The 142,120-nt window shown below is 45.2% G+C and overlaps 5 protein-coding genes, 1 long non-coding RNA gene and 2 pseudogenes across 14 annotated transcripts in view; 4 read left to right on the top strand and 4 right to left on the bottom strand.

Moving 5' to 3' along the window:
- The window catches only part of LOC309345378 (sialic acid-binding Ig-like lectin 5), a 14,139-nt gene extending 3,206 nt beyond the window's left edge, over positions 1 to 10,933 (bottom strand). The window contains exons 1-5 of the mRNA XM_081868392.1: positions 10,788 to 10,933; positions 8,971 to 9,372; positions 5,687 to 5,992; positions 5,524 to 5,565; positions 4,481 to 4,732 (exon numbers count right to left, since the gene is read on the bottom strand). Coding sequence (XP_081724518.1) covers positions 4,481 to 4,732; positions 5,524 to 5,565; positions 5,687 to 5,992; positions 8,971 to 9,372; positions 10,788 to 10,899 — 1,114 coding nt within the window. The 5' untranslated portion in view covers positions 10,900 to 10,933. The remainder of the gene's footprint in view (positions 1 to 4,480; positions 4,733 to 5,523; positions 5,566 to 5,686; positions 5,993 to 8,970; positions 9,373 to 10,787) is intronic.
- Positions 10,934 to 27,003: 16,070 nt separating this feature from the next.
- LOC309347635 (formyl peptide receptor 2 pseudogene) lies at positions 27,004 to 29,768 on the top strand (annotated as a pseudogene). The gene is made up of 2 exons (XR_014161704.1): positions 27,004 to 27,122; positions 27,956 to 29,768. The product of XR_014161704.1 is annotated as a formyl peptide receptor 2 pseudogene (transcript).
- Positions 29,769 to 35,051: 5,283 nt separating this feature from the next.
- LOC309345901 (chemerin-like receptor 1 pseudogene) lies at positions 35,052 to 40,064 on the bottom strand (annotated as a pseudogene). Its single transcript, XR_014161703.1, has 2 exons — positions 39,981 to 40,064; positions 35,052 to 36,217 (listed from the first exon to the last, which is right to left on the bottom strand). The product of XR_014161703.1 is annotated as a chemerin-like receptor 1 pseudogene (transcript).
- Positions 40,065 to 45,871: 5,807 nt separating this feature from the next.
- LOC309346090 (sialic acid-binding Ig-like lectin 14) lies at positions 45,872 to 56,788 on the bottom strand. Its single transcript, XM_081869773.1, has 4 exons — positions 56,640 to 56,788; positions 54,908 to 55,321; positions 47,876 to 47,957; positions 45,872 to 46,301 (listed from the first exon to the last, which is right to left on the bottom strand). Exons 1-4 carry the CDS (start codon positions 56,677 to 56,679, stop codon positions 46,235 to 46,237), a joined length of 603 nt encoding a protein of 200 aa, XP_081725899.1. The 5' UTR covers positions 56,680 to 56,788; the 3' UTR covers positions 45,872 to 46,234.
- Positions 56,789 to 63,849: 7,061 nt separating this feature from the next.
- LOC309345906 (chemerin-like receptor 1) lies at positions 63,850 to 78,438 on the top strand. The gene is made up of 3 exons (XM_081869380.1): positions 63,850 to 63,924; positions 66,272 to 66,346; positions 74,431 to 78,438. The coding sequence occupies exons 1-3, from the start codon at positions 63,914 to 63,916 to the stop codon at positions 75,395 to 75,397; spliced, it is 1,053 nt and encodes a 350-aa protein (XP_081725506.1). The 5' UTR covers positions 63,850 to 63,913; the 3' UTR covers positions 75,398 to 78,438.
- A 4,561-nt stretch (positions 78,439 to 82,999) lies between these two features.
- On the top strand, positions 83,000 to 85,877 carry LOC309346216. The gene is made up of 2 exons (XR_014158481.1): positions 83,000 to 85,459; positions 85,496 to 85,877. It is a non-coding gene; the product is annotated as an uncharacterized lncRNA (long non-coding RNA).
- Positions 85,619 to 102,426, bottom strand: PPP2R1A (protein phosphatase 2 scaffold subunit Aalpha). The gene is made up of 15 exons (XM_081869056.1): positions 102,269 to 102,426; positions 98,070 to 98,160; positions 97,531 to 97,631; positions 96,291 to 96,523; positions 96,014 to 96,161; positions 95,775 to 95,930; positions 95,320 to 95,434; positions 94,383 to 94,453; positions 93,521 to 93,655; positions 92,392 to 92,565; positions 91,980 to 92,040; positions 89,919 to 90,073; positions 88,661 to 88,803; positions 88,369 to 88,460; positions 85,619 to 87,077 (listed from the first exon to the last, which is right to left on the bottom strand). Exons 1-15 carry the CDS (start codon positions 102,419 to 102,421, stop codon positions 87,061 to 87,063), a joined length of 1,845 nt encoding a protein of 614 aa, XP_081725182.1. The 5' UTR covers positions 102,422 to 102,426; the 3' UTR covers positions 85,619 to 87,060.
- Positions 102,427 to 115,259: 12,833 nt separating this feature from the next.
- LOC309345701 (sialic acid-binding Ig-like lectin 14) lies at positions 115,260 to 132,988 on the top strand. Of its 7 annotated transcripts, none has more exons than XM_081869012.1 (10): positions 115,260 to 115,326; positions 121,143 to 121,226; positions 123,094 to 123,243; positions 124,490 to 124,900; positions 127,866 to 128,168; positions 128,290 to 128,331; positions 129,094 to 129,345; positions 131,482 to 131,547; positions 131,671 to 131,922; positions 132,648 to 132,988. In XM_081869012.1, exons 1-10 carry the CDS (start codon positions 115,299 to 115,301, stop codon positions 132,974 to 132,976), a joined length of 1,917 nt encoding a protein of 638 aa, XP_081725138.1. In that variant the 5' UTR covers positions 115,260 to 115,298; the 3' UTR covers positions 132,977 to 132,988. The 7 variants fall into 7 exon arrangements, with proteins under 7 accessions (XP_081725138.1, XP_081725140.1, XP_081725139.1 ...); XM_081869014.1 differs by lacking the exon at positions 115,260 to 115,326 and adding an exon at positions 116,142 to 116,160; XM_081869013.1 differs by lacking the exon at positions 115,260 to 115,326 and having other exon boundaries at positions 120,958 to 121,226; positions 124,490 to 124,774.
- Positions 132,989 to 142,120: the final 9,132 nt, after the last annotated feature.

Genomic DNA, 142,120 nt, shown 5'->3' with positions numbered 1-142,120 from the left:
CCCTCCTCCAGTCTGCCGGGACTTCGCCTGTTCTCCAGGAATTCTCGAAGATGACTGCCAGTGGTTCTGAGATCACATCAGCCAGTTCTTTTAATACTCTTGGATACAGTTCATCTGGCCCTGGAGACTTGAATACATCTAAACTAGCCAAGTATTCTTGTACTATCTCCTTAGTTATTCTGGGCTGTGTTTCCTCTGCTGAATCATTTGCTCCAAATTCTTCAGGTCGGGCATTGTTTTCTTTATCGGAGAAGACTGAGGCAAAGAAGGCATTGAGGAGTTCAGCCCTTTCTGGGTTCCCCTGTTTGCATTTCACCATCTTCTCCTCTGAGTGACCCCACGGTTTCTTTGTTCTTCCTTTTGCTACGAACATACCCATAAAAGCCTTTTTTGTTGCTTTTAACCTCTCTAGCAAGCCTGAGTTCATTCTGTGCTTTAGCTTTTCTGACTTTGTGTCTACACATGCTGGCTATTTGTTTGAATTCCTCTTTGGTGGTTTCCCTCCTTTTCCATTTTTTGTACACATCCTTTTTTAATCTTAACTCAGTTAAAAGTTCTTTAGATAGCCACCCTGGCTTCTTTAGGCACCTTCCATGTTTCCGTCTCATTGGTATTGCCTGAAGTTGTGCTTTTACTATCTCCCTCTTAACAAACTCCCAGCCATCATGAACTCCCTTTCCTTTTAGTATTACTTTCCATGGGATCTCACCCCGCACTTCCCTAAGTTTTATGAAGTCGGCTTTCTTAAAGTCAAGAAATTGAGTCCTAGTATGCTTGGCTGCTCCTTTCCGCTGTATAATAAACTTCAGAAGAGCATGATCACTCGCGCCTAATGATCCTTCCACTTCTACCCTACTAACCAGATCATCAACATTGGTTAGGACCAGATCTAAAATGGCTGTTCCTCTTGTTGCTTCTCCCACTTTCTGGACAATGAAGTTGTCTGCAAGGCCAGTGAGGAATATGTTTGAGGCATCATCTATGTCCTCCGTTTGGCTTGGGGATCTATAGTAAACTCCCACAATGAGGTCCCTGTTATTCTTCTCTCCCTTAATTTTGACCCAAATGCTCTCACTTTGGCTTTGAGGTTCTAAATCTTGGATCTCTTCACAGGTATACACATCCCTGACATATAACGCCACTCCTCCTCCTTTCTTGTCTGGTCTGTTTCTCTGAAATAGATTGTATCCCTCCATTATTACATTCCAGTCGTGGGACTTATCCCACCAGGTTTCAGTGATGCCTATTATGTCATATTTAGTTTGCTATACCAAGAGCTCAAGCTCATCTTGTTTATTTCCCATGCTTTGCGCATTAGTGTACAGACATTGAAGTCCATTAATCATTCCCCCGTGTCTCTTATTTAAGGATTTTTTCCTCCCACCACTAGGTCTGTGTGCTGTTTGCTCCATTTGGTCTATGACATTGGATGATCATCTTCATCAATTGATAGACTCCTCCTTCAGGAGCACTGTCTCCCTCCCCCACATTAGTCAGTTTAAAGCCCTCCTGATGAGGTTTCTGAGATTTTTGGCAAAAACATTCCTCCCAACCGTTGTGAGGTGCAGCCCATCACTTGCCAGAAGTCCATCTTCAAGAAACTGCAGTCCGTGATCTAAGAATCCAAACCGTTCCTGTTTACACCATTTGCGAAGCCAGCTGTTCACTTCCACTATTTTCCCCTCTCTCCCTGGGCCACGTCGTTCAACTGGGAGGACAGATGAGATGACAATTTGTGCATTTAATTGCTTCAATTTCCTGCCCAGAGCTTCATAGTCTCTTTTGATCTTCTGGAGGCTATTGCTTGCAGTGTCATTGGTTCCCACATGAACCAAGAGGAAGGGGTATTTGTCAGTGGGTTTTATGATTCCTTGCAGTCGTTCAGTTACATCTTGGATCTTAGCCCCAGGGAGACAACACACTTCCCGAGACATCTTGTCAGGCCCACAGATCACTGCTTCTGTTCCCCTCAGTAGGGAATCCCCTATCACCACTACATGCCTCCTCTTAGGTTTGGTTGGGGTTCTTCCGTGAGCTGTCCGTTCCAAGGACGCCTGCACATTCCCTGAGGACTGACTTTGCTGCTCGTCTTCATATACCTGATCGACTGTAATGAGGGAGAGATCCTCAAATGGAGTCTGCTCTTCGTCTTCCATGCTAGGGGAGAGGACCTCAAAGCGATTGTGTATTTCTAAACTATCAGAGTGAACCCTGGGCCTCCTACTTCTTTGAGTCACGTTTCTTCATATATCTGGCTCCTGTGTTGGTGAACTAGCCTCCTTCTCAGGGGAGTCCCCTGTCTCCTCCTTGGTGGAGAAGGTGTGCTCTTTTGCTTCCAAGAAGAGCTCCAGCTCTCTAATTCTTTGGAGCGTAGCTACACGTTCCTCCAGTTGCTGGACTTTGTCTTCTAAGAGGGCAATCAACATGCAATTGCTTCAGGTAAAGCTGCCTGCAACCTTTGGCAAGATGGCAAACATTGCACAGGAACCGCAGGCGACTGCAGCTGTTCCCTCACCCTCCATCTTGAGAACGTGTTGTTGGGGGTGGCTACAGCGGTCCTCCATCATGAAAAGTGTGAAGACAGGACAAATAACTCCCCCCCAAAAAAACCTAGGTCTCCCCCAACAAACGTTTGAGACTAGCTCCCCTAAATCTAAAAGATGGATCAAACTGCGCGCGCCACTAGGCTAGGCTAAGCTAAGCTAAGCTAATCAGCCACAAAGAAACAGACACACCAGAAAACCCTTTTTGCTCCTTCTTCAGCTGCTGCCCTGCAAGCTCTGATAAGCTCCTCCCACAGCTAATCACCTGCCTCAACAGAAACCCTGCCCCCTCTGACCTTTGCACAGGGAGAGCAGCTAATCAGCCACAAAGAAACACACACACCAGAAAACCCTTTTTGCTCCTTCTTCAGCTGCTGCCCTGCAAGCTCTGATAAGCTCCTCCCACAGCTAATCTGCTGCCACCCTAGTTCCCTACTCTGTTGCATAAGGTAAAATCCTACTTCGGCTTGGGTTCAGAAGGCAAGGAGTTTCTTTCCCCCTTGTGGCCAGTTTGAAAATAAAAGCAGAATTTACAGGAATGGTTTACAAGAACTTAAGAGCTGTGTCTCATAGAATCTTAGAGTTGGTAGGGACGCCAAGAATCTCAACTAAAGCATCCATGACAGATGGCCACCCTGCCTCCAAGGAAGGAGAGTCCACCACCTCTTGTGGGAGAAAACAATGCGGCCTGGGCTTTTCCAGTGATGGGGCAGCAACAATAGTAAAAGAGGCACTGAATGGGTTTCTTCTGTCCATGCTGCTATTAGAGGCTCAGGAACCCCTTAATGAAAAAGGGAGTTGGCCTCCCTAAATAGTCACAGTACAGTGGTACCTTGGGTTAAGAACTTAATTCGTTCTGGAGGTCTGTTCTTAACCTGAAACTGCTCTTACCCTGAAGCACCACTTTAGCTAATGGGGCCTCCTGCTGCCGCTGCACTGCCGCTGCACGATTTCTGTTCTCATCCTGAAGCAAAGTTCTTAACCTGAGGTACTATTTCAGGGTTAGCGGAGTCTGTAACCTGAAACGTATGTAACCTGAGGTACCACTGTACTCTAGGCAGCTACTCTCTAAAGAGAAAAAGACAATGCAGATTCTTGCTATGCCAAATGAATATCAGAATATTGGGTTGTGCAATACCGCAACATCTAAACACAAGGCCCACCTATGAGGCTATCACATAGTACCTAAGAGGGGGAAGAGAAATTACTTTGCAAAACGACTTAGGTCCCCACAAGCAGCATCCTTATGGCAGCCTTTTCATTGGATAAGCAACGGAACTATGTTCTGCATCTCCAGGTAGCAAACAGTGAGACCATTGCCACCTGGGGATATTCCTTCATGAGATGCTCATTAGACGAAAAGGTCTTGAAGCAACTGAAGATGGGCAGGTGGGAGAGGGACATCCAGCCATTCTCCTCCATTGTCCACCCAGACCTTTTCTTACAAAACATCAGAGCCACATCCTACACATCCTGCTTTATGGGCAGGACAGATATGTGAACAAAAAACTTCTAAGTTTGGCCTTTGCATTTAATATTAGAGAGCTGTCATTCTGATGAGAGGTTGCATAAATATGCCCTCTCCTGGTGAATGAGGATACTCCCACAGATTTCAGACAAGGGTTATGTTCAGTGACTTGAATTTGTGGTTTTGCCCCTGGGGCTGCACTTATATGCATCCTGAAACTAACTTCTTAGAAAGCTTCTGCATATATGTAAGCTCATCATGGGGCTCCTGAACTTGTGATGAAGCTGTCAAAAGCTGCATCTCACACTACTTGGCTGACACACTGTGCAATGCAGCCACAGCCGTGTACATTTGCAGAGGTCCCCTTAGTGGAAGCATGCTGGTATTAGTTGCAGGTCAAGCCACTTAGCATACAATGGAGTTTCCCAGGTTAATGCCCCCAAGGAACTTCCCACTCCCCATCTCTTACATTGCACAATCACTGAGAGATTCTTCCTGATTGAGCCATGTGGATTCTCTGCCTGACACTGATAAATCCCAGCATCCTCTGATTTAATGTTGGACAGCTGAAGAGTATCTTTACTGCACTGCATATGGTTGTTTAGGGTCTTGTTCTTCTTCATCCATGTCACGGAAGGAACAGGTTTGCCCTGAGCTTCACAAAGCAGGCTGACGGTGTCACCTTCTCGGACCACCAGCTTTTCTTTCTGCGTGGAGAAATCTGTAAGAGAAATGCAGTTAGATCACAATTGGTCCTGGGATGCCTGATGCTAAGGAATCCTCATTCAGTGCTGAGATGTACTTGTGTATTTTGAAGAAGGATGGTTGACACCAGGTCTGCAGAAGTGGGGATTCAAATCTTTACAATGATTATAAATTATAATTGGTTCAAGACAGCTTTGGGCCATAGTTTTGGCATAGAACTGGCAAGAGAATAATTCAACTGGCAAGAGAATAATAATAATAATAATAATAATAATAATAATAATAATAATATCCCCAGTTTTTCCTTCCACTGGGAAAACTTGGGCCCATTTCTTTTCCTTCTCATTCCACTTTAATACACCACTTAATGCCAACATTGGATTCTAAATGGCTTACGAAGTACAAAAACCAGTTACACAAACATTAAAATATAAACAGCCGCAATTGAAATATGCAATAGAACAGTCCCATTAAATAGAAACCCCATGGCAATTAAAAGAGGAGACCCAGGTCAAGAGCCTGAAGGGTGCTACGGTGGTGAGTGAATTTTGGTTCGGGTGCAAGGATGCATGCATGGCATGGCTTCTGGAAAGACCCAGTGAGCCCAGCTCCTCCCTGTTACCATCCAGTTTGTCTTCAACTCTCCTTCAAACCACCATCCTGGGCTCTGCCCCAACTCCCAGCCATCTCTAAAACCCTTCCTCCTGCACAATCCCCACTCTGAGATCCCGAAGCAGCTATTGGTTGTCCAGCAGAGCTCAGTGAGGATGGGGATGTGCAAAAAGTCTTAAGAGTTTTGTATCTCACCAGGGTGTCCAGGCCTTGTGATTCTGATGTCCTGAGGTGGGTCTGAAACATAAGAAAACAGTGAGGGGAGCATGAAAGGAGTAAATTGGCTTGCATGGGCTAGAAAGAACTGTTGGCTGTTCATGGGAGGGGGAAGCAGTACTGAGCTATGGGAGCTACTCACAGACCACTTCAAGAGAGAGTGTATTCACAACTGTTCTCCCAACTGCAGGGTAATAGACAAGGCAAGTGAGGGTTCTGCCTTGATCCTCCAAAGTAGGTGTGAAGGTGAAGCCAGAAGCAAAGGTCCAGCTCCCATTGCTGTGCTGATGGTTCTGTGCACTTGCTTGTCCTGGCAAATTACTCCATGAGATTTGAGGCTGGCTCCATGATTCCTTCCATGGGCAGGTCCCTGGCGCCTGGCAGATGAGGGTGACGCTCTTCCCCGAAACCACCTCTGATAAGTTCAGGATCTTTAGCTTTGCCAGCTCTGAGAAAACAAAAGTCCCCAGGATGGGATCAGAAGAAAATTCACAGGCTAAAGTAACTAGGGAACAGGACACAGGAGTCCTGAATGATGGATGGTCACCAGCACTACTTTACCCCCAACTTTGTGGCAAATCCTGCCATTCTTTCATTTGTCCTTTAACAATAACTTTGTGTCTCTCCCTTAGTAGACTGATTCCCCATGCAATGATCTGCTTTCTCTACCAATGTTGGTCAATGTTTCTGCCCATTGTGGACTCAGCCTGGAGAGGGAGAAATCTTGATGGCTGCCACTATGCTGCTGAACATGATTTTTGATACTCAGGATCCTGAAATTGGAGGATGAAGCCAGATGTGATTTGGGAGAAACAGGAAGAGGGGAAAAATGACACCTTTAATGCAGCAGCCACAGGAGGGATCTGCCTTTCATCAAAAGAAGAGCACAGGCTGAGGAGGGGTCACTTAACCCTTAAACTATTTTTTCTGAAGCAAATGGCCACCCACCCAAACTGCTCACTTGCATACAGGGGAATAGGAAGCAGGCCTGCATATCTTTTGCTGTGGGGTGAGGAGCTTGGAGAGGGCAATTTCTAGAGACTCAACTATACTGTTGCAAATAAAATCTTTCAAGTGTGTTGCAAAGAGATATATAGAAATGTGGCACTAGATGGTGATGGTGAGCCATGGCAAACTCGATACACTTTCCAAAACAATTTTTTAAAAGCATTTCCTCAGTGTTTTTTAATATGTGTGTAGATTCCACCTAGGAGACATGGAACAAATCCAGAACTCCCCTGTCCACACTCCCCACCCCCTCCATGCGCACACCTTCTTCCAGGAATGGGTTGTTGAACTGTGATAATGAGTCTAGCTTGTCTGAATGGAAAGAGGTGGATGACAATGTAGAAACAGCTGACATTTACCTGAATGCCATGTAGCCGACACTAGCCTGGCTTTCATATCACCTTAAACCTAGATAAACTATTGTTTGAAGGTGAATGCACACTGTGTCAGTGCAGGGGACCCAAATCAAAGGTGTTTTGCTCCTGCCATGTTGCCAGGAGCTAAGCCATGGTTTGGCAGAATGTTAATATAAACCAGTGGTTCCCAATTAACTAATTACTAAGGACCCCCTATTTTTCAAAAGCCGAGCCCCAGTCCCCCTACTTTTGAACATTTTGATAGCTCTATGGTAGTTACCTCTGCAAAGCAATTTTTTGAACAAAATGTGGGGTAGCCTTTAATAAGCAAAGGATTTTAGGTATACTAAAAAAACCAAACTAGGGCTGAGAGATATCTGGTATTCAACATTGTGATATATCAGCAGCTAAACATCACCATGTTCCCATATATCACAATGTCTGAAATTGGAGATTGGGCATGGGGGAAGGAGCAACCACAGAGATTGGATGGCTGGGGGGAGGAAAGGAAGTGAAGTCACCCCCACTGCATGGTTTGAGTGGGAGGGGGTGGGGTGCATCAAGCCACCATCAGGGGGGCAGCCAGTGAAGAAGCACATCCACTGTGGCTGCTGCTGCTGCTTTCCTGCTGACTAAGAAAAGCTGCTCCGAGTCCGTGCCAGGGGAAGGTAGTGCCACAATTCCTTGAAGTGACAGCAGTCGCCTGCCCTGTTCTCCATCAGTGAGAGGAGAAGGCAGTGATCGGCTGCCCTGGTCTCCCTTGGCGTGAGGGAAGGCAGCTCAGATCAGCAGTGTTATCAGCAGTGTTATCGTGCGATTTCGGTGTTGCCTTAAAATCGGCTGCCTTGCTCTTCCTCGAGCAAGGAGTGATATATTGCTGCATATTACTGGGTCAAAATTGTTATTGTGGTGTGATTTAAAAAATGATTTTTCCCAATTTACTGAAAAATTGCACAGTGCTAAAACAGACCATAAAATTTGTTATATTACCATGCAAAAAATGACAAAAAAATAGTTAGGGGAAAGGCAAGGGATCGGGCCGCGGAGGCCCTGTGTATATTCTGCAGACCCCCAGGAGTCAATGGACTCCTAACTGGGAACCACTGATCTAAACTCAGGTTCATGATTTGTTTCTCTCCAAAAGAAACCATGAGCTGTAGCATAGGCTTGCTTTTTAGCTAACTGCTCATGGTCTGTTTGGGGCTCAGACATTTAGCTGAGGCTTAATCTCCTGTAAAATCACCTGCCCCACACCAGCAAAGGGAAGGTTCTCCACCTCCATGCTTAGCCAAATCAAGGCCTAGCTCTGTGCAGAACAGCAGCAGGAGAAACAGGGGAGGAGCAAAGTGCCCCTAATTTTAGCCCTGTGCCTCAACCCACTGTGCACTCACCTTAAAACCAGTCAGCTATGGGAAAGTGACCTGAGTTTGAGGCCTGGACAAAGATAAGAGACACACCTGTTGCTCTGCCCACATTTGCTAGAGGCTCCATCCATGTGTGCTTCTGGCCCTGCCCACCACTTGCATGTGGCCCCTGGAATGAGGGCTATGAACGAAATAAATGTCCCCCACCCAAAGCACCCTCTGGTCCTAGAATTCAGGGTGCAGTGGATTAGGACAATGTTCCAGATCTGCACTGAGGCTGATTTCAAAGGTGGCAAGAGAATACCTCTCTGCTTCTCCTGCCATTGAGGAAGCTGTGGAGAGAGGCTGGGGGAAGGAGAAGAAGCAGGTGATGGGATGGCAGCTGGAAGTGAAGGAGAAAATGCCTCCAGTTTCCTGTTTCTCCAGACTGTCAGCATAGAATCCATGAGAGAGTTCTTCCCTCTAGTGAGCTGTGTAAAGTATTCAGACATTTGGAGATGCTAATGATCTAATTTTGGCATTACAATAATGGAGAGGAACAGGAAGCGTGGAGCACTTGTACCTCCTGTCCCTTTGGCATCAGCATAACGTCCAGAGGTCAAGGGATATTTGTAGGCAGAGCCTTTCCCCCCTTTACAGCATGAAAAAGCACAAAACAGGGAACAAGGAAGCAAATAAAGAAGTAGGAAACCTCTTACCTGTCACAGAAACACGAGGTAAAATATAATGAGAATAGCTGAAGATCAGTCCTTTCTCAATTCGAAAATAGTACTGCCCTTCATCCTGATTCTGAACATCATTGATGCTAAAGGAACAGTCACCTTCTGATGGATTTCCAGTCAACTGGAACCGATTCCCAGCAAATGAGGCAATGCTTTGATCCTTGTCATTACTGGCAACAACACTACCAGCATTTGGGCACCACTTGTTGCGAATATAGGACCCAGCACCAGTGTTCTTAATCCAGTAGACGTATAATTCCCCAGGATACTGAGAAGTGGGATAAGTGAAGTTGCAGGGAATGTGAACGCAGAGACCTCTCTGCACAGTGACAGCCTCTAGCGCTTTAAGATCATATCCCAGGAACTGACTCCGCAGACCTGCCAAAGGAAAGAAGGAAGGAGTTCACTGGTTTGTGGGCTTAACAAAGACCAGTTTTGCAGCTGACCCTCTTGCCAGCATACTGTACACCTCGAGAATAACATTCTGCACAGTCAACAGCACCAAAACATCAAGGGTTGTCTGGAGCAGCAGCGCCTGGGGATTATGGTGGGTCTCCAGTCCCAGGACTTCCCAACCACCTACCACAGTAGCAGGACCTCAGGGGGAGGCGTTTCCTGGGCCAGGGCAAGAAGGAGGAGGACATTCAGGTGTGAGTGTCTAGCAGGTGCCACACATACTCTCAGTCAGAAGGAGGAAGGTGCTCTCAAGCCCCCTGACCAAGGACCTTGAACCCGGGTTATTCCGGTGCTCCTTGGGCCTCACACTGGAGCTCTTCCTGCTATTTGTACTCAGGACTCATCATTTCCAAGTTTTAAAATTCTTCACTCTTAAATTAAACCATGAAGTGAGCAAAACTTAGGAGGAACATAGGACGCAGAGCTGGCCTCAAGAGGTGGCATGGTTGGGTGTCTGTCAAGACCCCTTATCCCAGTGGGGATTCAATGATAAGAACCCTCTGGAGCTCCTGCAGTGAGGAAGGGGCATGGGTGGAGGGTGTCTTGTTCAAGGACCACCCAAAACCTGGACCTGATCAGAAGCTGCCTTATGCTGAGTCCATCCACTGGTCCATCTAGTTTTACTCTGATGGGTGGTGCCTTTCCAGTGTCCCAGACAGGAACCTCTGCCAGCCCTTTCTGGAGATGCTCAGGGTTGAACCTGGATCTTTTTGCATGCAAGTTGTTGTTGTTGTTTGTTGTTGTTGCTGCTGTTTATTTATACCCTGCCTTTTTTGCCTGACAGGTACTCAAGTTGGCTTACAGATGAAAATACAGTGGATGCTCTGGTTGCGAACGTCATCCATACGGGATCCATGTTCGCAACCCGCAGCGGCACATCTGTGCACGCGCGGGTTGCAATTCAGCACTTCTGCACATGTGCGACAGCCGAAACCCAGAAGTAACCCATTCCGGTACTTCCAGCTTTTGGCGGGTCCGTAACCCAAAAAATCGCAACCTGAAGCATCTGTAACCTGAGGTATGACCGTATAAACAGCTGAGGGGAAAATAGTCACTAAAAAACGATTAAACATTGGTAGAATCAAAACTACACACATACATTTGAAACATACATATAATTACAATGAAAACAGCACAGCACCATCCCTTTCATTAAAAAACTGTCAGTTTCCAAAAGGAAGTTCTCCTCCACTGAGCCGTGGCCCTTCCCTCTTTCGACATAGCACTCAGAAGAGCAAATTTTCTCATTTCTGCACACCAGGGATGGATAATATGTGACCCTTCAAAAGTCGGGGGTTGGCCGTGCTGGCTGCAGGTTCCCCAGCCACCATATCTACCTTTGCAGAGAAAGGCAAGAATCAACAGTGTCACCGTCGCCATGGATGAGGCTGGGTTCTTCACCTCCCAGGTGAGGCTCATGAGTCCTCTGGTCCTTCTGCCCTTTGGCATCTTTTCTGAACTGGAGGCTTCTTTCTGAGGATGGAGCTCTGGGGGAAAGAAATAGGAGAAGAGGAGCATGAGGCACTAAGTGAGCAGTGCTAGATTCTGGAAGAAAAAAAATATGCAAGCAGTGTTCGCCACAAAGTCTCCCATTCCAATTTGACCATCTACCATGAATTCAGACTCCAGGGTCATAAGGGCCACTAGCCGCAGCCTCACATTTCCTCTTCATAATGCAGGGTTAAATTAGCCAAGGGGTTGGACACCTCAAGCCATGGGGGGAGGGGGCCAAATGTGGCCCTCCAGTCCTCTGTATCTGGCCCTTGAAATTCTTACTAGGCTACACACCTTTTCACTTCGCATCCTTCTTGAGAATTAGCTTGCCTGGAATGTGCCCCCAGATGGTGAGATGTCCTTTTGCTTTCCTGGATTGAGGATAAATGTGCATGGAATGGTAGTGGCTATAGAAACCTCTGTTTTTTTGCTGTACAAAGGTAAGAATTTTGTCAGTTGCTCCACCCACTCTGATCTTGCCCACTGCTGGCATATGAGCCCAGGAAGCTTGTCCATGAGGGAGTGTGGGAGAGCTGAGGGACTCTCCATACTGGTACACACACACACACACACACACACACACACACACGGAGTGGAGCCAGTCGCTTTCCACAGGCACCCAGGCACCCAGAGAGTCATGTTCCTGAGATATATCACACAGGAATGCAAAGGAAGCTCGCACCCTGGTGAAAGGGCCACTGTGGAATCTGAGCTAAGGAGCCAAGTGCCTCTGTCTGTGTGTTTTTGTTGGGCAGCAATGAATGGAGAAGAAGGAGAAGACTGAAGAGAAAGGAGGACCCAATTGCCACCCCTCCCTTTGATAGTTCCTTGTTGTTTCCACAGGTGAAATTTCTCATCTCAGGTTGCTATTTGTCACCCTTGTGAGGCAAATAGCAGCTTGTGGGGGAGGATGAGCCCTCACTGATGTGGAAATGTGGAGAACTAAAGACTGGGGAAATGAGACACTGAGAGAAACCAGGGGGAGTGCTCCGGCAGGGAGCTTGAAAGCAAAGACCTGAGCCTTGAAGCACAGCACAAAACCCATGGGTGAACCCCCTGCTGTATATAGCTGCACCTGCAGAATAAATGCAAGAAACAGGAGAACTACCCCCCTCCAGAACCTTCCGATTCTTGCCTGAGTTTTTTCTGCAATAGTCGCCCTTGGGAAAAACAGCCTCTTTTGCTCCTTTCTCTGAGAGTGGGAGAGAGAGAAAAAGAGAACCAGAAAGAAAGCTGCCTTTAACACCAGGGCAAGCCCAAGACATTTTGATATTTGAGGTGGAGCAGGAACTGGCACACACACACACACACACACACACACACACACACACACAAACAAAACAAAAAAACAAGGTGCATAGTATTAAAGGCCAGTCAAATTATTTTGACCCACCGCCTTAAATCAGCTTTCTGCCTGAAGCAGCTCCCTCACCCTGTCCAATAGTAGGGTTGGCTCTGCTCACCAACCCTCAAAAGAACCTCCCAAACATCTACTTACTAAACCTCTTCTTGTGAACTGTGAATCCTCAGAATGATAGCTTACCCCTCACAGGGAATTAGGTAATAGGAACCAGAAAAGCAGAAGTCTCAGAAGATGGCTTAGTCAAACAGGATGTAAGCAGACTTAGATTATCTTTTTTTTAAAAAAAAGATTACAAAGAGAGAAAGTAAAAAACAAAAGAAGAAAAATAAAAAAGACAGAAAAAATACAAACAATTATATAAAAAAAGCCCCTTCATGGATAACTGCCTTGCCGTTTCGAAGGGGCTTGAAGAACTCAGAGAAGCTCTGAACTATGCCGAGCAAGGCACCCAAGATGAACAGGTCATAGTGGAGAGTTTTGACCAAACGTGATCCACCTGGAGGAGGAACCGGCAAGCCACTCCAGTATCCCTGCCAAGAAAACTCCATGGACAAAGACAACAGGCATATAAAAGTTATGACGCTGGAAGATGAGCCCCTCAGGTCGGAAGGCGTCCAACATGCTACTGGGGAAGAGCGGAGGGCAAGTACAAGTAGATCCAGAGCTGATGAAGCAGCTGGGCCAAAGCCGAAAGGACATGCCTGGAATATGCCTGGAAGCGAAAGGAAAGTCCAATGCTGTAAAGAAAAATATTGCATAGGAACCTGGAATGTAAGAACCATGAACCTGGGTAAGTTGGAGGTGGTCAAAAATGAGATGGCAAGAATAAATATTGACATCCTGGGCATCAGTGAACTAAAATGGACGGGAATGGGTGAATTCAGTTCGGATGACCATCATATCTACTACTGTGGGCAAGAAACCCGTAAAAGAAATGGAGTGGTCCTCATAGTCAACAAAAGAGTGGCAAAAGCTGTACTGGGATGCAATCTCAAAAATGATAGAATGATCTCGATACGAATCCAAGGCAGACCTTTTAACATCACAGTAATCCAAGTTCATGCACCAACTACTGGTGCTGAAGAAACTGAAATTGACGAATTCTATGAAGACTAACAACACCTTATAGAAGTGACACCAAAGAAGGATGTTCTTCTCATTATAGGGGATTGGAATGCTAAAGTAGGGAGTCAAGAGATAAAAGGAACAACTGGCAAGTTTGGCCTTGGACATCAAAACGAAGCAGGGCAAAGGCTAATAGAGTTCTGTCAAGAGAACAAGCTGGTCATCACAAACATGCTTTTCCAACAACACAAGAGACGACTCTACACATGGACATCACCAGATGGGCAGCATCGAAATCAGATTGATTATATTCTCTGCAGCCAAAGATGGAGAAGCTCTATACAGTCAGCAAAAACAAAACCTGGAGCTGACTGTGGCTCAGATCATCAGCTTCTTATAGCAAAATTCAAGCTTAAACTGAAGAAAGTAGGAAAAACCACTGGGCCGGTAAGATACAATCTAAGTCAAATCCCTTATGAATACACAGTGGAAGTGAGGAACAGGTTTAAGGATTTAGATTTGGTGGACAGAGTGCCTGAAGAACTATGGATGGAGGCTCGTAACATTATACAGGAGGCAGCAACGAAAACCATCCCAATGAAAAGGAAATGCAAGAAAGCAAAGTGGCTGTCCAATGAGGCCTTACAAATAGCGGGGGAGAGAAGGCAAGCAAAATGCAAGGGAGATAGTGAAAGATACAGGAAATTGAATGCAGATTTCCAAAGAATAGCAAGGAAAGACAAGAAGACCTTCTTAAACAAGCAACGCAAAGAAATAGAGGAAAGCAATAGAATGGGAAGAACCAGAGATCTGTTCAAGAAAATTGGAGATATGAAAGGAACATTTCGTACAAAGATTTCCATAATAAAGGACAAAAGTGGAAAGGACCTAACAGAAGCAGAAGACATCAAGAAGAGGTGGCAAGAATACACAGAGGAATTATACCAGAAAGAAATGGATGTCTCATATACCCCAGGTAGTGTGGTTGCTGACCTTGAGCCAGACATCCTGGAGAGTGAAGTCAAATGGGCCTTAGAAAGCACTGCAAATAACAAGGCCAGTGGAAGTGATGGTATTCCAGCTGAACTATTTAAAATTTTAAAAGATGATGCTGTTAAGGTGCTACACTCAATATGCCAGCAAGTTTGGAAAACTCAGCAGTGGGCAGAAGATTGGAGAAGATCAGTCTACATCCCAATCCCAAAGAAGGACAGTGCCAAAGAATGCTCCAACTACCGCACAATTGCACTCATTTCGCACGCTAGCAAGGTTATGCTTAAAATTCTACAAGGAAGGCTCAAGCAGTATGTGGACCGAGAACTCCCAGAAGTGCAAGCTGGATTTAGAAGAGGAAGAGGAACCAGAGACCAAATTGCAAACATGCGCTGGATTATGGAGAAAGCTAGAGAGTTCCAGAAAGACATTTACTTCTGCTTCATTGACTATGCAAAAGCCTTTGACTGTGTCGACCATGACAAACTATGGCAAGTTCTTAAAGAAATGGGAGTGCCTGATCACCTCATCTGTCTCCTGAGAAATCTCTATGTGGGACAAGAAGCTACAGTTAGAACTGGATATGGAACAACTGATTGGTTCAAAATTGGGAAAGGAGTACGACAAGGCTGTATATTGTCTCCCTGCTTATTTAACTTATATGCAGAATTCATCATGCGAAAGGCTGGGCTGGATGAATCCCTAGCCGGAATTAAGATTGCCGGAAGAAATATCAACAACCTCAGATATGCGGATGACACAACCTTGATGGCAGAAAGTGAGGAGGAATTAAAGAACCTTTTATTGAGGGTGAAAGAGGAGAGCGCAAAATATGGTCTGAAGCTCAACATCAAAAAAACGAAGATCATGGCCACTGGTCCCATCACCTCCTGGCAAATAGAAGGGGAAGAAATGGAGGCAGTGAGAGATTTTACTTTCTTGGGCTCCATGATCACTGCAGATGGTGACAGCAGCCACGAAATTAAAAGACGCCTGCTTCTTGGGAGAAGGGCAATGACAGGCCTAGACAGCACCTTGAGAAGTAGAGACATCACCTTGCCAACCAAGGTTCGTATAGTTAAAGCTATGGTTTTCCCAGTAGTGATGTATGGAAGTGAGAGCTGGACCATAAAGAAGGCTGATCACCGAAGAATTGATGCTTTTGAATTATGGTGCTGGAGGAGACTCTTGAGAGTCCCATGGACTGCAAGAAGATCAAACCTCTCCATTCTGAAGGAAATCAGCCCTGAGTGCTCACTGGAAGGACAGATTGTGAAGCTGAGGCTCCAGTACTTTGGCCACCTCATGAGAAGAGAAGACTCCCTGGAGAAGACCCTGATGTTGGGAAAGATGGAGGGCACAAGGAGAAGGGGGCGACAGAGGACGAGATGGTTGGATAGTGTTTTCGAGGTTACCAGCATGAGTCTGACCAAACTGCGGGAGCAGTGGAGGACAGGAGTGCCTGGCGTTCTCTGGTCCATGGGGTCACGAAGAGTCGGACACGACTAAACAACAACAACATAAAAAAAAGAACAGATCAAACCTTTACATAACTTTCTTTCCTTTGCTTATTTCCTTGACCTCCTCACACCTCCCTTTTTTGTATTCTAGTTCAATTAGATGTTTCAGCAAATCCTTTCCAGCTTTGTTTTTATCCTAATAATTTATCTTAATATACTGTAATTCCCGTCTTTCACCAATTAAACAATCAATTTTAACCTAATCCTTTATATCATTTCTGCTAAAACCACATTACTTCATTCCAACAACCTTCTAACATTCCTTAATTTTGCAGTGTTTCTGTAGATAAACTTTAAATTTTTTCCAATCTTCTTCCACCAACTCTTCACCTTGGTCTCGGATTCTGCCAGTCATTTCCGCCATTGGTAGTCTGCCATCTTTTGTAACTACCTGTCTCTGTGCCTTGTCCATATTAGTAGACACTACTCCATTCATATCTCCCATCAAAATCATATTATAGTCCAAATAGTCTCGTGTAGCTTCTTGAAAAATTCCGATTTCCCCTCATTTGGTGCATATATACCTAGTATCAAAAATTTCTCTCCTTGTGATTGAATTTCAATTGCAACAAATCTTCCTTGGTCATCTTTAAATAAAAATTTTGGTGATAGGCTCTCCTTTGCATAGAGTACTACTCCTCTTTTCTTTACTGTATCTGATGAAGTAAATTCATGTCCTAATCTTTTATTACTCAAAATCTTCCTCTGTAGCCTTATCACATGTGTTTCTTGTAAACAAATCAAGTCCAATTGTTCTTTTTTTAATAAATGAAAGATTCTCCATCTCTTCTCCGGGGAGTTAAGTCCATTAATATTCCAGATTAATACTTGCAGTGCCATGATGTAATTACTATTTTACTCCTCCATCAGCACCCAGTGCTTGTTCTAGTTCTGTCAGAGGTGTTGGTTTCCCTCTTTTTGGTGAACTTCTGTCCAAAGCTCCTGGCTCTTTTCCAAGTTCTTTCTGCAGATCTTCTCCGTGTTCTCCCCAAAACTTATCTTTTTCCTCAACTGATCTTATTTTTATCTTCCTTCCTTTAAAACTAAAGGATAGACCTTGGGGGAATTCCCACCTGAAGATGATTTTGTTCCTTCTCAGAAGGGCAACCAAGTCTCCAAAATTGGACCTAAGATCCAAAAGATGTTTCGGTATATCTTAAAAAATTTCCACTCTTAATTGCAGAATTGTCAAAGGATTCTGAAAGTGCAGACCCAGAATTTTATCTCTCTCTTCTTTAGATCGGAGAGTAATCAGACAGTGCTTATTTTAATCTTCTTTCCTCCTCTTCCCAGTCTGAAGGCCCTCACGATTTTAAATTCTTCTTGTTTCAAATCCGACTTCCAGAACTCTGCAAATTCCTGTGTCAAGAAGTCTATCAAACTGCCCTTCTCCAATTCAGGTACCGCTCTGATCCTTAAGTTCGTCTGTTTTTCCTTGAGTTCAATCATAGAAAGCGTCAATTTATGGTCCTCAATTTGCCTCTGTAAATCTGGGACTTTCTCTGTTTCCAATTGAGTTAACTTGAATTCCACAGCCACAGCTTTCTCCTTGGCTTCATCTGCGGTCTGTCGGGTCAGAGTAGATTCCTGCAGCAATTTCTGAATAGATTCTGCATTAGTGTTCACCTTTTGTCCCAAACTATTTAGACTTTCCGTATTTAAGTCAATTTTAGTGGTTGCTGCATCTACCTTCACTTTTGTCTCATCCACTGTCGTCTTTGTCTCTTCGTCCCTCTTATTTGTCTCTTCGACCCTTTTATTGAGTTGCTCCAAAGATTCACTAATCTTAGCCAATGCAATCGCTAAAACATCTTCTGATGACATTCCACTAGGCTTAGATTGTGATGATACAGTCGCAGATGAAGTAAAGAGACCAGCAGCTGATGGTCTTCGTGCCCAATTCTTCCCAGACCTTGTTGTTTTGTTTGGGAGTGACAAATCTACTTTTTCTTTCCCATCTGCCATAACACTTAAACAATAGAAGAGCCAAGGTCAATCCCAGCTACGCAGTTTGTCTTTGCAAGTGGAAAATTCCCCTAGTAACAGTTTGACAATTTCAGAATCTTCCTCTTTTAAACTCAAACAATAAGAAAAATAAACAGTTCTAATTTTTGTTACTTTTCAGTTACTTTCAGTTACTTTCCCTCGTTTTTAAGAGCAGAAGAGGAAAACTGGCCACAATGTAACTCTCTTGCTGAGCTAGCTGTCAGCAAGTCGTCTGTTCACAGCTAATACGCAGTTCAAAGCACGGCAGTCTTTGTCTATTGGCAGCCCGTTCCCAAGTTTTGAGTGGTGGATTTTAAGTTCTTTCCCTCTCTCTTGCAGGTATATACAGTCCAAGACTTCCCCCTCCTTTCCCTGCTTCCTTGGGGGGGGGGGTCGATACTTTTTGTGTTAGGAATTTAGTCCTTTCCAGTCAATTTTCCAAGACTTTAGCTTGTAGTCTCTTTGCTTTGATCTATTTACAAAAGCGGAAGGCGGACTTCCTGTTTAAACCTTCCCCGCTTCGGTATCAAATTAAGTCTCTTTTATACTTCCAATTTTCCCCTACTCACGGGTAGTTGCTTTTAAGGTCGAATTGTCACAAGAAGAAGTCAGCGCTCTCCGGTAACGGCTGTGCGGCTTCGCTCCGAGGAAGAAGCAGTCGATTCACAGCACCGCGCCGCTCACCCCGCTTCGCTCCGGAACCTGTAATCGGGATTCCCCGCAAATTGGGGGGGGTGCAAAAGGTGCCCGCCGAATCCCACGCTCACAGGCTTCGCCCGCCTGTGATTTTTGAAGGGTCTCCGCTTTCGCTGTAGCGGTAAGTCCCGATTCCCTCGAAGCAAATCCCTCCTGGTCAGAAGGATTCTGCCATTACCGATGGCACTAACCCGGAAGTCCAGACTTAGATTATCAGGCATTTCCCCTTCTATTGTTATGGGAAATCATTTACAAAAATCTGCATGGAATGATTCTGTGACTTGGGGGCAATGTCCCACAGGGTCTTTTCTGTCCTAGCACCTGGGATGTAGCAAATTTTTTTCTTCCATGGAGGTGGTATTTCACTAGCAATGGTGCCCCACACCCTGGTTTTTCTGCTACTTAAATTTATTTTGGAATGTTCTTTAGATTTTTAAACAGAGCTTGGCTCCCAGCTTTTTAAAAATGATTGTTTTGATCTTCTTCTGTTAATTGGAATTATTGTTCAATTCATTTGGACTTAGCCATTTTGGCAGAAGGTAACAGTGGGGACATGTGGTCAGTGTTTGGGGCTTCAACTGGATAAAAGCCCTAGTTCTGACTTCTGACTTCTCCCTGTCTTCTGCCTCTTTGATTCTTTTCACACAGGAGAAAATGGTAACAGTTTTGAGGCAACAACAACAACCACCTGTCAACATTAAGCTGTTTATTGGGCTTCTGCACACAACATAAAAAGGGAAATGGGCTTCAAGACAGACAGGGTCAAGTAAAACAAAACAACCTCTAACCTTGCCATCCATGGCTGCCCCAAGACATTTGTCTGCCTGAAGCAAAGAGCAAGATTTCTTCCCCACCCATACCCCATGCTCTTGTTCCACATACAGAAGCTGACCTGACTGGCAGTCAGGTCTTACTTCAGCACTGGGGATGGGACAGCAACTACCCCAGTGCAGTGGAGGCTCGGGTTGCGAATGTGATCCGTGCGGGATGCATGTTCGCAACCTGCGTCTGCGCACGCGTGGGTTGTGATTTGGCGCTTCTGCACACGAGTGACTGCCAAAACCCGGAAGTAACCCATTCCAGTACTTCTGGGTTTCGGTGGTCCGCAACTCGGAAAAACGCAACATGAAGTGACTGTAACCCAAGGTATGACTGTACTTGAAGGCAGCAGGTTAACTTAAGGAGCATAGGACACACTTCAGAGAAGAATCCTAGATGAATGGCAGAACATCTGCTTGGCATAGAGAAGGTCCTAGGTTCAGTCCCCAGCATTTCACCATAGGGCTGGGAATGCTCCCTGTCTGGTTCACTGCAGAGCAGTTGCCAGTCTGTGTAGACAATATTGGGCTTGCTGGAACAATAATATGATGCAGCTTCCTATATTCCTCTGCATGGAAGCTTTTCCTCCAGCATCACTTGCTGCTCTGCCTGCCATCTATTGGCTACATACTCAAAAGAATTCCACCAGCATGTATCAATTGAGTAGATCTGGCATGTAGAAAGGCGGTGGGATTGCATGGCCTGGGCTGGCTGCCTCTCTGCACATCGCAGTCATGCCTCCTGGGAGGAATTGAGAGAAGATGGCAAAGTGTGACAGCTGCTGGCCTAAGCCAGCAAGAAACAAGCACTGGAGGATCCCCAGGCAAGGATGGGAGAGAAACTGAGTACTGCCAATTTCGCACTTTCCTAAACAATATGCAAATCGAAATGCAACTGTCCTTCAAATTCTTATTTCCCCAAATGTTGCAATGCAGTTCTCCAGCTGAATGTGGATGTGAAAGCATTAAAGGAGACCCCTTGCAAAAATGTGCATTAGGCCACATGGCGCACAAAAGGAGGAATGCACTCTAAATTACTGACACATTTTCACGAGGACTTAAAAAAGAAGAAGAAGAAGCCAATTGATGCCAAAAGAACTGGACAACTCAACATAAGACTGGCAAAGTGAGACATGGAACTGGACAAATTATTCCATTCCTAGCTCCAAACCAGCATAGCGAATGATCAAGGACAATAGGGGTTGCAGTTGAGGAACATCTAGGGTTTCCCAAACTTGGGTCTCCTGCTGTTTTTGGACTACAGGTCCCACCATCCCTAGCTAGCAGGACCAGTGGTCAGGGATAATGGGAACTTTAGTCCAAAAACAGCTGGAGACCCCTGTTTGGGAAACTCTGATTTAGAGGGTCAAATGTTTTTCATCCCAGTTATAATCCTAAAAGCTGTTCAAGGAACAATCAGCCTGGTTTGTTATAATGTCAAGGAAATACTTCAAAACAAGGTAATTGAGTACTGCATTCTTTGTCAACTTGAGGAAGAAGGATTCAGACATTAAAAGCATCTTTCTTCTTCACTGTATGTTGTCCATTACATCCACTACACCACAAACTCACATCCAGAGTACTTCAAACTTTTTTTGTATTAAAATAAATAAATCCAGCTGATGTCTGTTTATGGGATAGCAGTGCTAATAATCCATGTTCTTCCTGTTTCATTTGAAATAAACATATTGTTGTTTTTTCCTTGCATGGGCCAAAGACATCCAGGAGTGCACAGCCATGTGTGTGATGCTACAGCCTCCACTGAGCAAAAGAACTACAGAAGATCCAGGCAACATCATCCTCACTTCTTGCTTCCACCCTCTTCTGTTAATTGAGCCGCGTTCTGGTTTGAACAGCAAAAGGCCAAGCATCTTATGTTGTCAAACAGGCATTTTGGAATGAGGACATCCACTTACGAAGACGTGGACACTGAAAGGAAGAGGGTTTCATGCAGTAAAACCAAGGCATCTCTTTGCAATAGAGCTTAGAAGTCCATGTCAAAAACGCTACACATGCACAATCACACACACAGTGTTTAAAGAGTGGTAAACACTTTTCAATATATTGGTTGTATATGGAAGAGTTTGCATTCATGGTGGGACCAAGAGTAGCCCCATTTGCTGTGATGCCAAACAGAGGTGCAAATAAATAAATTTCCAAGAAAGGTTAGAAATATGAGAAGTATGGTAAATGTACAGAATGATTTGGGTGGTATGAAAAGGATACGAAGCAAAAAACAAAATAAATAAGGAACCATGGAGAAGTGGAGGCGGACGTCTTTTGATACGAGACTTAATGAAAGAAACTGTAAGGTGAGTATATTAAGTCTGTGAAAATGCATAAATAATAACAATGACAATAACAACAATAATAACAGATTGTTACTACTGTTGTTCTTTGCTATTATTGTTATTCCTGAATTCTGACTTTTGTCCATTATTGGGGATCTCTGTTTTAATGGTGGTAATTTATCATGCTGGTGTCCTATCTTTGTATACCTCTTAGAGGTTCTTAAATATTAAGCAGTTTAAAAACACTAAGAAATAAATAAGTGATATTCCTTCTCCCCAGCTCAAGGGGATCTGGGAAAAATATGTTTGTTTTTTCGTCCAAGCCCATCCTGTGTGTTAGCCCAAACTGATGAATCTTCATACGTTGTTGGACTTTAACTCCCATTATCTCTGCCTAATAAGTGTATCTGAGGCTCCAATACTTTGGGCACCTTTTGAGAAGAGAAGACTCCCTGGAAAAGATGTTGGGAAAGATTGAGGGCACAAGGAGAAGGGGACAACAGAGGACGGGATGGTTGGACAGTGTTCTTGAAGCTACCAGCATGAGTTTGACCAAACTGTGGGAGGCAGAGGAAGACAGGAGTGCCTGGCGTGCTCTGGTCCATGGGGTCACGAAGAGTTGGACACGACTAAACGACTAAACAACAACAACAAATTTGTGTTACAAATTAAGCACTGCAAGGAGTTGTTCCCTTTTGTTTTCCAATGTATTTCTTATCAATAAAAATTTCAGTGTGGCGTGAACAGGTTTTTATTCTGGAAGTGTAGCCCAGAGGAAAAAGTTTGAGAACCAAAGTATTAGGAGGTTTGATGTGCTTCTACCCCATCCTCATCCATTTCCCACCTACCTGCATTCTGCCCTACAACTAAGTCCAGAGGGTGGCTCTGACCTTCCTCCTCCTTAGTCTCAGTATTGACTTTGTATAAGGCAGCTTTGAAAGTTCCATTTTTGCATTGCCATTTCCCTCTCTCTAGAGGAAATGAGAGAATACATCAAGGAAGCCATGAATCAGAAGATAAGTTTCTAAACTCCAGATCTGGTGTGGCAGATTAATTGTGCACATTTGCACTGCTTTCCTGGTGGCAAGAAAGAATGATGGTAGATGTAGGAGAATATGAAGGAGAACTGGGGGATGCCTTCAGAACTGTCAAGACAAATTAGAGGGCAAATCTATCCATTGTTCCTAGCCATTATAGTTAAATGATCAGAGGCAGTGCATCTCTGACTAGGAGATGCTGATTGCCGCAGAAGTGCCAGTATCTCTATGCTCGCTTTGTGATTGACTCTATAGCTATCCTGAAAGCATAGATGACATTGCATCAAAACCATTGTCATCCAACCTTTCCAGTGCATATCCCTGTCCCTTTCCTTAATGCTAAAAGCAATCCAATCATCCCTGATCATTGGCTGGGTGGGGACCCTGGGAGTGACAGTTCAGTGTCTGGGGACCCAAAGTTGAAGAACACTGATCGAGGAGACCCAGTCTCCAAACACACCTTAGCTGCCTCTGGTGCCCAACGTGTTTGATCCACCCCTAATCGCTAGGCAACTTCAATAGGGGCACTTGGAGGGTCTGAAATGCAGCTGGAGTAGCAAACTCTGCAGAATGTTACATATAACATGAAACATGATATGAGCAAGACTTTGATTCCATTACGTGTGGGGAACCTTTGGCCCTGCAGATGTTGCTGAACTACAACTCTATAATCTCTGGCCATTCCCTACGCTTGATGGGGCTGATGGGAGTTGTAGTTCAGCAACAACTGAAGGGCTAAAGGCTCCCCAACCCTGATTGCATCTCTCCAAAACCCACTGAGGCCATCTGAGCTCTTGTCTTGATTACCAAGTGTTTTGCAGTCTCACTTCCTGTGTGTTAGGCTGATCTTGTCAACATATCGTCTAGGAAATCCTCTAAGATACCAGTCTACAAAAGTAAACCAAATGCTTAGAAAGTGTGTTCAGTGAATGAGTTCCATCAGAAAAGAAGCAGTGAGGAGGGGGCGCTGGATTCCTCCATGGCCTCTTTGACAGTGAAACCTAGTATCACAGAATCACAGAGCTATAGTGTTGAAAGTGACCCTGAGGGGCATCTAGTCCAACCCCCTGCAATGCAGGAATCTCAACAAAATCATACAAAGCAGATGCCCACCCAACCTCTGCTTGAAAACCTCCAAGGGAGGAGAGTCCACAACCTGAGGGAGACCATTCCACTGTCGAACAGCTCTTACCAAGAGAACGTTCTTCCTAATCAAAACAAAACAAATTCCTTCCAGTAGCACCTTAAAGACCAACTAAGTCAGTTCTTGGTATGAGCTTTCGTGTGCATAAGTGTATCTGAAGAAGTGTGCATGCACACGAAAGCTCATACCAAGAACTGACTTAGTTGGTCTTTAAGGTGCTACTGGAAGGAATTTGTTTTGTTTTGACTATGGCAGACCAACACGGCTACCTATCTGTAACTGGTTCTTCCTAATGTTTAAGGAAGTTATTACAGATTGAAGGTGAAATGGTGGTGGGAAAAGGAAGAAAGGTTCAGGATTGCTCTCCCATCAGTTTTCTGCTAGAAAGGTCCCTCCCAGTTCCTTTTAAGATTTGCCAACAAGCACCTATATGGGGGAGAAACGGGTCTGCCAGAGCCACAGGTAGTTCTGCCCTAGTGTGGGAACATCAGTTGTCTCACTGTAATCAAAGTAGAACCAAACCAAACCTACATTCTGGAATGATGACTTGATGGGTTGGGGAACATGCTGGATGCTGTGGAGAGAATAGAAACATAGGAATATTTTTCCTTCCTGTGATGATGCTGTGATTTGGGATTACACAACAACATTGATTGATGGCTACCATAAGCTAGTGGAGAGTACTACTTTGTACTGTACCAGAGTAAAGGCCCATTTAGGAGGGTCAACTATTGTAAGCTTCTTTATCCCAACAGCCCAACCAACACTGGGCGCAAACTGAAATATGCACTGTGCCTAGGAGAACTTAATTTGATCACAATTAAATTGAGACTGTGGCAGGGATGGTGAGTTTCTGAACCTCCAAAAGCTGCTGGACTTCAGCTCTCTTCACCCCCCCTGGCCATTTTCCAAGATGGCAGGAGCTAAGGTTAGGTAGGTTTGAATGGCATCTGAAAACCCAATGATTCCACTTCTATGGCTTCAACATCGGTCATCTTCTCCTGCTCTCGCCACCTCTGTGTAGCCTGAGGAAGAGTTCTGGAGAAATATTGCACATCATTTTCTGACATTTTGGTTGGCCTGAAAAAAATCTTACTCTAATGTGAATTTGAGGGGGGCGGGTTCAGAATGGGCCAACGTGGCTAACTTTGATTTTCATGTACACATCTCCCTCTTCCCGGACCAAGAACCAGACTTGAAATCAAAATAGAGGAAATTCATTCAGAATATGATAAAAATGCAGAAGAGGCAAATTTGAACACACTGAACAATTGTGTTCTCTTCCTTTGGGAAGAGAGAATGCTACTGAATTAATTAGAAATGAAATGGGTTTATGAAATCCATATCATATTTTTCCCCCACTGACTTATTTCACTGAATAATCTGCCTGTGTATGTTCTGTTTAACTCAATATGACTTGCACAATTCTGCAAGTGAAATCATTTTGAAATCTGTGGCTAGCTAGCCATGATGGCTCTTTTCTAACTCTGCTGTTGAAGGCAGTATGCCTCTAAGTACCAGTTGTTAGGGATCACAAGTGGGGATCACTGCTACTGTGCTCAGGTCCTGGTTGTGGGATTCCCCAAAACATCTGTCTGGGCCCTGAGAGAACAGGATGGTGGACTCTCTCAAACTGACGAAGGTTCTGGGCAGGGATCAATAAGAGCCGCACTTGCTGAATTCCTGCCTGTGCATGTAACTGTAAAAGGCACAAGAGTCCTACAATTAAAGAAGAAGAAGTCAGCAAATCTGTTCTAAGTTTCCTCAGGCAGGGCCAATGTCAGGGCTTAACATCTGTAGCCAGCATGCTGAAAACTCAGCATTCTTGGAGGGAACTCTGGCAATCTTGGCTCACCAGGGAGAAGTGCCTCTCCTCTTATTTCCAGCCCATGCCTCAGGATGCCGTATTGATAGTCCTGCCCACCATCATATTTCTCTGGTTGTGGAATTCCCTCCCATGGGAGATACACTCACAGACCCTCCAAGTGTCCCTATTTTCCAGGGACACTCCCAGATTTACAGAAGCCATCCTGGTTTCTGATTTGATCCTGGAATGTCCCGCCTTTCCATAGGATGTTCCTATTTCCATCAGAGAAATGATGGAGGGTATGGAGTTATCCGACACCCAAACCATCTGAAAGCAGCCATGTATGGGAAGTTTTTTAAGGTTTAATGTTTTATGATTTTTCATATATGTTGGAAGCTGCTCGGAGTGGCTAGGGCAACCCAGTCAGATGGGCGGGAGTATAAATAGTAAAATTATTATTATTTATATTGTTACGGAACAGGACATCCCTATTTTCATCAGAGAAACGTTGGAGAGTATGCACTCATCCCCCTTACTGACATATCTTCGGCACCCGCTGAAAACATTTTCATTCCATCCACCACACATGTGCAGAGATGGGTGGCCATTTGAACCTTTTCTATGCTTTATTCCTGTGGAATGATCAACTACCATCAGCCACAGCCAGCTGTACCAGATGATGGAAGCTGTAGTCCGGCAAACCCCTGCCCTGGTTGAGTTCAGTGCTGTTTCACCTCCCAACATTGTCCATCTCAAGGTTGCACTTTCCATAGTTGTGAAGGGAGTAGCTTCAATCTTGGGCCCCCTGGTATTGTTAGTCTACAACTCCCATCATCCCTGATCATTGGCTGTGTGTGTGGGACCCTGGGAGTGACAGTTCAATGCCTGGGGACCCAAAGTTGAAGAACGCTGATCTAGGAGACCTGGTCTTCAAACACATCTTAGCTGCCTCTGGTGCCCAACTTGTGTGATTCACCCCTAATCACAAGGCAACTTCAATCCACTTGTCTAAAAATTGTTGGGGTTTTTTTTTTGAACGGTCTGGCTCATTCAAAGATTGATTTCACACCCTAGCCACCCCTGCTACCCAGCCTGAGTAGCCCACCCCTGCTCACTAGGTGACTTCTTTTGTCTCAAAAATTGTTCAGTTGCGGAGAGCTTTCATTTTTTAACATTCTGATTTGAACTTCAACATACCGAACTGATGTGGAGAAAGACCAGAAGGGCACAAAGTACTTTAGTTGGAACTAAATGACTCTTACGCAATACTCTTTTTTCCTGATAACGGATTCTCTGCCAATCCAATTTCCTTCTTGCAGACATGTTGAAACGTCTTGCAGGCGTTACTCTATGAAAGTAAACCCTTTTCTGCCTATATAAATATCTTCCAGAAAACTCCTCCAACAGTCTGCAGGAAGAAATCAAAGAGACTGAAGGACAACTTGTCTGGCTTAGAAGGTAGGCACACATAGCTTGAGAGGAGGGTGTCCAGTTTTCCCTAACACTGGATTCAGTTCTTTAGCATGAAAATGAACAGGATATATCTATCAGGTGTATCCTTCACAAACATTGCATCTCTAAATTGGGGAAGCTACATGGGCTAGATTTCTCTCTGGAATGCATGTGTCAAAGGCACAGGACTTTGTGGCTGAATCTGCTTTCCCCAAGGAGTCCTGGGAATTAGCTTTGCTAAGGGGGGGTGACAGTTGTTATTAAGCACAACAGCTAAGAATGGGGAGAAACTGTATTACCGTAATTTCTCATTTAAAGGTGAGCCTACATAATTTGAATATTCTGAAACAAGAGAACTGAAACACAGCTATCCTTCGCCATTTCCTTCAGCCAAATACTTTTGAAAAATGCATATGCTGAGATAAAGTATACATTAAAACATGTAGGGAGAAGCATACAAAAAGAAAGGGCTTTGCAAAAAGGTGTATATTATGATACATTTGTACAGAAATATTGATGAATTTTCATGAGGTTTTTTTTTTTTTAATTGCAAATTGATCTGGAAATGTGGGGAACTGAATTTAAGGTTAGGAAAAAAATGAGAAACTGAAAAACTCCAAATGGAGAGATTTGCTCATATTTAGCAATAGCTAAATGGGGACCTCATATTTAGAGGCAGGATATTTCTCCATTGCATATTCTTGGGGACAAGTAACGTGGCGAGTTCCTTATCTGCTTGTGAGCTGCCACACGCATCTGGCTGGGCTACTGAGATAAACAGAAGGATGAGAAAGATGAACCAGCACATTAGTTCTTATTTTCTTATCATTTTGTTTCAGCAAGAAAAAAAGAGAGAGGAGTAAAGCAGAATCTGACACAGAAAGGAGTGATGAGCGTAACTGAACCAACAGATCATAGCAATTCAAATGATGACCTCAAGAGGAGGATGGATATTTTCACTATAGTAGCCTACAGCCTTATCTTCCTGTTGGGGGTCACTGGGAATGGGCTGGTCATTTTCATCACCAGCTTCCGTATGAAGAGGACAGTCAACACTCTCTGGTTCCTCAACTTGGCCATTGCTGATTTCACATTCACCTTCTCCCTGCCCCTGATAATTACCAGTTTAGTCCTGGAAGAGTGGCCATTTGGCGAAGTGATGTGCAAGATCGGAAGCACCCTTAGCTACCTCAACCTTTATGCCAGCATTTACCTCCTCATGGTCATCAGCCTTGATCGATACATTTCTACAAGGTGGCCGGTGTGGGCTCATAATCACCGCACCCCTCACCGAGCTTCCATTGTAGACTTCGGAGTTTGGATCTTGGCTTTGGTGCTATGTTCACCACGCTTCTATTTCAGCAAAGAGGTTCCATATCCAAATGGCAAGAAGGGGTGTGAGTCTGATTATGGCAACACTCAGGAACAAAATAAGTTCACCCACAAAGCAATGACCATCAGTCAATTCATCTTTGCCTTCGTCATCCCCTTCAGTGTCATTGTCGTTTGCTATGGGGCAGTTGTTCTGAAACTGAGGAGGAACCAGTTGAGCCAATCAAACAAGCCCATCAAGGTCATCACAGCAGTGACTGCGGCCTTTTTTGTCTGCTGGCTACCCTCTCATATCCTCTCTTTCTACAAGAAAGAACCAGGAAGCCTGGAATCGCAGTCAGAGTTTTTTATTATTGGTGAATGTTTGGCATACTGCTTGGCTTTCATCAACAGCTGCCTCAATCCCATCTTGTTTGCCTTCATGGGTTATGATTTCAGGCAGAAGCTGAGGCACTCACTCTTCTCTGCATTTGAAAATGCCTTTGCTGAGGACAGTGCCCAGAACACAGGAAGCTCCAATATCAAATCATCAGCTTCACTGGAGCTCCAGTAAATAAATACAGTGGTATCTTGGGTTACAGACGCTTCAGGTTACAGACGCTTCAGGTTACAGACGCTTCAGGTTACAGACTCTGCCATCCCAGAAATAGTACCTCGAGTTAAGAAATTTGCTTCAGGATGAGAACAGAAATCGTGCTGTGGTGGCGCAGCAGCAGCGGGAGGCGCCGTTTGCTAAAGTGGTACCTCAGGTTAAGAACAGTTTCAGGTTAAGAACAGACCTCCAGAACGAATTAAGTTCTTAATCCAAGGTACCACTGTATTGTTGTGTTCAGCACATTCACTCCAAATCTGCTCTTCTGCATTTTCCCCATATTCTGAATTAATTGCTTCTACCTTGATATTAGCCCCAGTTATTGATCCAGGAAGAGATAGCTATGTATACGGGAAAAACAAAGTTAGCCATGTTGGCCCATTAACAAAATCCCCAATCCCACAATAGGGATAGTGGGACCTTTATTAGGCCCACTGAAATGTAAAAAATAGAAAATAAATGAAATAGCGTGCAAGGTTTAGAGTTCTTCAGAACTCTTCATCAGGCAAGATAGTAAATGAACTGACCCCCAAACCTAGGAGATAAATAACTATACAACTTTTAGAAGACATCTGTAGGCAGCCCTGTATACTGAAGCTTTTGATGCTATTGTTATTGTTTTGCTGGTATTGTCTTACTTATTTATTTGTTTTTATCCTGTATTTTATTCTGTGAACCACCCTGACATCTTATGATGAAGGGCAGTATATAAATCTAATAAATAAATAAATAATGTTTGATGCTTTTTTATGTTTTTATATGTGCTGGAAGCCACTCAGGGTGGCTGGGGCAACCCAGCTAGATGGGCAGGGAATAAATAATAAAATGGTTTTTGTTGTTGTTGTTATTGTTAATAATGCAACGATTTTGGGGTTCCCTTCAGTCTGGAGCAGCAACCTATATTTGCCTCTTTGAGGTTTCCAAATGCTATAGGCAATGATTCAGGTTCAGCCCTGGGGGGCTTACCTATTGCCATTTTGTTGAGTAGGAACTTTACACTGTAGTGCCAGCATCTCTGTGCTCGCCTGTGAGTGACTCTATAGCTATCCTGAAAGCATAGATAACATTGCAACAAAACCATTGTCGTCCCTCTCCTTTTCCTTAATGCAGGCATGACCAAACTTGGCCCTCCAGCTGTTTTGGGAATAAAATACCCATCATCCCTGACCACTGGTCCTGTTAGCTAGGGATGATGGGGATTGTAGTCCCAAAACAGCTGGAGGGCCAAGTTTGGCCATGCCTGCCTTAATGTTAGAAGCCCAATCTTTTGGAAAAGTAGGTTTGCTGTGCAAGAACTCTGTAGGCCCCAAGAGGATCTGCCCCAAGGCAGGTGGTATTGTGATCCCCATCCAAGCTCTGTTTCTGGCATAGGAAACTGATGCCATCATTTGCCTCGACTCAACAAGCCACCTTCAGGGTCCCTCTTGGGCTATTCCCATCGCAGGTCTCTCCATCCACTTGCCACTGAAGCTGGGGTGGAGGACTGGAACGCGGGGGGCAGATGCAGTGGAAGCCAGTGCAGTGCATTTCTTTGACTGCTACTGAGCCCAGGGCCGTCTGGAATGGAACAAAAAGCCAGGGTGAGTGATGGCACCATCTCTGGGATATAAATATAGGCCCACAGTGCCACTACAACTCACTAGAGGGCAGTGCAAAGTGTTAATCAGTGACAAGATGGTCCTATGCAGCAATGCCGCTGTGACACCAGCTCCCTCTTACAGATGAGCTGTATATTTGTGACAGTAAATGGATTAATGCTGTCTCTTGGTCAATGGAATCCTGACTTTGACATTCGGACAGAGGTGGTGGACAGTAATAGGTAAAAGCCTCACCTGCTGAATTTCTGGCTGTACGTTCAACTACGAAAAGCACAAGAAAAGGAGGAGAAGGAGACAGAAGCATATTTAATCTAAGGATATTGAAGTAGGGCCAATGTTAGGGTTTGGCATCTGCAGACCCTGTCCCTATTTTCCAGGGACAAACCCGGATTTACAGAAGCCGTTCAGGTTTCTGATTTGATCCCAGAATGTCCCGCTTTCCCTTAAAAACGTAAAGGTAAAGAAACCCCCGACTGTTAAGTCCAGGCCCTATTTTCATCAGTTGGTATGGAATTATACAACCACCCAAACCAAGGAAATAAGTAATTATACATTCCCTGTATAGGGAAGGTTTTTAATGTTTGATGTTTTATTATGATTTTATATACATTGGAAGCAGACTTCCAATGTGAGCCAGTGTGGTGTAGTGGTTAAGAGCGGTGGACTCGTAATCTGGTGAACCGGGTTCGCGTCTCCGCTCCTCCACATGCAGCTGCTGGGTGACCTTGGGCCAGTCACACTTCTTTGAAGTCTCTCAGCCCCACTCACCTCACAGAGTGTTTGTAGTGGGGGAGGAAGGGAAAGGAGAATGTTAGCCGCTTTGAGACTCCTTCGGGTAGTGATAAAGCAGGATATCAAATCCAAACTCTTCTTCTTCTTCTTCTACTTGAGTGCCTGGGGCAACCCAGTCAGATGGGTGTGGTATAAATATTATTATTATTATTGCTGCTGCTGCTGCTGTTAAATAGCAATTCCTATTTTCATTGGAGAAATGTTAGAGAGTATGCATCTGTGGCCAGCATGCTGAAACTTCACCACCCTGGGAGGAAACGCTGGCAACCCTGGTTCACAATGGCTCATGTAGAAATGCCTCTTCCAGTATTGCTAGCCCATATCTCAAAATTTTCTTGGGAGGATAGCTAGATAGCTAGATGATAGATATATATATAGATGATAGATGATAGATAGATAGATGATAGATAGATAGATAGATGAATGATAGATATAGATAGATGATATAGATAGATGATTGATAGATAGATGATAGATAGATAGATAGATAGATGATAGATAGATAGATAGATAGATAGATAGATAGATAGATAGAAGATAGATAGATAGATAGATATAGATAGATACATAGATAGATGATAGATAGATAGATAGATAGATAGATAGATAGATAGATAGATGATAGATAGATGATAGATAGATGATAGATAGATAGATAGATGATAGATGATAGATAGATGATAGATGGATAGATAGATGATAGATAGATAGATGATAGATAGATAGATATAGATAGATGATAGATAGATGATAGATAGATAGATAGATAGAGAGAGAGATGATAGATAGATGATAGAGCCCCGTAACAGCTGTAGCAGGGTCTTCTTGGTCATTCCCCACCCCCAATTGTGGAATTCCCTCTTGTTGTAGATGCACTCATCTCCCTTGCTTTCCACTTTCTATCACCAGGCAATAATCAGCGGCACAGATTGGGACTACCCACCTACAATGCAGATGCTCTATCAGCATGCTGAAACTTCACCACCCTGGGAGGAAACGCTGGCAACCCTGGTTCACAATGGCTCATGTAGAAATGCCTCTTCCAGTATTGCTAGCCCATATCTCAAAATTTTCTTGGGAGGATAGCTAGATAGCTAGATGATAGATATATATATATAGATGATAGATGATAGATAGATAGATGATAGATAGATAGATAGATGAATGATAGATATAGATAGATGATATAGATAGATGATTGATAGATAGATGATAGATAGATAGATAGATAGATAGATAGATAGATAGATAGATGATAGATAGATAGATAGATAGATAGATAGATAGATAGATGATAGATAGATGATAGATATAGATAGATACATAGATAGATGATAGATAGATAGATAGATAGATAGATAGATAGATAGATGATAGATAGATGATAGATAGATGATAGATAGATAGATAGATAGATGATAGATGATAGATAGATGATAGATGGATAGATAGATGATAGATAGATAGATAGATAGATAGATAGATGATAGATAGATAGATGATAGATAGATAGATGATAGATAGATAGATATAGATAGATGATAGATAGATGATAGATAGATAGATAGAGAGAGAGAGAGATGATAGATAGATGATAGAGCCCCGTAACAGCTGTAGCAGGGTCTTCTTGGTCATTCCCCACCCCCAATTGTGGAATTCCCTCTTGTTGTAGATGCACTCATCTCCCTTGCTTTCCACTTTCTATCACCAGGCAATAATCAGCGGCACAGATTGGGACTACCCACCTACAATGCAGATGCTCTATCACCAGGCTTTGGTCTTTCTTCTGCCTATCCAGCATTCTATCAAGTAGTCCCACTAGAGGTGGAGCGCCTGCAGCTGTGCAAAGATTACCAAAGTCACCAACTCCCATTGACACAAGTCAGCCTAGCCACCTGTCAGGGAAGAGGGACATTGTAGTCAAGCAGCACCTGAAGGGACGCAGGTCCCCACCCTGACCTAGATCAGCGATGCTTCAACTTCCACCATTACCCATCTGAAGACCACATCTTCCATAGTTGAGAAGAGAATCACTTCAAGCAGGTCCCCATATGTTGTTGGACTAGAACTCCCACCATCCTTGACCTAGGCTGGCCAGGGATGCCTGGATAGACATCAACAATATCTGGGGACCCAAAGTTGAAGAACGCTGATCTAGGAGACCAGGTGTCCAAGCACACCTTAGCTGCCTCTGGTGCCCAATCTGTGTGGTCCACCCTTACTCACTAGCAACCTCACTCATCTCAAAATTGTTGGGGCTTTTCAAACTCTCTGACACATTCAAAGATTGCAAAGGCACCAAGTACTTTAGCTGAAACTGAATGATGTTGCAGTCATTCTTCTTGATAACTGATTCTCCGTCAGTCCCACTTATCTATTTTTGCTCTAAGAATCCTTAGTGTATTTACTGATACCACATTGTTTCCTGTAAAGTTATGCTTATATAAATGCCTTTCAGATTATATAAAAATAAAAATAATTTATTATTTATACCCTGCCCATCTGCCTGGGTTTCCCCAGCCACTCTGGGTGGCTCACAACACAATATTTAAAACATGATAAAACATTAAAAACTTCCCTAAATAGGGTTGCCTTCAGATGTCTTCTAAAAGTCAGATAGTTGTTCATTTCCTTGACATCTGCTGGGAGGGCGTTCCACAGGGTGGGTGCCACTACCTGAGAAGGCCCTCTGCCTGATTCCCTGTAACCTCACTTCTTGCAGTGAGAGAACCACCAGAAGGCCCTCAGAGCTGGACCTCAGTGTCTGGGCTGAATGATGGGGGTGGAGACATTCCTTCAGGTATACTGGGCTGAGACCATTTAGGGCTTTAAAGATCAGCACCAACACTGTGAATTGTGCTCGGAAACGTACTGGGAGCCAATGTAGGTCTTTCAAGACCAGTGTTATATGGTCTCGGCGGCCGCCCCCAGTCACCAGTCTAGCTGCCACATTCTGGATTAGTTGCAGTTTCCGGGTCACCTTCAAAGGTAGCCCCACGTAGAGCGCATTGCAGTAGTCCAAGTGGGAGATAACTGGAGCATGCACCACTCTGGCGAGACATATATTCTAGCAAAATCCTGCAAGATGCCACCCTACAGGAGGGAAACAGAGGCAGAAGGATTCCTTATTTTGGTTATAAGGTAAGCACACCTAGCTTGGAAGGGGAGGCTACATTGACACCTAACATTTCTTTAACAGAAGAATGACAGAGAGATACGCAGCAGGTATATCTTTTACACAAATCCTGGGGGTGGTAGTTTCTTAAGGGTGCTAAGAGTTCATAGGAGACAGCTCTTCCCTTCACAAAGCTACAGTTGCCAGATTGATTTAACAATCAATTCCTCTTCACAGGGAGCTCTGGGAATTGAAGCTCCGGCAGGAAGATTGGGGTCTCCTTACACATCTCAGCACCTTTAGCACAGCACAGTTACCAATGGCTTCAAGTAACTAGAAAGGAGAGTCTGACTAAACACCAGAACTTTCTGACAGAAAGAGCTGTTCAACAGCGGAAAGGTCTCTCTTGAAAGGTTGTGTACTCTCCTCCATTGGAGGTTTTTAAGCAATGGTTGGGCAGCCATCTGTCATGGATGCTTTAGTTGGAAAAACAGAGACACTGTATGTATTTTTTTAATTCAAGAAAATCTTTAATAAAAACAATTAAAAAAACAGTATTCATGGCTGGGCATCGAACTCAATCGAGGACTTGTCCTTGGTTCTGGAAGTGCTCTGGCTGCTGTCCTCAGAAAAGGCATTCTCAAAGGCAGAGAAGAGGGAGTGTTTCAGCTTCTCCTTGAAATCGTGTCCCATGAAGACATACAGGATTGGGTTGAGGCAGCTGTTGATGAACGTCAAGCTGGAGGCAAAGGGGTAGCCAATACGCAAAACCCCCAACAGCTCAGGCTGCATGAGAAGTTTTGTCTCGAGGAAAGAGAAGACGTGATAAGGGAACCAACAGATGAAAAAGGCCACAATCACAGCTGTGATGACTTTGAAGGGCTTGCTCGATTGAGCCAAACTGTCCCTCCTCAGCTTCAGGACAATGGCCCCGTAGCAAACGAGGATGGCGCTGAAGGGAATGGCGAAGGCAAAGATGAACCGGCTGATGATGAGAGCTTGTCGGTTGAGATTCACTTCCTCCCTGGTCTTGCCATAGTTGTTAAAGCAGTTGATCACATTCTGATCGTTGGGGGATGGGGCGGTGTCCCTGAAATGTAAGTAAGGTGAACACAGCACCAGAGCCAGGATCCAAACACCCAGTGACACAAAGGAAGCCACCCGGGGGGTCCGGTGGTTCCGAGACCATACAGGGCACCACACAGAAATGCATCGGTCGATACTGATGACCATGAGGAGGTAAACACTGGCAAAGAGGTTGAAGAAAGCAAGAGTGCTGATTAGCTTACACATCACCAGGCCAAATGGCCAATGAGCATCCAGGGCAATATAGACAACAGTCAAGGGCTGAGGGAAGGTGAAGGTGAAGTCAGTAATGGCCAAATTGAGGAACCAAATTGTGTTGACCGTCTTCTTCATACGGAAGCCGGTGATAAAAATGACCAGCCCGTTACCGATGACTCCCAGCAGGAAGGCAAGGCTGTAGATGAACATGGTGATAATATTGATCCACTTGTACAAGTCATAGGTCCCTCCATTGGCCTTCTTCCCCAGAGAGGGGACAATCGAGGCATTAGAAGCATTGTCAGGAACAGTGAAAACTGGCGGTAGAGTTGTGTACTCCATTCCCTCCAGCGGAGACTCGGCAGTCGTGTTTTCTTTCTTTTCCTACCTGGAAAAAGAGAGAGAGAGACTGAGAAGAACATAAGGAGCTGAGCAAGGGGTTGGACCAGAGGAGCTCCAGCCTCCCTTTTCCTTGGCTGGATCAGATTAATATCCATCCATTTCCCACAGAAGACAATCAAATGTCTCTAGAGAAGGGGTGGGCAGCCTCCAGTCCCTAGCACTAGTTAGACTCACCATGCCTCCTAAATTCGCTTGTCAGGCCATTTTATCCAAGATACATCCACTTGCACTGTCAGACACCAACTATGTGGCTGGTGGAAACCTGGCTCAGTCAAAAGGGTGTTTGCATAGGAGGGCGTGCTAAATTAATAAAGTATAGGGTCCCTTCATGATACTTGCAGCCACATCACCTCACAGCCATGCCCCCTGAGTCATCCTCCTTACAGCTACAGCCCTTCTAGGATGGGTTTTTTATGTTTTTTTATTGAATTTATAAATTTATTCACAGAATAAAATCAAGATATAAAACCACAAAATACATAACAAAAGTAACAACCCAATAGCCCCCGCCCCGCCCAAAATCTCACATTTTAGAAGGGCATAGGATTATACAGCCATCTGGGTTGGTAGCGAATGCTACACAAAACCCTAGAGAGCCATTGCCAATACTGAGCTAGATATGGTCTGACTCTGTACAAGACCACTTCCTGTGTGCCTATGATCCATTCTCCAGAATTCGTTTTTAAAAAGGTTGGTTCTACACTTTGCTTCAAGTTGATGATCTAGGGCAGGGACGTCCAACTCCCAAGAGACTGCAATCTACTCCCGGGGGAAAAAATAGCAGTGATCTACCCATTGGAGGGGACCCAAAGTTGTTGAGCTATTTTTAGGGGGGGGATGTGCCATAAAATGCTCCCCAGGTACTAAACCCGGCAGCGATGTCTCCATCTTCCGTTTTTGCAATCGTGCACGATTGAAGGACAGAGTGAGGGGGCAGGGCCAGATGCTCTTTCTACCCCGCTATCACCCGGAGATTGGCCTGACGATCGTAGTTGACTGGTTGGACATCCCTGATCTAGGGCAACGGTCTCTAATGTGACACCCATGGGCATGATGGCATGTCAGAAGACTTGCTGCCAGGCCCATGAGGCTCTCTGCTTGCTTTTGAACTGTTTCTTAACTTTCTTTTCCAGCAGAGCCACTGGGGGTGTTGCAAAACATAATGCCAACTGAGATTCCAGCCACCCAAACGATGTCACACTTAACTTGACACCATGCCCAGGTCCCCTGTAAAAAAATGGCAGTGAAAAGAAAAAGGGGGGAAAACAATTCCTAACATCTGATAAAAGAATTTTATTTTTTATTGGGAGGAGAGTGGAAGGGGAGGGGGAGTATGTGGCTCTGCATTAGAGACAAGTGAATCGGTCGATTTCCGTTTTTTTCCATTTTTCCTTCTTCCAAGTGAATTGCTCCACATTTCCACATCTTCCTGTGGTTTGGTTTTCTTTCTTTTTACCCATCAAATTAACCCCCCAGCTAAGCTGTTTTGTTAAAGGCAGGTCGTTTTTCTGCCTTGTGAAAGCCGAAGATGTCCACAAACCTCAAAAAGGTTAGCTTAAGCTCTTTCTTGGTGTGAGGTGGAAACAAAACCAAGGATGACGAAATGCTGTTTCACAAACTGAGTTTAGATTACACAGTGGAAGAACGTGAAGCTGGGAGGGTGAGATAGATCCTTCCGGGGGGGAGTAGAGTTTCCTTCAAAGTACATAGCACAGGGCGGGCTTCTCCTCTAGCTTAACAATGGTATAAAGGGGGCCATTTTATAAAACACAGCTTCTTTCTCCCTGGGGAAAATCTCTCCCAGCCCAAAGATGTCACAAGTCCTAGCCCTGAGCTATTTTGTAGAGATATTAAGGATCCAAAAGATTGTTCCCTTATCATTCATCCATATGGGTTTGGAATCTATGGTCCTCTCAGTACTTTCACAGGAGGAATTCTAGCACGTGAAACTTAGGTTTGCACAGTTAAAGTGAATTAAAGCATTAAGTGCAATGAATCTATTTTTTGAATTAAAAACAACAGACTCTTCATGGTTAGGAAAATATACAGAAAAATATGGGATGAACAAATGATTTCTTTCAGGAAGGCTGTAACTATACTCTCCTGGTATGCCCCACGGAGAGCCTCAAGGTCCATAAATAGCAACACCCTAGTGGTCCCGGGCCCTAAGGAAGTTAGATTGGCTTCAACCGGAGCCAGGGCCTTTTCAACTCTGGCTCTGGCCTGGTGGAACGCTCTGCCTCATGAGACCAGGGCCCTGCAGGATCTGATTTCTTTCCGCAGGGCCTGTAAGACAAAGTTGTTCCACCTGGCCTTTGGCTTGGAGCCAATTTGATTCCCTCCCTCCTTCTCTTTTTTTCTTTTTTCTTTTCCTTCTCCTCCTGCAATGAGGCTACATTTTAATATTTTAATGTTCCATTATTTTAATGTTGTATTTTATTTTTGTTTTTAAGTTGTAATCATTCATCTTGTTTTTATTTTGCTTGTAAGCCGCTCTGAGCCCGGCCTTGGCTGGGGAGGGCAGGGTATAAATAAAAAAATATTATTATTATAATTATTAACTACTGCACAAGCAACCCAGGGTGAATGTTCATTGTCATATAACAGTTCCATGAACATTCAGAACAAATGTGTAATAAAGACCAGACAACTCTCGGGCCCCATGCTCTCGGTCTGGCGCCCCTGAGAGCCCGGCGCCCGGGTGCCCTGCACCCCTAGCCCCTATGGGTAAAACGGCCCTGCTCTGTGTCTGGACTGAACAATGGGGCTGGAGACGCTCCTTCAGGTATACTGGGCTGAGGCCATTTAGGGCTTTAAAGGTCAGCACCAACACTTTGAATTCTGGGAGCCAATGTAGGTCTCAGCAGCCACTCCCAGTCACCAGTCTAGCTGCCACATTCTGGATTAGTTGCAGTTTCTGGGTCACCTTCAAAGGTAGCTCCACATAGAGCGCATTGCAGTAGCCCAAGTGGGAAATAACCAGAGCAGGACCTGATCGCAACAGTACTCTTGTGATTCTCTGCAACTGGTATTCAGAGTCCTATTCCCTCACACATTAGGATAGCCTTGGTGCTAAGGGTCTAACTCAAGAGAGACTAGAAGCAGAAATGGATGTGATTTAGGGTGCAGACGCGAGAGTTGTTTGCTATTTTTCAGTTCCAATGGCAACTGTCCAGTTCTGCACCTCCTGAGTTGATGCCTTGGAAAGGGGCATCATTACTTCTGATTTTTGCAATCCGGCTGCCACCTCAAGAAAATATCAAATCCCACCAAAACGCATACAAAATTTAAAAGTAATCATTTTAAGAGAAAATAATTCTGCCCATGCCTTATTCTGAGAGGAAATGCTTTCAAAAATATGTACTTAAACGTGTTTTCTCTGAGGACCTTTAGAAAATTGCAGATCAGTGTGGAAAGAGAAGGGAATGGGTTTAATTAGTGGAATCTACCGGGGCCAGGAAGAGACAGAGCTGTTCTTCTCCAAAGTTGAGCTACCTGCCTCGGGTCGTCCAGCCTTTACTCTCCTCTCTGTGTAGAACTGTTACTGCTCTCTTTCTCTCTCTTTCCCCAACCTGTGCTTTTTTTAACAGCTGCATTTGGGACAGAGGCAGTTTTCCCCCTGAAGGGGATACAGTGATGAGTGAAGTTGCACTTACTAAATTTCTCCTGTTGTGCATCTATTCTAAGACTGTTTCCCCATCAGGAAAACGGGAGATGGCAACCCTTCTGCCCCACCTTGATGTACTTACGTTACACGCGAGGATGATGAGTTCTGCCGTGTCTCTGACTTCTATCTGTACTCTGGAAATGTGGCCGGATTCTGCTAAAACAGCACGCTTTAATATTGCGGGCAACAGGAGAAAGAAGCAGAAATAGGAAATAGGAAGATGATTTACATTGTTGTGCAATTCAGTAAAAATCGAATGCTGAAACTAAGTACAGGACACACCGTTCAGTTTTTGTCCCGGAAAGCCGCAGTGGGAAGTGGAGAAAAGGGGTCAATTAGGTAATTTTTGGGTTTTCTACAGGTTGCTTAGCCACCAGTGCTCTGATTCATGTGCAATTTCATACATAAGCTAGTTGTTAGATCTCCAAATACTGCAGTCAACTGCACTGTAAGCATCTTGTTGGAACTCTTAATATTGCATAATGAAGGGAATCATATTATGTCACATAGGACTGCTGTGTTTGCAAAATATATACATAAGGAAGTCAAGTGAGGTTATTCCATATTTTTAAATACATTTATAACAGAACTACGGAATGATAGGCCACACAAAGCTATAAAAAGATAAAATGTACAAGCTGTTTTGCTATGAGCAAACCTTTTCAGCAAAATTCTGAATATAAAATATATAGAAATGCTGTAATATAGAACAATACCTTTTTTCAAGACGGAGGGAAGGACAGGAAAAGCAATTATCATATTATCCAAGGAAATCTTGGCATTAGTTCATTAATAATTAGGACGATAGGGACGCGGGTGGCGCTGTGGTCTAAAAACCACTGAGCCTCTTGGGCTTGCCAATCAGAAGGCTTTAAATCCCCACGATGGGGTGAGGTCCCATTGCTCAGTCCCAGCTCCTGCCAGCCTAGCAGTTCAAAAGCACAACAGTGCAAGAAGATAAATAGGTACCGCTAAGGTGGGAAGATAAACGGCATTTCCGTGTGCTCTGGCTTCTGTCACAGTGTTCGTTGCGGCAGAAGTGGCTTAGTCATGCTGGACACATGACCTGGAAAAACTGTCTGGGGACAAACACCGGCTCCCTCAGCCTGTAAAGCGAGATGAATGCCACAACCCCAGAGTTGTCTGTGACTGGACTTAACTGTCAGGGGTCTTTACCTTTTTTAATTAGGATGATACACTGGATCTGGAGAAAGCTTAGCCCCAGATCACAAACTGTCCCACCCAGAGTGATCCAGCACTGTCAAAAGGCAGGGCAAATGAGCCATGGTGGAGGAAGGAGGAGAAGGTGGCCACTTCTAAAGGGTCTACTTTGCCGGTGTGTTACCTGTAGGACTGAACTCTCCTCTCACCAAGGTTCAATCCTGCTCTCTGCAGTATAATCAGGAGAAGGGTGGGAGGAGATACAGCATTTCTTTCTCCCCCCACCCAATCAACCACCTTGGTAATATGTCACCCTGTTGCGAGGCCAACATTTGATGCCCTCCCGCCAGCCCTCGTGGTGCTGGCTTAAGATGAGCTTTGGGAAGGAGGCACGAGGCTCTGGCAGGGTCCCAGAACCCTCCTACCTCCTTCGCAAAGCGAGCACTTAATAATAATTATACCTTTATTCTCATTGTACAACCATTGTACAAGCCTCCCCCCACAAACACTCAATCTCTTATTGAACAACACACCACCTCGCAAGTCAATTTCGCTATGTTATTTTCCGTTCAGCAGCCAAACAGCCCACAGATAGAAGCTATTTTTTAGCCTGTTGGTATGGCTGATTATACTTCTATATGTCCTGCCCAAGGGTAGAAGATTAAAGAGGTGATGGCTGGGGTGTGAGTCATCCCTGAGAATTTTTCTCGCTCTCCTAAGGCAATGATCCCTTGCAATGTCATCTTGTGGACTCAAGGGACAGCCCATGGTATCATGGGCTGTATTCACCACCCTCTGTAGAGACTTTCTATCCGTGGCTGTCAAGTCAACGTACCACACTGTAATACATAAGAAAGGACACTTTCTATTGTGGACCGGTAAAAGGAGTTCATCAGTTGTTGTTTAACATTATTCTTTTGCAAGACCCTGAGGAAATGGAGTCTCTGTTGGGCCTTTCTGACCACCTGAGTTATGTTGATTTTCCAAGTGAGGTCCTCACTAAGGTAAACTCCCAGGAATTTAAAGGAGGAGACTCTCTCCACCCCTCACCCCCCCGATATACGACAAGGCTAGTTCCCCTCTCTTCCTCCGGAAGTCCAACACCATCTACTTTGTCTTACTAATATTTAGGTGCAAGTTATTCTCTAAGCACCATGTAGATACTTGCTTACTGGGCTTTGAGAAGGCACCCTCATCGTCTGTACACCCAGTGTGGCTACTCCACTTGCGCTGCCCTAAATCTACCTCTGCAACCACATGTTTAATAGGGTTGATTGTTTATTCTTGTGTGAATAAATGAAAACAATACTTTTTTATTTTTTGTTGAAAAAAATATTTATTTGTTTTTTCAACTTAAAAATTTACAGAGATATATCAAGCATAAATCACAAAAACAAGATTCCAAGGACTCTCTTGGACTTCCATCCTCCCCTTTGTGGGTCCTATTATTAATCAATTCCTCCCACATCTTTTATGATAATCCAAACCTTTACCTCTTCTATTATGTCCAGAATTCAACCTTAGACTACAAGTAATATTCCAGTGCTACTAATGATTTTAACTGATTACAGTGGTCTTTAAGATATGTTATCAATTTCCCCCATTCTTTTTTTAAATTTTGGTCTTCCTGATTTCTCATTCTTCTGGTCATTTTAGCCATTTCAGCATAATCCATTAGCTTCATCTGCCATTCTTCTCTGGTAGGAACTTAATCTTCTTTCCATCTCTGGGCCAGTGAAATCCATGCAGCCGTGAAAACAACATTTTTTCGGTGATTGGGGAGGGAACCCCTAATTTTAAAATAGGGCTGGTCCATGTGTAATAGCGTGTGTCAATCTGAATTTTTGGTGTGGTTCATTTCTGTAGATCATGGCACCAGAAGAGCTAGTATAAAATATACCCCTCAATTAATTTTCTTGACCCTGGTACTAGTTCTTATCTCAGACGTGTCCTGGAAATCACAGCTAAAACTTCCTTAATACTTTATGTAAAGATTAGGACAGCAATCTGGTTTGTCAGCAAAATTTAATAAACTTCTCCTATAAGAAGGATGGGTTCTGCATAAACGCTAAAAAAAGAGAAACTTAGAATTTGGGAAACAAGCAAGATCATTTCTTTGGGTCCTTTCTCACTAGGACCTTTCAAGCAGAGTAAACAAAATAAGCACGAGGCAGGATCTTAATAGGAAATAATAAAAAGGAAACAAAAGAATATAGATGTTATGACAAATCACCCATCTGAAAGTTTTGCCAAAGGCAAGGGTTCTTTTGAATTCAGCAGCAATAATGACACCAGTGGAGAGAAGTTCAGTGCTTTTATTAAGTGTAATACAAAATGAAAAGCAGTGAAACAGTTTTAAAGCGGAATAACGTAACACAAGCAAGATAAGATACTACCCCCATTCAGTGATTGGGAGTTCCAGGGAATAACAACAGAGTGACTCCAACTGGGAAGTACATAGCACCTGATTGGTCAGGGCTTCCACTGAAGTTTAGACCCCATCTGGAAGATTTACATACTTTATTTTTTATATATAATTTTTATTAAATTTCCTGTTTTACAATTTAGAAGACTCATATAAACATCCTTAAGATATCAGTGACTTCCCTTCTTCTCTTTCCATGGTTCATTCTGCATATCATAAATCCCTTCATATTTTACATAAACTAAACCATTCGGTATTCCATTGTTGCATCCATCAAAACTTATTTACACTGTTGAATTTATCTCAATGCTGCCAATGATTTCCACTGTACACAATTTCCCCCCATATATTCCAATCTTCCAACATTTCCCAATCTTCTCTAAAAGTATGTTCTCTTATCCTATACAGTGGTACCTCTGGTCCAAACAGGATCCGTTCCCGAGGCCTGTTCACAACATGAAAAGCCCATAACCTGAAGCGCTGTATCTGCGCAGGTGTGCGGCGTGATTTGGCACTTGTGAGCATGCGCGAAGCACGATTTAGCACTTCTACGCATGCGCGAATGGCGAAACCCAGAAGTAACCCTTTCTGGTACTTTCGGGACGCCATGTGACGCAACCTGAAAAAATGTAACATGAAGCAAACGTAACATGAGGTATGACTGTATGTTGAGTCTGCAAGCTGTGCATAGTCCATCAGCTTAAGTTGTCATTCTTCTTTGGTTGGGACCTCGCTCATTTTCCATTTGGGGGCTAACAAAACATGGACTGCATTAGTGGCATACATAAATAGCCTTTTCTGACACCTGGGAATTTCCATCTGAATTATTCCCAATGAAAAGGACTCTAGTTTTGTTTTTTGTTTTTTAAGTACTTTTGGAAGATTTACATACTTTAGACCATGGGTAGGCAAACTAAGGCCTGGGATCCACCCCAATTGCCTTCTCAATCCAGCCCATGGACGGTCCGCAAATCAGCATGTTTTTATATGAATAGAATGTATCCTTTTATTTAAAATGCATCTTTACTGTCAAGGGTTTTTGTAAAATGTTAGGTCTATCTTTTCCCAGTTGTTGCTGTTCTCCATCATGCCTTGGGTGGAGCTGATATCCCATTGTTGTTTCAGAAATTTCTCCATTGCTCCATCCCATGCTTCGATGTTTTGCAACTTTAACAACAGAAAATAATTTCTTCTATCTTTCCTGAATCTTTCAACATTCAACTTCATTGCATACACAACCATAGAATTTCAGAGTTGGAAGGGACCCTGAGTGTTAAGTTGTGGGTGAACATATCAGACGACGCAGCAATTTCTTCAAAGCAGCTCTTTATTTGTAAGCTGGAACAGAACTGAACAGCAAACAGCTCAGCCGGCTTGCTTTTATAGGCAGCTGGCTGTCAACATTGTAGCAACAACAACCCAGGGTTTCCCGCCTAAAGTAACTGACATGGACCTGAGTGAAAACTACATACACGATACTCCTGGTAGCCAGGGTGAGAACTTCAATACATAACACTGAGGATGACCTAGTCCACCCTCTTGCAATTCAGGAATAGGTAGCCATCCCATATGGGGATCGAACCTGCAGCCTTGGCGTTATCAGCATCACGCTCTAACCAACTGAGCTATCCAGGCATGTGCACAAGTTCAAGTGTTATGTGAGTGGGAGAAAAGCTTTTCCTTTCCCACTTTTCTCCATGTCACGTGCAATTTTGTAAACTTACATCAGATCCCGTCTTACACATCTTTTCTCAAAACCGCTTCATCATTCTGGTTCCTCTTTTCAACTTTGCATGACCAGAAGTGTACCACAGTCCGTGCCGGATTTACATGTAAGCTAAACAAGCTATAGCTTAGGGCCCCTCTCTCTTGGGGCCTCCCAAAAAATTTAAAGGAGAAACAGCAACTGGATGCACGTTTCCAAAATATAAGATAAAAAACCCAAATAAAATAAAACCTACATAGAGCAACAGTGTTTTGTGTTGTGTAGGCTCCTATGATGTAAGTAATGGGCCTCGCCTGCTAGCCTGCTCCCTGATATCACTGGTTTGCTCCTTTCTATATATAGGGTGCCTACATTCTGCATGTGCAAATAGCTTTAGATACCTATTAGGTCCATAAATATAGCATATATTCAACACAAAAAACAGAGACAATTTGTTGTTGACAAAGGACAGTTGGACATATAAGGGCCCCCATTACCTTCAATAACTTAGAGTCTCATAGGAGCCTACACAACACAAAACACTGTTGCTGTATGTAGGTTTTAATTTATTTGTTTTTTATCTTATATTTTGGAAATGTACATCCAGTTTTGTTTTCCTTTAAAAAAAAAATTTGGGGCCTCCCAAGAGAGTGGGGCCCTAAGCTATAGCTTGTTTAGGTTATACGTAAATCCGGCACTGGAATGACCTCATGTGGGCTGGTCACATAATAGTCCAATGCTATATTTACAAGCTGAGTGCATGAAGTCTGGTAAACTATTCCAGTACCTGGCTGCGTATGGAACTGCAAAGCTAATCTACATTTGTAATTAAGAGGCATGAGCCCCCAAAGCTGCCGCTCATTCGGTTTAATCTTGGGTGCATGTGACCTTGTACGTGTGCCCTGGAGCTTCTCTCTGCATTGGCATGATGTCATTCCTTGAGGCAGCAGAATTCAAGAATGGCCACATATGCATGTGATCGCATTGCCTTTCCCACGGAGGAAAAACATGCATCCTCCTTAGCACTTCGTTGGAACCTCTTACATCAGTGGAGCTTTCCTCTTGTTCGGATCCCAAAAAGTGTCAAAAAGAAGAAACAGCATATCAACACCCTACAGAACAATACAACGGAGCGATTAAGAATATAAGAAGAGCCGGGTGTGGATCATCAGTTTGTATTTGTATGCCCCATTCCCTCACACTTCCATTCAAAGTGGCTCACAACATATTAAATGAACAGTGACAACAATCCAAGCTCAAATTAAGAACATAGGTAAAGGTACCCCTGACCATTAGGTTCAGTCACAGACAACTCTGGGGTTGCAGTGCTCATCTCGCTCTATAGGCCGAGGGAGCCGGGATTGTCCACAGACAACTTCTGAGTCATGTGGCCAGCATGACTAAGCCGCTTCTGGCGAAACCAGAGCAGTGCACGGAAACACCGTTTACCTTCCCACTGGAGCGGTACATATTTATCTACTTGCACTTGATGTGCTTTCGAACTGCTAGGTGGGCAGGAGCTGGGACAGCAACGGGAGCTCAGCCCGTGGTGGGGATACGAACTGCTGACCTTCTGATCGGCAAGCCCAAGGCTCAGTGGTTTACACCACAGTGCCACCCGCATCCCCTAATTAAGAACATAGTCTCTAGTTAACTGAACATACAATTGCAGCCTTTGTCATTTTAGCTCAATAGGTGACGTGCTCCAATATTTTGCTAATATGCTAATGATTTATACTGTTTATCCAGCTTGGAAAACAATGCTTTGAGGACTGAGGAGGAGGGTGGGTAAATTCTTACTGCTATTGTGCTACAGGACAGGTACGGATGGTGGCACCCTTCTTTCCCTTTTAGTACTCGGGAAGTAAGGTAAAAGGTAAAGGACCCCTGGATGGTTGAGTCCAGCCAAAGGCGACTATGGGATTGCGGCACTCATCTCCCTTTCAGGCTGAGGAAGCCGGCATTTGTCCAGACAGCTTTCCAGGTCATGTGACCAGCATGACTAAACCGCTTCTGGTGCAACAAAGCACCGTGATGGAAACCAGAGCGCACGGAAACGCCTTTTACCTTCCTGATGCAGAGGTACCTATTTATCTACTTGCACTAGCATGCTTTCAAACTGCTAGGTTGGCAGGAGCTGGGACAGAGCAATAGGAGCTCACCTCATTGTGGGGATTCGAACCACCAACCTTCGGATAGGCAAACCCAAGAGGCTCAGTGGTTTAGACCATAGCGCCACCTGTGTCACCTACTTGGAAAGTAGAATCTATACAACATGTCTTCCTGTTCTGTAATTTCTTTGCTGGAGATGAACAGCATACCATTGACCCTTTGCTGACCAAACTCATAGGGAGGTCAGTTCCATTTTATGTTAAATACCTAATGTAAGATTAAGACCCAGAGAAGTCACTGGCAGTAGCTAAATTTCTACAAGAAGCAATGAATGACCATGTTCAGGGACTAATTCGAAATTACTGTAGTTTTATGTGATGGCTCTTATGTTGCATGTGGAATTCTGTTTTGCTCTGAGATTCTTGTGTACAGTACACTTTTTTATTTCTGACCTATTGATTGTAATGAATTGATTGATTGATTGTTGCTGTTGTCATTTCCTCAATATCTGTCTTGTTTTTCAGTCAAACTGACTGCCAAGGCAAGCATCAAAGCCAGAAGAAGAGCCACTTACTTCATCAGTAAAAGGGCTAACAGGAAGAGAAGTCTATCGTTCAGTTGTCCAGACTCTACAGTCAGGCCCTCATTATGGGCTCCTGTGAGGATAAAGAAAGATTGAAAAGAAGATCAGAGAAGCACAATAGTGTTTAGAGAACCCCAGGACTCCAGTACAGACCATCACCACCATGAGAGCATCTGGGAATCTGGATCTTGGTGATTGTGGTTTGTACAAACTACAGTTCCTCATATTCCAAACAGGAAACTGTGGTTTTGTTATAAGCCCCAAACAAAAAGTTTGAGCTTCCTTCTCTCCCATACAAAGATGCCTGAGCAGTGCAGGAGCCCAACGCTCAGCCTCTCATTCTCATCACAACAAATAGAAAAGCCAAGTGTTGTGCTCTGGTTCCAAAAAGCCAGAGAAACACTCTACCAAGTATCATATACTTGCAGGAACTCTTCTCTCACTACCCGCTAGCCTGTGCTTTAAGATCTGCAGAGGAGACCCTCTGATCCCACTGATGAGCATAGCTCATGGCGCTGTAATGTGCAGAGGACCTTTTCAGTTGTGTTACTCCATCCATGGAACTGTCTCCCCCTAAGGGTACAGTTGGCTCCCTCCTTGTTGAGTTTCAGGCATAGCATACCATGAAAACACAACTCTTTAAGCCAGAGTGGTGCTGTTTGGTTTTCTATTAGGATTCCTGCCCTAGTTTTCTTTAATGGTTTGGATTCTGTAATGGCAGGACTATTTACTTGATTGTCAGTATACGTTTTACTGCTTTATTGTGTATTTTGTTAATTTAACAGGAGGGAGGTAGAAACTGTCCTTGGGATTTTTATTTTTATTTTTATGAAGACTGGTTAAAACAGAATAAACACATAAACAAAATAAACAAATGAATCCCTGCAGAGAAGCAGTATCCTTCGTTTTATCTCCAGTTCACTTTCCTGGTTTAACTTCTTTTTAAAAAGCAATATTCCAACTGGCTTAAACTAGCCATGTAATTTGCAATGCAAATGCAGAAGCTAATGTGGGTCCCAGAAAAATGCCTTGATCCCGAGGTAAACTAGGTTGCCTTTAGTGGTCTGAGTAAATAGACTCTTTGAAATTGTGCTTTTGCTGAAGGTACAGTTGCAAGTGAAACTGGTGAAACTGTCGTGTTCTCTTGTTACTTTTCCTATTGCCAGGAGATGTAATGTTGCTAATGCAATCATGCTATATTTATAGTATTGGAATTTTGTGGTTTTAAAATATGCTGTTATATTTGCTATTATGTTGCAGTTTTATTATGAAATTGCTCTTGTAATGCTTGATTTTGAGATGCACAGTGGTACCTTGGCTCCTGAACGGCTTGGCTCCCAAACAAATCGGCCCCCGAACGCTGCAAATCTGGAAATAAGTGTTCCGGTTTGCAGATTTTTTTTTGGAAGCCAAATGTCCTTTTCGTCTGTCGGCATTGTTTCTGGGGGCAATCAGAAGCCATGCCTTGGTTTGCTAACATTTTGGAAGTCAAATGGACTTCCAAAACGGATTGAGTTCAGGAACCAAGATACCACTATATTCCTGTTTCCGTTGTTACAAGCTGCTTTGAGCATGATTTCTTTTGTGGAAAAGAGGGAAACAAATAAAATAATGAAGGAAGGAACGAGCAACGATCAGATGATCAAATGTGGCCTGTATGTGTTCATTAAAAGGTTCTTGCATCAGTTAGACAAGCTGTACCCACAAATAGTCATTTGTACCCCCACTGTGCTTAAGCAGTCCTTAAAATTCCTAGGTTTTTATCCAAGACCAGTCCTACCTAGAGTGGAGCCATTAAAATTAATGGACCTGATCCACTTAGGTCTATCCAATGGGGCTTCACTGAGTAGAACTTAGTTGGATGCAACCTCTAAAGTCTGGCGTCCACTTCATTACCTGTTGTAGTGGAGTTTAGCAGAAACTGCAGAGTGTGGTTTCCAAAAGGGCTTATCCCAAGACAGATGATGGTAAGGTCTCCATCTAGGGTTCCTGTCCAGTTTAAGAAGCTGGTGGCCTCCTTCCCTCGGACCCAGGAAGAGACCTGCAGGTTCCCATTAGTATCATTCCCACTGAGGACCTCCCCACCCAAATGCCACTGGAGCTGGCCTGGAGGGCTGGGGTGCATGGAGCAGGTACAGAGGAAGCCATTGTGTTCGTGCCAGCATGTGGCATTTGTCCGGGTGCTGCTGAGCCCAAGGACATCTGGAAAGGAGGGGGCGGAGTAAGGGAGAATTAATTATATACACTGACGGAATCTCTGTCTGTGATGGCGTAAGAGAGCAGTAGAGGGCACTCTGCAGATGACAACAAGCAATGCTGAAAATGTTATCTAACACAGAGATTATAATATATAATAAAATAACAATAATTTTGTATTTATACCCTGCCCTTCCTGGTTCAAAAAATGGGCTCAGGATGGCTAACAACAAATTTAAATCACTTAATTGTAAAAGCAGCATAAAATACAGTATAAAAACATGAATAACAATAAAATTAAAAGTTCAGAAATCAATTTAGGGGAAATCCATCTAATAAGCATTAGATAATCACCAGGGCTAGCCGGCTGAATTAGTTCTACTTGGGCCAGTGAGGAGGCCAGGGGAGAATTAGTTGTGGGGTTTCAGAGCGGATAATCTTCATAAAAGGGGAGGGTTAGGGAAGAGAAGGGAAATAAAACATCAGGCTGAATTCAAATTAAAGGCCAGGCGGTATAGCTCTGTCTTACAGGCCTGACGGAAAGAGGTTTAATCCTGAAGGGCCCTAGTCTCATGGGACAGAGCATTCCACCAGGTCGGAGCCATCACTGAGAAGGCCCTGGCCCTGGTGGAGGATAGTCTGACTTCCTTAGGGCCCGGGACCTCTAAACTATGGTTATTCATGGACCTTAAGGTCCTCTGTGGGGCATACCAGAAGAGGCGGTCCCATAAATAAGATGCTGCTGGGATTATTTTAAGGAGATGATGCCTTGAGAGTCTGTTGAAACTAGGGCTGGGGAGGGGATTGGTTTTGTTGGTATTTTAACAAGAAGCTACCTAATTCACACTTTCTGAACCAACCCACAAGCTGAAACTGAGCTGCCCTTCAAAATTCACTCTTCTCCAATCCTCGAGATGAAGTTTTCCAGCCAACCAATGTATAGAAAAATGGATATATTACAGAAAAGTAATGAATTTTTTTTTTTAAAAAAAACTCCACTATACTACTAAATATTACACACAAAAATAAGTTTATCAGGAGAAATTCACACTAGGGTGCTGATTAATTTTTATGAGGATTTTTTTTGTTTTGTTACAGAGGGTTTACTGTGGTGAACTTCTCAGGGACCTCTGTAGAATCACCAAACTCCCTTCCTCCCTCCACCCCCACCCCCAACTTCATAGTGTTTGAATAGGATGTGAAATAGCAGAGTGTTCTTATGTGGGAAGAAAGATATGAATCCCTGTGACTGACGTGTGTGGGGCAAATAATGAAAGAATTGGCTGGGCACCTTGATTCGAAACATGGGGCTTTGCAAACCCCAGCAGGAGAGAGCCCCCCGAGAGCGGAGTTTAAACACACAAAATTCAAGCAGCGGTATAGTGTTAGGAATATAGGTTGTGAGACCCTTTTGACCTGTTTAGTCCACTTGCAAATAGCCTGCAATGCAGGATGCCTGATTTTGCAGGTGAAAGTTTTGCCCATGTCAGCTAAACAGAGTGTTATGGCAATTTGCAAGCCCAGCTTCCACGCTGCTCTGATGACTCCATGGAGAGCTGTTCTATGTTTTGGGCTCAGTTGACCAGGAGGTTTGGGATGGGGTCTCCAAGCACTCCCTCCTCTTTCCAGCGATTCCAGGTTCCTCTTTCTCTTGACTTACTCTGGAAGCTTCACCCAGACCCACCTTTTCTCTGAAGTCCTTGGCCCAACCCCTAGTCCTCACATCTTACTCTTCCTGTAACTGAAATAATGTATATTCTTTCTTCCCCTGTTGATACCTGGACTCCATTATGCTGTCCTCCTTCTTCCAGGGAGTTACAGATTGCAAGCACTTAGGGGCAGAGACCTGTCCCCTTCTACTCTGTGGAGACCTCTGCATAATCATGACATAATCATGATAATTCCAGCCCTACAATTCTATGAACCAAAATACAGTGGTACCTTGGGTTACATATGCTTCAGGTTACATATGCTTCAGGTTACAGACTCCGCTAACCCAGAAGTATTATCTCGGGTTAAGAACTTTGCTTCAGGATGAGAACAGAAATTGTGCAGCGGCAGAGCAGTGACAGCAGGAGGCCCCATTAGCTAAAGTGGTGATTCAGGTTAAGAACAGTTTCAGGTTGGACTTCCGGGTCAGCGCCATTGGCGAATGGCGGAGTTCCTCCGACCAGAGGAACGGGCTTCATGAAAATTGGGTCTTCCCGCCGCGGCGAAGGCGGGGACCCGCTAGAAATCCCAGGCGGAGAAGCCTGGGAACGTGGGGTTCAGCAGAGTACCAAGAGCACCTCCCCCATTCATGGGGAAACCCCTCTTTGGGGCTCCGGAGCGGAGTGCGGTGAGCAGCGCGGTGTTGCGAACCGATTGCTACTTTCACGGAGGGAAGCCGCACAGACATCGCTGGAGAGCGCTGACTTTTTCCTGATGACAATTGGACTCTAAACAAGTACCCGTGAGTAAAAACGGAAGATTCGATTAAGAAATTTATGAAATTCATGAATTAGGCAAAGAAGCAGGAAGGTCTAAACAGGAAGTCTGCCTTCCGCTTTTTGTAAATAGACTGAAGCAAAGATTTTGCAAGCTAAATAGCCTGGAAAATTGATTTAAAGATTGAAATTTCCTGCATTCATAACCAATAAAACCCCCTTGACAGCAGGAGAAAAGGGGGGGGGGACTTCGACCGTCTAAGCCTGCGGAGAGAGAGTAAAGGAATATAAGTTTCCATCATCCCAAACCTGGGGACGGGGCGTCAGGACAGAAATTGTTGGAGATGTCCATTGATTGAAAACGGAACACTTTTGACAGATAGTTAAAAAAAGAGAAACAAATTAACTTCAACGCTGCTTTCTGCACTTCTGTATTTTAAGGAAACAAAGTATTTGAAAATCGAAAGCAAATTTCCCTTTGTTGGATACATTTTAAAGATGGACGTTAATAGAAATTGTGTCCCCTAGAGGGAGCTTGTCAGTTTGTTGCTGCAGTTTACAGGGAGACTTTACAGCTGTGAGAATTAGACCGTGGGACCAGTTGCTTGACCTTGAACAGAAATGTGCAGGGAGGAAGTTCTAGCGTCTGCCCTTGGCAAAACAAATGCTATGCTGAAGCAGTTGCATGAGAAAATGAACTTGATGAATGAAAAGTTGGATTTTATGACTGCTGTAGCCAGTAAATATGAACTAACAGGAAACAAAGATAAAGAAATTTTACAACAACCAACCAAGGAAACTGGCTTGACAGGGCAAGCCCAAGGGCAGATGAAGATGGAAGAGGTTGCGATTGCACTTCAAAAGATACAAAGGGAGAGATCCAAAGTCCTGCATGACCAAAAGCCACAGCATTGGAAGATTGAATTTGGAGTGTGTCTGGAAGTGTCTGGAAGTAAGGAAGCTCTTAGCTCTGGTGGGACTGTGAAACAAGTTGACAACTATTTCTGGAATAACTATTTTTTGGATTACAAAATTAACATAGGGGAGTGGGACTGTGGGGAATGGGCTAACTTGATGAAAGAAAATGGAGATTACTACCGGTTGGAATTCCCCGGAGACTCACTCCTCAAGGAGAAAGGGAAGAAACTACGAAAGAAACCAACAAGGGACAGGGAAGGGTGCAAGTATAAACAGGAACAAGAAAACCTGCAGAGGGGGCATAGAAGAGACCTAAGAGCCTCGGACATTAGAACACCAGATTGATGGACTGGATGTAATGGTTAGAAAGGACTGACATAACCCGAAACCAGGAAGAAGGGACGTTGGATAAAATTAGAAGAGATTTTTTATATATATATTTCTTTTATTTTTGGAATTAGTGTGATACTAATGAAATATCAGGGAATATGCTGGAAAGGAATTAATTGGCTTTAGTAGAAAGGTTTGAAGGAGTTATGTATAAATATGGTTTAAACTTTGAAATTTTATGGCTTTTAAGGTAAGATAAGGTTAAAGAAATTAACAGTAAATTGAATAACAGAATATAGTAAAAGTTGGAAAGGATATGTTGAGTTAACAAAAAAAAGAGAGAGACAGATTGTTAAGATAAATTATTTAAATAAAAATTGAGAAGTATGGGAAGAATTTGCTGAAATAATGAATTAAGTTAGAATACAAAAAGGGAGGTGTGAGGAGGTCCAAGAAATAAGCAAACAAAAGGATGTAATTTGGATTTGTATTTTTCTTTGTTATTTACGGTATGTTTTTTATTCTTTTTTCTGTTTTGCTGTTGTATTTTCTTGGTTTTTTTTCTTTCCTTTTTCATCTTTTTTTATATACCTATGTATTTTTGAAATTTTGAATAAATATCATTTTTTTAAAAAAAGAACAGTTTCAGGTTAAGAACAGACCTCCAGGACGAATTAAGTTCTGAACCCGAGGTACCACTGTAAATCAAGTAAGCATCTTATGCAAACAAACCAATTTGCATTTTTCTCTCTCCTTTCTGGTTCCAGGGAGAGGCGAGGCTGTACCTGACATAGTTATATACAAGACTTTTCTCTAACCACGAAGCATCAAATAAAAACAAACTAGTCAAGGAACCAGGGGCATTGTGAGAAACTTATGGGATGCAAGGCACAGGTACATGACACAAACTTGAATAAAAACTGCATGTGCAAATTCCCAGCTGGCTCTGGGATATCAAGATGGTGCCTGGCTGGACTTACATCAGCATCATGTTTTACACTGCATCTAACCAACCAATAAGCAAAATAATTTGAATTATTAAGGGAGCAAGAGGTACCAAGTCCACTGCAAAAGGCTTAGGGCTTGAGCGCCCTGCACCATCCCCTGAACAACAAGGAGCAGTAAGCAGAGGAGGAATGGAAAACCCACCTACCTGTCACAAGAAGCTGAAATGAAGCATCCACATAGCTATAGAGGACTTCCTGTCCTTTCTCAATTCTAAAGAAGTATTGCCCCTCATCTTCTAACTGGATATCATTGATGCTGAAGGAGCAGTCGCCTTGCTCTGGGTTCCCTTCTAACTGGAAACGGTTCTTGATGGAGGGGTCGATTCTCTGGCTATCATCGTTGGTGGCCACAAGATGCCCTTTGACATAGCGTTTGGAAGAGGGAAGATAGTATCTTTTCTCCGCATTCTTAAACCAGTAACCAAATAGCTTCTCCGAACTGTTCTGGTGCTGATTGTTGTAGGTGAACTGGCAGGGAGGGTGAACATAGAGGCCTCTCTGCACATAGACAGAGGCAGGCATTGTCAATGTAAAGCTAGGGCTTAGCTGACTCACCATACCTGCCAGAGGAAGTAAAAGGGGGAGAAATTAATGGGTTAAAATTATCTGATATTTCGAGTTTGCCATCCACCCCCATTCTGTACATGAGGCTACAGTCCTATGGTCCTTGGGGAGGCATCTGAGGGGGTCATGGGATGCATCAGAGCTCCATCTGCCAGGTCAGAGAGAGCACAGATATCAGGGAGGGGAATATGATGTCATACACACACACCCTTTCTCGGTTGTCCTAGTAATCTCCATAGCTCCTTATTAGCCCAATCAACATCAGTAGAGCCAATAAAGGGACAGGGAATGTAGGGGCAGCAGTTTTGGAGCATGACAAGGATGAACTGAGGGGAAGACTTACTGTCTTGAAAGACCTACATTGGCTCCCAGTACGTTTCCAAGCACAATTCAAAGTGTTGGTGCTGACATTTGAAGCCCTAAACAGCCTCGGACCCATATACCTGAAGGAACATTTCCACCTCCATCATTCAGCCCAGACACTGAGGTCCAGCTCCGAGGGCCTTCTGGCGGTTCCCTCACTGTGAGAAGCGAGGTTACAGGGAACCAGGCAGAGGGCCTTCTCGGTAGTGGTGCCTGCCTTGTGGAACGCCCTCCCATCAGATGTCAAGGAAATAAACAACTATCTGATGTTTAGAATTACTGCTGTAGCCTAGTCTACACAGGAATGGGCACAGCTGATACACCAGCTTGTTATTATTATTATATATTTATTGATACCCCACTTTTCCCCCTGACAGGGACTCAAGGTGGCTTACAGATAAAATATGAACAGTTGAAAGTACAGGGGGAAAATCCCAATAATTAAACAACAATTAAACATTAATATTTTTAAAAACAACAACAACAACAACAACAACAACAACACTGTCTGTCTCTCTCTCTCTCTCTCTCCCTCTCCCTCTCTCTCCCTCTCTCTCCCTCTCTCTCTATATATATACAAACAAAATAAAAATAGCACAGCACCAGTCCTTTCATTTAAAACAGTCAGTTCCCAAAGTCTGTTCCTCAGTGGCTAGTGGAAGGGCAACGAGGAGGGAGCCAGTCTAATGTCTCTAGGGAGGGAGTTCCAAAGTCTGGGGGCAGCCACCAAGAAGGCCCTCTCCTGCGTCCCTACCAAGCATCTCTACTAAGCTGGGCAAAGGCATTCCTGACCACCATCACCTCCTGGCAATCTAGATGTAAGGCTGAATCAAGGAGCACCCGTCCCTCAAATGCCAGCAAACCCGGTTCTTCAATCAGAGTACCATCCTACCCCTGTTCCAGAGGCCATCTACCTTCTGACCAAGAACACATCCATCTAGTCATGCTTACCTTTGCAGAGCAGGGAGAGGATCAGGATTGTCGCTGTCATTATAGAGGAGACCAAACTTCCAGTCTTCCTGGAAACGTTTGGAAGCTTCAAGCTTTTTTCCCCTTGTATCCCTTTCCAGCTGTGATGCCCTTGGACAGGTGACCTGCCAAGGAGACCCACCTTGAGCATTTTCTTTTATGAAGGGGAGGTCAGAAAGCCTACTGTGCTCAGTGGTTCTTTATTGTAGCTTAAATAGCAGCCCCTGGAAACCTCACTCAGTTGCGTCTCCCGTTAGGGTCAGGTGCAAAGAAGGGAAGAGACCAGCTGAGCTGTCACAGTTTGGTTCCTCTTATTGGGTTCCAAAAGCAACAAATGGCCACAGAAGAAGGGATCTGAGAATGCGCTGCCTGACACCTGTGAATCAAGAGCAGGGTGTATCTAGGGGTTGGCCCCTGGGGGGTGCAAAAATTGTGTCTCTCCACTCTGGCTCAAAGGGATTAGGAATCCACCCAGCTGTCGGCTTGTTCCCCAGGCCTCTCCTCTGCTGCTCTGGGTGGCCAGGCGAGGTGTGTAGCCTCCTCTGGGCACCTCAGTGGAGGAATCTTGAGGAAAGTCAGAGAGAGTGGGCAAGAGTTGCAGAAGGAGAAAAAAGAAAGGGGAAGAGGAAAGAGGCAGAAGAGACAGAAGCAAGTGGCTACAGAAGCCAGGGCAGAGGGTTGCTGCTTAAGGCACAGGTGTAGAGAAATAGAGGAAGGAAAACTCACCAAAACAAACACTAAAACACTAGGGTTGCCATATTTCAAAAAGTAAAAACCAGGATGCTCCGAAAGTTGTTGAGCTTTTGATTGACTTGCCTAAGATCCAGGGCAAAGCACCACCTTTCGGAAAATCAATCCCAGCAATGTTTGGACTCGGTACTGTATACCTGAAGGAGTGTCTCCACCCCCATTGTTTAGCCCGGACACTGAGGTCCAGCACCAAGGGCCTTCTGATGGTTCCCTCATTGTGAGAAGTGAGGTTACAGGGAACCAGACAGAGGGCCTTCTCGGTAGTTGCGCCCACCCTGTGGAACGTCCTCCCTTCAGATGTGAAGGAAATAAGCAGCTATCCTGTTTTAAAAAGACATCTGAAGGCAGCCCAGTTTAGGGAAGTTTTTAATATTTAATGCTGTATTGTTTCTAACACTTGACTGGGAGCCGCCCAGAGTGGCTGGGGAAACTCAGCCAGATGGACGGGGTATAAATAATAAATTATTATTATTATTATTATTATTATTATTATTATTATTATTATTATTATTACCCTAACAAACACCAGCCTAGTAAAAACAGTCTGCCTGTAGTCAAAGGTCCACAGAATACAGAAGCAAGGACTTTTATGTGGACTCCTTTGCACAAACCCAACTCATATTCCTCATTCCGAAGCTGGGCAATTTTATGGTGTCAAATGAAAATATAGAACTGAATGGGAGCCCACAGCATTTGACTATCCACAAGGAAGGCTGCAGCTCAATGTAGAAGCTCTCAGGTAGGACAGGGAATGTCTCCCATCTGAAACCCTGGACAGCTGCTGACATGGAAGGCATGCAGCACTAAGGTTCTGTTAGGGTTGCTATGTTTCAAACAGTGAAAATCCAGACAAAAAAAGGTGTTGAGCTTTTTGGGCAGTTTTGCAAAAAAAGAAGCAGCAGCTATTTTAAAAGAAGATTGCCTAAATCGACACTTTCAACATGAGTTGCCATGCCTTCAGATTCCCCCAGACATTTTAAGCGATTTCCGCCTGGACACTGTTTCCAACTGTAGTGTTCTGGATATGTCTGGGAAATTTCAGACATATGGCAACCCTAGTTCTATGCATGGTGTAATAACTAAGGATAAGGACTCTGCAAAAATGACTGTGGTTGCAATACAGGGAAGAGGGGCAGGAAGAGGGGCAGGAGCTGGAGCTGAAGGAAGGCTCCACATCCACCAGAAGCAGAGGCTCCAAGTTGTGGCCAACATTGAAGGGGGCCATTGTGCGTTGCATGAGTATCAGTCTTTTTTCTGTGGTAAGGGCACAGAGAGTCCATTCATATTGTCCTTTTGTAAGGTTCCATGTGCTGGGTATATAATTCAAAAGGGTATTTGCAGGGATGGTAACCGGATGTTGGGATAAAAGCACTTGAGGCAGCGGAGCACAGGGAGATGAGGTGGGATAGGATTCGTCTCCCTTTACCCAAAATGATGGTAAGAATTAGACACTTTCCCTATATAGAATCTCTTGTTCTGTATGTGAAGCTTGCCCATTGCTATTAAAAACTGCATGAACATGCCCTCTGGTGGCTAGATTTATCTACAAGTTCTAGGCGCCGACTTTGTTGTTTAGTCATTTAGTCATGTCCGACTCTTTGTGACCCCATGGACCAGAGCACGCCAGGCACTCCTGTCTTCCACCGCCTCCCGCAGTTTGGTCAAACTCATGCTGGTAGCTTTGAGAACACTGTCCAACCATCTTGTCCTCTGTCGTAATGTACACAAAGGATACCTCAAATTCCAGCCTTTACTCTGGCTTTGATGACTCTCTCTCTCTCTCTCTCTCTCTCTCTCTCTCTCTCACACACACACACACACACACACACACACACACACACACTGTGTATTCAAGAAGAAATTCCTCTCTCCTGCTCCTGGAAATCAAGTTCATTTCCCTGGCCTTTAGAAACACCGGAGCAGCAATTCCTTCAGGGGGTGATATTTGGAGAGAGCAAAAATGCTTGAAGTGTCACATGGGAACATTAAGCTCCGCACAAACAGATCTACCTTTTTTTTAAAAAAATTGCTTAATCGTTTATTCGATACAAACATCAACCGCAAAACACATACAACAAAAAACATAGTAACAATAATAACACAATTTGACAATTCAGATTTGAATACACTGATATACCTATGACTACACCTTTTTAAACAATATTTTCCCACCTCTCTCTCCTCCCCCTACTTCCCACCACTATCCGCCTTATCGCTTTAATGTTCGTTCCAGATTTCTTCATATTTATCCATTCTTATTTTGCGTCGACATGCAATTCGTTCCTATGTAGCTAATCTGTCCATATTATCAACGCATGTGCTCAATGGAATCTTTTTGCGGCTCTTCCAATTCATCAAAACAAGTTTTTTTTGCTTCTAATATAGCACTGTACATCCATTTTTTTTTATCCCTAAAGATCTGCCTTTATTTTTTAAAATTAGAGCACCATGCACACACACACCCCTGTTTTATATATGAATGAGCAAGGCAGATCTATGAACAGCAAACATGCCACCCTCTTGATGTTTAGTTTTGAAGTTTAGATGTAACATTAAAGCTCTGCCACTCTTTACAGATGAAATGGAACATAAGCATGCTGCCCTCTCGTGGCAAAAGAGAGGTGCGTCCGCAGATTTCAGACACCAAATACATTCAATGACTGTAATTTGTGGTTCCACCTCGAGGTGAACTCTAATTTCTCAGATATTTTTGAGGAGCTGTCTCAAAGTTTTCTTTTTCTGAATGAGGAGGCGTCCACCAAATTTCACCACCTGTGAATGCATCTTAAGCAATTCTTAATGAACTTCACAGAAAGGTCTTTAATCTGCAAGCACAATTCCTGACATAAGCAGGCTACTAGCACCGAGAGGTTTAAAAGAGGAATACAGTGGTACCTCAGGTTAAGTACTTAATTTGTTCCGAAGGTCCGTACTTAACCTGAAACTGTTCTTAACCTGAAGCACCACTTTAGCTAATGGGGCCTCCTCCTGTGGTTGAGCTGCCGGAGCCCGATTTCTGTTCTCATCCTGAAGCAAAGTTCTTAACCTGAAGCACTATTTCTGGGTTAGCGGAGTCTGTAACCTGAAGCGTATGTAACCTGAGGTACCACTGTAGATACATTAGGACCCCCACTGTGGGTGCCCAGCACGCATGCACCATGCTGCAATGTCATGAGTTGCAGTGTGCATACCCTCCATCATTTCTCCAATGAGAATAGGGACATCCCATAATAAAACATAAAACATTTTTTTGGAAAACCTCCCTGTACAGGATTGCCTTCAAACAGCTCGGGGGTCAGATAACTACATCCCCTCCAAGATTTCTCCAATGAAAATAGGGACATCCTAAGGAAAAGTGGGACATTCCAGGATCAAATCAGAAACCAGGATGGCTTCTCTAAATCAGGGACGTCCCTGGAAAATACGGACACTTGGAGGATCTGGAAGAAAGAGGCAAAGTAGGTGTTGAGCAGTTTCCTCTGTCGCCCAGCAACATTTATCTGTCTTCTCCACACCAAGGAGCTACTACTTGCTTGTTCTTCCTCTTCCATAATGATAATTTTACTATTCATACCCCACACAACATACTGGGTTGTCCCAGCCACTCTGGGCAACATCCAACATATATAAAAACATAATAAAACATTAAACTTCTATAGGGTGTCCTTTCGATGGCTCGGGAGACGGATAACTCCATATCCTCCAAAATTTCTCGTGAAAATAAGGACATACAGGGGCATAGCTAGCTGCTCTGGCACCCGGAGCAGCGTGGGCGGGGTGTGCCACCCACAGGGGTGCTGCGGCGATCCGCCCAGGGGGGCAGTGTGGCAAGCTGCCCACAGAGTCTGCCTGGCAGATGCACGCCCCACGCTGCCGTTTCGGACAGTGCGGGGTCCCCAGCCACTGTGTCAGGAGTGCATGCAGGAGCCAGGCCCTGTGACCAGTAGGACTTTGCAGGACTGGGGCCTTCCTAAGTTTGTTCTGAAGAGGCAAGGCACGGCCGCACAGGTGAGGCCAATTGGTAACTCAAAGCACCTGGTGGCAAGAGCCAGGAAGGGATATAAGGTCAGCATTTCACTTCGGCTCTTTGCCACAGCAACATGTTTCCTGCCTTGCTGTGTTTTACTCCTTGATCCTCGGACCCTTGACTTTGTGACTCCTTGCTTCTTGATCCTTGGCTTCTTGACTCCTGGCTCTCTGACCCTTGGACTCTTGGCTTTCTGATTCCTGGTTTCTGGACTCCCGTTCCTGCTCCCTCCCTACCATCTTGCCCCCGGTCCCGATGTACCCAGCTGGGACTTCGATCTCCCATGAACCAGACTGTGACACACCGCGTCACTCCCAGGAGAGATGCATGACTCGGGCACACTGCAGGCCAGGCCCCGTGGTAAGTGCCTCCCCCCACGGTGTGCCATTTTTTCATCCCCCTCAAGGGTGACACCCGGGGCAAACAGCAGCCCCCCACACCCCTTCCTACGCCCCTGCTACCATACCCTCCAATATTTCTCCAATAAAAATAAGGACATTCTAAGAAAAAGAGGGACATTCTGGGATCAAATCAGAAACCAGGACAGCTTCTGTAAATCCAGGACTGTCCCAGGAAAATAGGGACACTTGGAGAGTTTGTCTCTAGCTATTGAACTGATGTCCTGTTTGTGGGCTTCCCAGATGCATCTATTCAATTACTGTGGGAAAACAGGAAGCTGGACCAGATAAGCCTTTGGTCAGATCTAACTGGCTTCTAGTTGTGCTAAATTCAAACAGCTCCCCCCCCCCTTCCCTTTCAAATAAAATAAAATAAAAAGCTAAATAAATAACATTCCCCCCAGCATCACTGCCTGAGGCAACTGTGTTACATTTACCACACAAAAGAGGCCTGGTCTTGTACCTTGGAGAGAAGTCCTAAGGGTTTCATAAATATAAATAAATATAAAATATAAAAATACAAACTCCAGAGAGAATACATCTTTTAAAAAATTATCTGGGGAAGTGATTCAGAGTAAGTAGCGCTAACTATGAGGAATTGGGCGATTTGGAAGAAGGCCGGTATGTTGCCTCAGATGCTATCCCCCTTGGCTCCCATTGAAAACCTTAAAGAATTGTCCAGAGGAAGAAGAATATATATGTTTTATTTTTATTTCAGAATGATTCAAGGAACTAATTCAGTGAGTCACACTAAACATGAAGCATTGGGCGATTTGGAACCAGGCAAGGGTTTTTGCCTCAGATTCTATCCCCTGGCTGCTGTTGAAAATATGAGAGAGTTGTTCAGAGGAACAGGAAAAGTCATTGAACCTCCAAGCTTAGCTCTTGCTAGGGTTTGGTTGGCTGGAAAGCAGGAATTGGTACTGGGGGAAAGGCATAAACAAAAGCAGGTGCTTAAGCACCACAGAGATTCAGGCAAACATGGCAAAAATAACGTGGGAGGCAACCGTTTCAAGTTACCGGTCTCTGCAGCCACAACAGGCGCTGTTATTCTCCAGCGGTTTGACCCCCCCCCCAGGAGGCGCACTCCATTGTCTCTTGAGACAGACGAATGCTGACAAGGACCCTGTCCTGAGAACCCTAGGAACTGTAGTTTGTTAAGGATGCTGGGAATTGTGGTTCTGTGAAGGGTAAACTACAGTTCCCATTATTCTTGGTGTTTAGGCAGCCATAAAACTGCTATTATGTACTGAGCAGCACCAGCAGAAACCAGCAAGGGAACCCCAGGGTTCAAAAACAAAGGGAATCCAAATGTATTTTCAGGGCTGCCACCTTTGGTTTGCCAATCGTCGCTACTGCGCCTTTAAGGACAGCAGCTTATTCCAAAAGCATTATCAGGTTATCATGTTTCTCTCTGTCATATGAAAAGCTCGACTTGCTGGTTTCTGCAGATCAAGCTGCTGTTAAGGCACAAGAATGGAGCAGACTAGTTGTATCTTTTATTGTTGATCTGCTGGCAACAATCACCAGAGTATTTTAGACCACCTCCTCAGCTGATCTGACGCTTCTTTGCTCTTTTCCTTCCCTCTCCATGTAGGATCTCCTGGCCCCCTCCCCAAAGAAAGCTTCAACCTTTTACCAGCTATATTTCAGGCAGAAAATTTACAGGTGCTGCTTTTCCCCTGAAGGAGAGGCAGAGATGGACAAAGCTGCTGCCCTGTTAGATCATTCCTGTCCAGGCATCTGTTAAAAGAGCAAGTTGCTTTTGTAAGGGGAAAAGACAACAGTCCTCCTTTCTTACAGGCCATCCCTTTTCTCAAAGAGGGCTGCCTCTGTTTCCTGTTGTAGACCATGATCTGTCAGGAGAAAACTATTAACACCCCAAGCATGGTAATAGAGGAGCAAGGAAGAAATGTCAGGAAGTGGTTTGTGCAAAATGTAAACTCTTGAGCATTCAAAAGCAGCCGGAATTTCAAGAACCGAAACTTTCTCCAGCACTAAAATTCCATCCACAGCAGGAAAAGCTGTACCTGTTGAACTTCTGCATGCCAAGTGGTTGTTAAAGGCCCAGGACTCCTCTTATGGCAAAAAGGTAAGTTTTACATAGAACCCTCCAGGCAACTTTTGATTACTCTGAAAACAGTGCAGCTCAAAGGGGAAGCTGTGTTAGTCTATTGTAGCCAAGAAAAAGTATTTTAGTACCACTATAATGCATTTTTTCAATTTCTTCATGCAATTTGTAATAATAATAATTAATAAAAAATTTCTTTATAGCCTACCCATCGGGCTGGGTTTCCCCAACCACTCTGGGCGGCTCCCAACAGAACACTAAAAACACAACGAAAGATCAAACATTAAAAACTTCCCTAAAAAGGGCTGCTTTCAGATGTCTCCTAAAAGTCAGATAGTAGTTTATTTCCTTGACATCTGATGGGTGGGTGTTCCACAGGGCGGGCGCCACTATCGAGAAGGCCCTCTGCCTGGTTCCCTGTAACTTCGCTTCTCACAGTGAAGAAACCTCCAGAAGGCCTTCGGTGCTGGACCTCAGTGTCCGGGCTGAACGATGGGGGTGGAGACACTCTTTCAGGTATACTGGACTGAGTTAGCCCACTGGCCCTTACAACAATCTTGTAAAAGTGTGATTTGCCCCGTATCATAGAATTGTAGAGTTGGAAGGGACCCTCAGGGTCATCTAGCCCAGCCCCCTGCAATGTAGCTGTCCCATATGGGGATTGAACCTGCAACCTTGACATTATCAGCTCTGCACTCTCGCCAACTGAGCTATCCAGGATATCATCTTATCATTTCTTTTCTGTCTGCATTTCAGTGTGGTTTCATATTGTAAGTCAGGCATAGGCAAACTCAGCCCTCCAGATGTTTTGGGACTACAACTCCTATTATCCCTGACCACTGGGATAATCCCTGTTAGCTAGGGATGATGGGAGTTGTAGTCCCAAAACATCTGCAGGGCCGAGTTTGGCCTATGCCTGTTGTAAGTGGTTTGTTTGCGAAAGGGAGGCTATAAAATTGTCAACAGGGTTGTGTCCTCCAGCTGCAAAATAATGACATGTTGTTATCTTTATCGTCACCTCCCCTGCATGCCTCCAAAAACAACAACAACCAGGGGCAAACGAAGGCTAACTGACACCCAGGGCGGGGCAAACCGCTGGCTGCGCACACTTTGCGCCTGTTAGAATTCCTGCTCCATGATTGCAGTCATGGGATTGTTGTCTTTCGCATGACGGTATATGTTTTGACTCCACAGAGTGGGAAGTGACGGAAACAGAATGTTTTGTGTTACTGTGTTCCGTGAAGTGGGACTATTGTCCTTTGTTCTTCTCTCTGCTGTCGCACGCATGCACTGTATGTAGTGGCCTGCGGCTGCAGCGGCAACCAGGGGATCCTGCCGCCGTCTGCACAGCACTCGGGCGGCTCCGGGGGCAAACTGCTATGTACAGCACATGTGCTGCAGCGCTACATACAGCACATGTGTGCAGCACCGTGCATGCGTTGTACATAGCAGTTTGCTGCTGGTGCCCCTCAAATGCTGTATAGATGGGGGCGGATCCTCTTCTCGTGACTGCAGCCACGAACGGAGGATCCTCCACATGTGGCTGCAGGGGCACGATGGCTGCTCCCGCCGCCGTGCCCAGGGGTGGTGGGGCAAGCACCCCGTGGGGTGCCTTTTTGTCACCCCTCCAGACACGACACCCAGGGCGCACTTCCTGCCCCCCTTGCAATGCCACTGACAACAACTATCACTCAGATTATCAGAAAGCAAGCTAATGCCTGAACTGTCACTTGCACCTGTGTTGCATCCTTCTTTTAAGTCCAGGGTTGTTCATCACCATGGTGCAGCTGAAGGAGAGGAAAAGGCAGAGTAAGAGCTGGAAGGGGGGGGGTTGCACTAGCACAGTTTTTCTTCTTTCCTTTGAACATGGGGCCCTCCAGAATTTTGAGGCAGGAACCATCACCCTTGACCATTGCCCATGCTGGCTGCTGCAGATAGGAGTTGTAGTCCAAAACATTGCGTTGGGGGAGGCTGCATTAACCCATCCATTGTCTACGAGGGAGACACCCCCGCTCCCTATTGCATCAATTCTATTGGGCAGCTGAGTTTCTTGCTACCTTATAGACAGGCTTGCTCCTTCCAGCTTCAGCACTTGCTCTCGTGCTCTCTCCCCGTGTCTCACACGCTCCACATCTCCCTCACGCACAGGAAGACAAAGATATGCCAGCGAGCCCCGCATCACCTTGCAGGGAACAGCTAATCCGCTTCTCTGACACTCAGTACTTGGGGGCTTTTCTGTAATAGACAGAGCATTAGCTTCATTGCCCACAGCACTGGGCTCAGGTCATCCTACTGGGTCTGGATCAAACAGCATCTTCCACTCTTCTTCGGGAGCTAGCAGAAAATCATCCACACCTTCTGCCAGCAGATGGACAGAGGAGGCGGCGGCCAGAACTCACTACCTTTCTAACCTGTTGAAGAGACTGACCACACCTGAAGCAAGGTAAGACAGCTTGATCCCAAAAGGGTTTTTCTCCTCCTCCTTTCCCTCTTATACACCAGCTCCTTAGGATGGTGATGGAGAGATAATGGGTTGTATTCCATGCTAGTCTTACTCAGAGTAGACCCACTGAAGTGAGCGGACATGACTAACCAGTGTAACAACAAAAGCCTTTCCAAGACCATCTCCAACAAACTTGTCATTATAATAATAATCGCCTTTTTCATGCGTAAGGAGGTACGGAACTTTGTAAAACCACCTGTTTCTAACGATGGATAATAATTAACAACCTGACGACAAAAGCCTTTCTAAAGCCCTATCCACCGAATTATTACAAGAGTAATTACCTTTTTAAAACCATAACTGGGGAGAGATCCAACTTTGTAAAACCATCTCTTTCAATGGATTTAGGTCCAAATTAAAAAGTGGGTAGGAACAGTGTTCGGTCTTCCTTCTTTTCCCCCTCCATACATGATCATGCACACACTCCCCTGTGCTAGAAAAGGATATATAAGATGCATCCTTTTAACACGCAGGTGTATTCCCCCCCCCCCTTTGGAGGTGCTTTGGGGAGTTAGAAATCTGGTGCTGTAATGTGGCCACAGATAACAGGTGGTAATAGGGCCGTTTCATAGATGGGGAAACTGAGGCAGAGGCGGACATAAGTGTTTGGGTTGTTAATCCCTATACATGTCTACTCAGAAGTAAGTTCAGTGGGACCTATTCCCAGGTAAATGAGTATGTGATTGCTGCCGAAAGGAACTCTATATAAATCATCTTATTAGATGTGACTTAAAGTCCATGCTGCCTGGTGCTTTGCCTTCAAAAGTGACTAGTCAAATGTCTTTGAGAAACTCACAATCAAGGCAAGAAAGTAATTGGAACCCCTTGTTCTATGTTCCCACCTAGTATCCCACAAGGGTACACTGATTCTGAATATGGAGAATCCACTCTCTCCTTTCATTTCTTTAAGGAAACCCAAAGGCAAAGAGGCCACAATTCTTCCCTAGATCTTGGGACCCTTCAATGCTTGTTCTAAAGAGCAACTTCACAGGTCACAAAATTTCTGCCCGGAAAGCATTTTCATGCAGTGAAACTGTCTGGTATGTGGGTGGGTGTGGGTGTGTAGGGGAGAGGGACTCTCACACCTGGGGGGTTAATTCTGTTCCCTGCAGGTAAATTGCTCTCCGTATAGGAATTCTACAGTATGTGGAGCAGCTTCTGCTCTGTTTAGTATGCTGCTACTTGAGGCAGCGTAAATGGAGAGAGAATCATAGAATTGTAGAGTTGGGACCCCAAGGACCATCTAGTCCAACCCCTGCAATGCAGGAATCTCACCATGAATGCCTTCCTTGTTTTCTTATAATGGCAGTGGTGCCCACCTGAGGTTCTGGAACTGAGTTCTGGCTGAAAAAAAGCCCTGGCTCAAACACTGTATATCACTAAAACGTCACTTGGAACTGTAATTAAAACAAGACAGATATTACTAGAGTGCAGAAGTGGAGAGGAAGCACAGATCTAAGTAGTTTTCCACTCTAGGCAGAGGTCAGAGTGGCTTTCCCCTCGCACCACTCCTTTCCTGGGGAAAACCAACTCTTTAGCACTAAATCAGAACAAATGTCAATACGGAAAAAACTAAAACTGTTGTTTGCTCCAATTGAGCACTAAAGAGTGGTTTTCCCTGGGGGTGAAAGCAGAGGACAAGATGAAACTGAGTCCTAAGAGTACAATGAAAGTGCCAAGTGGCTCGCTGAAGTGAGGGAGTTCCATTGCAAGGGGCCACCACAGAGAAGGCTCTCCTGTGCACCACTGTCCCTGGGATCCCAAAAGATTGTGGTACCATCAGCAAGAGTCTCCCCCACTCACATTAACATTTGGGCAGCTCTGTATGTGCAGAGGCACTCCTTCAGTTGTTTGGGACACAAGCTGTTTTGCGGCTTTGTAGGTAAGGTAAGGTAACGGACCCCTGGATGCTTAAGTCCAGTCAAAGGCGACTATGGGGTTACGGCACTTGTCTCGCTTTCAGGCCAAAGGAGCCGGTGTTTGTCCACAGACAGCTTTCTGGGTCATGTGGCCAGCATGACTAAACCGGTTCTGGCACAACAGAACACTGTGATGGAAACCAGAGCACAAGGAAACACCATTTACCTTCCTGCCACAGCGGTACCTATTTATCTACTTGCATGGGCATGCTTTGTATATCAATATAACCACCTTGAATTGGGCACCTTGGAAAAAAGGAGGGATATAAATGTCAGCAATATGGGTTTTCAGGAAAATTTTGAACTGGGAAAATGCCCAGATAATATTGTCAAGCAAATTAGGATAATTTCCATAGTGTAACAAATCAGAAACAATCCAGTTTGCATCGGGGGTGGGGGGGATGCCCTAAAACAAGGTTAGCCAACGTGGACCCTCCAGATGATGTTGAATTCCCATAATTTCTTTTCCTTTTTTTTTCTTTTGAAGTTTTTAATGTGTTTTTTTTACAGTTTTATATTGAATCAAACAACACAATATAACATTTGTCATATAAAAGAAAATGAAACAACCCCCCCCCCCCCCGAGTTCCTTCAACTTCCCCTTCTGGTTCTTTAAATATTTACTACTTCTGCTTATGTATTGAACTCCCATAATTTTCTGACACTTGCTGGTTGGGGCTGACGGGGGTGAAATCTGGAGAGCACTATCCTGGCTACCTGCCCTAGAGAGTAATCTAATTTAACAAGGTTTATTTTACTTGTATTTAGGCTAAACACTTTGAAAGTACAAAGCTTGCCTAATATTGTACTCACAGCTGGGACCCACTCATGGTTACTAATGAACTTATAAAAGGGAATTTTCTTTCCCGCGGAAAAATTAAGCAGCGCAAGATTTTTCTGCCTAGCAACACTGATCAGTGCAATAACATAATTAGATTTTATTAGGCAATAGATATTGGAGCGGATACCCTTCTTACAAAAGGGAAGGCGGAGGTAGGGATACGGCTTTAAGACGAAAAGTCCGAAGGATCGAGATCCCTTCGTCGTCTTCTCACCAAGGCGACGGGAGTGGCGTCCAGTGGTCAGAGCGGGAGTTAATAAATCGGAGGACGTCGCGCTGTGTTCTCAAGCCTCGATTAAACCTTTTCCTCCGCGGCCAACTCTTTCCTCCGCCTTGTCTGGAGAGAAAGCGCTTAATGAATTAACAGCTCGCCGGCGGCGCGCCTGGCGTTTGTTAGCTGTGCGTGCGTTGAAGCAGCTGGGCGCGCATCAATTAGCGCGCCTAATGGGCCTTGGCGGCTCCGGAGCACGTGGCCCTGCGCTCCCCCGACGGCTCCGGTGTCCCAAAGCGGCCCGCGGGGCCGGCTGGCTCATCCTAATCCGTCATTATTAGCAAACCTCCCGCCGTCGCCACCGGGGACGAGGGCGCAGGAATGGGAGCAGACGAGCCTGCCTGCAGATCTCCCGCCCCGTCGCGGGGAGGTTGATTGATGAGCCTCCTGCAGAAGGAGACGCCCGCTTGGGGGCAGCTAACGGGCTGAATAGCAGGGGCGAGGCGCGCCCCGCCCGCTGCCCGCGCAACCGAGCGCCAGTATTGGCGCACATACCCACCACCGGTGGTTACATAGAATCGGAATTGGAAGAGACCCCAAGGATCATCTAGTCCAACCTCCTGCCATGCAGGAATAAGCGGCTGTCCCATACGAGGATTGAACCTGCAACCTTGGCGTTATCAGCACCACGCTCTGGTCAACTGAGCTATCCAGACATAAGAGGCAGCATAGTTCAACAGGTCGAGCTCACCCCCCCCCCCCCATGGAGGAGGGAATGCTGAGAAAAACCACACCGGTTGAACACCTGCCTCCATGCACCAATAAGAATCTCCTTTCCCAGTTTCCTCCCAGCTTTAATAAATAAGGAAGCTTAAAATAAAAGAAGAGGCACACTGAGCTTTGAATAGTTCCAGCTCGCGCTGCAAGCCCTCCGTGGTTTGGCCTGATCACTTCCACGACTTCTCTCCGCTGTCCATGGAAATGTAAAGAATTCCTGCCTTTAAGGTGGTGCCGGAAATATTGGAGCAGAAAGGGATTGCTGCGCAGAAAGGGATTGCTGAAGGGGCAAACGCGCTCTTGGGGTTTCGCTTCCCTTCCTAGAGACCTGGGGGTCGGGAGACGGGACGGGACCCTGGAAATTCGGCCGTATTTATTGACACGAACGGACAAGTGGGACGCAAAAGCAGCATCTTCGCAGTCATCTTCCCCTGCTTAGGTCTCTACAGAGATGCACCCCGCTAACTCTGTTCTGTGCTGCCTTTGTAAACGATGCAGGAAGGTGCGTTATATCCAGTCAGAAATACCAGAATTGGAGGTGCCTGTCTAATTTAGTAGCTCCACATTAGCGGTGCCATGACATTAAAGGCCTTACTAAATTAATATGATGTATTTGTCGCGTGACAGTATTGTAGTCCTACAATATCTGGCAGCCTGCGGATTCCTGTCCTTGTGCCTAGAGTCCCATCAACATCATGGCATGAAGTGCAATTCTGGTAAGGTAGCCAGATGCAAAAGTCTTCGTCTTCCTCTTCTGTGATCACTGGTAGCTGAGTAAGGGTGTCTTCCCTGAGGTCTTAACAGTGTGTCTCTAAGTGATTGTGGAGGCCAATCCTTCCACAGTGGGGATATAGGTTTCTGAGCGGGAGTTGATCACGGTGAGGATTTGCCAAACGTGTCTTCCTCTTAGCTCGTTTTTCCCTTTCGTCCTGAATTTGTACTTGTTCCAGGCATCCGAACAACATGACCAGTCCAACGAAGTCGATGTTAAAGTAATAGGGTGCAAAATGTAAACATGGGCGTTTTGCTACAAAATGATGGTCAAGTTCCTTTTTCATATATCATGAAGAAACGGGGGAAAGGTGCCGTTTTCAAAATCTGCAGACCGGTGACTTTTCTTTTCACTGGCCTGGCTGTTTGTACTCAATACACACAATTGGTTGAGAACAGTTTTCCCTGACACAGAGAGTGTGGAATTTTCACCTGCTTCACTTCTGTGCTGGGCTGCTGTTAACAGCAGAAGAGCAGGGGGTTAGTAAAAATGGTGGTCTTGCAACCCCTAGCTACCTGTATACCTTTTTTATTTTGCTGTTTCCAGGTTGTATGTCTCTGGGCATTAAACAGCAGCTGGAATGAGTTTTGAGAAAGGTTGCACAATGCGTACCACCCACACGCAGAGAGCTTCTAGGTTACAGCCGTCCCCAGCAGGCCAGACGCAACAATAGCTATGTTATTTATACAGCCGCAGGAGTGTTGCATAACAAGATTGCATACAGATGGTGATCTCCAGCAGGGATGCAAGAAGCGGAGCCGAAAACCTAAGTTCTCATCCGAGAGAGATCCAGCAGATTTTTCTCTCTCCTCCAAATCTAAAATGCCAAAATTCTGGATTCAAGAATAGTCTTATATTAAAACTCCCATCACCATCAAAATTATCATTGCACAACTGAACTCTGAATGCTATTAACAATGTTACAAGCTGAAAATTCAGTGTGGTGTAGTGGTTAGAGTGTCGGACTAGGACATGGAAGACCAGGGTTCAAATCTCCACACAGCCAGGAAGCAAACTGGGTGATTTTGGGCCAGTCACTTACCTACCTCACAGGGTGCTTGTGAGGATGAAATGAGGAGGAAGAGAACCATGTATGTCACCTGAAAATAAAAATAAATAAAATGTGCTATGATTTCAAAAATGCTCTCACGGTTTTCTACATTTGTGCTTGCAAATATGAAAGGAGAGATTAGATCCACCAGTACCTTTCCCACAATCTACATCATTAACATATTCCTACATGTTTGCCTTCAACATGAATGTTTAATTTAGAGAGAGAGGCACTGTGGGGTTTGGGTGCAGGCGAACTGCCCCCATAAGGGCTTGGCACATGTCATCACTGACCAACTCCCACCATGGCAGCTCTGCTTGCTCTGCCTCTTCCCATCTCTTGGCAACAGAACATCTCTACAACCCCTTATGCAACTTTCTGCTTTGAACGGTGCTTCATTCATCCAAGCTGCCCTCCAACTCATGCTCCTCCCTCCCCTCTGCTCTGCGTAATATTCCCAGCTAGAAAGAAGTTGTGCTGTAACCAGAGCAACAGAGATTGCCCTTGAGAATTTCACTTACTGAGATATATATATATATATATATATTTAAAGTAATTGCATAGGGTGGTGGGTGGGTGGGTGGGAGAAAGGAGTGGTGGAACAGAACTGAAAAGGGAGTGCAGGGTTCTCCTTTGGATGAAAACCCATAAATCCTGGCCCCTCCAGCCAGGCAACCTTTTTTCTTCTTCTTCACTCGTAGATCCTAGAGGAGGCTTAGTCCAATAGGGTGAACTGGGCACTGCCCCACCCATATCAGTCGGCCCTTAGCCAAGCCCCTGCAAGTCTGCCTTCTTTTTTCCATATCCATATCCATATCCATCTATCATCTATCTATCTATCCTATTGAAGTTTTCAAATAATGACAAATTTACAAAAGGGAAACAAGAAAGAAAGGAGAGAGATAAGATCCCTCAATTAATTACCAATATGCTGAATGCATGGTGGATCAAACAAAAATGTTAATCTTAATTCTCTTGTGGGTTTTTCCATGTGTACACCATATGAATACGATCAAGACAAGATAAGAGAGCATGGGTGTGTTGTGTCTTATTGTTTGCATTTCCATGCAACTCATACTATAGCAAAAGCTAGAAGGACCACCCACCCATATACCTCCTTATTCTACTCTTACAAGCCACCTAGATTTTAGTGGTTGAGTACATGGAGGGCTGAGTTTTCCCTTTGGGCTGCAGACTCTTGCATGGGATAGAGTGGCTGTGAACGGAAAGAGGAGGGTAGGGGGTTGAAAAGCTGCAGTGAGGATGCAGAAGATACCCTGTCGCCCTTTTATCCCTGCCCAAAATAATTATGAAGTTGATGGTGCTTATCATTTAGGTGGTGCAGTGATGGCCAAGGACCTCAAGTACTTTAAGTCCAGGGTATGAGAAAGTGCTGCTATTGGGGAAATTACAGCACCTAACCCTGGACAGCTCCCTTAGCCTTGATGTGGCTTTGCAATGAGCACTCAGCACAGGAACTTAAGAATAACCTTCCTGGATCAGACTAAAGGCCTCTCTGGTCCAGCCTCCTATTCTCCCAGAGGCCAACCAGATGTTTTGGGGAAGCCTGCAAGCAGAACCTGTGGGCATCAACACAGCTTCAGGCATTCATAGGTATGCTGACGCTTGACAGTGGAGGTAGAGCATAGTCACCATGGCTAGTACCCTCCGTGATTTTGTCTAATCCCCTTCTAACATCATCCAAACTGGTGGCCATCTTTGCATATTCCATAGTTTTAGCTATGTGCTGCAGGAAAGCAAGGGATGAGCTCATGCTCCACTCAGTGCCACATCCAGGCTCATAGATCCAGGGGGAACCTCAAACCACTAAAACTTATTCCAGTGGTTTCCAAACCTCCTTTCCCCACAGACCACTTGACAATTGCAGAGGGTATTGGTGGATCACTATTTCTGCCTTTTGCAACAACTGTAATGAGCTAGATGCTGCATGATTCTAAATTGCATTACTGTTGCTTCTTTTATTTCTTAAATACACATTCCATAGAATTCAGATTGCATTGCAGTAAAATACAAGAAATGTATAAAATATAAGAAATGTATAAAATACAATCAAAAGCAATGTGTATGTTTAATGCAAGGAATGCACCATCTCTTTTATTCAACCACAAATCCACACACTGTGGACAACCTGAATGTAGCTCCTAGACCACTGGTGGTCCATGAACCACAATTTGGGAACCCATGACCTATTCCACCTGTGACTGTTTGGCCATCCATGATACACTAGAACAGGGATGGGATATCTGTGGCCCTCCAGCTGTTGCTGGGGCGACAACTCCCATCATCTCTGACTTTTGGCCACGCTGACTAGGGCTGATGGGAGTTGGAGCCCAACCAATGTGCTCTCCACCCCAACATAAGTGATGGCACTATATAAAAATTATAATTAATGCTAAATGAGTTTTCTCTCCTCCTCCTTCTCTCTTTGGCAGGGAGATGTCAACAAGCCCAGCAGGCAATGTTTCCTCACCCTCTCTGGTCCTGGAGGAAGCCACTGTGCGCAGCACTGTAAAGGTCATCACTGGGGTGATCTTCAGCTTCATCTTCCTAGCCGGGGTGACTGGGAATGGGATAGTGTTGTGGGTCACCGGCTGGAAGCTCCGCTGGACCTCCAACACCATTTGGTTCTTCAACCTCGCCTTGGCTGACTTGGCTTCCACCTCCCTGATCTTCGTCACAGTGTTGAACTTGGCTCTGGACCTGCACTGGCCCTTTGGCTCAGTGGCCTGCAAGGTGGCCAACTGCCTTTTTGGGCTGAGCGTGTGCAGCGGTGTCCTGCTACTCAGCTCCATCAGTGTGGACCGCTGCGTGCTGGTGGTGGCCCCTGTCTGGTGCCAGAACTATCGGACCCCGCGCCTCACATGGGGGACTTGCGGGCTCCTCTGGATGATCTCCCTCACCTTCTTTGTCCCCAGCTCTTACTTCTTCACTGAGATCTCAGTGGAGAAGAATAACCGGAGCTCCTGCAACAACCTGGACATCTTCCAGGACTGGCAGGAAGCAGAAGTCCTCACCATCTGCATCTTTCTCTACCAGTTCCTCCTGCCCTTGCTGGTCATCTCCATCTCCTACACCATCCTGGTGGTGACCATGCACAAGAAGAAGCTCAACAAGTCCAGCAAGCCCTTCTTGGTGGTTACTAGGGTGGTCTTCTGCTTCTTCCTCTGCTGGCTGCCCTACCATGCCCTGGCTCTGGCAAGGATCTCTATGGATGCTGTTCCAGATGCTGTGCACCTGGTGGCCATCCCTCTTTCCAAGTGTCTGGCCTTGTTCAACAGCTGCATCAACCCCTTGCTCTATGTCTTTGTGGGGCAGGAGTTCAAGGATGCAGTGAGGAGGTCTTTGCTGCAGGTCTTCAAGACAGCTTTTGAAGAGGCACCAGTGGCCACCAGTGTTTGAGATAAGCAACTGCCAGTGTTGCAGAAACCAGAGAAGGCACTCTTCTTTTTAAAGTCACTGTATCTCATCACAGTGCTCCATTGACTGTGCAGATGGAGAGGAGAGGATCCCTAAACACAGACCTGTGTATACTGTGCATTTAGATACAACAACATTCTGCAGCAAGGTCCCATGCAGTGACATTCTGCAGCCTATATACAATTCTGCAAAACTGACATACGTCTTTTTCAAGGTTAAAAAGAGATGAGAATTATCCTATTCCTGCTCATTATAAGGAGGGACAAGGAATTAGGTACTGAAAGCTCAACTCTGACAATTAGAAATCCTGCTCAGGCTTCCCTTTCTTGAATCCTGAGATTTCCCTAGATATTGCCCATCCATCTTCAAGCCTTTTTTTTTGCCATCACAAGGGCTAGAAACTGAACATTTTATAAATAAGGCTGAGACTCACAAGGTGTCAGGGCTGGAGTCAGACACAGGTCAGCATGAAAGACACAAGGCTCCATTGCCAGTAAAGTCAACTCTTTATTCAAGGAAATGGCAGACAACTCAGCAACCCTTCCCAGCAGGTCTTGCCTCTGTGGAGCAGTTGCCAGGGCTGAAGGTCCCTGTCTCCCACCCTTTCTAAGGCTCCTCCTCTCCCAGATGTTTTCCAAGCAGGCTCAAACTGTGTCTGTGCACCTCTGGTCTCTGCCCTCCTCTTTATTCTCTTTATTCTGTGTGTTCTTGGAGACCGGGGGGAAGAGAGCTTATCACAGTAGGAGAAGCAGACTCTCTGGATTCTTCAGCAGCCTCTTGACCCCCCCACCCCAGCTTCAGCCTTGGAGTCTGAACTGCTTCCTGTCACTGGCTCTCCCTGCTCACTAAACTCCATTGCCCCTTCAGCATCCAGCCCTGCCTCTCCTGCTGACCTCTCTTTAGTGTCCCACCACCAACTCCCAGGCTCTGAGCCTTCTTCCTCTGGGGTTTCCCTTGGGGGTTCCCCGGCTGGTGCCTCCCACCACTCCTCTCTGTCCAGTTAGTCCCTGACACAAGGTAAGACATTTTATTCCGTCCTTGTGTTGTCAGCATTGCTAAATGCACACAACTCTGCCAACCTGGGGCTTCTCAGCCCTCCTTGATGCCTCTTAGTCCTGATCACCAGTATCCTGTGTAATCCTGCCCAGAGGTGTACCTAAGCTCCCTTGGCAAGGAGCTGCATTGGTGCCCATCCCCTCGTCCCTTGTACCCTTGGCAAGGAGCTGTATTGGCACCTCTAAAACTGGGAGAGACTATGAGCCAGAAACTCAAAACACTTGCTCGCTCCACCAGTGAATTCCTCCATGGCCGTTGGGGTCAGGTCTGCTCTGTGATGGCCCATGCCAGCAGCCAAATTCCTCCACCAAGGCACCCAGATGAGCCTATGTGCCTTGCCTGGCCACCCAGAGAAGCAGATGAGAAGCCTGGAGAGCACATAGATGGGAAGGTGGACTCAGCCACTCTGAGCCAGAGTGGCAAGGCATAATTCTTGTGCCCTGCCCTGGGCCTTACCAACCCCTTGGTATGCCCTGATCCATATCTACTGAGATTTAAGTCCTACTGTGATCAATTGGACTTAATCCAGGGCAGCGTTCCCCAACCTGATGCCCTCCAGATATCATTATGACTCCGATTTCCATCAGAACCTGCCAACATGGGGCAATGGAAGCTGCAGGGACAACATCATCTGGAAGGCAACCAGATCAGGAACTACGTCCTTGCCTCTCTAATGCAACGGCTGTCTCTGTTTTAGTGAGCAAAGTTATGCGAAGTTGGGTGTGACATTTGCCAGCTTTACCCTCGGATCCTATTCAGCAATTCGGCCGCCTCTGCATTTGTTCTGCATTTGCTCAAAATAGCCTCTATTGCCATCCCTGGAAAAATGAAGTACTGTACATCTTCTTGACCCTTTTGCAACTTTCCCATGTACTACTTGGATGGAGCTGATGGACCACCAATGGTTCATGAACCACAACTTGAGAACATTTAGTTTACAGGGTGTCAGAGCAGCTTTTTGTAGTGTGGAAACCTGCCATGTCGCTGCTTTGTGGTGAAGTTGGGCCCAGCAGGAGAGCCCCACTTTCAGACCATGGCCAGCCAAAGATGGAGGCTGGAGGCGAAGAATCCAAAATTGCTACTACCCACTGAATAACACAGAACTATAATTCAGCAGGGAGTTGTCTTACCTAACTCCCCCTGTCCTTATGTGTGCCTCTTCTAAAATAGTGCATGCAATCTACAGTTTTTATAGGTGTTTCGTAAAGAGTTGTTTTTTTCTTAATGGTGTACCAATAAGTTGGGGTGGGGGGGTGCTTTTTAATCACTCGCATGGAATGTACGGAGCTGCCTTACACTGTGTCAGACTATTGGCCCATCCAACTCACTACTGCCTGCACTGACTGGCAGCAGCTCTCCAGGGTTTTAGAAAGGGAGTCTCTCTCAACCCTATGTAGAGATCCCAGGGAGTGAACCTGAGAGCTGCTGCATTCAGGGCAGCTGCTTCAGTCCTGAGCCACGGTCTTTCCCTGAATGCTTTTAACTCAAAATGCTTTTAAGTCTGTCTTAACTGATTCAGCACCAGCACCTGCTTTTGTGTGTGTGTGGTTTTGGGTTATTTCTTTTCTCTCTCATACACAAAGTGCATTTGATGATTTTTGAGCAAATTCCTCATTTTTCAAATTTGGTCTACTTGTGTCTCTTTATAATCCCCAGGGGCATTTCATAGAATCATAGAAATGCAGTTGGAAGGGAACCCGAGCATCATCTAGTCCAACCCCCTACAATGCACGAATATGCAGGTGGCCCATAAGGGGACTCAACCCTTATCTTGGCCTTATTAGCACCACACTCTAACCAGATGAGCTAACTCGTGGTCCAGCAAATTATCTGATCATTGCAAATGTTTTTTATTGGGGGGAATGCAAAAATGGGGGACCGTTCCATCCTAACCCAGCTGCTGACTGAAATATAAGGGAGTAGTGTGTGTGTGTGTGTGTGTGTGTGTGTGTGTGTGTAGAGCAGACAGGGAGAACTATTATTATGATTATTATTATTATTATTATTTATTACTACCATTGGACCTCAAGATGACATTGCAGTCCATCAGCCCCACTCAGTATGCCCAAGATAATTGGAACTGCAGTACAGCAACATCAAGACCATCACCAGCTTCCCACCCCTGGTGTAGAGAGAACATCTACTGCAGCTGGATTGAGGAAGGCAACTAAGTGTGAACAGGATTTTTTTCACCAAGAGGTGATGGGTCATGGGGAACTGGATTCCCTGAAACACCAGCAACCTCAATTTCTCAGCTTTTTAACACCCCCAGATTGCATTTTGTTTGTTTTTGTTTTGCTTGCAACAATGAGGGCTAGAAACTTGATATTTACAGAAGAAACTGCTGTCTGGATGCACTGAACACCTGCAGCTAGGGTTGCCACCTGACCAGCATAAATACAGGATTGTCCCGTATTTCAGTGTGAAACGCTACGTCCTGTATTGATACAGTTTTGTCCTGTATTTCAGGTGTTCTCTCTCAATCTGTGCCAAGTTAAGAGATCCGCTCTAAACACATCTGTTTGAAAGGTGTGTGTGAAAGGTCATGTATTTAAGCTCTGTATAGCCAAGCACAGACAGATTTGCAAATTCATGTGTATGTATGTGCAACAAATTCCAGAGAGGCCATCCTGTTAGGTTGAAATAGATTGTAATGGATTGCTTTGAAGACACTTCAGCACCAGCTGGGGGGGGGGGAATTCCCTCCAACCCCCACCCCACCCCATCCCATCCTGTATTTTGCCAGAATAAAGGTGGCAACCCTATATGCAACATGGAAGAATGTTCAAAATGGTCTTTCAGTCCCTTGTCATTGCTGGTGGCCTTCGCAAACCCTGTTTCAAGAGAAGTACAATTTCCCTTTCTATATACCGTTCCCCCCACGACTTCTCTTCAGCTTGCATCTGCACATTTTGATTACCAATCAAGATCTCTGTGGGATTGTTTGAGGCTCCTGCTCATCAAAACCGATGTTTACAGAGATGAAAAGAAATGACTTTTGCATACCCGTAACAGGAAACACTGCCCACCTCACTGCTGTCGACACTGTGCCTGCCGTCTCTGATGCCTGACTCATGCGATGCCCAAGACGTTTTGCTGCCTTTTGCCAAGGACAAGATGACTTTGCACTGACCGTTTCAATGAACAGAACTTAACCCAAGTGGCAGCTGAGAACTGAAATACTAGCTATGGGAGGAACTGCAGCCTCCACCGCTGCCGGATGCAGCAGGTTAGCTTCACGGCCACTGCCAACCAGGGCAGCCGCCTCACTCTGCCCAATGGTAGGGCCATTCCTGTTGGGCCTGCTCTGATACCCCCCTCCAGAAACGAGGTTGTTTCCTTCCTGCTTCCCCTCACAACTCCCATCACCCCTTATGCAATCACTTGCGAGTGTGTATGAAGGAACACTACTTACGAGGGGCATTAGGGCTCTATCAAGCAAGGATAGAAGCAGTTTTTGCTCTCCTTTTTTCCTCCACATGGGCTTTTAAGCAGGCAGCAATTTGTGGCATCGTGCGTCAAGTGTGCCTTGTCTCTTTCAGGGTTTGTGGCAGTGGCAAAGAGATTAAGAGATGTAGCTGGAAGTCTGAAGAGTTGCAAGGCTCAGCCCACACTGTAGACTTTGCTGCTTTCTCAGCAAGAGTCCCAGAGTTCATTCCTCCTCCTGGCTGCTGAGTTCTGCAAGGACAGCACTCGGGAGGAGAAAACTAATGGGCAGGGCCACCCCTGGGGTGGGTTGTTAAGCAAGGCAGGCAGGCAGGCGAGAGTTGGCAAAGGGGAGGCAAAAAGCTAGTTATTCAGCACATCCTTTGCCCTAATGAGCGAGCCTCCATTGGTGACTGCATGCTCACCTGCTCCTGGTGAGGCCATGAACAATGAGAAAGGAGTGGCGCCCTCTGCTCATCTTTCCCTCTGGATTGGGCCCACAGAAAATGGAAATCTGTGACATTGGCAAAGACCTACCTAGAGAATCTTGCCCAATGCACTCTGGCCAGCACCCAGATTGAACTCTCGGTGCTGAAAACAGCATCCAGTGACAAAGTCAAATGCATCAGAGTGGGGGCTCTGCTGCTAAAACACCTGCAGCAATAGGTTTGCCACTGATTCCTCCTGCTTTCAGGTCAGTGGCCCCCAAGGAACCAGGATCTTGGCCATCTTGGCTTAGGCTCCTCCCCCAGAATCCGCTGGTGCCAACTCTGCACGGTTGAGAAGTGAGATGAGGAAGAAGAATCACCAGTGTACCTTTTAAATTATTATAGTGGTACCTCGGGTTAAGAACTTACAGTGGTATCTTGGGTTACATACACTTCAGGTTACATACGCTTCAGGTTACAGACTCTGCTAACCCAGAAATAGTGCTTCAGGTTAAGAACTTTGCTTCAGGATGAGAACAGAAATCGTGCTCCGGTGGCAGCAGGAGGCCCCATTAGCTAAAGTGGTGCTTCAGGTTAAGAACAGTTTCAGGTTAAGTACGGACCTCTGGAACGAATTAAGTACTTAACCAGAGGTACCACTGTAATTCGTTCCGGAGGTCCGTTCTTAACCTGAAACTGTTCTTAACCTGAGGTACCACTTTAGCTAAAGGGGCCTCCCATTGCTGCTGCACTGCCGCCATGCTATTTCTATTCTCATCCTTAAACAAAGTTCTTAACCCGAGGTACTATTTCTGGGTTAGAGGAGTCTGTAACCTGACGCATCTGTAACCCACCCTATACCCACAGGTCTCAGGACTGGCTCCAGGCAGAGTGCGAAGGTCCCATTATTTGCATGCTGTTCAGGCACATTGCAGTGAAAGGAATATCTGCTTGCCAGCATCTCAGTATAGGCAGAGGGCCCAGCGATTTGACATGTGCCAGCCTTTCCCCTTTGCACGGAGCTCCCTAATCCGCAACACTTTTATTAATTATTGTTACATTTCACAGTTGAATTAGTTGATGTCATTAATCAGCAAAGTACTGACCTGGCTGATTTGGGAAAGGGGAGGGGAAGTTGCCAGAAATGCAAGGAACAAGACTGGCTTTCAAATCTAAACTTCTCTGTGAATAGGGAGGTTTAGAAGTAGGCTCTACTTCCAGATCCGACAAAACCACAAGCTCCACCCCAGGCCTTGCCCCGTTACCAGCACAGCTATTAATTTTAAGAGCTAACAAGCCTAAGTTTGTATTGCCATGTGACACAAGGCAGTAGGGCCAGACTTCCGAAAGCAGCTTCAGAAATGCCTTTTTGGGATTTCCTGTCCTCTAGTTCAACTCAGTTTTGAACAAAGAACCATAATGCCTCCAGCTTGACAACATCTTTTCCCTCTGAGCCAGAGTCTAGAAATCATAGAATGAGTCCACTCATTTCCCATATCCTCTGGTTAGAATATTGCAAGCTCATTGTGCACTGCAAATGGGGCTTTCAGCATGGTCTATCAGTGATGCCTAATTGGACTCAAGGATTGTTATCCAGAGAGCCTTAAGTGTTCCTTTGATGGCTGTAGATGTTCCTAAATGGGCAATTCGAGCCGCAGACAGGTGGTCTGCATATGATAGTGCTTTTACAGCTGAAAGGGTCCTAGCGAGGAGCAGGGGGTAGGGAGAGAATAAGCTAGGGTTGCTTGAAGGGAGAGCACCTTAGGCTGAAGGCCACGTAGCTCTGGAGATTGTTGCCTTGAAGACTTGCCTGTTTGCCTCCACTCGTGATCTGCTTGTGTGCTTGTCAATAAAGCAAATGTTACAAAGACTACAGATTTCTTTTGTGCTCCTCTCTGGAAAGCTAAAAGGTAAAGGGTGACCGACTCTGGGGTTGCGGCGCTCATCTCGCTTTATTGGCCGAGGGAGCCGGCGTACAGCTTCCGAGTCATGTGGCCAGCATGACTAAGCCACTTCTGGCGAACCAGAGCAGTGCATGGAAACGCCGTTTACCTTCCCGCCAGAGTGGTACCTATTTATCTACTTGCACTTTGACATGCTTTCGAACTGCTAGGTTGGCAGGAGCTGGGACTAAGCAACGGAAGCTCACCCCGTTGCGGGGATTCGAACTGCCGACCTTCTGATCAGCAAGTCCTAGGCTCTGTGGTTTAACCCACAGCACCACCCGTGCCCACCTGGAAAGCTAAGTGGGGTGAATTTGGTGGGTTTCTGGTTATGACATCAACTCACAACTTCTGTTTCTTGAATGACTGCTGTGTTACGTCCCATTGTCGGCCCTGAAACTTTCCCCTCACTTCGGACTTCAGGGTCAAGTGGGAAGGCACTCTGTGCATGCTCAGAAGCACTAATCATGGGTGTTAGGGCACAGCCTTTGAGATACACCTTCAACAGCTGGAATGTGGGGTTTTTTTTCCACGCCCATGACAAAATATCCTATGCTCTCTCCCCCCCCCCCCCCCGCTGATCCTCTCAGGCAAAATACCCCACATTCCTTGGTGGAATGTCCTCATAATTCCCCCACCAGGTCCAGTTGTTTGCCTTAACCTCTAGCAGTTAAATTTTGCCACCAGATGCTTGAAAATTAAGCCCAGCTGCATAACAGCCAGATTTTTTAAAAAAATTATTATTATCTCTTAACAGTGACATTTGGCAAAACCTGTTGGTTTCTCTTCCAAGCATTCTGCCAAAGCATGACCAGAATACAAAAAATGGGCTAAATAAATGAAAATTTAATGCAGTGACACCAAGGAATAGTAGTTGTTTGTTATCAAAGCCCCTCCAGAAGCTGTTCCAGCTCTAAAAGAGCTCTCTCCTCCCAAGGGAGATGCAAAGAATATTTGCTCAGCAAAACAGAGAGAACACAGAGAGCTGAGTACATGGAAAGTAGAAGGGGGTAGTTCTTCAGAAAATAAAGGACAGAACGTCCCCCTCCTTCCCCAATTTACTGTGGTTTTTTAATAATTTTTTAAAATTAGTTTTCCAATATATCCCCAACAATAGCCAAATTATAACAGTAAGAATTCCCAAATTATATACCATTATCAAAGTGCCAATCAACTATCAATTAATACATTTTAGTTAAAAGTGGCTCCCTGCATGGTTTGGGTGCATTTCTGATCTTATGTCACTGTGTTCCATAATCTTAATTAATGTCAGTTACATTTTAGTTATAATAATCATCCCTTAGTGAGCAGCTACATAATTAATGATTTCCATTCGTGATGTTACAATACATAAATTTATAAAGCTTCAAATAAGGAACTCAAACTATTATCTTTATTCTGCCCTGCGTGTTAAAACTGTTATATCCATGGAGATTCCTTGTGTCCATATATGCTGTTGTCTCTTTAACTTCCCAGTTGCTGTTTTCTCCCATCGTGACTTGGGTCAGAACTGAATCTCGAAGTTTCTCAGGGGTCTTATCTCTCTCCATCCCTCACTTCAATGTTGCAGGCAACAGTCTGCTAGAAACCATTCTGCCTCACTAGTAAAACATGCTGCAGATCTTCACCATTTCCCTCAGCCTAGGAAAAGGCGGGCAGTTTTCGAATGTGCTGAAGATTTAATCCTTTCCAACTCTGCAGCATTCTTTATCACAGCCCCCAAATTATTTTCCTTCCAGCAAGAGATTTATGGCCCAATTAAACTTTATCTTAGATTACGTTCCATCAGTAGCACACACAAATCTGAGTTTTCCTCATCTGTTGTTTTTAAATGGAGGTGAGGGGAACTACTCTTGCCTTTCCAATACTGTCAGATTTGAGCTTCCCCTCCCCCTTTCATTTCAGTGTTTCCATTTTTGCTTGTTAATATCAGTATTACTCCAACAGCCCTTCCTCACTTGTAAATCTCTTTTTATCTTATATTCCGGAGAGGATTGCCGAATCCTAAATATAGAAAACGTGGGCTTCCCTCGCCCCATCTCTCACTCCGAAGAAAATCTTCTCTCAATTCAAACCTTTGATCCATGTAGCTGGTATATTCCACAGTATGTTGTTGCAATCCTTTCCCATCATGCACCAGTACTTTAAAGCCTATTTAACATCCATTTAAACAGCGATCTTCTGCTTCTTAATGGTGGTATAGGAGGGTTTTCACCAGGTGAGATTTTTTTGCACTCAGCGCCTCCCTCATCTCATGCCAGAGCGAGAACCAGGTACTTGGACAAACTGCAAGTGAAGCCCACTTTCCCCAGCCCTGCAGGGAATTTGCAAGGGTGATTTACCATGTCATCCTTATTTTTCCTTTGCCAATCCCCTGCTGTCCTGAGGGCTGCCTCCATTAAGGCAGGCGGGACCAGAAGCCCCAATTCACGGAACACCCAACCATAACTGTTCCCATCCTGCCAAGATCTGGGAAAAGGCCTGCAATTCTTAGAAATGAAGCCCTCCAAAAGTGCTGCAATACGGGTTGTTCACTGGATTCCATTGTTGAGCTCCTCTCCAACAACAGGAACTGTCAACTGTAGTTCAGCGATGGGATAATGAAAGGGGCACTAAAAATAATTAAGACATCCAGAGAAGACGACATGCAAAGTGGCGATATCTGAGTCTATGCAGTCAGCAAACGCCAAGAGGAAACCTGAGGCTCTCCAGATAACAGAAGCTTGTTATATAGAGAGGAGGGATTTGTTCTAAAGTGCAGAGAAGTATTTGCTTAGGGTTCACAACCTAGGAGTCTTGGGTCCCAATTCTGCAGGATGAGTTCTCTTGCACAAAGCACAACTGAGATGTACAGAAGTGAATACAAATTCAGAGCTATAACCTAGAGGCAACAGGCTTCCTGTAACTACTTCTCATTAAAGCAGTGGCCAGAGAACCTGTTTCTTCTGGAAAGGAACGTTCTGTTGTGGGCATCCTGCAAGGACTGTGTGGGGCCAGTGGGTGAAGCAGCAAATGTGCCTTTTTGCCCAGCAGTGCAAAAGCCAGAAACTGCTACATCTCTCCTGCCCTCCCACCCCCAGCCTGTCTCCATTTGGGTGAGCAAGAGGCATGATCACAGTTCAAGTACACATTCCATACAGACAAAAGCACTCTAGGAGGATACAGAGCAGGGCTAACTGGTGTGTGTGTGTGTGTGTGTGTGTGTGTGTGTGTGTGTGTGTGTGTAGAGCATCTTGAGGGATGGATAAAGAAGCCCGGAAGACTGAATTCAGGCCCACAGGCCCAAGTTTCCCCCACTCCTGTCTCAAATAGTTTCCGTCACCCCAGCCCAAAGTGAATGAAATGCCAAATAACGATCGAGCATTTTATTAATCGTAGAGAGGAGGGGAAAAAAACAAGTGTACACCAAAAAAAATTAAAAAAAAAATTCCAACAGTTTTAAAATTACATGCCACTAACAGAGAGGGTGTTTGTGTTAAGGGGTGTGTGGTTAGAAAACACACTTAGATACTTGTTCAGTGCAAGAACCACAGAGGCAGCAGCTGGGAACTAAAAAAAAAAAAAAAAGGGGTCAGGACATAATTGGGGCAGACTAAGGGGAGGGGAAGAGGAAGTTGGTGGTGGTTTTTCATGATAGATGCTGGAGATTCCAATCGGCTAATATGCCACACTGGATAGTCCAAGCATTGCAAGAGACAGCAACCTGATTGCCCCTCCTGCTGACTGATGTCTTCATAAAAGCATCCCTTTACCCCTCCAAATTTAGGAAGGGCCAAGCTTGAAAAGCCTGGCTGAGATACCGGGTGTGTGTTTGACAAACTTTTAGCCTAGAGGCAGTCTCCCAAATGCTGCAGACCCAAGACAACAATTCCTGCTGGGTTCATATCCTTCACCGCCCCAAAGTAATATTTTCTGCAAAGAGCTGCTTCTCCCAACATGCTATCTACAGAAACTCCTTCCAGCACAGAAGATAGGGTACGAGGGGGACCTGAACTGAGAAAGAATAGTAGTGAGTTTGGTGAGAAATTAAAACAATAGGGATTTAAGCACCCCTTCCTCCCCTCTCTGGGGCTGGAGGGGAGAGGCCTCTGCTGCATTCAACTTAGAGCATAAGAGAAGTTTGCTAACAAAGGAACCCCCTGAGAACTAGTTAGTTTTGTAACCGATGCTCTATCTGATTAAGTGGTGTTAGAGACACTGAATGGAGGACCCCTGGGACTTTTTAAATCGCTGGGATGGGGGAGTGGCAGGGGCAATCTGGCTGCCCACTGAGCAAAGTTCATCAAGAGGAAGGCCAAATCAATACCTCATGCACAGCTACATACAGCACTGTGGGGAAGTCCTCATGCAAACCGTGGCCAAAAAGTTACAGAAGCCCCAAGCACGTTGCCTTCCCAGAGTGTTCACATTGATCATGCCAAGTGTAGGTTTGAAGGGGCTGCTCTGCCTCTCATGAGCTTGCACCAGGAGGCAGGACTGGGGGGGGGGGGGCACACGCGAGGGAGAGGCTGCCATTTGCTGCCACCTGGTGGCACAACAAAACTAAAGATGGAACCTGGCTAAGATGAGATAGGGAGGAAGTATCACAGCTGCCGAGGAAGGTTTCAGAACATGGAGCTAAGAGTGGAAGAGGGAGGTGGACTCCAGAGTCAGCAACTGACCAATATCACCATATGGATCCACTTGGGGTGGGGGCTGGTCACAGACATGCAGGGAAATGGGGAGGGGGAGAGAAAGATCGGTCCAATTGGGGCCCAAGTGGAAGAGACAACAGCGTCGGGGCTCCTAGGGCTCAAACCAGTGCCAACACTGTGAAAAGAGAGAAAGAAAACTAGTTAAATTCTAAGGGTTACTTGCAGAAAGACGCATACAAATTCCTCCACTGCCAGATTTCCAGATGGTTGGGTTTCTTTCTTGCATGAACAATCCCATATGCAATTATGAACATCTATTGTGAGGGATCATCAAGTCCAGAGACAAGTGACTGTACAGCCAGGAGAAGCAAGAGGGCTGCTGCTCCACCCTCTTGTCCTTGTTGGCTGATGGCTGCGACAGGAGCCGGCAGCTTGTAGGTATTAATGAGTCACCAGAAGCCATTCAGCCATAATCTCTGTGTCACCTCAACCACCAATCTCTCCCCCGTGGAGTCAGTCCACCCACTTAGAAAATAGTACTGAGCCAGGAGGAATCGAAGGGATTGTGCAAACTAACCTGACAAATATTCAGCTCCAGGGTTACAAAAAGGACAAATCAAACTATCTGAGGGTGGGGATTGAAGGAAGATGTGAGAGCTACTGCCAAAACAAAGGAAGGTTGCAATGCTTGGGCCTTTTTTGTTTTGAAAGCAAATCTATGGAATGATGTGCGGTGAAGAAAATGGAAAGAGCAGCATTTCTCTCCCTCTCCAAGGACCATCTACTGAAGCTGGAAGGTGGGAGAGTCAGAACAAACAATAGGAAATACTTTACACTGCACATAGTGGAATTCATGACCATGTAATATAACACTAAGGCTATCAAGAAGCAGTAGTCATAAGGGCTATAAACTATCTCCATGATCAGTGGCTCCAGGCTACTGGGAAGCAGCAACATGCCCCAGGTCCTGCATGTGAGCTTCCTACAGGCATGTGGTTCGCCACAGTGGGGACCAGGAGGATGGACTAGATAGGCATTTAGTCTCATCCAGGAGGGCTCTTCTTTCACAGCCCTTGCTCCAAATTCAAGCAAGCCACAACGTCTGTATGCTTCCCCATCCAAGCTCTCTTTTATGTACACCTCTCCCTCCCACCCCTGCTGATCAAGGAGCTGGTAAAGAAAGCCTCCCCTTGCAGCAGCAATTCCTTTTCCTCCTCACTCCTCTTCCCTTTGGCTGGAAGAATTCAAGTATCAGGAGAAACACTTGGGCACTCTTCCAAGAGTTTGCACCTGTCTCAAATCTGGGACAGGAGCAAGCTGCAAGGCAACTCAGGAACAGAGGTTAAGAGGAGAAGGCCTCAAGCTGACAAGCACATCCTTCCTAGTTGGGAAGCTGGGAAGCAAGTGTTTTGTTTTGACACAAAGTGAGGTTGTTCCCGTTGGGGAAAAGGACGTTCCTGACTCACCAGTCAGCGCCTCCTGGGCGAAGTATTTGACATCCACATCGGGGTCCTGTGTTAGTTTCTCCAGCACTGGCTTCACCTCATTCTGAAGGGTGCTGTGGGGATAAGAGTGGCAGAGGGATAAGTAGGAAAAAGTGAGTAGAAGGCAAAGGCACTAAATCCAAAGGTCTTCAAAGGCCCCAAGTGCTTCTCCTCCTCCCCCCTCCCCATAAATGCATCCTCCAATTGGGAGGAGTTTCGGGACTGCTGCCATAAAGGCGTCAGGTGCAATGGTGCCCCCAGTGAACTGTCATACCTGTTGTCCAGGATTGGTCCAATTTTCTGAAGGGACTTGGCCACGTTGAAGCGGACGTTTGCTACGGCATCGCCTGCCATCCGCAACACAGTGGGAAGCATGTGCTTGGTGGTGATCTCCTGCCCACACACCTCTGACAGCACCTAGCAAAGGAAAAGGCACGATGGAACTGGATCATGATCATGTGGGATCCACAGGGTACGTAGGAGACTTTGAGCTTCCCTTGGCTGCTAGGTCTGTGCTGCTCCTTACTTTGAATGCCATGCTTGCCGATGGAGCTAAAACCATGCCCTAGCCCTCAGAAAGCATGGGAGGTTTCGCCACTGGGGGTTTCCACTAAACAAGCACCCCTAAAATTTCTCAATGTGTTTCACAGAAAGAGCATAATTAATCTGTCCCATAGGATTCCTAGAAGCACTAAATAAAGGAGGAGTTTGAGGACTCTCCTCCTCCTCTCAAAGCATGATGCCCAATATCTAAAGCAACTGACAACCCAATGTCTCCTTATGGACTTCCCTGGGCAGCTTATTCCTATGCAAAACAGCTCTGTGAGTACTTGGTGATAAAAAAAGAAGAACTCTGGTGTATCCAGTGCTAATCAACCTCAGAATAGACCCATGGAAAATGAATGGAAAGGACTAACTTCAGACCACTGATTTCAACAGAACTTAGAGACAGGCAATCCAACTTGTGTGTTTAGGGGGGGCGGGATCTGGAACCTGAAAGTTTTTACTCTCAAGTTTGAAAAGCAGAAAATCTCATCAGGGTAGGGGTGGGGGATCTCTTTTGTACCTGGCATAGAAGTCCACCCCTTTCCAATGCCCCCCATCACCCTTCTCTTCCTCAGTGGTTTACACTGAAGTTAGTTTACATGGCGGGGGGGGGGGGGAATCTAAAGTTCTGCACACAAAACTTAAAATATGCACCCCAGTTAATTTTGAATCAGAAAACAGTTACATGAAGTAATCATGCAGAAATGAAAAATTCCACTAAAATACTGGAGAGCAATTTATTATCTGGAGCAAGAATTTTAGCTGCATCCAAATGGGACTGAAGTTCCTTCTAGGTCTAAATCATTTAACAGAATATGGGATGTGGCAATATTAGAACGATTAATGATTTATAGGTGACGGAAGAGGAGAAAAGGAGAACATTTTTAATGCAGTATGGCGGCTCTTGCATGGTGGAGAACACATTCTTCCCTTTGCCCTGAGTACATCCCAACTTCCTCCTCTACCCCACCCTTGCCCCAACTCACGTTGATGCAGAAGAGCGTGGTCATGCGGTGCAAGTAGTTGGGATCGTTGGACATGGCCAGCACTTTGGGGATGATGGTGGCATGGGCCCAATCCTTGCCAAACTTCTCTACAAGCTTCTTGAGGTTGCTGGTAGCTGCCTCTCGGATAGCGTAGACTGGAGAGGAGAGCAGTGTCAGCACAGGTTAAAAGGTGAGAACACTCCGAACTAATGCTATTGTCCAACTTCTTCAGCACATTTGGCAAAGGAAGCCACCCACCCACTCTGAAGTTTGCAATATTTTCATGCATGTGTGGGTGCTTATTAAGGTCGTGCACCAGATCTGGCTAAAGTCCCGAGCCCAAACCAAATTCGGTCAATGGGAGGAGTGGATATCACTGTAGGCCCTTAGCGGCTCTATGTCAAAAGCCCTATATGCTTTGCATTGGAAAACAATAGAAGCCCAGCTCAATTTTAGACCACAAATGCTGCAAGGACTGAGTTGGGATTATACTCCTATGCCTTATACATGTCACTTGTTTCCTGCCCCATTAAAATTCAAAGCAGGAGATGGAGGTGCGACAGATTTCAGAGCTCCGCTCCAAAGAAGAATAGGCATCTTTCCACGCAATTTACATCCACTCTAACATGGCATTTGTCACTGGTTAAGCATCCCTTCCACGAAAACATTTGAAATTAGCAGTGATATTCTGGGATGGAAATGAGGGAAGATAGGCTTTCACAGATTTCATAAATTGATAGCTCATTTAACAATTTGAATTGGTCACTGGTCACACATTTTATTCGGTGGAGACGAGACTGAAAGGCACAAGTTCACTTCTGAATCATTCTGGATGCACTGAATGACTGAAGGGTTTTTTGTTAGTTTTTTTAAGGCAGAAGGAAATGGGTAAAAAAGCAGTAGCTTTTGTTTATAAAGCTTTTGGGCCTCGCAGTTTTTCAACAACCCCTAATGGCCCCAGATATTTAAATTTTAGTTACGTTATTCCCCCTCCACACAAAATGACTAAAAGAAATTTTAATTAGTGAACGTCTGTTATTGAATACACATTTGTCTGGTTCAGACATTGCTAAACCAGGGGTAGCCGATGTGGTAGCACTTGGATGTTCCTGAACTGCAACTCCCATCATCCCTAACCACTGGCCATGCTGCCTAGATGTGATGGGAAGAACTGGTGCTCTTCAGGTGTTGCTGGGACTCCTACACTGGCTACCTGCACTAAACCATAGTTTAGTGTTACAAGAGCAAGCCTCAGAAGGCTTCACGGTCTCATGCTTCCCCTCTGGTGTGGCAGCAAAGTGGTTCAGAAGCCTTTTTTCTACCACTTGTATGTTTGCCACAGCCTGCAGTGTCATCTGAACTTGGACAAGCAATGGTTAACCTTAACTATGCTTTCAAAAAACCATCATTAATGACAACAATTTAGTCTGTTATCTGATGTAAAACAAAGCAGAAGCTTCTGAGATGTGCCACAAGGACGAGGTTTTCTGTGGCTTATATAAACTATAGCACGTGTAAACCAGGCTATTGAGTTAATGCAGCAAACCACCATGGAAACGAGCTACATTGCCTCTCCATCACTGTGAAATAATAGCATTGAACTTGAGCTTAATTGCTCCTGTGGCTGAAAAAGAACTCTCCCATTCAATATAAAAAAATATAACTTTTATTCCTGCACTAAAAGCTTAGATGAGCGAATTCTCTCTGCTGGAACAGGAGCTTTCATAATGGATCCCATTAGCTTTGAAATATACTTTCCATGTTAGAGATCACTAGTTGGATATAAAGTGCTTGATATTTTAAAGAGATATAAAGCACCTGGGCCATAATTCAAAGAGCCACTTTAGCATGTGCTCTTGGTCTCCCTTCCTCTCTACAGCCCTTTTTCCTACAAATAAGGGTGATAAAAATCACCCCTCTAGTTAACACAGAGAGATTGCACCTCTAATTCTTGTCCAAATGTGGCATTCAACCTTCCTTCATTTGAACAAATGCAAATGTAACAACAGGGAGAAAAAGGGTTAAGGGAGGAAAGAAAATGTTTCAACTTAAGAGCCTTACCGTGATCCACCAACCATGCCATGCAAAGGGAATTTAGCTTCTCGTCAAAGAATTCCACACCCTACAGAGGGGAAATTGCAGAGAGCTCAGATTAACTTGTGCTAATGCTGTTTATGGGATTCTCACAGTCAGAAACAAAACACGGAGAAAGTGGTCTCGCTCATATGGCAGGTAGGGAGCAAACCAGTACAAAGGTTGTGAAAAGTTCTAGGTTTTTAAGCTGAATGGTTAATACTCCCCAAACAAATGGGCAGTAACTAGCAGTTCCCACAAGGCGGAACACATACAAAAGCTTTCACAAAGCCAAACAATGTGCCTGCGGCAACCCAGGTCCAGCTGACCCAAGAATATTTGATCACTATGTTCTCCCAGCATGTCAAACTCATACGGGAAAAGCCAAAGATGCACTTACTAGCTGCCCAGCCAACAGGGGCATGTACTCGATGATGGCCAGTCGCACACGCCACTTGGCATCCTCTGCCAACTCCACAATGGCTGGCAGCAGGGACTGGGACAGCTGCCGGATGCCAATCACCTCATTCACACAGTCCAGGTTAGAGATTATATTGAGTCTGACTTCCGGGCACTGCAGAAATGTGAACACAGTGACATCAGAGGGCAGTTCCACCTCCCAGATGCAACCCCTAAAATCCACCCACTCTTCTAGATGACTGCAAATGACTTGCATATCTTCTTCCACCACATCTAAACTAGGCATGCAACCTTTGACTTGGAGAGGTGGCTTTGATTTATTTTCTTACCACCCCAGCTTCCTTCCATCAAAAATCCCAAGGTGGCGTACATGTGGCTCCCAGGCAATCAACTATCTAGGCGCTGACAAGACTCAGACTTGCTTAGCACCAGTATGCACCTTCAGACCATACTGGGAGCACAGCCTCCCATTTCAGAGATGGAAGACACCAACCCTAATCTAAATGGACCTGCTTTGGTCATATAAGCCCTTGAACACCAAAGTCAAGGGTAGGGGTGGTACTATGTAGGAACCTATGTAGGTCCATCCCATTCATTATTTTGTTCACAAATCTTTCCAGTCCCAGCTACTTAGCACTGAACCTGGAACCCTAAACATATAAAGCATGTACTCTATTACTTTTCTATGGCCTCTCTTTAGAGAAATTGGTCATTTATGACTCCAGCCGAGTTCCCAGAATTCCAGGGGGACGGGGGACCGCAGAGTTAATTTACATTTGCAGTGTGCAGAAACTAATCAGCTAATCTTATGCAACAACTCCCCCAGTATCCAACCTGGTGCCCTTCAGACACTGTTGGATCCTAACTCCATCAGCCCCAGCCAGGAAGGCCAATGGTCAGGGATGATGGGAGTTGTAAGTCAACCACATCTGGAGGACACCAGGTTGGGGAAGGGTATATTTAGCACTTCCGAGGCAAGGGAGTGAAGCAGCCATGAAATAATGCAACTTCAGGAGATCAAGGCAGGGAAATGCTCCTAATGCTGAACAGTTTGACACAGAACTGTTAACAAGTGGACCAAAGGAACATGATGGGGGGGGGGCACTCACCTCATCTTTGAGCTGAGCCAAGAAGAGAGGCAGAAGGTGTTCGATTGTGTTGTCTTTGCCCAAAATGGGAGACAATCCCATGATCACAGATGCCAAAGCTGATTTTACATGTTGATTGGCATCTGACACGAGTTCCTGAATGGCAAAAAGAAGTATTAAAAACAAAAAGAAATTTACCGGTACTTGCTTGCCGTGAGGCCAACCAGAAACAATGCACTCTGGGTGGCCGACAAACATAAAATACAAGCAAATGGGACGCACCAAACACAAACGTATCTACAGTAACTCTTCAACCCATCTGCACAGCACATCTGTCTTACTTCCTTATTCTATTACAAGCAACCTTTATACCATGGGTAGGCAAACTAATGCCCAGGGGCTGGATCTGGCCCAATCGCCTTCTAAATGTGGCCTGCGGATGGTCCGGGAATCATAGTGTTTTCACATGAGTAGAATGTGTCCTTTTATGTAAAATGCATCTCTGGGTTATTTGTGGGACCTGCCTGGTGTTTTTACATGAGTAGAATGTGTGCTTTGATTTAAAATGCATCTCTGGGTTATTTGTGGGGCATAGGAATTTGTTCATTCCCCCCCCCCCAAAAAAAAATAGTCCGGCCCCCCACAAGGTCTGAGGGACAGTGGACTGGCCCCCTGCTGAAAATGTTTGCTGACTTTATAATGCAAATCGCCTTGTATATAAATTTAATAAACAAAGAAATAGTTAAGTCGCCCCCTGCTTTAACAGTGAGACACTTGCCTCCATGGTTTCTTCAGCCCTTAATTGTACTGTTATTGCAAGCTGACAAATGCTTCAAAAAACAAGCTCAAGACTCACTAGAGATTGTCGCGTCCTGGAACATACCTTAATGCAGGGCAAGATCTGGGTCATAATGACATTTTCACGGCAATCAGCAGACAGGTTTTCACAGAACTCTTAAGGAAAAACAGTAATCACGTTGTTAGGGCTTCACAACCAAAGTGGTGCAGTGGGAATGCTGTTTATCTGGCTAACAAAGGAGCCCATCAGGAAGATATGAGCTCTAAGTTAATCTAGTAGTCCATTAGGCATCATCACTCCACTGTCAGACTTCCTAACACACCATAATGTACAAATTACTGACCTCCAGAAACACATCTTCCTGCAACTGAATTTAAACAAGTCCCTCGTTTCTATAGAGACTGTCATTTGGCTGTTTAAAGGTTAGTTGAGTTGTTGCGGCATTACAGAACTATGTCATGTGCTACCTTTTTTTTCTGACCTATGTGTGGAGTCTTGTATCTGTACTACAGCCACACCAAATCACAGAAAGCAAGGCTTGTATTTTACTGTATATCAGTTACATTCTAAGCATGTGTCCAGCTATCATAGCTATGTAAATAAGGCTTGAAAAATAGTAGGTGTCATTTTTAAATGGCTCCAGCACACAGACCATGAGTGCTCTGAATGTTAGAGCCATTTCACTTTCCCTTTAAACATTTTACCTCTTATAGGCATTCATTTTCTATCACTTACATTGTTCCTCTAACAAGCTCAGAATAAAGCCACGTAGAGGGAACAGAAGGTATATACAACAAAAATCTGATTTGCAATATTTGAATTATTTGAGTGTCAAATTTACCTTTTCTAGAACAGAAATAGCAGTATTTGTAGCACAAAACACAAACAGCTTTTTACAGGATTTCAGATAAGTGAGAACACGGATGGGGCAGGAGCTGCCCTCAGAGAATCTGGGTTCCCTTTGATTCCAAACAATTGGAAAGAACAAGCCGCCACCACAGGCATTGTGACTGCAACTGACCTTTGACTTTGTGGGAGGCAGCAGCCCGCACTTCAGCTTCACAGTCTTTCATCAGGTTCTGGAATGCCGGGACCAAGTCGGTTTTTGTGATTTCTGGACCGACAGCTTTCTGGAGCTGTAGGCAAGAAAGGGAAAATATATGATGATCCCAAATAGATTCCTGCCAAAAAGAATTGTGCTCCAACTGAGAAATACCCAGGAAATGCAGAAATAAGAGGAAAGGACACTGCTTCTGACCAGAGGAATAAGAGCACGAAGTGAGTTTTTGCAACGTTTTTTTGATAAGTTGAATTGAGAGGTTTTTCTTAAAAAGAAATAATGTGTGTATACACACACACACACACACACACACAGTCTGAGTTTCAGATGATTTGATCAAAAGGCTGGGTATAAATCTTTCAAATAAAACGAATACCACACAAGCACTGCTGAGGCATACATGGATTCGTACTAACCTCCGTGAACTTGTCAGCCACCATGTAACGGACCCGCCAAGATTTGTCCTCTGCTGCTTGCCGTAGTGTTGGCATCACCAACGATTCCAGGTCCTCCTGGGGCAGGAGCTGTGCAATATTAACACAGGCCTCCACAGCTAACAAACGCACAGAGTCCTGTATGAGAGACATGAGGTGGGTTACAGGTGATCTAGTGCGGCCCAGCCCTCTCCCAGAAAGAAAGGTGCCATCCCACAGACCTGCTCATCAGAGGCCAAGTTAGAGAACATGGGGATGATCTCGCTCTTGACATGTTCCAGCTCCAAGACCTTTGCGAATTCACCCAGTTTAGAGGCTGCCGCTCGCCTGACCATCGGAGTGTCATCTGAGCACAAGTTCCGGAAGTACCTGCAGGAAAGGGATAAGGACTGTTAGCTGGGAAATACAGAGCCCTCTGAATTGGTGTCTCTCACCCTTTGACATCAGTGACCCAACCAACAGCCCACTCCAGACCTTAATGTAAAGCATCTCACTTACTGTCGGAGCTCAGCTTTGACCGAACTGGAGACTCGAGGGTAACAGACACTGAAGAGGCCACAAGCAGAGGTGCGGGAGGTGAACCAGTCACCTCCTGCCAGGCGCTTCACAAGGGGAACAAAGTGGGCCTCAAGGTCAGATGGAGAGTGTTCATGGGAGATGGCTCGCAGAGACTCCACCGCTTTGTCCCGGACCACTGTCTCCTCAACAGTAGCAAGGCTCTCAAGCGGAGGCTGCAGCACAAAGAGGGAGGATACATTACACATTAAATGCAATGTCTGCAGCTTAGCATACCAAAGAGTGTTGTAACACCAAATGTGTTACTGCCTGACCTTTTGCGGGTTTCTTATTACAGTAAGTAATAACAGAAATGGAGGGGGGAAATTTGAAGGAAAATGTGATGTTCTGAAAGCTAGATAAATCATCTAAAGATGTGGCATCCTGTCTAAGCAACTTCCTCCCAAGGGAATGTAAGACTGGCTCCATGTCAGCTTTCTGTTCCACATGGGTTTTTAATAGCTTTTAGTATGTGAGTTAATTCCACTTCTCCAGGTTTCTAGGCATGTTCTGCTCCATTCATAATCTAGTTTACTGATAATCTAGCAAGGGTCCCCAAGGCAGTATATGTACACACACACACACACACACACACACACACACACGAAACTAAGTTTAGATATTTTGGTTTTGTACACTGCCTTGGATACCCCCTCTAGGGCCAAAATACAATTTATAAATATTTTTTATAATAAATCAGCAAATCCCTCAAGGAAGAAAACAGTCTTCTAATACAGCATGCCCCTGTTACAATCTTTGGCCCCTGTGCGATTTATGGAAATGCAGAAGTATTTCAAAGACGTATAAAGAGAAGGAAGAAGATTTGGAAAGTAAGGGGTGCGACCTGTATTGGTGTGTGAGAGTGGATGTCAACCATGCAAAGGGTCCAAATACAAGGTCACAGCATCTGTTGTTTTGGGGCAACATTGTTGGAAGCAAATGGGAAAGGCATTCCATATACCATTAAGCTGCACTTTAGAAGCAGGCAAAGGGTGGATGCATGCTACCATTTTACAACATATCCTTTTTACTAGTGGGCAGCATAATCCAACCTAGGACCACCCTCAAATCTGCTAATGACCAACACTTCTCCCACCAAAGTTTGAAAGGAACGGAGGTGTTAGAAAATTTCACATTCTCCCACTGTGGAGAGCACTCTTCCCCAGTCATTCACTGGGCTTACCAGCAAGCAATGGACATATTCAGGGCCCCCAACCAGAGCTGTGAAGGTTCCCAGCTGTTCCGCCAGAGCAAGTAGCACTTCATCCTCATCATAAATAGTGTCTGTGGGGAGGGGGGGGGAAGCAATTAAAGCAAATCAAGACTAAAATCTGCATTGTCAAGAGCACAGAATCTGGAAGCTAACATGATGTGAGAATTTGAAGATGTGAACTATTGCCCTCCAGTGCAGGAAATAAGTACACCTTGGGCACCAACAATCCCATCAGCACAATCTTGAACCAACTAAATTCAACAAGGACGCAGTCTCTTTCTTTCGGCAAGGCTGCATTCATCAGCAAAGCTTTGAAAAGGATTTAAAATTCTGCAAGAGTCTCAAGTGCTGCTGAGCACGTATATACTGCAGCCCTAAAAAGGAAATCACTACAGCTTTTGGAAAGGGATTTGGGGTACCGCCCAAACTGCAATTCCAACTCACATGCATCACAGCCCCTAGACTCAATTCTTATTCCCTAAAATCAGAGTTCCTGGTCTTTTCATTACCTGTCAGAAAAGGCAAAAGCTCACTGCGCGTCCTCTCAACTCCCAGGGCCAGTGCAATGGTAGAGAGTTTCTTGATGCTGTTCAGACGAAGCTGGATAGGGGAGAAAGAAATCAAAATAACATATTTTTTAAAGGTGAGCCACTAATTTGCCAGCCAACCCTGATTCTTCATAAGATGTCACTGGAGTACAATCAGTATAGCAATAGCAAGTTTAAGTGGTATGTAATCAGAAAACATGCATGACGCTCAAGAAAAGGTCCATGGGAGGTATGGCTTTTCCCAACTCTGAAATAAGCAGGCCATAACTTGTGGGAGCGAGAAATGGGAAGAAATATTTCAGAGATGTCCCCTGTAACACTCTTGATTACATACAGAACAAATGTACTTTGCAAATAAATCCACAAAAGTGGATGGCCTACTTATCATTTTTACACTACGATATGCAGCCAGTGTGGCAAATTGAGGGTACCAAATGGGACACTTCCTGGACAGAGAAAGCCTGGACATAATTAGCTGTGCACTCACTAGATTGCTGTAATGTGCTGCAAGGAATACCGGACTACCTATGTTTTCCAAAAACATGCCTGCTAGTTTGCCAAGTGGAACCAGCCTATAGAAACATCTGTTTGTTTTAACACAACTGCACTAACTTCCAGCCCATTTTTGAAAAGAAAAAAGTATTAACAGCTGTCCTGGGAGCAGCAATACTGTATGAGTGGAAGATTATTATTAACTATACAGTTCAATAAATAGAATACCCAATTGCTGAGATGGGCTGTTTCCTGTTATGAATCACCCAATTAATCATCCCCCATCCCTGTCAGAAAAGTGATTTCTGGAAGACTAGGACTGGTGGCAGATCATCATCATGCAGGGGACTGTGAGATAACATCATGAAGCCATCTAGAACAATGAGTTTAGTTAGGCGGGCCCAGTAATAGTTGAGGGCAAAAAGTTTTTTTCTCATTAACACCCCTTTTAATTTACTTCTTCACTCCTTTTGCACGCAGTGCCATTAAACTATTGCTTGTGAATCCCACTGTTTTGAATAGTTAAAAGGAAAGCCCCCAAAGCAGCAACTCAATAGTTCTTGCTTTGCTGGGTAAAGGGAAACTCTTTGAACAACCTGGAGACAGGCAGGGATACCCCTACAAGATTGCCTACTGTGAAGGGGGGAATGGAATGGTGCTGAGCAGGGGCCGGCAAAGTTTTTGTGGTTTGGGCCATTTCACGGTCCCGCATACACCAAGGTGGGCCGGAGTGTGTATGCGCACGCGCACACATGCTATTTCTGGCGCTCCTTCTGGCGCGAAGGAGGCATGCGCAGCTTCCCATTGGCGGCAGGAGCTTTCTGCAGCCAATGGGAAACTGTCCAGCATCATGGAAGGCGCTCCCTGATCTGCTCCGCACTGGTTTAGGTTGCAGACCCCTGGTGTTGAGTGTCTGACATACCAGAGAAGATGATTAGGTACATTACACCTATCCCCTCTTCCAATCTCTCCCTCAATGAAAATATCTCTGGCCACCTTGCCAACATGGCCTCTGGTCTGCTGATGCTGTAGTAAAATTCCTCCAATCTATTACTTTAGCACGGTTGATCTCAACTATATTACTGAGGGTAGGTGAGCTTGGAGAAATTACTCTCTCCCAGCTGTGCCCCCCCCCCCGGGTACTCAGGTTTGGAATCAGAATAGATTGAAGGGCTGGGGGGAGAGAATTATGTGGTCTTCCTCCAGGCTATTTAGGTGGCAATCTGCTGTGTTTGAACATTGTGCAGGACAATTAGGACAAACTGGAAATTCTGCTGCTATACTGCCCACCCTGCTGTCCCGCGGTCTCGCTGCCCGTATCAAGAGGTGACCTCAGCTTTGTTGTTGAGAGTGCCCAGGATTGTTCTAGGGGATCCCAACACCCACCATATCAAGGGCAGTTCTGGACCAGACAGCCAGAGCAGTCCCAACACGTCACTGGCCCAAGCCATGTAGCAGAGAACAATATTGATTTGTTTTTCTAGTATTCTTAATAATATTATTACTGTAGAAAACGCACAGAGAAAAAAGATTTCCCTTGTTTAGGCTGGCACACTAGCTATGACCTTGGGCATATATGGGCTAGCTTTCAAGCCCTGATAACTTACTGAATTTATTCCTGCAATGTGTATCATATGTGGAGGAGCTGCAACTGAAGCTGAAACTTCAGTTAGTACCCCTGTAGCCATATTCTGTATCATCTGGGGCAGGTATATATATTATGCCAGTACTCCATCATATTTTTGTTTGTCATTATGATATGTATTTTTCTGTTTTTATATTGTAAACCGCCTTGTGACCTTCGGATGAAGGGTGGTATTGAAACTGAATAAAATAAATGATAAAAATCTTCACTGACTTTTGTTCCACCCCTGAGCCCAATTTTAAGTACTGATTTTGACACTGGCATCTGAAGGAGCACCTCTCCCCACATGTACCTACATATGCCTTGAGTTGTCATCTGATGCTCTTCTCAAAGGGCTCTTGCCAAATGAGGAAGGAAAGGCCTTCTCAGCAGCCTCACCATAACCACCTGTGAAGTGCCTTCCCCAGAGAAGGCATTTATTTTAAGATATTTCCAGCACTTGGAAAAGCTTTCCTTTTTCCCAGGGCTTTTAGTATCTACTGTTATAACTCTGCAAAATTTTAATAGTTGTGATCCTCTGCTCAGTCTATATTTATATATAGTTCTGAAGCTTTTGTTACTATATTGATAGCAGAAATTATTATAACTTGTTCTTGTTTTTTCTTGCAAGCCCCCTAGAAAATGTCTTATAGTGCAACTCACAAATATTCTAAATTAATAAAGATGGAGAGCCTTAATAACACCTATCTCATGCTACATGTATGCACTGCACTGCACTGCACACACACACCCATCTCCCATACCTTTCTATAACACCTTAATGTAATGGGAAACTGATTTACACGAAGAGGTAGATCTTACACTCTAAATTCAACAGGGGACAACAGCTTAAAAAGTAAGAATCAACGATAACAAGGGATAAAAGTAAGTAAGGGAAGCCGGTTTACAACCGTCAAGTAATTAAACACATTTTACATCCAAAACAGAAAACCCCTAAGTGACACCCTGAAGCCCTTTTCATCACATCAAATCACAGCTGGGAATAGCACATGTACGCATTCTTCCAATGAACCTTTCCATTTCCCTCCCCCAACCCTTTACTGGCTTTTAGACTGTTAACTCCTCAGGGCAGAGACCTTGTTCTGTGTTGTTCTACAAACAACAGCTTACAGTGTAGCTGTTTTACATACAAAATACCAAGGAGCACCTCGGTTGCCACCTCTGCTAGCCCTCAAACAATTCCATTACTGCAGCTGTTTGGGGCCAAAACACATCTATTGTATCACCACACAAAGTACTATATTATGGGAGGTATTGAGGAATGGGCAGGCACCATGCTAGCTAGCATTAATCACAAATTCCAAAACTATGCATTCCCTACAACCAGAAGCCCAAGTAGATAAGAGAGAGAGAGAGAGAGAGAGAGAGAGAGAGAGAAGGGGAGCAGTCACGCACCCCACATACATAGTAAGGCTACCTCAAAGATGGCACCCCTACTGATATCTCCCCGCCCCCCTGACTGGCTCCCCTCCATGACATAGGCTATGCACCACTTCCTCGTCTATGTCCTTAGCCTAACAACCCCCTGGAAAAGCCGTAGCATGACGGGCAGGAGACCCCTCCCCTGGAGATCAGATCAAGACGCTTCCTTGATTGGTCAGGAAACACCCGTATAATGAATAGGCGAGGCTCGACCCAATCAGGAGCCTCCTCTCGCCATTCCATCAATATATTTATTAAAGGAAAAGGCGACCCTCCTCCTGATTGTTTTGATTAACCCCTATACTAGACAAACAGGTCGCCCAGCCAATCACGTGGCTGCTCGCAACACGGACGAAGGGGAGTCACTGAATAATACGGACCCTTCCATTAGCCAACACCCTGCTCCTCGCCTTCTCAAATGAAAATCCTTACAGCCAATCCGGTTGAGCTTCTGATCGCTCACACGCGGGGTTCTCGGATGAAAGGTGGCCGCTGATTGGATACTGTAACCCAAGGCGCGGCTTTCGGGCCCCGGCTGCCCGAATAAACTCCGGCCGCTTTCCCTTACGCCCAGGGAGGCCTCGGTTGACGCGAGCCGTACCTGAACGTCTTCGTTCCGCAACTCATCGATCAGCACAGCAATAGGGTAAAGGGAGTCATCTCCGTCGGCGGCCGCCATCTTACCTCCCGGCTTCAGCTCTGAAGGGTGCGCGGGGTTCGCGCAGACGCCTTGCAGGGGCGGCTCAAAAGCCATTGGCTGCCTAGTATGTCACTCTCAACTATTCCTGAAGCTAATTGGCTTGTTTCTAGCACGCCCCACCTCTTCTGTACTCCTGTTTGAAATAGCCTTCTATCAGTCATCCTCTCTCTTGCTGCCCATTGGATTAGACATTCAGAATTAGACCACTCAGTAAAAAGCATTGGGAACGGTGCCCTTAAAACCCACCTCTTTCTTATAGCCATTGGCTAGATATACTCTATCCCCACCTCCGTCACCCTATCATGGGCTGAATTTTACATTTGTATTCCCAGTCAATTCGGCTGGGCGGGCTCTCAAAGGAAATGCCCCTCCATCCTTGGCACGCTATTGGATGGAACCGAAATCCCGCCCTCCATGTTTTGGAAGATGATTGGCTGTTCATTTTTGAGCGACAAGGAAGAGTATCCAATCGTAGGCATTTGCTTCGCCGAAGAGGCGGAGATGGAAAATGAGAAGGGGTCGGACAGCGTCCATACGCGTTGCCGAAGCGACCGCGCGTTATTTCTGCCCGGGGCGACGGAGTTCTCTTCTGACGTCACTGTATATTGTGGCGCAATTTTAAAACGCAGGGATATGATGTCATCTTTGCAGGATAATAGGATAAACAAAAAAAAAATTCAATACATCAAAGTGTTACGTATGTAACCGCTATTCACCATAGAATTGGAAGGGACCCCAGGAGCCATCTAGTCCAATCCCCTGCAATACAGAAATCTCAATACATAGCTCTGTAGCACCCTGCTTGTGGTTAACGCTTAGCTGGAATGAAATATTCAACGCAGCAATAGAGAAATTAAAATAATAATTTATTTGTCAGACAAATAAATGATAGGCACAGTGGTATATGGTTACCACAGCTCTGCCTGCCCTCCAGCCCTGATGGCCAGCACTTATATTTCCTCAGCCGAGCCCCCTTGCTCCTCCTTGGCTGCCTCTGTCCAATCAGCCTGGTTGAATTTCCTATTGGCTGTTTGCTAGAACCAATCATAAAAGATACACCCCATTTCCTATTACCTTTTATGGGAGACAAAGAGCTATATTTCCTTCTATCCATAAATGGCAGACAAGTAGCCATATATCTTACATTTGCCTTGACAAGGCACCTTAATTACCAGATCACCTTTTGCTCCTGTTGCCCCTGCATTCCAAAACAAATGGCTAAAACAAATGGCTCGTGATATTAAATTCTATCTAAACAGAGATCTTGGGTTCACATTCTCTTTTTTTTTAATAATATTTTTATTAAGTTTATGAAATACAGAAAAAAGAAATAAAGACATAGATAGAAAAATACAGTAAAGAAGTTACAAGTTTCCATAATCCTTTTTTCCAACACATCTATTGGACTTCCCCACGTCCTCCAAACCCTGCATTCTCTGTAATACAAAGTATCAGCAATTTGTTAACTTATTTCCAAACTTATTGTATCTTTCATTTTATCATGTTGCCTAATTTCAAAACTATTGTAACCCAAATCTTATATGTTTTAACTTAAACATAATAAAGTTATTTCATTATTCCACCTTTAACTTCTTGTACCTTAATTTCCATTTCATTAATTTACCAAATGCTGAAGCAAGAATTTCTATAAAGAGCATTTTTTAACATTCATACAACTTGTAATGTTTTTTCAAATAGTCTTTAAATTTTTCCCAGTCCTCCTCGATTGTTTCTTCTCCCAAGTCTCGGATTCTGCCAGTCATTTCAGCCAGTTCCATATAGTCCATCAACTGCGTCTGCCATTCCTCCAGCGTGGGTAAATCTTGTGTCTTCCCTTGGGTTCACATTCTCACACACCATCAATGAAATAAGAATCTAACATAAGAATCTAACATTTCTTACTTTCTAAATCCTTTGCATAATTACATTGAGCCAACAAATCTCATACATAACATAGATAGCTTTTTAGAAGAAAAGGACTTTGCAAGGTAAAAAGGAACTCAGTAAAAAACAGCTTCAAAAGAAGCCTCTTCAGTTTACACCCCCTTTCCCAGCCAGCTGCTCTTCCCATTAGCTCTTCCCAAAATTTATTGCCCTTATGAAAATATGGCTAGAGTCTGATGAGAGGCACATGGTACTATTTTCTGTTAAACAATAAATCTTACTATTTACCAACTCTTTACTATTTACCATTTTAAAAAAAAATATTTTTTTTGAACAATTTATATACCATGTCAGTTTAAACTCTAAGCAGTTTACAACTTTGTTAAAACATCTTAAATAAACAGCAAATAAAAAATATAATAGAGCATTTTTACAACATACAGAACACAATTAGCAACAGTTTTTTAAACAAGCACAACCATGTGGAACATCGTCCATTGGATCAAAAGATCTTTGAAGTTGATCTCAGTCACTGGGTTAAAACAAACACGAATGAAGCTGCATGGCCAAACACAAATATGTTCAGCTGTTCTGCAACCTCTCAGCAAAATCTATTCTAGATAATAACAAGAATACCAACACCAGTTGACTCCCAACAAGCAATGCCTTCCAGAAGAAATAAGTCAACTAACCTAACAATGGAGCCTGGTGCCCATTGGGATTGGTAGAGCAGAAAGCAGGGACCCAGAGCCAATGGAAGGCAAAGTCAAATCATTCTGGGTTTACTTGGATCCTCTTCCCTGCTGAGTTCTACAAGAGGCAACGCTGTGACTAAGGAGGAGCAGAGGGTGACAGGCAGTAGAAACCCCTGAACTAGTTGTAAATAAGGAGGTAGGTGAGTGAGGGTTGGCTGAGGACAGGCTGAGCTTGGTGAGGCAGTGCCCCCTTTGCCCCAGTGGTAGGGTTGCCATATTTTAAAAAGTGAAGATCTGGACACAAAAATTCATCAAAATCTACACTACCAACATGGGCTGCCATACATCTGGATTTTCCTAGACATTTCAGTGATTTCCACTTAGACACTGTTTACGAGCTGAATACCAGCTATGTCCAGGAGATTCCAGACGTATGGCAAACCTACCCAATGGAGACTGCACCACAGTCAGGAGTGAACTGACCAGACAGGCTTGCTGAGACAAGAGTCCCCAAGGACAGAGCCTCCAAGTGTCCCTATTTTCCAGGGACAGCCCTGGATTTACAGAAGCCGTCCCAGTTTCTGATTTGATCGCAGAATGTCCTGCTTTTCCTTAGGATGTCCCTATTTTCAACAGAGAAGTGTTGGAGGGTATTATACAACTCCTGAGCCAAGGAGATAAGTAACTAGACAACCTTTAGAAGACATCTGAAGGCAGTCCTATATAGGTAAGGTTTTTTTTTTAATGTTTAATGTTTTATTATGTTTTTATGTTTTATGTTGTTAGTTGTCCAGAGTGGCTGGGGGAACCCAGTCAGATGGGTGAGGAATGATGATGGAACAGGACATTCCTATTTTCATCAGAGAAATGTTGGGGGATATGCCTATGGAATGATGCCTGTAGACGCTACAGAAGCAAAATTGTGAATGGCAAGGTTGCCATGGAAACAGAATCTGGAGTAAACTACATTCACACTGGTAGTTGAATAAAAACCATCTTTTATTTATGATGAGAGTTATAGGGTCATCCATATTACTTGGGGGGGCTGTCAGGGCAAAGAATAGAATGCAATATTAACCGACAAGGTAATAAGTAAAAGCATCAGCAAAACTCCTAAAATGCAGCACAAAAGTTTATCTTTGCCTTTCTTTCTGTAGGCGGAAAAGCAGCATTTGCCACTCAGTAAAATAAAACACAGCTTTACACAAAGAGAGCCCAAGTTTCACTTAAAAATACTAGTCGTTGAAAAGGCCAGGGAGAATCAAAAGGGCTTTCCGACTGCGCTAAAAAAACCATGAGGGAAGTGGCATGTTATTTTTTTCTGAGGAGGCATTCTACAGCCATGCCACTTCCAAGAAGGACCTCTCTCTCTCACAGCCGGACTGTCCATGAGGGTGAAACAGCCCACATCGGGTGGCAGAATCTCATGGGATAAAGAATTCTAGAAATCAAAGCTAAGATGTGCTTACAAGGAGAGTAATCATTACACTGGCCACCTGTTGTTTTTACAAGAGCCAGTGCATTGCAGTGGATATGTTATGTACTGAGTTGAATAGGATCCAAAATGCAGTAGTCTGATTTGTCCTAGAACAATAGGACCCAGAATGCAGCAGTCTGATTGGTCCACAGGAGCCACCCAATTCAGCTCCAGGTGGAAGTGAATCCGCAACCTGATTGGCCTACAGGAGAAGCCCAGAATTAGCCAATCACGTGGGGCCCATTGTGTAAATAATGTATATAAAGCAGACATTCTAGGGGAACTTCCATTCCTCACTACTATGAGCTAAATAAAGACCATGAAATCCACCCTCAACTCCGAGTATATTTCAGGATAGCAATTTGGATGGGCACCTCAGGGATCAGGGTTTGAATCCCCACTCTGCCATGAGGTTCACTGGGTAACCTTGAGCCAGTCACTGTCTCTCAGCCTTACCTAGCTTACAGGGCTGTCGCGAGGATAAAATGGAGGAATCATAGAATCATAGAGTTGGAAGAGACCGCAAGGGCCATCGAGTCCAACCCCCTGCCAAGCAGGAAACACCATCAGAGCACTCCTGACATATGGTTGTCAAGCCTCTGCTTAAAGACCTCCAAAGAAGGAGACTCCACCACACACCTTGGCAGCAAATTCCACTGTCGAACAGCTCTTACTGTCAGAAAGTTCTTCCTAATGTTTAAGTGGAATCTTTTTTCTTGTAGTTTGGAACCATTGCTCCGTGTCCGCTTCTCTGGAGCAGCAGAAAACAACCTTTCTCCCTCCTCTATGTGACATCCTTTTATATATTTGAACATGGCTATCATATCACCCCTTAACCTCCTCTTCTCCAGGCTAAACATGCCCAGCTCCCTTAGCCGTTCCTCATAAGGCATCGTTTCCAGGCCTTTGACCATTTTGGTTGCCCTCCTCTGGACACGTTCCAGTTTGTCCGTGTCCTTCTTGAACTGTGGTGCCCAGAACTGGACACAGTACTCCAGGTGAGGTCTGACCACAGCAGAATACAGTGGCACTATTACTTCCCTTGATCTAGATGCAATACTCCTATTGATGCAGCCCAGAATTGCATTGGCTTTTTTAGCTGCCGCGTCACACTGTTGGCTCATGTCAAGTTTGTGGTCAACCAAGACTCCTAGATCCTTTTCACATGTACTGCTCTCAAGCCAGGTGTCACCCATCTTGTATTTGTGCCTCTCTTTTTTTTTGCCCAAGTGCAATACTTTACATTTCTCCCTATTAAAATTCATCTTGTTTGTTTTGGCCCAGTTCTCTAATCTGTCAAGGTCGTTTTGAAGTGTGATCCTGTCCTCTGGGGTGTTAGCCACCCCTCCCAGTTTGGTGTCATCTGCAAATTTGATCAGGATGCCCTTGTATGCCACACTGAGGTCCTTGGAGGAAAGGTGGGGTATGAATATAATCATAATATTCCCCTGAACGGCAACCTCAAGGAAACCTCGTATTCTGCCCTGAACTCCTTGAAGGAAAGGTAGGAGCAAACATTCTGCAAGTGTGCCATAAATTTAAAGCACATAACACCCTCTCACAAAAATCCTGGGAACTGCTGTCCACCCAACTGCACCCTTATACTACAGTTCCCATGATTTTTGAGGTGGAGAGTCATATGCTTTAAACCTATGGCGCAGCTGCGTAACTAATTGCTTAGGCGCCCAGGGAGGTGGGGTGAGCCAGGGCAGAGTGCACTGCAGAGCTTGTATGTAGCCTATCTGCCACCTCCCTCTCTTCTGTAGGGCGGCTGAGGGGAAGGCGGTAGGCAGACACAAGCCCCACACTGCCCTTTCGGGCAGCGTGGAGCCTGCAAGCGCCCGAGCCACTGCGTCATGCCCAGGAGAGATGCGTGGCATGGGTGCACTGCAGGCCCCACATAAATGCCCCCCCACAGTGTGGTGCCCAGTACGCCCCCTGCCCCCCCCCAAACTACAGTACACCTCTACTATGGCATGTAAAGGTAAAGGTAAGGTAAAGGATCCCTGGATGGTTAAGTCCAGCCAAAGGCGACTCTGGGGTTGCAGCGCTCATCTTCCTTTCAGGCCAAGGGAGCCAGCGTTTGTCCACAGACAGCTTTTCGGGTCATGCGGCCAGCATGACTAAACTGCTTCTAGTGCAATGGAACACTGTGACGGAAACCAGAGCAGCGCACGGAAACGCTGTTAACCTTCCCGCCACAGTGGTACCTATTTATCTACTCGCACTGGCATGCTTTCGAACTGCTAGGTTGGCAGGAGCTGGGACAGAGCAACGGGAGCTCACCCCATGCGGGGATTCGAACCGCCGACCTGATCGGCAAGCCCAAGAGGCTCAGTGGTTTAGACCACAGTGCCATCCTTTTAACCTTTATCTTTACCTTTGCTATGGCATGTATTCACACGAAAAGCACGAGATTAACTTTCCTTTTTCAGACAGTGCTTATGCAAACACACCTTGGCAACAGCATCAATCAACTCTGGGCTATTTTGCCTGAACTTGGGGGTTGAGGGTCATTTGCGGGGAAACACACACACACACAGGCTTATTGAGTTGTGTGCAGGAAGTTACTGTGCACTCATGCCTCATTTTGGTTTTCTCATCCCCAGATGGCCCCCTTCTTCTTCCGTCTTCTTCCAGCCAGACTAGTATAGCCTTGTGGGCTGGAACTTCTCCATACCCATTTTTTGTTCTAGCTTCTGCCTTCTTTCTCAACACAGGAAACAGCACAACAGAGGACGGTCCCCTGCAGTGTGCAATTGGCTGCATTTCCATACAAATATATAGGGCTTTTCATCTTCTGCTTCCCTCCCCTCTCTCCCCTGCCTACTTATAATTCTCCACAGATGGGTTATCTGGTGCAGAATTTGAATGCCAGTGAAACTCAGCTTGTAGGCTGTCTTGTTTTTCCCCTTTTCACTGTTATCTGATTGCTGCTGCAGAAATGGACGGGGCTCACATATATTAGGCGCACTGGAGGAAAAATAGGGGCTATATAATTTATGAGGGTTTTAAACACACACACACACACACACACACACACACACACACACACACACAGAGCTGGGCAACCTTTGCAAATTATTGGATTGGTCTGGAGGAGACAGTAGATCTGGATCTGCTGGCTGATTTGCAAGTAGATCAGCAAGGATTTCTTACGCTGGCTTGTTTAACAGTGGTAACAACAAAAGGACTCTCCTCTATCAGCCCAGCACTCTAGGATGTTGCATTTATATCCTTTTGCTCCAAGGAGCTCAAGGCAGTGCACATGGTTCTGTCCGTCCTTATTTAATCAGTACAAGAACCCTTTGAGGTAGGATAGGCTGAGAGGAACTGACTGGTCCAACGTCACCCAATGAGCTTCATGGCCAAGTGGGGATTTGAACCCTGGTCTCCCCGGTCCTAGTCTGGTATTCTAACCACTACACCACATGGGCTCACAAATTATACTGCTCAAGTGACGAATATGTTTGAGGAAGGGCTGTATGTTGGTGGTAGAGCATCTCCTTTGCATGCCAGATTAAATCCCCAGCATCTTTGGGAATGACTGTCTAGAACCCTGCAGTGCTGCTGCCTGTCAGGGTCGACAGTACTGATCTAGATGGACCAATGGCCTGGCTCAGTATAAGGCAGCTTCCTGTGTTCCCATGTCTGATGGGCGAAGGGCCATAGCTCAGGGACAGAGCATCTGTTTTGCATGCAGAATATTCCAGGTTCAATCCCCAACAACTCCAGGTAGGGACTGGGAGCCACTCTCTGTCTAAAATCCTGTAGAGGCACTGCCGGCCAGTGTAGACGATACTGAGCTATATGGACCAATTGCCAACCTAGCGATTTGAAAGCAAACCAGCGTAAGTAGATAAATAGGTACTGCTGCAGTGGGAAGGTAAACAGTATTTTCATGCACTCTGGCTTCCTATTGCGCCAGAAGTGGTTTAGTCATGACCTGGAAAGCTGTCTGCTGACAAACGCCAGTTCCCTCGGCCTGAAATTTGGCTGGGCTTAACCATTCAAGGGTCCTTTTCCTTTACCTTTACCTTACCTATATAGATCAGTGGACTGGCATAATAATGTTCCTATGGAATAACCAGAAGAGGATTTTTGTGAAAAAGGATTGTCAGCTCCAATCTGTTCTTGAACTAAATAAAGAAAAAATTCTTTATTTATAAATGTATGACTTTTGCACCAGGCTATAGGGCTGGGCGATATCTGACTTTCAACATTGTGATATACCGATATACCAATAGATCACAATGCCTGAAATAACGATGGAGCTATACAGAGACATTGACTGGCTTCACAGTTTTTCCCCTATTGTGATTTTTGCATAACACACATACACACACATCATGATTTGTGATATATTGCCAGGTCAAAAATTATGAAGTCAATATCACAATATGGACTTCAAACCAGTTTTGAACAATATAGTGATATATTGTGCAGCCCTACCAGGCTAATAAAAAATCTGAAGGAGATCTTGCAAGCCTGAAATCTTTCCACTCCTGTATTTAAGTAATGGTCTAATGTTATTTCCACTTAATGGTCTTATGCCCTCCACCTTCTCTTTAGGTGGCAATGTGTGTATCTTCATGTATTTCAAAATGCTCTAAAGTCCTGATGGCACCACTGCAAATGGTATTGACCTCAATGCGTGCTTGATCTTTTATACAGTGAGGAATGGTTATATGGATATTATTATTGCACATGATAAGAATGAGTTTTGTGTGGCATCTTTAAGACTAAGAGATGCATTGCAGCATAAGCTTTTGCAGACTCGAGCCTAATTAATCATCCATGGTTGGCAAATGTTTATTCACATAAGCATTATTTATCATTTAGCTATTTGCTTAATGCATTTTATTCCATTATTTCAGTGCCTGCCCCTAAGAAAAGTCTTGCAAAGCCGCTCACAAGTGACATTGATAAGATAGCTCTTGCCTTCAAGCTTACAATCTTAAAGGACATGACATAAAAGAAAAAAAGGATTGGGAGGGAGGAGGAAGAACTCAGACTCAGGCACTATTACTTAAATTGCAGAGTTCTTGTACAGTGGTACCTTGGGTTACAAACGCTTCAGGTTACAGACTCCGCTAACCCAGAAATAGTACCTTAGGTTAAGAACTTTGCTTCAGGATGGGAACAGAAATCGCGTGGTGGCAGCAGCGGGAGGCCCCATTAGCTAAAGTGGTGTTTCAGGTTAAGAACAGTTTCAGGTTAAGAACGGACCTCCAGAATGAACTAAGTTCTTAACCCGAGGTATCACTGTAATGACCAGCTGAAAAGAAGAGGAGGGACCAAACATTGCAGGTCTTTCATCATAGCTGACGGAAAAGCCCTGCAATTCAGTCTCTTCGGGGACATACTGGAATGGGGATGCTAGTATCATGAATGGTGATGAAACCTAAGAAGAAGAGTTCATGACAATTTGCATATAAGATTAGCACACTGGCCAGTCATCGAAGCAAAAATTGATGACGATTCAACTCTCCCTAGCTTGTTGTGCTAATCTTTTAACTGTAAGCAAGAAAGTCCCCAGTTCCAATTCTTTTCCAGTTATAAATACATTCTGTGCAGCAGCCCATTACCCATCAGCCTCAGCTCAGTATAAAGGGAACAAAACAGACTTCTCTTCTAATATAGGGAAGCTCATATATAGTTCCTTTATTGCAAGTAAGGGTTGCTGCTAAGGATATTCTTTTGAGTTTTTTGGGTGTGGGTTCAGCTGAATGCTTGGGCCACCTTCCAGTTGTTGTCATAGCCAAGCTAGTTTCCTGGTGAAGTGATAACCTAGGTAATGGACCACTAAGGGAACAAAGAAGGGGCTCTGTGTGAGACAGGAAATGGGTACCCCCCCCTCTCAGCTTGCAGGTAGGACAAATGGTGAGAGTTGAGAATTGAGTGATGTGAGCTAGAAGCAGAAAAGCAACAGGCTGGGAAGCCAGAGAATCAGAGCAATATTTGGTTTCTGATTGAATCCAAGACTGCAGCTATGGGGAAAACCAGACTCTCTTGGGGTTTTATGCTGTGAACCCCTCCAACGTAGGCTCAGGTTATATATATATGTGCTAGGGTTGCCATGTGTCCTCTTATTCCAGGACACATCCTCTTTTTCAGGGGTAAAATTCCTGTCTGGGTGGATTTTTAAAATTTACCAAAATGTCTCTGGCTTTCCTTTCTGGATGAGACATAGACATAACTAGTGGTTGAAGACTTGCCTTTCTCTTTTTTTTCTCCTGTCCCCTCCCTCAGCTATATATCACAGCTTCTATATCTTATATATAGTAGGGGTATTTAAAATGAGAGTCGTCATAGCTTCCTCTTTTTTGCTCTTCAGAATATGGCAACCCTAAAAACCATCTATCATAAAGACACTGCAGTCTCTGCTGTGCCTCATTCCAAAGGAAACATGAACCTCGAAAAAGCACCTAGAACCCCAGGAATCTCGCTCCGCTCGGTGGTTGCGCATCAATGTGATAACATACACAAAAACTTTGTGATCCATGACTCAGCACTTTATACACTGGCTAAGACTGCACTTCTAAACACAGTTCCTAGTAAGAAGTGCCTTACTTCTGCGTAAAGATGCCTTAGATTGCTCTGTGTTATTGCTGATTATCCAAAAATCCAAACTCTGCAAAATCCTGAAATATTTTGCATTAAGACAAAAGCATGCAATCTGATTCCTTTCATGGAAAGGACCCTTCATTGGTCTATTGTTCTCTATCCTAGGATGATGTAACATCCAGTCAGGTGAGGTGGGAAAAAGCCCACGTGTTTGTCTCTACGGCAACAGGGCAGCCTGTTTGGATATGTAAATGGCTGTACTTAACTGGCCAGCTCACACCATTATCTTACGAAAAGACTAATGTGAGTGGTATAGCAGGTTTCCTCTTAAAGATTTTAACTTTGGAAGGGACCCATGGGGATCATACAGGCGGACCTCTGAAACCTACAATACTATTTTCTTCTGTAAAATGTTGGAGGCTATGGACAACTGACTATCAAATCTGCATTCTGGATGCAAATCTACACTAAAATGTCCCCTTCAGCCAATGATTTCCAAGCTCTTTATCTCTGTTGATCAAAGCAGCTCTTGCTTAACAAGGCTACTTTCTCCCTTAATCGTCCCATCTTACAGTCACTGCCACCACCTTCCCCACAAAGGGGAAGAGAAAATCTAATTTGAATAACCAACAGAAGTTGCTGAAATCCCTCACATTGACGTTTTTCACACCACAAACAAGACGGTTCCCAGAGCAACATCTGTTTGAGGAACTAAGAATTCAGCGATCAGCCTTACCTTTCTCTTGCACCCGAATAACTAACAGTATTCTTTACTAGGGTTGGCATACATCTGGGAATCCAGTTGTCTCTAGCAGTGTCTGGGCGGGAATCTGTAAAATGTCTGGGAAAATCTGGATGTATGGCAGCCCATGCCGCTTTTGCTGATGTTTCATAAAAATAACTCTGGGAGCAGAACTAGAAAGAGCTCAACAACTTTGGCCTGTATGAAAAACACAACCCTTTTTTTTTTTTTTTACAAAAAGCAGAATGTTGTTTATTTCCAGAATATGCAAGAAGCAGGGGAACCACTTCTGAGTGAGCGTGTTCTAGGTGTCTGATTTCCATGCAACTTTATAACACTATGTTTTTTTTAAAGTTAGGGGTGGAGGAAACTTTTCCAGCACAAGAGCCACCTTATCTTTTGGTTAGCCTTCCAAGGGCCACATGCCAGTGCTGAGTAGGGCCAGAGCTAAAGTGGGTGGAGCAACCAATGTAAATTTTACCTTTGCACAACTAGGCTGGTTTCTACACCCACCGACCTCCATGCCAGCAAGCAAGAGGCATTATTGTGCATTCCAGCCAGGAAAACAGATTCAAGGAGGGTGCAAATCAAGGAGGGAGAGGGGTGTGGCCTGGGCAAAATGGGTGTGGCTGAGGAGGGGCTTGCTGTGGGGAGAGTTCCAGGAGAGAACCAGAGAGGCATAGATGGCCTCATTTGGCCCCTGGGCTTGAGGTTGCCCACACCTGGCTTGGGATAGTGAAAGATGGTTATTTATTTCTTATTAATTGCCTTCCGTAATAAAACAAAAATCACCATAAGAAAACAGTTAGAAAAAGCATGGAAAAGAACAGGAAGCAAATGGGAAAACAATAATATGGGCATGTAAGGGGCACTGGCGGAGGAAAAGGAGTGCGGGGGGAGTGCACCGCCCCCGGCAGTGCAATCCTGGTGGGGTGCCATCGCAGTTGCCCCCCACCTGTACTGGGCACCACACCCCCACAGGCGGCATGCCACGCCCCCAGGACATGCACCAGCCCCGCCCCCGCCTGCTCTCCGCCCCCCAGTGCCGGAGCATGAAGCTCCGCCACTGGTAAGGGGTGCTAGTGTCTAAATCAGGCACCCCCAAACCCGGCCCTCCAGATGTTTTGGGACTACACTTCCCATCATCCCTGACCACTGGTCCTGTTAGCTAGGGATGATGGGAGTTGTAGTCCCAAAACATCTGGCGGCCGAGTTTGGAGATGCCTGGAAATCAATTGTTATCGCGCCTGGGGGCTCCTACCAGCAGGACCTGCTGAGCTGAGGGCTGAGGACGAAGAAAGTTCATGCAACTGGAGTCCTGCCAGCCAGACCTCAGGTCTGCAACGGGCAGGTGGGTTTCAAGGTCACGCTCCTTGCTTTCAGTGAAACTGGTGCAGTTTTTAAAACGGAAGGCAAAACAAAACACCTTTCTCTGTAAGGAACTTTGCCCTGTGCTCAATTTGCAAATAAAACAGGAACTGAACCAAGCAAAAGAGATTACTGTCAGAAAGAGCATCATAAGCCTACTGGAGTCTCTCTCTCTTGTCTCTTGTCCCTTGCAAGCAGATGCCCCTGGAATGTTCAAGCTGTCCAGGTAAGTGGTTTGTTTGTTTCATTTACAGCTCACCTTTTCCTCCAAGGAGCTCAAGATGGCATACATGGTTCCCCCCTCCCATTTTCATCCCCTCAACAACCCTGAGAGGTAGATGAGGTTGAGAGACAGCGCCTGAGCACTGTCCCCCAGTGAGCTTTGTGGCTGAGTGGGGACTTGAACCCTGGTTTCCCAGGTTCCTAATAATCCGGCATTCTAACCACTGCCTGCCCAGTGGAACACTCTCCCATCAGATGTCAATGAGATAAATAACTGTGCAACTTTTAGAAGATGCCTGAAGGCAGCCCTGCATGGGGAAATTCTTAACCTTGGATGTTTTATTATATTTTTATAATTGGGTAACAATTGGCAGAGCAGACTGCAAGGTGCAATGGTGCCACCCCAAATTCCTACCTCAACTGGAAGGGGATTTGGGCAGGCGAAGGAGCAGCAGGGTCTCCTCTCTCGTTTGCATTCAGAGTTAGGGATGTCATGGTCTGCCCAACCCCATCTTTTTCAACCCATCCAAATTTCAGCCCCACATATCTGAAGAAGCAGATATGTCACCTTCACCCAGACCATTGGTTGTGTGGGCATCTTCTTGCCTGCTACTTTGCTGTTCTTGCTGCTGTTTTGATACTGTCTTTATTGGTTAGTTTCATGGTTTTGCTTCATGATGCCAATATGCCTCATGCCTGTTTTAGTTGTAGCACTTTTAAATTCTGCTCTGGCAGTGCTTTTTCTCTGGCTGTACTCAGTACTGACACCTTTTTTTTTTTTCCTAGAAAAAAAACCTCCACTGGTTAAAAATGTGGCACTGACTGCAACATCTTCATGGTGAGTATCGGTACTGTTTTCCCCCCGAAGAAAAGCGCTGTTCTGGGACCGTTCACTGAAGGTCAGGTTTAAGATGGGCCAGCAGGGGTGGGTGGGGGAATTCCTTAAGCCATCCAAGTCAGAAGTGATGGTAAGGAATATGCTGAGTCATGTGTAGATGGTAAAGGTAAAGGTAAAGGGACCCGTGACCATTAGGTCCAGTCGTGACCGACTCTGGGGTTGCGGCGCTCATCTCGCTTTATTGGCCGAGGGAGCTGGTGTACAGCTTCTGGGTCATGTGGCCAGCATGACTAAGCCACTTCTGGCGAACCAGAGCAGCACACAGAAATGCTGTTTACCTTCCCGCTGGAGCAGTACCTATTTATCTACTTGCACTTTGACATGCTTTCGAACTGCTAGGTTGGGTGGAGCAGGGACCGAGCGATGGGAGCTCCCCCCGTCACGAGGATTAAAACCACCAACCTTCTGATCGGCAAGACCTAGGCTCTGTGGTTTAACCCACAGCGCCACCCACGTCCCGTGTAGAAGGTAACACCCTGCAAATGTCTGATTGGTCCCCACTCCTGGACATCATGTGGATTCAAATGAAGAATTAGCAGGCATGAGCTTGGCACTTAGGCTGTCCCCATTGTGTGAAGCTGGCGGCAGACAGTTGTCATCTTGGGCCTAAGAGGGGAGCCAACATGACTGCTCATCCTTTTCCAGGATGATGAGGAACCATTAGTGAGCACACTTTGGGTTTGGACAGTCCACCAGCTATAAATCTACCTAACAGTAACCTTATCACAACATATTTTTCTCAGCGCTCACAGACTGACCATTTAACTATCTGTTCTTGGACCTTTTCAGGTATTGACATCAAGCTGGCAGGTTGGTAGTTACCTGTCTTCCTTTTTCCCTTTTTTGACGATGAGGACAACATTTGCCTGCCTCCAGTCTGCAGGGACCTCACTTGTTCTCTAAGAATTCTCAAAGATTATAGACAGAGGCTCTGAGAATATACCCACAAGCTCCTTTGGTTCCCTTGGGTGCAGCTCATCAGGCCCTGGAGATTTGAATTCTTTTAAAATAGCTCAGTGTTCACTTACTACCCCCTTTCCTATCTTGGGCTGCAGCTCCTTCCTTACATTGTTTATGCTGTTATTGCCAGGTTGGGTGCTGCTAACCCTCCAACATTTCTCTGATGAAAATAGGGACATCCCATTCCATAAGGATAATTTTACTATTTATACCCACACATCTTACTAGGTTGCCCCAGCCACTCTGGGCAGCTTCCAACACATATAAAAACATAATAAAACATTAAACGTTAAAACAAACTTCCTTATACAGGAAGTATAAGCCTTCAAACAGCTTGGGGGTTAGATAACTCCATACCCTCCAACATTTCTCCAATGAAAATAGGGACATCCTAAGGAAAAGCGGGACATTCCGGGATCAAATCAGAAACCAGGATGACTTCTCTAAATCAGGGACGTCCCTGGAAAATAGGGACATTTGGAGGGTCTGGAAGGCAGATGCAAAGTACAGTATTTTTCACTCTATAAGACGCACCAGACCACAAGACGCACCTAGTTTTTGGAGGAGGAAAACAAGAAAAAAAATATTCTGAATCTCAGAAGCCAGAACAGCAAGAGGGATCACTACGCAGTGAAAGCAGCAATCCCTCTTGCAGTTCTGGCTTCTGGGATAGCTGTGCAGCCTGCATTCACTCCATAAGATGCACACACATTTCCCCTTACTTTTTTTTGGGGGGGGGGAGTGAGTGTTATAGAGCAAAAAATACAGTAGGTGTTGAGCAGTTTCCTCTGTCGCCCAGCAGCATTTCTCTGTCTTCTCCACACCGAGGATCTACTAATTTGCTTGTTCTTCCTCTTTCTTTGAACATAGCCAAATAAACATTTTAATACTATTTTTAACCTCTCTTGCAAGCCTGGCCTCATTCTGGACTTTTCCCCTCCTGACCTCCCTGCAGCTGTTGGCTGCTTCAGTATACTCTTCCTTTGTGACTCCCCCTTTCTTCCATTTCTTATACACCCCCTTCTTAAATCTCAGCTCCTTATGCATTACCTTTAAATCAGACTTGGACCAGACCGCCCTTCAAAGAGTGGACTGTGTAAAGTAGGACACATGCTGACCCATTGATGGACCACGGCACATGACCGGAAAGTTGGTCAACATTGGATGAGTTGTGGCTTCTCTTTATCCCTGTGTAGAAATCTCAAGGGTCACCTCACCACTTTCCCCACAGTTGCCCACCCTGTTGTCTCAAGCAGGGGACATCAGGTAGATCCAATTAGACCACCTCCATTATTTGGACGCAGGGCTCTCTCTTGCGGGCTTGCTGAGCCAGGCCTGGTGGCCTTTGTTCTGAGCTTTGTCAGAGGCATTTTGAAGCAGCAAGTGCTGCATTATGAAACCAGATTTGAGACAGGATTTGCATGCCTATCTTGCAATTTCCATCCAGTCACAAGCCTTCCTCAATGGTCACACCATCCTTTCACCAAGGAAAGTCCAATCCGTGTGCAGACACGTTGTGCCATTGCCTCAAAACTGAATTTCCCACTTTCATCTTTGCCTTTAACTTATGTCTGTGGGCACATCTATGCTATCAGTTTAAAACTGTTTTAACCGCCCTGGTTTCCTCGAAGAAACCCGGTGACTGCAGTTTCCTAGGCTGGGTGTGTGGAGATAAGCACCTGTACCACAGCCATGCAATTCTCTGCACAGAGCTATGGTTCCCAAGAACCACAAGAGAGCCAGTGTGGTGTAGTGGTTAAGAGTGGTAGACTCGTAATCTAATGAACCGGGTTTGCGTCTCCACTCCTCCACATGCAGCTGCTGGGTGACCTTGGGCTAGGCACACTTCTCTCAGCCCCACTCACCTCACAGAGTGTTTGTTGTGGGGGAGGAAGGGAAAGGAGAATGTTAGCCACGTTGAGACTCCTTAGGGTAGTGATGTCAAATCCAAACTACTCCTCCTCCTCCTCCTCCTCCTCCTCCACCTCCTCCTCCTCCTCCTCCTCTTCTTCTTCTTCTTCTTCTTCACAAGTGTAGCATACCAAAATCCTTCTATGCTGTTTCTTTTCCACAACCAAGGCAAGTGGGATGGAATGGTTTTTCTTGCCTGCTTCGAAATGGCATTTGGACTATCCTGCCCCCTCTTTCTCTCCCACTCCCAGTTACATCTCCCCTCCTCCTGGGCCAGCCCACCCATAAGGTGGGGAGAGGTAGCTGCCTTGGGCGCAGGTGGCATCTCCCCTTGGGCACCTCACCGCCTCTGCTGCTGGTGCAGAAATGGTTCCAGAAGCAGTGCCAGCTTTTGGCAAGATCTCGCTGGAAGCTGCCACCATGCAACCCAGGCAGGGGAGACTGTGGTGGTGGTGCTGGGGAGCCTACAGAGGCACTGCCTCTTTGGCTCCTGCCTCCCCAAATTAACATACCGTAGAGTTCTGGTGCTCTAAATTCAGGAGGTGGTTGCAGCTAGCAACCCACTGGACTAATCCATGGTGGATTTAATTCTGGTGGTAAATTCTTAGATGCCCATTTAAGCTGTAATTCTCAGCAACTTGGATTCAGAGGCATGATACCTTCAACAGCAGCAATTGAATATCCCCCATCGTGGCTAGCAGCCTTTGACAGCCCTCTCCTCCATGAATTTGTCGAATTCTCTTTTAAAGCCGTCTATGCTAGCAGACAGTGCTTCTTCCTGTGGCAGTGAGTTCCATAGTTCAGTTATGCACCACATTCTTTTATCTGCTCTGAATCTTCCAACATTTGGCTGCATTGGATGTTCCTGAAGAATGGTGTTATGAGGGAGAGCTGTCCATTTATTCCCATCCACTGCTTCCAGATACTTGCTGCCTGGGACACAAGCCTATGGCACATATTTGCATGTGGCAATTTGCGTCTTGGGTTAGTCACACTTCTCTGAAGTCTCTCAGCCTCACTCACCTCACAGAGTGGTTGTTGTGGTGGAGGAAGGGAAAGGAGATTGTTAGCCGCTTTGAGACTCCTTAGGGTAGTGATAAAGCGGGATATCAAATAAAAAACTCTTCTTCTTCTTCTTCTTGCATGTGCTCGGGGTTTTTTTATGGCTAGATGCCTCTGAGCCAACTGAGATGGCTAGTGGCTGGAATTTCCCAAGCATGGGACTTTTGCAGTGTGTGTGTGTGTGTATGTGTGAGCAAACCTTTCTAAAGGGTCAGGAGAACCAGGATTTGACAATGCCCCAAATTTAGAGGGAAGAGCATTAGTGAAAGTGGCCAGGGTTACTGCTTTGAATTTCATTTTCTTTAAACCCCCTCCCCCCCCCAGCTTATTGCATTAATATTCCAATCCTCCCTCCACAAAGAGTTTAAGTCTGGCAAACATGTTTCTCTGCTCTGACCTATTTTATCCTCACAACAACCCTCCGCTGTTGGTTAGGTAGAAAGACTGGCCTGAGAACAACCAGCAAACATCATGGCTGAGCAGGAGATTTGAACCAACATCCTAACCCATGGGTAGGCAAACTAAGGCCTGGGGGCCGCATCCGGCCCAATCACCTTCTAAATCCGGCCCACTAATGGTCTGGGAATCAGTGTGTTTTTACATGAGTAGAATGTGTCCTTTTATTTAAAATGCATCTCAGGGTTATTTGTGGGGCATAGGAATTCATTCTTCTTCTTTTTTCAAAATATACTCTGCCCCCCCCCCCGCAAGGTCTGAGGGACAAAGTACCGGCTCCCTGCTGAAAAAGTTTACTGACCCCTGTCCTAACCAATACACCACATTGGGTTCTACTATATTTTATCCACTCAGGGTGAAGCTAATGTCAAGCTTCAGTTGTGATATCTTGAGATTTCATATATGATAGAAGGGGGAAATGCCTGAGAAAGCTATCTCCCCCCACCTCTCCTCCTCCTGCTTGCACAAGACGTTTTGCAGAGACTTCTGCTTTTCTGGTTCCTGTCTATTATTTCCCCTTCTGCGTTTAGCAGAATTCTCATCGAGGGTCAGGACCACAGGCGGAAAGACAGAGCCAACCAGGAGGTGCATCTCTCGCTGCAAGTCAAAACGGACAGGTCAGGAGAAATTCTGGGTCTGGACAGGGAATTGTAGTGTGTAACACCATACATTTAAAGCACACCCCCTGCCCCCCCCAATACTGTGAATGGTCTTTTTTTTAAAAGCTGCTCTGAATCATAAGAGGCAAGCTACCATTCCTTGGGGCAGAAAATGTGCTTAAGATGTGTTTTAAAGACATGGTGCATACACCATCCAGAATGTCTTAGTTGTCTTTACTTTGAACCCCACCCAAAGCGGTAATGGTTCACAATAAGAGGTTCAGTAAGCAGATGTTTGGGAGGTTCTTTTGAGGGTTGGGGAGCAGAGCCAACCCTACTATTGGGCAGGATGAGGGAGCTGCTTCAGGCGGAAAGCTGATTTAAGGTGTTGCATCAAAATAACTTGCCTTGCTTTTGGTACTATGTACGTGTGTGTGTGTGTGTGTGTGTGTGCTCCACCTCAAGCACCAAAATGTCTTGGGCTTGCCCTGGTTTTGAAGAAGGCTTTTCTCTCTCTTTCTTTCTCTCTTTCTCTCTCTCCCAATCTCAGAGAAAGGAGCAAAAGAGGCTGTTTTCCCCCAGGGCGAATACTGCAGAACAAAACACAGCCAAGAGTGGGAAGGTTCTGGGACGGGTCGTTCTCTTGTTTCTTGCATTTATTATGCAGGTGCAACAACACACAACAAAGAGCTCATCCAGACTAGCATTTGCACTGTGTTTCTAGGCTCAGGTCTTTGCTTTCAAGCTCCCTGCCGGAGTACTCCCCCTGGTTTCTCTCAGCGTCTCATTTCCCTTGTCTTTAGTTCTCCACATTTCCACATCATTGAGGGCTTATCCTCCCCTTCAAGCTGCTATTTGCCTCACAAGGGTGACAAATAGCAACCAGAGATGAGGAATTTCATCTGTGGAAACAACATGGAGGGAGATAGAGGGAAGCAACATGGAGGGGGACAGCTGCCTTTCCTTGAAGATGCTGGGGTCCCCATCTATTTCAGAGGACCCTATCGACTGTTTTGAAACAGAGATCTCCTGGATCGCTTGCCATTTGGCTGTTGGATGAAGAGATTAGTTAAATATGAGCTCTTTGAATATCTCTAGAGATGTGTATGTTTAAAATGTTCGGTGGCATTGAAACTGTGCATCCTGACTGAATAGCTCCTGGATCCCGAACACAATCAAGCTTTTCTGGGTCAATCTAGAATTGGTCCAGAGCTGGTCAGGGTAGCCCTGGATCACCCGGGAGGGGGGCAATTGTGTCCTTCTTCCTCTTCAGTCTTCTCCTTCTTCCTCACTCATCGCTGTCCAAAAAACACAATCAAGCAGCTGCACTTGGCTCTTCAGCTCCACAACTACCGCATGCATTTGACTCTACTGTTGCCTGTGCAAAGCGACTGGCTCCACTCAGTGTGTGTGTGTGTGTGTGTGTGTGTGTGTGTGTACCAGTACGGAGACTCCCTCAGCGCTCCCACACCCCTTCATGAAAATGCTTCCTGAGCTCATATGCTAGTAGAGGGCAGGATCAGAGAATCAACTGGTCCGCCATTGGGCCTGGTGCCTGATACCAGCTCCCCACAGAGCACGACCTTGGGGAATCCTGCCATTTTCCATTCTGTGGACATGACCAGCGTAGCTGTCACTGAGACAGGAGCGCAAGCTTGCTGGGAATGTTAGAAATGGGGAAATTGAGGCTGGGGCTGGTGGCCCTTGCGAGCCTAGCGTCTGAGCTCATGCTAGACTGTGGCATTGGAATGAGAGATTTTGTGGCTAATGTTGCTTCCACATTTTGATTCTTTCTGAAACTATGGGTTCTGAGTATCTTCCCTGCTTCAGCCAGCGCTGCTCACTTTGTGCCTCATGCTCCTCTTCTCTTCTTTCTTTGCCCCAGAGCTCCAGCCTCAGAAAGAAGCCTCCAGTTCAAAAAAGATGCCAAAAGACAGAAGGACAATACAACTCATGAACCTTCCCTGGGGGATGAAGAGCCCAGCCTCATCGATGGCGACGGTGACACTGTTGATCCTTGCCTTTCTCTGCAAAGGTAGATATGGTTCACGACAACACTGGGGAACCTTCAGCCTTTCCAGATATTGTTAGACTCTAGATGTTATCAGCCCCAGCCAGCTCAGCCCACCCTCAAGGAAGATGGGAGCTGGAGTCCCTCAACTTTTGAAGGCTCACATTTTCTCCAACCTTGGTGTAAAGAAATGAGAAAATGTGTTCTTCTGAGTGTTGCTTCCTAAGAGGGAAGGACCAAGGCTGAGTTTGGAAACTGACTGCTTGTGATTAAAGGGCTGGTGCCATGCTGTTTTTATTGTAGTATCCTGTATATTTTAAAGTGTGTGTTTGTGTTTATATAGCTTTAATGTTTAATTGTTTTTAATTATTGGGTTTTTAAAAATGTTTTTAGCTGTTCTTATTTTTATCTCTATGCCAACATGAGTCCCTGTCAGGAAAAAGGTGGGGAATGAATGAATTGCAAAAAAAATACTCAAGTTAAACCTGAGCATCTCCACAAACTGGGAGAGGTTCCTGTCTGGGACACTGGAAAGGCACCACCCATCAGAGTAGATGGACCAGTGGATGGACTCAGCATAAGGCAGCTTCTGATCAGGTCCAGGTTTTGGGTGGTCCTTGATCAAGACACCCTCCACACATGCCCCTTCCTCACAGAGTCTCCCTTTCACTGCAGGAGCTCCAGAGGGTTCTTATCACTGAGCCCCCACTGGGATAAGGGCTCTTGACAGACACCCAACCATGCCACCTCTTGCGGCCAGCCCTGCTTCCTATGTTTCTCCTAAGTTTTGCTCACTTCATAGTTTATTTTAAGAGTGAAGAATTTGAAAACTTGGAAATGGTGAGTCCTGAGTACAAATGGCAGGAAGAGCTCCAGTGTGAGGCCTAAGGAACACCGGAATATCCCTGGGTTCAGGGTCCTTGGTCAGGGGGCTTGAGAGACCTTCTTCCTTCTGACTGAGAGTGTGTGTGGCACCTGCTAGACACTCACACCTGAATGTCCTCCTCCTTCTTGCCCTGGCCCAGGAAATGCTTCCCCCTGAGGTCCTGCTACTGTGGTAGGTGGTTGGGAAGTCCTGGGACTGGAGACCCACCATAATCCCCAGGTGCTGCTGCTCCAGACAACCCTTGATTTTTGTGTGTGCTGTTGACTGTGCAGAATGTTCTTCTTGAGGTGTACAATATGCTGGCAAGAGGGTCAGCTGCAAAACTGGTCTTTGCTAAGCATCAGCCCACAAACCAGTGAACTCCTTCCTTCTTTCCTTTGGCAGGTCTGCGGAGTCAGCTCCCGGGATATGAACTTAAAGCGCTAGAGGCTGTCACCGTGCAGAGAGGTCTCTGTGTTCACATTCCCTGCAACTTCACTTATCCCACTTCTGAGGATCGGTATCCTGGGGAATTATACGTCTACTGGATTAAGGACAATAGTGCTGGGTCCTATATTGGCAACATCTGGCACAAAAATCTTGGTAGTATTGTTTCCAGTAGTGACAAGGATCAAACAATTGCCTCATTTGCTGGGAATCGTTTCCAGTTGACTGGAAATCCATCAGAAGGTGACTGTTCCTTTAGCATCAATGATGTTAAATTTGAGGATGGAGGGCAGTACTTTTTTCGATTTGAGAAAGGAACCTTAAAATTCAGCTATTCTCGTTATATTTTACCTCGTGTTTCTGTGACAGGTAAGAGGTTCCTACTTCTTTATTTGCTTCCTTGTTCCCTGTTTTGTGCTTTTTCATGCTGTAAAGGGGGGGAAAGGCTCTGCCTACAAATATCCCTGGACCTCTGGACGTTATGCTGATGCCAAAGGGACAGGAGGTACAAGTGCTCCACGCTTCCTGTTCCTCTCCATTATTGTAATGCCAAAATTAGATCATTAGCATCTCCAAATGTCTGGATACTTTACACAGCTCACTAGAGGGAAGAACTCTCTCATGGATTCTATGCTGACAGTCTGGAGAAACAGGAAACTGGAGGCATTTTCTCCTTCACTTCCAGCTGCCATCCCATCACCTGCTTCTTCTCCTTCCCCCAGCCTCTCTCCACAGCTTCCTCAATGGCAGGAGAAGCAGAGAGGTATTCTCTTGCCACCTTTGAAATCAGCCTCAGTGCAGATCTGGAACATTGTCCTAATCCACTGCACCCTGAATTCTAGGACCAGAGGGTGCTTTGGGTGGGGGACATTTATTTCGTTCATAGCCCTCATTCCAGGGGCCACATGCAAGTGGTGGGCAGGGCCAGAAGCACACATGGAGGGAGCCTCTAGCAAATGTGGGCAGAGCAACAGGTGTGTCTCTTATCTTTGTCCAGGCCTCAAACTCAGGTCACTTTCCCATAGCTGACTGGTTTTAAGGTGAGTGCACAGTGGGTTTGAGGCACAGGGCTAAAATTAGGGGCACTTTGCTCCTCCCCTGTTTCTCCTGCTGCTGTTCTGCACAGAGCTAGGCCTTGATTTGGCTAAGCATGGAGGTGGAGAACCTTCCCCTTGATGGGGTGGGGCAGGTGATTTTACAGGAGATTAAGCCTCTGCTAAATGTCTGAGCCCCAAACAAACCATGAGCAGTTAGCTAAAAAGCAAGCCTATGCTACAGCTCATGGTTTCTTTTGGAGAGAAACAAATCATGAACCTGAGTTTGGATCAGTGGTTCCCAATTAGGAGTCCATTGACTCCTGGGGGTCTGCAGAATATACACAGCATTTGCCTTCCCCCCCCAACTCATTTTTTGTCATTGTTGCATGGTATTTCACAAATTTTATTGTCTGTTTTAGCACTCTGCAATTTTTCAATAAATTGGCCAAAATCACTTTTAAAATCACACCACAATAACGATTTTGACCCAGTAATATGCAGCAATATATCACTCCTTGCTTAAGGAAGAGCAAGGCAGCCGATTTTAAGGCAACACCGAAATCGCACGATAACACTGCTGATAACACTGCTGATCTGAGCTGCCTTCCCTCACGCCAAGGGAGACCAGGGCAGCCGATCACTGCCTTCTCCTCTCACTGATGGAGAACAGGGCAGCTGACTGCTCTCACTTCAAGGAATTGTGGCACTACCTTCCCCTGGCACGGACTCAGAGCAGCTTTTCTTAGTCAGCAGGAAAGCAGCAGCAGCCACAGTGGATGTGCTTCTTCACTGGCTGCCCCCCTGATTGTGGCTTGATGCACCCCACCCCCTCCCACTCAAACTATGTAATGGGGGTGACTCCGCTTCCTCTCCTCCCCCCCAGCCATCGAATCTCTGTGGTTGCTCCTTCCCCCATGCCCAATCTCCAGTTTCAGACATAGTGATATATGGGAACATGGTGATGTTTAGCTGCTGATATATAACAATGTTGAATACCAGATATCTCTCAGCCCTAGTATGGTTTTTTTAGTATACCTAAAATCCTTTGCTTATTAAAGGCTACCCCACATTTTGTTCAAAAAATTGCTTTGCAGAGGTAACTACCATAGAGCTATCAAAATGTTCAAAAGTAGGGGGACTGGGGCTTGGCTTTTGGAAAATAGGGGGTCCTTAGTAATTAGTTAATTGGGAACCACTGGTTTATATTAACATTCTGCCAAACCATGGCTTAGCTCCTGGCAACATGGCAGGAGCAAAACACCTTTGATTTGGGTCCCCTGCACCGACACAGTGTGCATTCACCTTCAAACAATAGTTCAGTTAGGGCTAAGGTGATATGCAAGCCAGGCTTGCATTGGCTACATGGCATTCAGGGAAATGTCAGCTGTTTCTACATGGTCATCCACCTCTTTCCATCCAGGCAATCTAGACACATTACCACAGTTCAACAACCCATTCCTGGAAGAAGGTGTGCGCATGGAGGGGGTGGGGAGTGTGGACAGGGGAGTTCTGGATTTGTTCCATGTCTCCTAGGTGGAATCTACACACATATAAAAGAACGCTAAGGAAATGTTTGTGTTTTTTTTAAAAAAAATTCCACTGAATTTGCCATGGCTCACCATCACCATCTAGTGTCACATTTCTATATATCACTTTGCAACACACTTGAATGGTTTTATTTGCAAGAGTACAGTTGAGTCCCTAGAAATTGCCCTCTCCAAGCTCCTCACCCCACGACAAAAGATATGCAGGCCTGCTTCCTATTCCCCTGTATGCAAGTGAGCAGTTTGGGTGGGTGGCCATTTGCTTCAGAAAAAATAGATTAAGGGTTAAGTGACCCCTCCTCAGCCTGTGCTCTTCTTTTGATGAAAGACAGATCCCTCCTGTGGCTGCTGCATTAAAGGTGTCATTTCCCCCCCTCTTTTCTTCCTGTGTCTCCCAAATCACATCTGGCTTCATCCTCCAATTCCAGGATCCTGAGTATCAAACATCATGTTCAGCAGCATAGTGGCAGCCATCAAGATTTCTCCCTCTCCAGGCTGAGTCCACAATGGGCAGAAACATTGACCAACATTGGTAGAGAAAGCAGACCATTGCATGGGGAATCAGTCTACTAAGGGAGAGACACAAAGTTATTGTTAAAGGACAAACGAAAGAATGGCAGGATTTGCCACAAAGTGGGGGGTAAAGTAGTGCTGGTGACCATCCATAATTCAGTACTCCTGTGTCCTGTTCCCTAGTTACTTTAGTCTGTGAATTTTCTTCTGATCCCATCCTGGGGACTTTTGTTTTCTCAGAGCTGACAGAGAAGCCAAAGATCCTGAACTCTTCGGAGGTGGTTTTGGGGAAGAGCGTCACCCTCATCTGCCAGGCGCCAGGGACCTGCCCATGGAAGGAATCATGGAGCCAGCCTCAGATCTCATGGAGTAATTGGCCAACAACTGCACAGAACCATCAGCACAACAATGGGAGCTGGACCTTTGCTTCTGGCTTCACCTTCATACCTACTTTGCAGGATCAAGGCAGAGCCATCACTTGCAGTGTCTATTACCGTGCAGTTGGGAGAACAGTTGTGAATACACTCTCTCTTGAAGTGGTCTGTGAGTAGCTCCCGTAGCTCAGTACTGCTTTCCCCTCCCATGAACAGCCAACAGTTCTTTCTACCCCATGCAAGCTAATTTACTCCTTTCATGCTCCCCTCACTATTTTCTTATGTTTCAGACCCACCTCAGGACATCAGAATCACAAGGCCTGGACACCCTGGTGAGATACAAAACTCTTAAGACTTTTTGCACATCCCCATCCTCACTGAGCTCTGCTGGACAACCAATAGCTGCTTCGGGATCTCAGAGTGGGGATTGTGCAGGAGGAAGGGTTTTAGAGATGGCTGGGAGTTGTGGCAGAGCCCAGGATGGTGGTTTGGGGGGGGGAGTTGAAGACAAACTGGACGGTAACAGGGAGGAGCTGGGCTCACTGGGTCTTTCCAGCAGCCATGCCATGCATGCATCCTTGCACCCGAACCAAAATTCACTCCCCACTGTAGAACCCTTCCGGCTCTTGACCTGAGTCTCCTCTTTTAGTTGCCATGTGGTTTCTGTTTGATGGGACTGTTCTATTGCATATTTCAATTGTGGGTGTTTATATTTTAATGTTTGTGCAATTGGCTTTTGTACTTCGTAAGCCATTTAGAATCCTATGTTGGCATTAAGTTGTATATTAAAGGGGAATGAGAAGGAAAAGAAATGGGCCCAAGTCTTCCCAGTGGAAGGCAAAACAGGGGATATTATTATTTTTTCTCTTGCCAGTTGAACTGGCAGAGAAATGAGGGGATTATCTCTCTTTTTGCAAAACTATGGCCCAAAGCTGTCTTGAACCAATTATAATTAATAATCATTGTAAAGATTTGCAGACCTGGTGTCAACCATCCTTCTTCAAAATACACAAGAACACCTCAGCACTGAATGAGGATTCCTTAGCATCAAGCATCCCAGGACCAATTGTGATCTAATTGCATTTCTCTTACAGATTTCTCCGCGCAGAAAGAAAAGCTGGTGGTCCAAGAAGGTGACACCGTCAGCCTGCTTTGTGAAGCTCAGGGCAAACCTATTCCCTCTGTGACATGGCTGAAGAAGAACAAGCCCCTAAAGAACCATATGCAGGGCAGTAAAGAAACTCTTCAACTGTCCAACATTAAATCAGAGGATACTGGGATGTATCAATGTCAGGCAGAGAATCTACATGGCTCAATCAGGAAGAATATTTCAGTGATTGTGCAATGTAAGAGATGGGGAGTGGGAAGTTCCTTGGGGGCATTAACCTGGGAAACTCCATTGTATGCTAAGTGGCTTGACCTGCAACTAATACCAGCATGCTTCCACTAAGGGGACCTCTGCAAATGTACACGGCTGTGGCTGCATTGCACAGTGTGTCAGCCAAGTAGTGTGAGATGCAGCTTTTGACAGCTTCATCACAAGTTCAGGAGCCCCATGATGAGCTTACATATTTGCAGAAGCTTTCTAAGAAGTTAGTTTCAGGATGCATAAGTGCAGCCCCAGGGGCAAAACCACAAATTCAGGTCACTGAACATAACCCTTGTCTGAAATCTGTGGGAGTATCCTCATTCACCAGGAGAGGGCATATTTATGCAACCTCTCATCAGAATGACAGCTCTCTAATATTAAATGCAAAGGCCAAACTTAGAAGTTTTTTGTTCACATATCTGTCCTGCCCATAAAGTAGGATGTGGCTCTGATGTTTTGTAAGAAAAGGTCTGGGTGGACAATGGAGGAGAATGGCTGGATGTCCATCTCCCACCTGCCGATATTCTGTTGCTTCAAGACCTTTTCGTCTAATGAGCATCTCATGAATATCCCCAGGTGGCAGTGGTCTCACTGTTTGCTACCTGGAGATGCAGAACATAGTTCCTTTGGTTATCCAAGGAAAAGGCTCCCATAAGGATGCTGCTTGTGGGGACCTAAGTCGTTTTGCAATCTTCCCCCTCTCAGGTACTCTGTGATAGCCTCATAGGTGGGCCTTGTGTTTAGATGTTGGGGTGTTGCACAACCCAATACTCTGAAATTCATTTGGCATACCGAGAATCTGCATTGTCTTTTTTATGAGCAATTTTCTGGTCATCATGATGTGTTTGTGTGTGTATACAGTGCTTTTTTCTAAAAAAATATGTTTAGGGGTACAGTGGTAACTTGGGTTAAGAACTTAATTCGTTCTGGAGGTCTGTTCTTAACCTGAAACTGTTCTTAACCTGAAGCACCACTTTAGCTAATGGGGCCTCCTGTTGCTGCTGCACTACCACTGCACAATTTCTGTTCTCATCCTGAAGCAAAATTCTTAACCTGAGGTAATGTTTCTGGGTTAGCGGAGTCTGTAACCTGAAGCATATGTAACTTGAAGCGTATGTAACCTGAGGTACCACTGTACTCTTTTTCCTACTCATATTGAAATACTGCCAAACTTAGATTCACAAAATGTTTAGGGTATGCATCCCCCTGCATCCCCCCCAGAAAACCCCCCACTCTGTGTGTGTGTGTGTGTGTGTGTGTGTGTGTGTGTAGCTTAGAAAAGGATTTATGCCCTTCTTCTTTCTCTATTCCCCTCTGTTTCCTTTTTCAAAAAATGCAATAATCTGATTAGCAATGACGACGCTAATAGGAACAGAATAAAGTAAACATTTGACTAGCAGAATGTCACCGGCTAAGTTTTACTCCGAGTAGATCCATTGAAATCAATGGACTTTAGGCATGTGCATTCATGTCAATGAGTCTACTCTGTGACAGATTAGCACTGGGATACAACCCCAAATGCACCAAGATTATGGACAATGGAGGACAGACCTGTATCCGAACAGGAGGTAAAAGACGCAGCCTAGATTGCAGTCACAACAGTGCAGCGTTTTTGTGTCAAAATATGGTGCTTTTTCATCTTGCTCTGTCTGCTCTGTGTACACTGGGCAGGGGAAGAGCACTTTCCTGGACGGTCATTGCTGACCCCACCTTTCCAGCAGACAGTACAGGCTGATCCATTGAGGCAAACGGGGCACTGACCCACCAACCTCAGCCCACCCTTAGACAGCCCCTACTTGCTGCCTTCTTACTTACAACCAGCTTCAGGGGTGGCCCAGGCTGCCAGCTTTCCCCTCCTTGGTCTCCATTTTACCCATCTAGAGCTCAGCAGGGCAGACAAGAATAGCGATATAACTGGATTTAGCTGGCTCTACCTGTCTCTGGCTCCACCTCTCATTGCTTCTGGATCTGCTTGCCATTGGTGGTCTCCCTCCCTTCCAGCTAGCCAGTCCCAATGCCACCAGAAGGCCCTTTCTTGCACAGCAACGGGCCTCTCATTCACCCATGTAAAGGCTCTTCTCTTGTTGATTCAACATTGATATGTCTGTTCCAGATCGCCCAAGGACAATGACGTTCACTGTCACCCATGCACACAGGAGGGACCCAGCACTAGCTCGAGGTACCAGAGAGTTTTAGGGTGCAAAAGTCAGCACACGGATCCTTTCTCCTCTGGAGGATAAGGCTGGCTTCAGCAGGGCAGCTGCTGTTTCACAGACATGACGGCACTTTCCTGTGATTACAGGTTGCCCCAGGGAAGTAGCCAGTGGCTCCCAGTTGACGGTTCAGGAAGGCAACTTATTGCGGCTGCTCTGCAAGGCCGATAGCAACCCTGCAGCCACTACGAGCTGGTTCAAGGAAGGCAGGGCCTTGGAGAAGCTGCCAGATGACTGGCTGGAGCTGGTCAATGTGAAAGCAGAGGATCAGGGTGACTACAGGTGCCAGGCTCAGAACTCCATAGCTTCTGCTGAGGGATTCCTCCACCTCCTTGTGGAATGTGAGTGAGGGTGTCAGGGTTTGGGTCAACCACTGGGACTCCCTGCTGCAGGGGAACCGTTAAGGGTGCTGATCTCCCATGCTGCAGGACACCCCTTTTCCTCTGCTGGGCTGCATTTGAGGTTCGGTGTGAAAACACCAAGTGAGATTTACATCCCACCCAAATAGCTGCCTAGCGTAGTGTTCCTATTTAGGGAGGCCAACTCCCTTTTTCATTAAGGGGTTCCTGAGCCTCCAATAGCAGCATGGGCAGAAGAAACCCATTCAGTGCCTCTTTTGCTATTGTTGCTGCCCCGTGACTGGAAAAGCCCAGGCCGCATTGTTTTCTCCCACGAGAGGTGGTGGACTCTCCTTCCTTGGATGCTGGATGGCCATCTGTCATGGGTACTTTAGCTGAGATTCCTGCATTGCAGGGGGTTGGACTAGATGACCCTTGGCGTCCCTGCCAACTCTAAGATTCTATGAGACACAGCTCTTAAGTTCTAGTAAACCATTCCTGTAAATTCTGTTTTTATTTTCAAACTGGACACAAGGGGGGAAAAAACTCCTTGCCTTCTGAACCCAAGCCGAAGCAGGATTTTACCTTATGCAACAGGGTAGGGAACTAGGGTGGCAGCAGTGTCTGCTCCTGGCTGCCTCTAGTGGATGAATTGTGGTATTGCAACTGGTGCAGTTATTAGCTAGATCGGAATGTGTTCTTCACCTTGTCTACTTGGTTCTCTTCAGATGCCCCCAAGCTCAGCAAAACTCCCCAGAAAAACACTATCTGTTGGCGCAAGGACAATGGCATCCTCTGCAACTGTTCCCTGCACTCCAGGCCTCCACCTCAGATCCATTGGCAACTGGGTGGGATGACTGTAGCTGAGAACACCAGCACGGCAGACCTGAAAGTCTCTTCGTCAGTCCAGAAGAATGAGGTCACCAGCTCCCTAATTTGGACAGGTAGCCCGGATGGCGACCTCAGCATCATCTGTCTTGGGAACAATTCTCTGGGAGTCTACACCATGCAATTCCTCCTTAGTTCCTTGAAAACAGGTGAGACTCCACCAGACTGAGAAATCCTGACTTTTGCACCCTGATTCTAAAGTACATTTAATTACAAGTGAACCTCATTTATTTCTGTAGATCGGGGATTGCCAGAATGGTGTCTCCACCCATTTCACCCTTACTGAAAAATGATGCCAATTAAAACTAGCATCTTAATTTTTGACTTTATTTTACCTGTTTGTGTTAAACTACCTGGAGATGTTTAAAAATAAAATGAGCAGCAAATGATGATCATTGTCATCATCATCATTTGCTTTTGGGAAATGAAGGAAGGAGGATGGGGACCAGGATTCCTGATTTCCAATCCCAGTTTTCTTTGAGATCTTGGTTTATCATTGCAGGAGGAAGCCATTCAGCACTGCTCCTCTCTGGGCTGTGTGGGGCTTTGCTGGCAGCGGTTATCTTCCTGCTCTGCCTGGGCCTGATCAAGTGAGTTTATCCTTCTCTGATCTCCCTCCCTCCACCTGGTTCTCAACAGCAGTCCGCAGTTCTACTGGCCTGACCATTGAAACCACTTTCTGGCAGGCAACTTGTGTCAAACCTGAGAAGTCAAGCCTGGACAGCTCAGTTGGTTAGAGTTTGGGAAGGAATGGGAGATGCAAAGTTATTGTGGGGACGGATGACAGGAGATGACTGAGAATGAAACCAAAGCCATTAGGATGTGTCCAACTAAGTTCTACTCAGTGGACCCACTGAAATGAATGAACCAAAGTTGATCATATTGGTTGACTTTCAACAGGTCTACTCTGAGTAGGACCAGCACTGGCTACAAGAAGATAGGAGTTTTGATGAGGGCTGTAGAGGAAGAGAGAGAAAGACCTGCATGCAGGTCTTCTAATCACAGGGGTGTATGAGAATCTTACCATGTTCTGGCCATTTTAATCTTAGGTTTTATAAGAAGAGGAAAGCAACTCCGAAAGCGGCCATCCCAGAGGCTATGGATTCTGCTAATTATGTAAACTCTGCCAATGGAGGGCAGCAGAGAGCCAACAACTTCAGCCAGATCTATAGCAACATTTTACCTCAGGTATGCATCCCATGTAGCTTTGCTGTTCTGCAACCTCTTAGACCTCCTGAGGTAAGTATTTATTTTATTTTATTTTTGGAGGGGGTGCTTCAACACAGAGAGCAGGTGCACAAGATGTTTAAGTGCTTTAAAGGTATGTTACAAAGGGGAGTCTTTTTCACAACATCTCTCTTCTCTTTCAGGGTCAAAGATCACCCCATATTGGCACACCTAAAGCAGCTGGAGAGAGGACCCCAAAACCCAGGCAGATCCCCAGACCTCCCAGTCCGAGGGTTGAGGAACCAGATGAGGTTCACTATACAACCGTGGCATTCAAAAGCAAGGGACCTCCACCCCCAGTGGAGGATTCTGTGGAATATTCAGAAATCAGACGGGAATAAAAAAAAACCAACATCTTGTTTCTCAACAGCAGAACAATCCCATCATGATGGAAGGGGCTTATTTGACTGACAAGAGGAGCTGGGTATGAAAGTGAGCTGGATTTCAAGAATAAGCAAACTGGATTTAGTGTCCACCAAGTAAATTGTCTGGACAGGAGAAGCATTAGATATGCCGGATATGGAAAAGGTCTTCCATTTTAGTAAATCTGGTGTTTTTGACTTGTTCCTCCTTCCTTGCGTAAAAACAAAGAAACCAGAAGAAGGCAATGGTAGTGGACATAGTTAACCAACTTACTCTGAACGAGGTAGACATCATCAGCTGTCAACTACCTGCCTTTTTGTCTGTGAACATCTTCCCTCCCCAAAGTGATTGGCTGGACTGTTGTGGTGTCAAGGAATGTTCCCTGCTCAGTAGGAAAAAACAGCACACCATCTTCTAAAGCAGCCTTCAGCAATCTGGTACCCTCTAGATGTTTTGAACTGCAGCTTCCATCATCTGCCAGGACACATGGCCAATGGTCAAGGATGTTGGGACTTGTAGTCCAAAACATCTAGAGCACAGCAAGTTGGGTAAAGTTGTTCTAAAGATTTTGTTTGAAAAGGTTATTGGGGGGTGGGGAGCCTATGTTGTACAGCTCTATTTTTTAAAAAGTATTTCCAGTACATCTTGCTAACTCTTGCTCTGTGGCTCTTATTTATTTATTTGACGTGCTTGTATCCTGCCTTAATACGGAGAAATAATTAACATGCTTTGTGCTTCTGTACAACAGCTGCCCTTTCTCTATTTAGGATGGTCATCTCAATAGCCTTTCCATACCCCCAAAGCATTTTGCAGATTTCTTCCTGTGTAGCCATGAAACATTAGGTAAATAGGAGACTGCCACACAAAGCACTGCTGAATTTTTTTTGAAAGCCTGAGTCTGCCACTGGTTGCTTTCTCTCACACGCTTGCCTCAGGCTCAGTTTCTTTTGCTGGAGGGGCAGAATGCTTCTGGTAGATTCTGGAATATGCATTTCCCCCCTTGTAGAGCTCAAGGTTCATTTGCTGGTATTCAATAATTTAAAAATATTTTTTTAAAATCTTTCACACATGTGGTATACACGCATGTCTCTGTATTTATGAATATGTTGTTTTCCTCCCCAAGCTGTTGGGGATCATAAATCTGATTCAGGCTCTCTTTATGGCGGTGACTCCTTAGATAGACTTTCCCTCCCTCGACCTTTCATTTCCTGTCTCATCCTATCTTCTCTAAGTGCTGCAGTGACATTTCTTCCTGAATGTACCGACTGCCCCCTCAAACAGAACTTGGCAAAGATTAAGCTTCTTAACCTTTTCCTGCCATTACTGTGACCCCCTTAGAGATAACACTGTCATTTTGACTCTGTCCTCTGCCATCTCTCAGGCAAGCAGTTTTGGGGGCTACTCTTTTTGAGAACTTTGAGAAATGGGGTGCACAAAAGCAGGGTGATGGGTACGCATTGGGGAAGGGGAGAGAAGGATAATCTGGGAAAACACTTGAGGTGGTTGCATCTGATATGGTACTAGGGTAAAGTGGTGCATTTGTTCCACTGGCAAAATATTTTGTGCCAGCAGAGCATCATTGTGCAAGAGAATGCTCAAGCTGGTAACTTTGCCACGCAATAGATCGTATGATCTGTTGCACAACAAGTTTACATTAGTGCCCCTTCTCTGCCATATTCCTCTCTTGCACAAAATTAGAACTTGCCCTCTCACTGCTAGCACAAGATTCCTTGCACTAGTGAACAGAGAACATTGCCTACAGTCCTTGGTTTACCAGGTCCCAGGTCGTCATGATGCACACACAACAATTTCAGAGCATGTTGCATTGTCTGGACTTGCAGGTGTGCAGTTCAACACCACAGGGCTCTAAAACCTCCAACCAAATAGGGGATGCAGGGGGGGGGGGGATAGTGTGACTCAACAACTTACAGATGTTGCTGGATTCAGGGTCCCATCAGAGGTGATGGGAGCTTGCATCCAACAACATCTGGAGGGCCAAAGGTTCCTCATACCTGATGTACAGATTTATTTTAATCAATTATATTTTACTAAGTTTCAACATTTTCAACAGATAGCACAAATTTCGTCTCTTCTCTTAGTTTTGTCAACTTCCCACACCTTTTTCCATGGCGTTTTTTCTCCCCTTGTGCTGTGCCCTATTTTCTATCTTATCATAACCACAATATTATAATCTAATGACTTCTGTTTCTCATAGCTCAAATCCTGATTGTGAGTTCATCATACTATACTATCATACCATAATATTTCTTTAAACAGTCCCAAAAAAATGCATCAATTCTTCCGTAAAATACTCAGGGTGATGTACAGATTTATTTGATAAACAGAAGCATGGGTAAACTCCAAATGGGTCAGAAAACCTGCCCCACCCACTGCCCCACTTGGAGTCCTTGAGTTGAGCTTCTTTCTCTGTTCAGGACTGTGTCTCTTGCCACCTCTCTGCTGCCTTGCCCAGATGCAGCCGCAATAGCCTCTGTCCACTCAGCTTCCATCTCTGCCTTTGGGGCCTAGGATCCAGGAAGGCTCTTCACATCCACCCATCCATCCATTCATTCTAACCATTTCTACACCACCTAACACCGTAGTTTCTAAGAGCTGTGCGAGGGGGGTTACAGAAGTGAAAGAAAACTAATAACCACAAAATTTTTAAAAAGCTCATTTCAACACCTCACTGCAACTTGCAACACAGGGCGTAATATGGCTGTAACGGGGCGATGCCATGCCCTTGCTCAACACCACTTCCCCAGCAAGTATATGGAAGCAGGTTTCCTGATCAAGGGCCCGTTTCGAAACACTGCTGCGTCATTTAGAAATGCTTTTGAGAAATCTCTGCCAAAACCAACCTTCCAGGAAGGGGCGGAGGGTGGTGGACCACCCTGGGTGCCCTCACTGAGGGGGGTGACATTCGGTGCGCCACCCACCCGCAATTCCCAAACCTCCCCCCAGCCATCGGGGTAAGGGGGGAGCTGCACCGCTTTGCCAGTGGCATTCCCCCCTCCCCTTTCATTTTGACAGCTTGGGGGAGGATAGAGAGTTGTGGGCACGTGCTGCATGTCCGCCATGGGCAGCTCGCTCTGCCCCCGTGAGTGGGCATGGCTGTCAGCTTTTCCCTTTTCTTGCAAGGAATCCTATTCAGAATAAGGGAATTTCCCTTTAAAAAAGGGAAAAGTTGACAGCTATGGTGAGTGGGTCACTCTGTCCCTGACAGCAGGGTGCGTGCACTGCTCCAGGCACATGGGCGGCTATTCCATGCCTCGGAGGGCACCCTCCGCACCACGCCCCCCCCAGAAGTGTGCCCACCTTAGGCAGCATGGACATATGCTCCTCTGCTTCTTCCAGGAAAGACAGAAAGCAATGAGTTAGGACATGGGTGGACAATCTTTGCTCTCTTCTTAGCGATGGCAGACCTATGTTAAATTGGGGGCCCTGAAACGTGAACTGATATTGGGGACCCCTTCACAGCTAGCAGCAAGGTTTGGGCAACCGCTGTTATCTTCTTCAATGGCATACCCCATTTCATCTCCGATGAAAATAGGGACGCCCCATTCCACAATGATACTTTTACTGTTTATACCCCACACATCTGAAGGGGTTGCCCCAGCCACTCTCGGCGGCTTCAACATATATAAAAACATAATTAATCATTAAACAAAATTCTCTATACTGGATTGCCTTCAGGCAGCTCAGGGGTCGGATAACACCATACCACCTGTAATGGTTCTAGGGATTGCTTGTGCATAAATCGGCGCCACCCTTGGCTGGGTTACCTGGGTGAACCCTTTCTCTCCGGACAGCCACTCACCCGTGGCTGCCTCAATCGCTGGCAGAATCCATCAGTGGGTGTTTCTTGAAGCTCTTTGACACCTAGTCTCCGCCTACTCTCCCTGTGCAGAAGCAGAGGACCCGTGAGGAGTCATGGAGCCACCTCGCCGATTCCTCCATCTGCCCCCCTTCTCCACTGGTGCTACGCTGAGTTCCTTCCCCAGAAGATGGGCTGCCTCTCTCCCTCCTGGGACGCTCTCCGGAATCCCTCTGGAGCCCTCCCTCTCCCTCTGGCTCCGATGGCAGTTCCCTGACACCACCCAACATTTCTCTGATGAAAATAGAGACATCCTACCATACCCTCCAACATTTCAGGATCAATTAGAAACCGGGATGGCTTCTCTAAATTAGGGACATCCCTGGAAAATAGGAACACTTGGAGGGTCTGCAGTGGGGTTGTTCGACAACAGATCACCACATTTTTAATTTTTAAAAAAATAGCTACCATGTCTCAGAGTTTGAGTAAAATTGCTTTATTGGACGATATCACAAGTCACAGATGTGAATAAAAATTTCCTATGCCTTGTAGTTTTTGGGTTATGGGGGTGAAAATTAGGGAAAGGGAAATGTTATATACATGCATGATGCGCTTTTTGAAGCAAAGTTTTTAAGCAATGTGAACTAAATTTGCTTCTGGGGCCCCTCTGGGATTAGGGGTCCTGAAGTTTAAGCTTCATTAGTTTCCACCCCCGCTTCCTAGAAAAATTGCATAAAATTTTGCTGAAGACCACAGGTTGGGATAGGACAGGCTTCCTCAACCTCAGCCCTCCAGATGCTTTTGGCCTACAACTCCCATGATCCCTAGCTAGCAGGACCAGTGGTCAGGGATGATGGGAATTATAGTCTCAAAACATCTGGAGGGCCGAGGTTGAGGAAGCCTGGGATAGGAGGTGCAAGTGTCTTATTTTGCTGTTCTGATTTTGTGGCTCTGTGTGTGTGTGTCTCCCTTTTTAATTGCTTCATTCTTTTTTGCAAACCACCCTGGGAATATAACTGACGGTTGGTATGAAAATATTGCCACATACTCCCAAATTTCCAAGCGGCAAGAGATTTCAGGAGTGCCAGAGCTTACTCAGGATTTGATTCCCTTGGAATGAAGATCGGTGGCTCCTTTAGGATAGATTGTTTTCTTTGCACATATATACAACCTGAGCCATAGGATGGAGGGGCTCGCAGCATTAAAACTCCAACAGAGCTTTCTTCTCCATTTGGTTTCCAGGGAAGCTTGGGGTCTAGCAAAGAGAAAGACATGCCTCTGTGTCTCCAGTTTCCGACATCTGCCAAACGCACACAAAAACTCTATTTTACAAGGTGGTTGCATCCATCTAGTCGAGGGGAGGAGTTACCCCATTTGTCTCTAGGGCAACAGAGTAGCCTCATTCTAATGTAAATGGAAACATACTTAGTTGGCCACCTAAGGCCATGGCCTTAACAAAGGAACAGGTTGGGCTGGTTTCCTCTTACAGATTTTACCCTCACCAACACAAGATTGGAAAGGACCTGCAGTTATCATCCAGAATGACCTCCCAAATCAGGTAATCTGACGGAAAGCAGAGGTGAAGTGGTAAATTTTGAAATGCAGGGTCATGTTTCCAAGGAGACTTTCTCCCCCATAAATGCAAGTCCTATAGATAGCTATAGCTGTAGCCATAGATATAGATATAGCCATAGATTCATGTACACACACACACACACACACACACACCAGACAGCAGCAGTACATGACGTAATACCCAATTTATTAGGAACAGCATGACTGCAATCTTATAAACATAGTTTCCTGGGAGTACATTCCATTGAACTCAGCAGTGCATACTTCATAGCTTTATTTGTGAAACTCAATGAGCTTTAACAAAAGATCTTCAGTCAGCTGAAATGCCGCTTTTAACTTATAATTAGAAATGCAAACAGTCTTTCAATGAAATAAACAAAATAGAAAAATTCCTTCCAGTAGCACCTTAAAGACCAACTGAGTTAGTTCTAGGTATGAGCTTTCGTGTGCATGCACACTTCTTCAGATACACATATCTGAAGAATATGTATCTGAAGAAGTGTGCATGCACACGAAAGCTCATACCTAGAACTAACTCAGTTGGTCTTTAAGGTGCTACTGGAAGGAATTTTTCTATTTTGTTTTGACCATGGCAGACCAACACGGCTACCTATCTGTAACTTTCAATGAAATGTTATCATCCGATCTGCTAATGTGTTAGGGGGCAATCTTTTCGGCCCCAAGGGTCACTTGCAGCAGTGGGTGCAACACACACACACACACACACACACACACACACACACATTTTTGTGATTTTAAGTCGTTTAAAACTGTTTTAAATATTGTGTAACACTGTGTTTTAATGTTAATATGGTGTTTTGATTGTTGTAACCTGCCCTGAGACTTTAGGGTGAAAGGTGTCTAATAAACTGTAATATAACAACAACAACAACAACAACAACAACTCACCAACCCTCATTCACACATGCATACAGATGCACAAACATGGCGAGACAGACAGATAGGGATGCTCGTCTCAGCATGCCAATCTCACCATTAAAGCCAAACACTTCAAGCATACCAAAGAGCTATACAGTGGGCTGTTGGTGCACAATTTAAATCGAGAAAGAGAAAGAGAGAGGCATAAAGGAGTGGCCCTCTCTACACTCCTGTTTCTCCATCAAAATCACATCTGTGGTGGGTTGGAGAGCATGGGTTTCATGGAGATACAGATGTGCAGGGCCAGGGCTTGCCCAAGACATATTGGCACCCATCGGCTCCAGCTTCCAGGGGCCAAGGAAGTTTTGGCCCCCCAATGTAGTTTTTGAGGGGGCCAGCCCCCCTTAATTGTCATAAGGTGTTTGGCTCTGCCTCTTAGCTCCTTGCAACATTGCACACATGACATCAAGACATCAGGCCCCCTCAACCAGCTAGAGAAGATGACACCTCTGTTGGCACTTGAGGCACAACACAAAATGGTTCCTCTCTTCCCCACCAGGAAAGAAGGGGTTAGTGAAGATCTACATGAGGAACAATGGGGGAATGAAGATCTACATTAAGACGTGGACTGTCCCTATGGATCCTGCCACCTGAGGCAACCACCTCCCTTTGCCTCATGGGTGGGCCGTCCCTGTGCAAGTCATCAAGTCATCTTGATGTGTCTATCCCTTCCTTATTATGCAAAATACCCTTTGTTCCCAGACTTGCATTTAGCAGGGACAGTGGTGTTTTCTGGATTGAGAACACCAGAAGGGAGGCTAAAGCCCAATGTAGACATGTTATTTGATAAAGGAGAATTTTATGAAAATAATTTACAGGTGGTACCTGACCCTGGTCAAATTGGCTAAAATATACAGAAATAATAAGAGTACATGTTGGAGGTGTAATCAGGGGGAAGGAACCCTATTCCACATGTGGTGGACATGTCCCAAAATTTAAAAATTCTGGGACATGATCTATGAAGAATTAAAGAAAATCCTCAAAGAAACATTCAGTAAAAGACCAGAGGCATTCTTGCTGGGCATTTTAACAATAAACATCCCTAGAATTAAAAAAAAGTGTTTTTCTGTATGCAACAATTGCGGCTAGAGTAGAAGAAGAGCAGATCCCAACTAAAATAGAGTGGCAAAAAAAATTATGTGAATGTGCTGAACTAGCCAAGATGACTGAAGCAATAAGAAATCACTCAAACTTAAGAGTGAAAAATGAATGGGATTGTTTTAAAAATTATATGCTTGAACATGGTTCCCAAATCCAAACTTGGGTGTGTTTAGAGTAAATTTCACAGAATGAAAATTAATTGGAGGAGTTATTCTAGAATCTAGATAAATGATTAAATATATATTGGAACACAGTACAAAGAAAAGGAAATAAAAAGAGGAGAAGAAGCTG

Source organism: Podarcis erhardii (assembly GCF_964252035.2).
Source record: "Podarcis erhardii genome assembly, chromosome: 7".
Taxonomy (NCBI): Eukaryota; Metazoa; Chordata; class Lepidosauria; order Squamata; family Lacertidae; genus Podarcis; species Podarcis erhardii.
The sequence above is the reverse complement of the archived record's forward strand: the minus strand, read 5'-3'. Positions and strand labels throughout refer to the sequence as shown.

Bases quoted from the DNA above. Each gene is read 5' to 3' on its own strand.
- LOC309345906 (XM_081869380.1), top strand. The intron at 66,347-74,430 runs GTAAGACAGCTT...TCTCTTTGGCAG, and splicing joins CTGACCACACCTGAAGCAAG to GGAGATGTCAACAAGCCCAG.
- LOC309345701 (XM_081869010.1), top strand. From the start codon at position 121,028: ATGCCTGAGAAAGCTATCTCCCCCCACCTCTCCTCCTCCTGCTTGCAC. The intron at 121,227-123,093 runs GTCAGGAGAAAT...TCTTTGCCCCAG, and splicing joins CTGCAAGTCAAAACGGACAG to AGCTCCAGCCTCAGAAAGAA. The intron at 128,332-129,093 runs GTGAGATACAAA...TTTCTCTTACAG, and splicing joins CACAAGGCCTGGACACCCTG to ATTTCTCCGCGCAGAAAGAA.
- PPP2R1A (XM_081869056.1), bottom strand. From the start codon at position 102,421: ATGGCTTTTGAGCCGCCCCTGCAAGGCGTCTGCGCGAACCCCGCGCAC. The intron at 95,435-95,774 runs GTTAGTACGAAT...TCTTGCCTACAG, and splicing joins TGGCTGACAAGTTCACGGAG to CTCCAGAAAGCTGTCGGTCC. The intron at 88,804-89,918 runs GTGAGTTGGGGC...TTCCTTTGCTAG, and splicing joins CCACGCTCTTCTGCATCAAC to GTGCTGTCAGAGGTGTGTGG.
- LOC309346090 (XM_081869773.1), bottom strand. From the start codon at position 56,679: ATGACAGCGACAATCCTGATCCTCTCCCTGCTCTGCAAAG. The intron at 55,322-56,639 runs GTAAGCATGACT...TTCCTCTGGCAG, and splicing joins CCTCTCCCTGCTCTGCAAAG to GTATGGTGAGTCAGCTAAGC. The intron at 47,958-54,907 runs GTAGGTGGGTTT...TTATCCTCACAG, and splicing joins ATTTCAGCTTCTTGTGACAG to GAGCCCATAATGAGGGCCTG.